At 40.5% G+C, this 144,179-nt stretch overlaps 1 protein-coding gene and 1 pseudogene across 1 annotated transcript; one reads left to right on the top strand and one right to left on the bottom strand.

Moving 5' to 3' along the window:
- Window positions 1-1,436: 1,436 nt before the first annotated feature.
- Window positions 1,437-2,635, bottom strand: LOC103162515 (annotated as a pseudogene).
- Window positions 2,636-47,428: 44,793 nt separating this feature from the next.
- On the top strand, window positions 47,429-131,212 carry LOC100772688 (armadillo-like helical domain-containing protein 4). Its single transcript, XM_035453087.1, has 7 exons — window positions 47,429-48,878; window positions 51,763-52,002; window positions 54,960-55,151; window positions 71,692-71,949; window positions 123,451-123,482; window positions 130,799-130,933; window positions 131,144-131,212. The coding sequence occupies exons 1-7, from the start codon at window positions 47,429-47,431 to the stop codon at window positions 131,210-131,212; spliced, it is 2,376 nt and encodes a 791-aa protein (XP_035308978.1).
- The last annotated feature ends 12,967 nt before the right edge of the window (window positions 131,213-144,179 follow it).

Raw genomic sequence — 144,179 nt, 5'->3', positions numbered from 1 at the left:
CAGGCAGGGGAGCAAGGCTGAGAGCAAGGATCATCAGATTTTATGAAGGTTATTACCAACGCTCTAGGGAAGGTTTGGTTTGGAAGGCGAATTAGGATGCAAGATAAGAAAGTATTTATTGCAATGTTAAAAAGTAGATCAATGAGTACAAAAACAGTAATTTTTACTTGGACAACTGAAATGGACATATGAAGACCAAAAATTATATATATGTGAAATCAAAAAATTCATAGGTAAATGCATAGAGCTAGAAAATAAAAACAACCAGAAAGAAATAACCTAGACACAAAGATAAATATGGTATCTATCTACTTATCTGCTGTGCTAGCTGTTAAGTCTTTGATAAGCAGGTTATAATCCATTAACCACAGAAGCTAGGTATGGAGAAAGAGACTAGTGAAGAGTGTTGGATCTCACTAAGAAGGGGAGATATAATAGACAGAATTGAGGTAGTACCAGGAGGGGAAACAGTAAGCAGAATATGTTGTTTCAAAAAAAATCTATTAAAGAAAAAAGCTGGGCAGTAGTGGTACACGCCTTTAATCCCTCCACTTGAGAGACAGAGACAGGTGGATCTCTGTGAGTTCAAGGCCAGCTTGGTATATAGAGCTAGTTCTAAGACAGACAAAGTTACACAAAGTAACCCTGTCTTGAAAAACCAAAACAAACAAACAAAACCAAAAAATAAACAAAACAAAAGCTAAAAATAAATTTCATAAGATATATAAAACCCTGTTTTGCTCTAAAGATAACAGGACAAGGGGTGACTATGAAATAGCAAAAACCTTTCAAAGATTACTTAATTATTTACAATAACCTAAGTAAACAGTACTGGAAATGAACAGAGGCCTACAGAAGTTCAGCAGTTTTCATGAGGCCACAGTGTTAGAAAGGGCCAAAGTTAGCTCCAAACACAGGTCCTTGCAACGTTTACATTTTCCCACACTGGCTCTTAAGAGAGTCCTCAGGAAGCTTGGACTTGAAGACCAGGAGAGTTGCTTCATCCTTGGAGATCTTAACACATTTCTACAAGCAAAGAGAGTTGACCATCTTTCCAGGGAGGGAAGAACACTTGCCTGCCCGTGACAGGCCAGAGGCCTCACTCATGCCAGTAACTCACATTCCAGTTACTCCTCCCCTACTGACTTTCCGTAGAAGAGGTGACTTCGAGAGAAAAAGGGACAACAGTTGTGGAGGCTGGAGTGACATCGTCTGGACAGCTCAGTGGTATCCACATCAGCAGACACAGGAGAGGAGGATGGCATGCCTCCTTCAGGCTCCCCACTGCCTCTGGGAACCTCAATACGCTCTTGTGTCACCAAGGGTAATATGGGGTCTGGTTCTTGAGTGGCTATTGTGATCTTTTGAGTGACATCCGAGAGGAGGAAAACATTTTTAAATAGACCAAACTCCAATACATTAAATTCACTAGTATGCTATAAACTGAAAAAGAGCAGATGCTGATACCAAAGTTCCACCTTTGTAATGTCTGGGGAAGTGGGCTCCACTCAGTCCCTTAAAAGCTGTCATTTGTTCCCTGTGGTGACTCCATTCTCACTTGAGTCTCTTCATTGTCTCCTAAATCTGGGATCCCTGTCAGACTAACACTTGAAATATGATGTCACCCCACTCAGCACTTAGGACAGAAGAAACTGTAACAGCTGGGCTCACACTCACAGTGACATTGAGATCTCCAAGAAGACTATCAGCTGTTGGATCAATATCACCATATCCACCAAGTGTATGGTGGCAGTGGTCTGGGAATTGTCACGTGGCTTCTCTGAGGGCCTCTCGCCATCAGGCTCTGTGTCTGCTGTAGAATCAACATCAGGAAAGGCAGTCGTCCTTTTGGCTGCATCTGTCTCAACTTTCTCAGTTGTTGGATTGGCAGTTAGCATTTCTTTGGTATTTATATAGGATGAAGGTATATTTCCTAAGCTAACTGCTTCCTGACTTTCAGTGGTAAACAACTGATTAGCCACATACTACAGGAAGCCATTTGTTACATCTGTGATCCTTTCTCTAATGGGCTGATTGCTAGAACTGCTATGTGGTCCCTCCTGGTGAGGATTAAGAGAAGTAGGTGAGAGACAGCAATGATGGACATGGCCTTGGAAAGTCTGCATTCAGGAGACATCCTTTCAAGCTGACTGGGACCATGCCCTTCTTCACTGCCTGAGACCACTGGCTCACTGGAAGAGTGAAGGTCAGAGATGTTAGGATTCAGAAGCTCAGCTCCTCGATGGTGGTGTTCTTTGTTGACAGAGGTTACTTTATTTAATTGCATCACTGATGATCCTGCAGATAGTACCATGGGAGCTTCAGAGGACATCTGCTGGGGTGTGTGCTTTGGAGCAAAGGAGATGTTTTCTTGGTCAGCTGTGCTCATCTCCCAGGACTGCTCTGTTTCCATATGAGACTTTGCTATCTCCCTCTTTTCCACTTTTTGGAAAGCTAGACATTGTGTGGCTAAGGTGAGGAAGAGAATGCTACACAAAGACACAGAGCTGTGCAACAGAGTTGATCTGCTCATAGTGGATAAGTTGAAGGAGTTGACAGTTCCAGTGATTGAGTCCTGTGGAAAAGTAAAGTATAGCACACTGTCATGTAGATAGATTTTGTAAATGAGCTCCATTAACTTAAACCAAAAGAACAATGATCTCCTTGACTCCTCTCAGAGAAGGGAGGTAGGAGATGGTTGTTCTATTTCTCTGTCCCCTTGAGACACAGATAACCCAGATCACTTTTCCCTTCTGAATTCTGCAACTGATTTAACTTAAAGCTCCCTGAAAATCGTATACAAAATGACTTTAGAATTTAGCACCATGTCTAGGAGATGGAAAGTAAATGTTACAAATGTATTTTAGAAACTTTTGTGTTTCTGTGGTCTGTATGTTGTGTCCCTACAGTTCATAGGAGATCTAATCATAAGGACAGTGTTGGGAGATGAGGCTTTTAGAAAGTGCTGTCAGGAACACAGGGCACTGATGAATGGGACCAGGGTCCCTAGAAAGAGCCCTCAGACATCCTCTTCCCCTCCTGTCGGTCATGTGAGAGCACAGAAATACTTGCCTTTTAAAACCCAGGCCCTAGCCAGACACCACATTTGCTATCAGCCTTACCTTGGACTTCAAGAGTCCAGAAATATACGAGAAGAATTTGGTGGGTTTTGTTTTTCTTATTCTGTAACTGGTGTCATACACAATTCCCATTCCTTCAACCACCCTGGTGATGATATGTTGATACAGTGGTTAAACTGCATCTTAAAACTTGATAAATATCAAAACATGCTGAAAACAGTTATGTCCATGGGTTTAAATAGGCCTGTGAATTATTTTTAGCCAAAATATATCTTTAAAATGCTCAAAATATTTGCAACAACAAGAATAATTGTACAGAAAACCATCATGTCCAAAATTTCATAATCAGAAAAGATAGCCAATGTGAACATTTGTTATTTGAAAATTGTTAAATTTTCCCTTCTTGCTGGTTAGCTATGGTTTATAGTCATTCAATTTAATATATTCTTTAAACTACTCACATTCTCTTTATAGATCAAACTACAAACATATATTAAAACAGCTCATTGTCTTCCCAATTCAAAGATTTGTAGCACTCTTTCCCCATTGCACTGGGAGTGGCCCTTTGATTTACATTATTGTAAATTTCCCAAATCATGATCCCCAGCATCATAAGCAAAAATAACACAAGCCAATGCATGTCAACATTTGAGATGTCACTCTAGCTTAGATGCACCAGAATATATCTTGTTCCATAGTCAGGTGATATGTGCCTAGAAAGGGTTTGTCCTCATGTCTCACTTTTTCTTCTTTGAAACAAAGACAAATGAAAACTGAATCAAAAGCAAGCATGTGCAATGAGACTACACCTTCGGATTTCTGTGTAGACAAAACCGAACTATAAAACTAGAATAATATTATAAGAGACAAAACCTTGATGTCTACAGCAGTTTCTGGTCTGTTTCAGATCTTTTCAGGAATGTCTCCACCCTCTTTAGATTTGAAATCTTACTAAGCACACTGGAGGATGGAAGGGGTGCCCTGGGGTGGGGCCTGAAGCTCAGTGACAGAATGCCTACTTAGCATGCACAAGGCCCTGAGCTCAAAAAAAAAAAAAAAAGATAGGGCCTAAAAGCTTAGTCTACATGATGCCATGTAGGGCAAGGCATCAAAGAATGTGACAGAGTTTAGAGGGGCATGAACTAGCATTAGGAAATGATTTCTGAATCTATATTTCTTATTAAAAGCTGAATAAATAGCTTCAGGTCCCCCTGTTATAAAACGGGATGTTAACAAAACACACTTTGAGAATCCTCTACCTCTATGATTTTATACCCATGTCCTGTTATCATGAAGAAAAACAAAATTAAGAATGTTTCTGCAGTCTCAGCATGTTACCGTCAAGGGGTGGAGGTGCCAAATATGTGAACTAGACTGTACCTTTTATGATTCATGGTTTTGTAGGCTGAGAGAAGAATTTTATGGACAAATTAGATTTAGTGGAAAGGAGAAAAATATAAAGGTATAACTAGGCTCAACCACCTTTCCAAGACAGAATTCCCCTTCAGGGTCTTATTTCCTTCTACATCTAGAGTTCAAATGTCTGTGTGCAGGGAAATCTGCCTGCTCTAAAGGATGTTGCTCCTGTGATTAAGTGCTGGCCACCTGCTTTCTAAATCCAATTACTGCAGAGAAAGTGGGGGGAGCCACAGCCTGTGTGTCTGTGTATTGAGGCCATATGCTCCCTTTCTCCGCTATTGCAAGCAATATCTGAACTCTAGGAGAAAGTGAAATGAAGGCTTGTAGGAATGGCAGCAGTGAGCAGTCTGCCACTCAAATTAATAGATGATTTCAAATCCCTTCACCTTCAATGCCTAGTGCAGGTCTTATTACCCTGCCTAGGAGTTAGCATCAGACAAGGAGAACTGCATGACATTAGAAATTATGAATGAAAGGAGTGACCACAGTCAGGCTGATGATAATATCCTTAACCCCACACAAAGCATGTAGGCACATTGCAGTCTCTGCGCTTTTCTTTCTTCCCTCTCCACTCTACTCCCTTTATGGCCAAGTGCCCAGGAGAGAGGAAATGCTGAGCAAATGTTGTCTGAAAAGCCATTAGTGTCCTTAGGGTACTCTGCTGGGAGAAGAGTAAAGGGAATATTTCACTGCTTTTGAGCATCTGTGTCTCAAATTAAATTATCTTGGTCATCAGGATACTCAAGGAGCAAAGGAAGGAATGCTTCTCTACTGTTCATCCTGCATCTCTGGTGCTGTTCTTACTGTGTCTCAATGTCCTTTAGTTCTGACAAACTAACCAAGTTCCTAACAAGCAGAAAATATTACCTCCACTGAGCTTAGAAAGCATTTCTTGGGGAGCTAATCAGTTTCACCTTGTCTATCACTCCTTATCAAGCTTCCCTAATGGCTTGTCTGTCCTCTGAGCAATTTGCTGCATTTCTGCCACTGGTGGGTGGGAAGATAAGTTGTTCTGTCAAGCATTATCTTTCACAATCTTAAATAGACACAGTCCAGGATCCTCATCTTTATCAAGTCTGGGCATAGTCAAGCTTCAAATACCACAAAAATATCTAAAAAGGAAAGAACATAATCAAGAGATGTTTTAAACACTTACTTAGGCACTGGGTTCTCACATTAGGAAGAAGATACAAGGACACTCCTATTAAGTCATCATCGACACTACCACCATTGTCACCATGCTCATTCTATTTTATTCTAAGATTGGGGAGTGGAAAATAATGACAGCACACATGAGAACAGTTTGAAAAGCTCAAATATCATGCAAAATAATATATATATAACTGCCACTCTAATGTACATGTTCCACAAACTACAAAGAAATGGACAATTTGAAATATCTACAGCATAGTCAAATGTGGAATATTTGGTTTTCACTTAATTCCTTTTTAAAACTTTTTAATGCTGAATCCTGACACTATTAATTCTACTATAACTCTTTGGATTAATTCAGCACCTTCCTGATTCTATGTGATATTGGCAACTGTCATTGGTTTCTAATATAGGTTCTTAGAGTTAGGATGACAAAGGATCCTTTCAGCAGCCTGTTCCATCACAGTGGAAAGAGAGAGAATAAAGTAGCTCCAGGTGGAGTCTGTTCCCCATGAGGTGCAGCAGCCCAGGCCGGTACTACTGAAAAGAGAGAGAGTGGGTACATCAGTTACAAGCAAAGCCCCCTCTCCCCGATGCAGATCACAAATGAGTCCTGCATATTTATCCCTTTCTGGGCTTCAGTCTATATAATGATGCAAACAGACAGAATATCCATGCTTCTCATTCTCAGAATGTCATCCAATCCTTGGTGAGAGAATCTGTCCTTAGAGATTAAAACAATGTTCAAGTTCCAGCTGTACCTTGGGCAAATCACTACAATAAAGTTAGCAAGTGGAAAAATGGAGATGAGGATTCTCACACTAAGCCATCATCCTCATCACCACTGCCAGCATTATCATCATGAACATCCTATTTTCTCCCAAGGGTAGAAGACAGACCAAATAAATGACAGCACACATGAGAGCAGTTTGAAGAAACATAAATATCACGCAATATAAGACATGCTAATGCAGTTGCAATGTACAAGGGTCTCAAACTGCAAAGCTGGGGGAATTTGAAAAATCTGCAGCACTGTCAAGTGTGGACTATTTGTTCTTCACCTAACTTCCCTTTTCAGGTCTTCAGTGTAGAATCCTGTCCTGAGAAGTTTCCATCTGCAAGCAGTTGCTTCCACATCAAACAGTCATTTTCAATGGCCCAATTTGACACATAATTTCTGTCTTTTGTGGTTCACAAACCTCATTCACTTGGCAAGACCTCTAAGCAGTAGTTTGCCTTTACAGAGAAGAAGTTTCACAGAGTTTTCTCATCATCATTAATTAAACATAATACGGAAAATTAAGACTGATCACTCATTTATTAACCGAAATGTTTCATCTTGGAGAATAAATCCAGACGACAGTTGGAGGGATTCTTTACCTATATTAGACCAAATAGTATTCAATTAACAACAATGCAATACACCAGGCTTTATAGTCACATCTTTAGTCAGAGCAGTAGAGAGGCAGAGGCAGGCATATCTCTCTGAGTTCCAGGACAGACATCTCTGCACCTCAGGAAAATGCGTATGTGTTATACCTGAATATTAAGTGCAGAGGAGCAGCCAACTGGGTACTGAATTCAAGGGAGGGTGCAGGGAGCTGCCATGATGAGCCTCTGATCGCTCTGGTCCCAGGCTACTCCACAGTGTCCAGGACTCCCACTTCTCCCCAGCACCCGTGTCAGGTTTTCAGGAGCCCGGCTGGGCTTCACCTGTGAGTGGTAAGCACAGCTAAGCTCAGAGGACAGTGGAGGCTTCAGTGTGTGGGGCATCACTGCAGCAGCCCACAGAGAGATTGCATCCCGGTCTTGTAAACACATGATCAAGAAGTTTGAATAATTAACTGGCAGAACTCACACAGGCTTAGTGCTATTATTTGTGGAGGATGCTTTTATTGAAGTCTGATTTTCTTTCTTTTTTTTTGAGTAGTTCTTAAACACTTTTTTTTAGTAATTTAATTTAATTTAGAAACAAGATTGTTTTACATTTCAATCCCAGTTCCCTCTCCGTCCCCTGCCCCTTTCTACTCCCCAGAGAGGGTGAGGCCTTCCATGAGGATCTCCAAATTCTGTCTTATCATTTGGAGCAGGCCTAGAACCTCCCCTGTGTGTCTAGGTTGAGAGAGCATCCCTCTATGTGGAATGGACTCTCAAAGTCCATTTGTGTACTAGGGGTAAGTACTGATCCACTACCAGAAGCCCCATCAATTAACCAGACCTCCAAACTGACATTCTTGTTCAGGGGGTCTGGAACAGTCCTATGCTGGTTTCTTAGCTATCAGTCTGGTGTTCATGAGCTCCCTCTTATTCAGGCCAGCTTTTTCTGTGGGTTTCTCCATCCTAGTCTTGACCCCTTTGCTCATCACTCCTCCCTCTCTGCAACTGGATTTCAGAGTTCAGCTCAATGTTTAGCTGTGGATGCCTGCTTCTGCTTCTATCAGTTACTGGATGAAGGCTCTAGAATGGTATATAAGGTAGTCATCAATCTCATTATTGGAGAAGGGCATTTAAGGTAGCGACTCGACTATTGCTTAGATTAGTTGGGGTCAAACTTGTAGCTCTCTGGACATTTCCCTTGTGCCAGAATTCTCTTTAAACCTATAATGGCTCCCTCTATTAGGGTATCTCTTTTCTTGCTCTTTTCTATTCTTCCCCTGACTCGATCTTCCTGTTCTTTCTGGTCCTCCTCTCCCTTCTCTTCTCCCCTGCTCTTTCTCCTAACTCCCTCTCCCCTCTCAGCATGTTCCCAATTAGCTCAGGAGATCTTATCCCTTTTCCCTTTTCTGGAGGACCATGTATGTCTCTCTTAGGGTCCTCCTTGTTTCCTACCTTCTCTGGTGGTGTTGATTGTAGGCAGGTAATCCTTTGCTCTATGACTAAAATCCATGTATGGGTGAGTACATACCATGTTTTTCTTTTTGTGACTGGGTTACCTCGCTCAGAATGGTTTCTTCTAGTGCCATCCCTTTGCCTGTGAATTTCAAGATTCCATTGTTTTTTTTTTCTGCTGAGTAGTACTCCATTGTATAATATGCCACATTTTCTCCATCCATTCTTCAGATGAGGGGCATCTAGGTTGCTTCCAGATTCTGGCTATTACAAATAATGATGCTATGAACATGGTTGAACAGATGTCCTTGTTATATGAATGTATATCTTTTGGGTATATGCCTAAGAGTGGAATTTCTGGATCTTGAGGTAGACTGATACACATTTTCCTGAGGAATCACCATACTGATTTTCAAAGTGACTGTATGAGTTTGTACTCCCACCAGCAGTGGAGAAGTGTTCCCCTTTCTCCACATCCTTTCCAGGGAAAACTGTCATCTGCATTTTTTTGATTTTAGCCATTCTGACAGGAGTAAGATGGTATCTCATAGTTGATCTTCATTTGAAAGGAAACACAAAGCAAGGATTTGAGACACTGTGTCAGAATGAAAGGTTAAAAGGCACCTGGGTATTTACTTGCTTCTCCTCAGAATCCTTCAGATTTTATTCTTCTTATTGGAGGTGTAGCCATGGAGGGAGGAGAAAGATGCATTTGTATAATGGATATTTAAGGCTTTGCTCTGAAAGATTGTCTTTCCTTCCTGGCATTCCTAAAAGTGGACCCACATGAGCCTTGCAGTTTCTTCCTAAGCTTTCTTCCCTGACCATTTGATTCATTCTCCAGTGGGGATTTCCTGGTTGCTTTTGAAGTTTTAAGTTGAAGTTCTGAGGAGCGGCCTTTGTATTCCAAGGAATATGTTACTGACTCTATTAAATGAAATTTACTGATTATGGGGATGATGACAGTATAAAATGTTTAGAATATATTTTATGATTTTTGATTTTTTTTGCTTCCAAAACTCTTCAGAAAACTTGGCAGGACAAATCTTAAACTATTTCAGCGCAGGTGAACTTCCAAAACAGTTTCTGGTGTACAATAGAACTGTAAGATAAGTTGGTGTAGTAAAATCTGTAATAAACTAGTTTTCTTTAGCATACCTTTGGGGTGATAAATTTTATAAACAGCATCTGCTTTTAACTTTGAAATGCAAGGGTTCACTTCATCTGTGTATCTACATTATTTAGCAGTTATTCTGGAATCACACAGATGAATCCTCTGGCTTCTCTTTCCTACCCCCCCAATGCTTTACAAGTGAGGCAGCAAAATATTGCATGACTTACAGCATCTGCTTTAAACGTGTGCTGCTTCACCTCTTATTCTCCCTTAGCTGACTTTAGGGCCTGACCTCCCCAAGTTAACCATAATGAATGGATTTTTAATTTTGCCTTGAGAAGACAAGAGTATAGACTGAGGCAGATGCTGAGTGAAACAAATGTCTAAACCAGTGCCATCCTAAAGGAACCCTTTAAAGATAAAGTCTGTGGCTGCAACATTTTCACAACAGATCTTATTCTTCATTTTGCAGCTATGTCCTTATGAGGTGGGTCAAAAAAAATCCCCTTTAAAAGTCTAGATCATCAAAGGTTCATATCTTTCGTGGAATAGATCCTTTCATTCCAAACTAATTCAAAAAGGTCTCCATGACAGACCTTTCATCTTATGTCCTTTCTTGCCTTTTTTTGAAACAAATCAATGAACCTCAGACTTAATATTGTAAACAATGTGTATGCAATATTTAGTAGTGAAATAGTTCATACCTGCTCCCCCCCCCCCCCGCCAAGGAACCTCTACCCTTCTGAAGAGTAGAAGTGAAGGAATTATTTACCAAGACAAGCAAAACTCAGGACCAATAAATTACTGTTTCTCATGTTTTCTGAGGTAGGGTCTTTCTTTGTAGCTTGGATTTGTTTGGCAGAAAAGCACGGTACTCTTGCTTCAACCCAAGAAGTGTTGGAATTGCAGATATAGGCTGCTAGCTCCCACACAAAGCTAGCTCTTTTCAAGGAATGGTCTAGAAGACTGGCGTAGAAGAGAAAGAGAGTCATTTATTCTCTATTAATTTAAATTTCAGTAACACTATGAGCTTGGGTCTAAGCAGAGTTGTGATGAAACACCATTATCTTGTAAGTAAGAGATTTGGACAACAGTTACAGACATGAAGAGACTCCCAAAAAGATTTGCTAAAATTGTTCTTTTTTAATTATCTGTCTTGCAACAAACATAGCTATTTTAATTACCAAATTGACTACATCTGGAATTGACTAAAACTCCAAAATAGCAGGCCACATCTGTTACGATAAATCTTTCTGCCAAAAGTCGCCTGAGCCCCATCGCAACGTGTGAGCTTTACGCCAGCCGCCTGCCCGAGTTAGGCCCAAATGAATACACAGAAACTTGTATTAGGTTCAAAGCTGCTTGGCCAATGACTAGGACTTCTCATCTGCTAACTCAGTCTTAACTATCATAAACCTATATATTTTATAAGACTTATCTTATCGGACGCCTTATTGGCGTCCCTCCTTGCTGGGATCACATCTTGCCGCTGGAGCAGGAGCGGAGGGGAAAAGGGAGCCCTTCCTGTTTCTCCTTTGCTTAAATATGAGTCTCCTTGCTATGTTACTTCCTGTCTGGATCAGCACTTCTCTACTACATTTCCCAGAATAATCTTTGACTCCCAGTCCCATCTACTTGCTGTCTCATTGGCCAAACAGTATTTTATTTAACAATAAAAAAGATAAACATACACAGTACATTCCCCATCACACATCTGTGTGGGATCTTTGTTAATTAAATAACTTGTCGTGGGAAGATTCACTTCTGCTCTGAATCTTTTGAGGTGGGAAGACACAGCTTTAATCTAAGTCTTGTGAGGTGGAACAAATGACCTGTAGTCTGGGCCACACATACTTTCAGAAAGGTCATGGAAGAAGGGAGCCTCTATTTGCCTGCTAGCTCTTGTCCTTGCTAGCACATTTTTTCCTTTACTATAATTAGAGTCTACTTCTTGTAGTATCCCAATGTATACTGAATACCAGCTGAGATATTCAGCATTGTGAGCATAACACTATTTGTTTCTTGGACCTTGCATTTATAGGGAGCCATGATTGGATTAACTAGACCACAGCCAGAAAGAAATTCTACTAAATCCCTTTTCTATATATACAGAGACATTCATTCTATAAGTTTAGTTAATCTAAAAAATCCCAACTAATACAATTGTTCATCATGCTTTGAAGAATGAAAGTTAAGGGATACATCAAAATCAGGACATCCAAGAGTCCAAGAGCACATTCCACCACAGCAGATTTACTGTGTAAACAGAGTCTGAGAAAGCCAAGTACCTGTGGAGAATCTCCTATTCCCATGCTGCTTTTAACCAGAATAATATCACAAATATAAACATCTGCTTATCAAGATTTCAATGCAGAATGTAATTCTCACTTAGAGAACTGAGAAAGGGATCATGGAGGCCAGCAGGAGCTACAAAGAGAGATACTGTCCTAGTAAACCTTCCTAGTAGGAAGGGTGGAAAGGGAACGGGGAGAGGAAAAAAGAAAGAAGGGAAAGAGAAGGATGGGGAAGAAAGGTGAAAATAGGTGCCACAGAAAAAGCTTTACTTTCTCCTATGTAGGTCAAACTTCTTTCAACTCCTATCCCTATAAATTTTGGAAAATTGGGGAAGTAAATACTACTATACTTTATTGTCTTCTCTAAGTATTAGGTAATATCCAGGTAATATCCAACCTTTCCCCAGTCCCAATTTCCCTTCACTCATCTTGGGACACCACGGGAACCCCTCCCTCATCTTACAATCTTCCCCTCAAATGACAGGACCTAAGAAAAAATTTTTCTAAACTCAACCTTGTCTTCTGCTCTGTCAACATCTTGCCAGGTCTAAGAGGCGCCAGGGAGTTCCATACAGCCTGGACTACAATGAAACAACCAGCTTCCCCAGGACGTGGCAGCACCCCAACCTTCTCGGGTCCCCCAAAGATGGTCAACGCCCCCCACGTCAGCAGGAAGCAGTCTTAAGAATTCGACGCCCTTATTCCTTAACCTGCCATGTCTAAACACCCCACCTTTTTTTAATAATAAGTAGAGGTGGGAATGAAAGGTTCAGGCATTATGCTGGCCTGCCCCTGTTACCTGGTGGAATCCACTCAGGCAATACCCTGGTCAGCCCAAGGTTCCATGGGAAAGAAGTCTGCACGCAGGTGCAGAGGACCCCTTTAAAAGATAGGCCCCTGCACCTTTACGCTCTCTCTCCCCCTGTCTCTCTCTCTCTGTGTGTGCTCTCCCGTCTCTGTTTCCCCGCTCTGTCTCTCTATGGCGACCGGCCATGGCGGTCAGCCATTACCCTGTTCCTCTTCTTAGTCTCCCCATTCTACCGGCCCTTATAATAAACTTATAGTCTTAAGTCTCATGTCTCAGCAATTTCTCTTTTCTTCTTTTTTAACAAAACAATAACACATGCCACATGACTTATGCTTCTTTCAACACTGAAGTTAGCTCCATGATCAGTTAATCAGCAAGTATTTTTTTTAACCTGCAAAAGGTATGCAAGGGTGTGCTTGGAGAGCTTGAATTGATTTGAGAAGAAAAAGGTTGTCTTAATAAACATTATAAATACCACACATCAGATTTTCTATCTCCTTCATCAGCGTTCTCAAAGTGGGATTTCTTTTTATCATCTCTCTGCATACTAGCTTCATCTAATGAAGTCTGGGTTGAACCTTAATGTCTTCTTACAGTACAAGTGCATGGAGCTGCTTCCCCCTAGAGAATCGTTCTCAAGTCAGGCACTGTGCTTTAAATAGTCTCACATCTCTCACAACACCTACAACAGCACCCTGACAGCTGCTGTCCAAAAAAGGGTTGGATGACTAATTTTGTCCAGGAGCTCATAGGAAAATAGGCATAGAATGCTGTAATACACACACTTTACAACTGAAATTTGAACTACATTCTACTGGCAGTTAAAGGAAAGTGTGACCGGCCAGTCTCAGGATGAAGTATCTTAATCCCTTACAAAGGAGATCAACTCAGAGGTAAGTGGCTCTGACCCTCGAGGTTTAATTGATTTTTTTCTTTACATGCTATGTAAAGATGTTGGTTCATGCATATGTGTGTGGTGTCTGAAACCAGAGAACCAAGCCATCTGTTGTGTTAATTCCCTTTCTGACCTCAAGGCTGCTATCTCTTATTGGCAAAAAAAAAAGTGTTTGTTCAAAGAGTAGCTGTGCATGAACAAGAAATACTACATGTATAAGACTTTGAAAGGGGAGAAAAAAAGAAGAAAAGAAAGCCTTGCTTCAAGCTGAATGCAGAATTCAAACACTAGGCTGGCTCAAATCCTTTGAAACAGCCAGAGGAACGTTTTGTTTCATTTGTTCTTTCTGAAGACCTGAAACATAAAATAGACATAAAACATTCACTCCACAGAATCAGATCAAAGCAATTCTTCTCTAATTTGTTTACAAAAAGTAATGCCAAGGGGTGAATGGGAGACGTCCTTGGAATCAGAATGGTTGAAAGCCTATCTCATACCAAGATAATTATTTACTTTGGAACACATCTAATACATGAGGCATCACACAAAGGGACAAATAAATTTGTCCCTAGAAGATCTCACTAAAGGTAAATGGAGTGGTCATGTGACAATCTTCCTTTCTCTCCCTTCTTGCTTTTAGGAACTTTCTGTGAGTGGGATTCAGGCAGTGACATATTTTCTTTCCCTCCTTTGTAAAAGGCACTTTAAGGCACTTACCATTGAAGCTTCTGCTCAGCTTGTGACACCCTTCCCAGCAGTCCCTCTCCTAGGGACAAGCACATTACACTCACATCAGGTTCTGTTCAGTTCAGGAAACAAAACAACAAACAAAAGTCTCAGCCAACTTCTCTCTCTTGTTCCTCTCCATTTTCCTTTTGATTTTATTTCTCTGACTTCTTTTTCTCATGCTCTGCTGACTTCCAGATTTAAACATTGCTGCTTTTTAATTTTCAAGTTGTCTCCAGTGTACACTTTGTCCCTTGTTTCAAAAAGGAATGATGGAGCACTTTGGTCCAATCCTGACTTTCAGAGTCTTCCATTCCAGAATGGAATTAGCTGCTCCCTCTTGTCACTTCTGTTTTTAACCAGGTGAACTCTATGGTGATCATGAGCTGATGACCTTCTCTTTGTGGTTTAGGAGAACCACATTCAGTCCTAGATGGCTGGTGTCATTACCATATTTCTCATTTCATCCCCCACATCAGAAATGGTCCTTTTCTCTCCCTTTCTTACTTTGTACAGAGCATGATTTTAATGAGTGCTTAATTTCATTCTATCAGGCCTGTGTCCTAGGGAAACTAGAAGAGGGTATAATATCTTTTTCTTTTTCATTTTTTGTTCTTTCTTTCATTCTTCTTTTTTTTAATGTCAGCCCACAGAAATCACTCCCAACACAACCACCTTCAGCTTTGGCAAAGAACATTCAATAATTATGGTGAGGCTGTGGGCTTTTTGCTTAAGTTTTTAGGAAAATTTTCTTGTTTTGCTTTACCAATGGGCTGAGAACAATGTGCTAAGAGTTTTTACTTCTCAATTTCTGGGGGTTAGGGGGGTGGGAATGCTTCTCACAGACAATAGTGACAGGAAAAAAATCTGTACACATTCACTTACAGGCACAGTTTATATTTCCTATCTGCCATGTGGTTGAATTCACAAATATATTGCCTGTGAACACAGAGGGCCCACAACATAGTTAATGCTACACAATTTCGCACTTACTGATGGTTAAAATGGCATATTTTGTGTTATATATTTATTCATTCTTTCTCTCTTCCTCCTTCTCTTCCTCCCTCCTCCCCTCTCTCCACTTTATCTGATTCTGCCTCAATGTCATGGTTATTAGCAGCTAGTTATTTCCTAGGGCAAGTGAGAGGAGCTAGCGACTGCCAATTATGGCAGGTCCCAAATACTCCAAGTCAGTGAAGAGTCTCCAGTCTGGACTCTGCATGTCTAATTTGAGTGTGCCTCATGTTCTCCTGGTACGGCCGATTTGCCCCACTCATAGACTCTAATTCATTTAGGTTCCTGGTTCAATAGAAAACTTTGGAAGTAGCTCCCTGGGTGGGTAGGAAGCAACAGCAAAGAAGTATTGTATTTGGTGTCTGTTTTCAGACCCTGGAAACAGCGTTAAGAATTTGTCTTCTGAGGAATCTCCATGTTTATCCCTCGAGTACGAATGGACTTTGGGAGCCCATTCCACATGGAGGGATGCTCTCTTGCCTGGACACATGGGGGAGGGCCTAGGCCCTGCCCCAGATGATAGGACAGACTGAGATCCCCCATGGAGGGCCTCACCCTCCTGGAGAGTGAAGAAGGGGATGGGGTGGGGAGCTGGGGGTGGGGGGTGGGGGGGAAGGGAGGGAGGGAGCTGGGATTGACATGTAAAATAAGTTTATTTCTAATTTAAATAAAAAACAATGATTGTACTCAATATAATTGTGCTAAGTATTAGAGAGAAAAAAAAAAAAAGAATTTGTCTTCTGTCATTGGCTGGGAAGTTCCTGACAGTGATTACATAGAATCTTTGTCCTTCTCTCCACAAGGTCAGATAACTGTGGTACAGTGTCCCTGTGGATTCCACCTGTACATTTAGCCCTGCCCCAGTCCTGGAGAATAATCAGAGAGCCTGTCTTCTGCTGACTCAGCATCAGGTCACCTTGACTCAGCTCCATGAGCCAGCTGTTCCCTAAGAGCTGACCTTGCTCTTGTATCTATTTAGTTTCCACAACTGAATCTTTTTGTCACCAAACTCCTGTCCTCTCCTTGTTAGGCTACTTATGGAGTGTGGCCTCAAATCATGGTCTTAGGACCAAGGTTTCTCTGGTTCTTACTTAATGACTTTGATTGACAATACTCACAGGACTCTGTAAGCTTCATTCTACTCCCCAGCCCTTCCCCATTTAAGGCTATCTCCCAATATTCCCAATATTCATTCATCTACTATTAAATCCTCTTTCTCGGGGCAAGGGTATAGCTTAGAATTACATGCTTAGTGTGCTTCAGCAACAATAGGTAAATAGGGTTTTGTATCTATTTGATCTCAGGGTTTGGCGCCTTCCTTGCAGACCCTATTCCTGACTTCTCTACCTTCTCATGAGCATTTCACTCCACAGGTTCCCCCAGAACCTGCAGCCAGCTGTGCAAGAACCTGGCTCAGGATTGAACCCCTCCACTTTCTTTCTTTTGTATTCTCTGGTCTTAGGCTTTGTCCAGATGTCTGAAAGGATGTTAGAACACCTCCTGCCTTTTTGCTAAGCCCAAGGAGGAGAATGGGAAAGGTGACAACAGTTTCAAGCATCCTTGGGGATCTGGAGTTATGCTGGTGTATTACAGATAACACTCAATGGAGGAGATTACTTTTATTATTTGCTTTTTGTATGGCTATGACCCTGAGAAGTAAGACGAATTGCCTAAGGTAAATGCAGACAGTAGATGGCAAGAACTTGTTTATACCAAATTGGCTCCAACTTTTCTGCTGTTTGGTTTGGTCATGCAGCTTTGGACTATCCCAATAAACAGATTTCAATCTTCCTTTCCTGCCCTATCTTCCTTCCATTCAGTCTGCTATGCCAGGTGGTACGGGGAGCCAGGTATCTTTCCTGGGTTGCACGGACTAGCATTTCCGTTGTATATTAGTATTGGTGTAAAGTACCATTTCTTCCCCCATCCCCCTTATCTATCTCTTCTGTCCTTCATTCCATCCTCCTGTCTTTTCCTCTTTCTTCCATGTCTCATTCTGTAGTCCAAGCTGTCCTTGAAGATCTGTTGATGTTCCTGATTCAGCCTCCCAAGTGTTGGGATTATAGGCATTTGCTACTATGCCCAGCTCTAATCACTTTACATTTTCACTTATTTTAAATTACCTCTGTGGAGGACAAAGGTTAAAATAACACATTCAAAGCAACTAAACTCTTATCAATACTTAAAAAAAAGAAGCCCAGTGTATATTCAATCTCAGTACTTGAGAGGCAGAGGCATATGAAGCTTCTTGAATTCAAGGTTAACCTGGTCTACATGGTACCTTCCAGGCCAGCCAGGTATATATGGTGAGACCTTGTATCAGATCACAAGCAAGCATAAACAAAGAAACTAAAACACAATGAAATATCTGGCAGACTAGAGAGGAGGAAGTGAAGAGCTATGATACATAGCCACTCCCCAACAATATTTCCCATGCTTTCCACAAATCAAACCTGCTCTGATCTCATCATCAAAAGAAACCTAAGCCAGGGTAAAGTGGTGTTTTGTTTCGATTTGTTTTTGAGACAGGGTTTCTTTGTGTAGTTTTGGAGGCTGTCCTCTTGAACTCACAGAGATATGCCTGCCTCTGCCTCCCCCAGTGCTGGGATTAAAGGCTTGCCAGGGTAAAATGGTACACTCCAGCAATCATAGGACTAGAGGCTGAAGGCAGGAGGGTCTGGAATTCAAGGCTGTCCTCAGCATGGCAAGTTTGAGGCAAGCTTGAGCTGCATAAGACCCTGTTTCAAACAAAACAGCCAAACCAATCCCAACCAAGCCAAAGTGTTTCCCTCCCACAAAAAAAAAATTCTTACATGCTGAAAAAAAAATCCTAGAATTGAATCTTTTAGTTGTCCTATGTTTTTATTTATTCACTTATCTATTCATTAAGTGTGTGTGTGTGTGTGTGTGTGTGTGTGTGTGTGTGTGTGTGTGTGTAATATATGCATGTGCATCTAGATGCATGTTATCATGAGTATACACGTGTTGCCCAAGGTCAGTGTTGGGTGTCTTCCTCCATCACTCTATTTCTTGAGGCAGGGTTTGTCACTGAACATAGAATTCACTAACTGGCTAGACTAGCCAGCCAGCAAGGCAAGCAGATCCAGTTTTTTCTCTGCCTTCTTATGCTGGGTCTACTGGCAGGCATTGCAAACTCTGCCCTCACCCCCATTGAGTGGAAGAAATCTGAACTCCGGTCTTCATGTCTGTACAAGCACTTTATCCACTGAACCATCTCTTCACTACCTGCTTTGTGTGGCTACACTAAGGGAATGGTCAATGAATGATTTTAGAGTTTGCGCTGCTTGTTTTTTGGCATGTGGAGATACTTTAGTGTTTCCCACAATGTTCTCAAAGGTGATGAATAATGAGAGCAAATTTCAAATGGAATACACTTGATAAATGTGTCTCAGCCACTTTTGGGTAAGTTCTAAAATTTTTGGAACCGTAGCTTTAGATATTTGGGAGGCTGAAGGAAAAGGATCACTTGAGCCTAGGAGATTGGGATACGTGGAAAATGTAGCAAGACTCTACCCCTTATAAAACAAACAAACGGAAAGTATTTAGTCTAGTTCTCCAATTATTATGGAAGCAGGACTCTGTGGATATAGAATCTAATAAAACTTTGAGACATACCTTCTGGGAGAGGTTCCTGCAGAGACACTGCTATATAACTTGGATGTTGAATGTCCTCTGAGCTAGTTCGATTTTTCCTTTCATTTCTTTTTTCTGTTATCATCTTGACACAAGCAAGGGCCATATAGGAAGTGGGAATCCCAACTGAGAAATGAAACATTTTCTTGATTAATGATAGTTGTCAGAGGACCCAGCCTACTGTACATGGTCTACCCCTGGGGATGTAAGAAAGTGGCCGAGCAAACCTCAGAGAGCAAGACAGGAATTTCACAGCATTCCTCCATGGCCTCTGCTTTGGGCCCTACTTCCAGGTTTCTGTCTTCTTTTCATGATGGACCACCACAATAAACTAAAATAAATCCTTCACTCTCAGGTTGCTTTTGGAGGTGGTGATTTGTCACAAAAATAGAGGAAAAGCTAAGACAGACATCCTTGAAAGACCTATGTGTCAAAGGCTTAATCTTTGGGGTGGAGCTTTTGGAAATTGGTGGTATCTGAGAGAGAGAGAGAGAGAGAGAGAGAGAGAGAGAGAGAGAGAGAGAGAGAGCACGCTTCAGTGGTGTGTTCTTAGGTCAGAGCAGGTGTACCACTGAAGGGGACTGTGGAACTCTGGCCTTTTCCTGTCTCTCTCTTGCTCTGCTTTTTGATTCACGAGGTGAGTGGTTTATTCTCAACACTCCCCCCATGATGTGTTTGTGGTCATCACAATCCTCAAACATTGGAATCAGACAATTTTGAACTGGTGAGCCAAAATAGCCCTTTTTCTTTTTTAATTAACTGACTCAGGTTTTTCATTTTAGAAATGATATTTTGAATGAGACATATAGTGTGGTCAACACAGGGAAGATCTGCTAAGACATCCAAAGTTCTACAACACTGAAAAGCAAGGCTGACGACAGGAAACAAGACTGCGAGGAAGTGCTCCAAGGCAACCACTGTCAAAGCTTTTGCTTTGTTCCAATCCTGGGTTTTTGTTTTGGAGACCCACACTTGAGGTCAATACATTTTTATTCAATTTTTAATTTTGTTATAATTTGCTTGCAACTAAATGTTCTAGTAAGTGAACACAATAATGGGTTTCTTGGTGACTTTTCTCCTTTCATGCACACTTGGCTCATGCTCATTCCTCCATCACCTTCTCTTGACAATAACAGTCACTTGGGAGTCTGACAAGGTAACATCATTCTGTCAGGTATAGTCATGGGCCACCTTTTAATCACAGTAAAATATCTATTACTAATACAGCAAACTATGTGTACTAGCCAACTTTCAACAAGGGTAACAAAATACCAGATACTATCATCTTATAAACAAAAAAGACTTGTTTTGGCTTACAGGTTTGCAAGTTTCAATCCATGGTTGGCCCCATTGCTTTGGGGCCCATGGTCAGGCAGCCTATCCCTGTGAGAGTCATGAAAGGGGAATTGCAGGCTATAATACCAACTGCAAATAGAGAATTCTCAATAGAGGAGTCTAAAATGCTGATAGACACTTAAGACAGTGTTCAACATCCTTAGCCTTCAGGGAACTGCAAATCAAAACAACTCTGAGATACCATTTTACTCCTGTCAGAAAGGCTAAAATCAAAAACACAAATGACAGTTTATGCTGGAAAGGATGTTGAGAAAAGGGAACACTCCTCCACTGCTGGTGGGAGTGCAAACTTGTACAGCCACTTTGAAAATCAGTATGGCAATTCCTCAGGAAAATGGGAATCAGTCTACCACAAGATCCAGCAATTCCACTCTTAGGCATATACCCAAAAGATGCACATTCATACAATAAAGACTTATGTTCAACTATGTTCATAGCATCATTATTTGTAATAGCCAGAACCTGGCAGCAACCTAGATGCCCATCATCTAAAGAATGGATAGAGAAAATATGGTATATTTACACAATGGAATACTTCTCAGTGGAAAAAAGCAATGGAATCTTGAAATTTGCAGGCAAATGGATGGCACTAGAAGAAACCATCCTGAGTTGGGTAAGCCAGTCACAAAACACAAACATGGTATGTACTCGCTCATATATGAATTTTAGATGTGGAGCAGGGGATGGCCAACCTACAATCCACCCCACCAGAGAGGCTGAGAAACAGGGATGACCTAAGAGAGACAGGCATAATACCCCGGAGAAGGGGAAGGGGACAGGATCTCCTGAGCAGATTAGGAGTGTGGGGGGAGGATAGAGGGATCTGGGAGAAAGGGGGAGAAGAGGAGGGGAGAGGAAGAAATGGAGAAGCAGGAAGGTTGAATCAAGGAAAGAATAGAGGAGAACAGGATGAGAGATATCATAATAGAGGGCGCCATTATAAATTTGAGGAAAGAACTGGCACTAGGGGGATTTCCAGAGATCCACAAGGATGACACCAACTGGCAATCCAAGCAATAGTGGAAAGACTACCTTAAATGGCCTCCTTTGATAATGAGATTGGTGCCTACCTTATATGCCTTCCTAGAGCCTTCATCCCGTGGCTGGTGGAAGCACAAGCAGACACCCACAGCTAAACACTGAACTGAACTGGAATCCAGTTGCAGAGAGGGAGAAGTGATAAGCAAAGGGTCAAGACCTGGCTGGTGAAACCCACAGAAGCAGCTGACCTGAACAAGGGGGAGCTCATGGACCTGAGAATGATGGCTGGGAGGACAGCATTGGACTGATCCAGACCACCTGAATGTGGGTGTCAGTGAAAAGGCTTCGACAATCTATGGGGCCTCTAGTAGTAGAACAGTACTTATCCCTGGAGTATGAATGGACTTTGGGAGCCCAATCTATGGGGCCTGTGGTAGTAGATCAGTATTTATCCCTGGCATACAAATGGACTTTGGGAGCCCATTCCATGTGAAGGGATGCTCTCTCAGCCTGGACACATGGGGGAGGGCCTAGGACCTGCCCTGGATGATAGAACAGGCTTTGGTGATCCCTCATGGAGGGCCTCACCCTCCCTAGGGAGCAGAGGGGGAATGGGGTGGAGGGCTCCTGGGGGCGGGGTAGGAGGGGAGGGAGAGGAAGCTGGGATTGACATGTGAAGCAGGCTTGTTTCTAATTTAAATAAAAATGGTATTAAAAAAAAAGAAAGCGGAATTGCTTATTTCTTTTACCTGGAACAAAGAGAAAGGGGAAGAGAATGAGGTTCATAGTCCACTGGAGGACATGTTCTCAGGGACTTAAGGACAAGTTATCACCTCCCAATCATGCTACATTGGGAACTAATTTTTTTAAGGAGAGTTTTGAGACAAGGTTTCTCTGTGGCTTTCGAGGCTGTCCTGGAACTAGCTCTTGTAGACTAGGCTGGTCTAGAAATCACAGAGATCCCCCTGCCTCTATCTGCTGAGTGCTGGGATTAAAGGCGTGTGCCACCCCCACCTGGCAACATTAGGAACTAATTTTAATACTTTGGGGTCTTTGCAGGGAACACCAACTACCAAACTAAAGCCCTGTGTGAGTGTTTGGAACCTATTTAGGGAGATCAGAGGGCAGCTAGCTAGCTTGTAGACAAAATGCCCATAACATAAACTAAACTTTTACATTTTTTCCCATAGAGAAAAGAGAAGATTGAAGATCCCAATGCCCCAATCATACTGGTAGCTATTAAAGGAGTCGGATTTTAGTCCCAGAATACTGTGCTCAATTTTGTTGTTAATTAGGTTTTTGTTACAATTATTTGTGCATGTATAGTGCATAATATGTATTTGTACATACAAAGATATTGTTATGTGTAGCTATTCTATCTTCCTCTCATATTATTATGTTGATGGTTGGTATTGGATATTTATGACACACATCCCAGCCATCTCAGTGACAGTTCTGGATGCTTCAGACACAAGGCAATTATAGAGAAATCTACAACAGTGGAAACATAATCTTTCAACTGTAGAATACTACAGGAAGGAGAACAATGGTGAGCCCTAGACTTGGAGGAGAGAATGGGTAGAGGAAGCAAAGGAGCCTAAAGACCTTCATGGAATGGAAGACATTGGCCATCCCAGCCCTGTTAGAAAAGGGTGCCTTCTGTGCATGTTGTCTGAGATGAAGAGGTCTCTGAGTCTAAGGAGCTGCAGAACCAGTTAGGAGCTGCTCAGAGTGTAGGCAGCAAAGTGAGCTAGTTGCTTGTGATAGACCAAGGCTCAACATAGTAGATAGTTAGTCTAGATTAGCAGTTCTGGAAAGAACACAATGCTTATGCCTGGCACTGCAGAAAGTGGCCTTAATGTGCTCATGGATGGGCAGTCCTCCAGGGTGCTGTGCTATGTGGTGGTGGATAGACTTAATGGGACTAGTGGTATGTAGGGGTCAAAAGGGAGATTGATGCGGGATTATGGGACAAGCTGTGTGACTGGAGGGCACTCAGGCTAGTTATGTAATTCAACACAGGGCCTCTGCTTTTGTGGAAGGTGTGACAAGAAGTATTTAAGACAGAAACAGGGTCTCAGAGCTGGGATGCATTCTCCAGCCACATTTCAATTGAGGATTGAAAGGCACTGATTCTCTAGCCATGCTGAGGAGAGGCATCAGTCTGAGGTTTGATGAGAATTTATAGAAACAGGATTAGTCCTTTCTGCCTGAGATAGGGTAAGTGCTAGTGGCTTTGGCTGCTTTGTTTTTCTGATCTTCATCTTGAGCCCCGATATCTGTCTCAGATATTTTTATGTTACAAGAGAGACATGCTAGAGTTCTGTTTTTCATAAGCCAAGGGAACATAGGATGGAAGATATATTCTCTTCACGAGGGACACAATCCTGGGAGGACATTAGGCTAGGTAGCTGATGGCTGGGTAGTGAATTGGGGAAGATAAGAGTCAAGAGAAGGAGCTGGGGAGACGGCTTGGTGGATAAGAACATGGGCTGTTATTGCAGAGGACTTGGGTCCTAGCACTCACATGACAGCTCATAACAGTCTGCAACTGCAGTTCTAGAAGGTCTGATGCCTCACACAAACATGCTGGTAAAACACCAATGAACATGAAATAAAAATACAATTTTTAAAAAGAGGCAAGAGGATAAAATCTGAAAGGGCTGTAGTTTTGGAGTAGCATACAGGCTGGAGCACTGTGCATGCTGACAGTCTAAAGATCAGGAGTACCGACTAAATGGTGGCACAGGCTGGGGAGAATCGAAAATAGAAAATAGGGGCCCATGTGGGATGAGGCATGAAATAGTGCAGCTGGAATATGTGACTAAAGACAACTGGGTACAGTTCTACATCAGGTTTGGGTGCCTAACACACAGCTTGACTGAATTGAAAGATGAGCCTGAAAGATGTGCCCAGGTTGGTGGACCTCTGAAGATATCCAGCCTAGGTAAATGGGACCTGGCCTGGAGGGGATGCTGGAGGTTGGTCTGCAAAGATGAGTAAGTCCCCTTAGCCAGACAAAGAGCAAATGGAGGCAAGCACTGAAGTCAGATGAAATAACAGTACAGCAGGCACAGAGGTATTGGTGAAAGTCAGAATGCTTACTTGTGAAGCTAAATTTTCAGTTAAGTCAATGAATGTCTTTCTTGTCCTCTGAAATGGGGAATTGCCATTGAGGTTGGTCTTGGACTACAAATGCAAAGATGTGGGTTCTTTACTTTGGCACAGGGCAATGTCTCATCCTTCCCATATCTCGTTTGGTAAACAGGAAACTGGAGCAGATGAGAAGCATGTCTGTTGTTGAGAATATTTGCATATGCGTAAATTCGATAACTTTATTCAATGTATCTGGTAGCCAGATACTGATAATGGCAACTTACTTTCAGCAATGTAATTGGTTCTAGTCACATGAAATTTCATAGGATGCTAAATCATTTAAGTAACAATATCATTTTAGCAATCAGCAATGTTTCCTGTCTGCTACTTCCACTCATAGAAAATTTTGGTCCTAATGAGAACTGGGCACAGTCCAAAGTACTTAGTTAAATCAAGAAAGTTATTGATTACATTTGTCTGAAAAAATTCCAGGAAAATGCTGTAGAATTATGTCAGAAGTGCTACCTAAAATCCTTCCCCAGGAAGTGCTTTTTCTATGATAGCTTGAAATCTAAGTAGGGGGATGTTAATAATCCACTTTTTTTTCTTTCATAAAGTTTCTTAGAAAACAATACATTAAACACCAATTCCGGACATACCCCCTCTGTCACCTGGGTCTGCCTGTTTAAAGCAACAGTGTGTACTGAATGTGTAATGGGTGTGAAAAATGCTGTGCTTTGTACATGCACATTATTTAATTTAGCCTTCCCAATAGAGCTGGAGCTATAACTTGTTAGAGTGTTCGCCCCGGCACCCATGAAGCTCCCAGTTCCACCTCCGGTATCACCAGGCAGAAACCATCTGTAGCAGTCTACCTGGTAGGAGGAGGGGAAGACCAGAAGGTCTACTCATGCTTGGCTACACACAAAGTTCAAAGCCAGATAAATCTATATGAGAACCTGTTTCAGAAAGAAACCCTCTAATAATCCTATGGTATTGCAATTATTATTTTATTATTTAGAAACTAAGTGTTTAGTACTTCTGCTTAGACCAGTGGTTCTCGACTTTCCTAATGCGGTGACCCTTTAATACAGTTCAGTTCCTCATGTTGTGGTGACCCCGCAACCATTAAATTATTTTTGTTGCTACTTCATAACTGTAATTTTGCTATTGTTATGTATCATAATGTAAATATTTTTGGAGATGGAGGTTTGCCACAAGTTGAGGACACCTAGTTTAGATCCAGGAACAGGTTTGCTGGTTTATTCCAGTGAAGACAATATCACTATTTTGTTTCATTATGGAGCCTATTTAAATGTTTGGTATGTGGAGTTAGAGAGATGGCTCAGCAGTGAAGAGAATTTGCCGGTCTTGCAGAGGATCCAGGTTGGTTTTCCATCACCCACATGGTGGCTTATAATCATCGTAACTCCAGTTCAGGTTATCCAGTGCAGCGTTCTGACCTTCGAGGGTACCAGGCATGTGCCTACATACAATCAGGCAAAACACTCATGCAGATAAAATAAAATACTGCATTCATGGGCACAAATCAAAAAGGATTCCCAAGCATGCCAAGTCACACACATGTTAGGACTGTATCCCAAAGTGCTGTCTACAGACTGGAAACCTCAAACAACATATTTTTTTTTTATTTTCTTATCCTTCCTGGGAATAGAGTCCAAGTCAAGGGGTCAGCAGGACTAGTGTCTTCCAACACTTCTTTCTTGGCTTGTAGATGGCTGCTCTCTGCGACTTCACACAGATGACCTATTATGTCTACATTCTTTATCCTCTTAGTATTTTTAATAAAAACAAGATTTATTTAGATTGGACTTTAATTTAATACACCTCTAAAGACCCCATTTCCACATACAGTCTCTGTTATGTTGGCATTAGGATTTAATTATGTGAGTTTTGAGGGGATGAATCCCAGCCTGTAATGCAAGCCAGATTTAACTGCTTCTTTTGCATGGTGGCAGTGGAGGAGGAGTTGGGTCTGGGACGGGGAGAGCAACAGGCCAACTTTGAAAAATATCTTAAGATGATGAGATTTTTAACTATTGTGGAAGTGGAAATTTTCATTATGTTGACTAGGATAGCCATGCTAGCATGGCTATTCAGTAGAATAACTGGAGCTTTGCCCTGCTTCTAGCTTCCCAAAGGGAAGTATTCCTCTTAGGTCCCCAAGTCCCCAATTGCACCATCTCAAAGTTCCCTGTCTTCATGCTTGCTCCCAATAAATACCATTGCTTGCATAGTTTTATCTTCTCATTTACATGCCTTTCCTGCTGCCATGTTTCTTCCAAATGGAGGAAGAAGGCAAGGAAGTGAGGCTAATTGCTTGTATTTATGCCTTGGGCAAAAAAAGGACCTAAAATAGTGTGGCTTCATCCAGAAACTGATGGAAACAGATGCTGACCCACAGATAAACTTTAAGCAGAGCTTGGGGAATCCTGTAGAAGAGGGGACAAAAGAATTGTAGGAGCCAGAGGGGTCAAGGACACCACAAGAAAATTCATAGAATCATCTAACCTGGTCTCACAGGGCCTCACAGAGACTGAACTGACAACCAAGGAACCTGTATGGGACTGACCTAGACACTCTGCATATATGTAACAGTTGTGTAGCTTGGTCCTCTTGGGGGATTCCTAACAGTTAGAACAAAAGCTGTCTCTGACTCTTTTACTGGCTTTAGGAATCCTATTCTTCATACTGGGTCACCTTGTCCAGCATGAACACATGAGGAGGTGCATGGTGTCACAGCTACTCGATATGCCATGTTTTGTAGATATCCTCGGGAGACTGGCACTTTCCTGAACAGAAAGACAAGGAGAGTGGATGCGAGGAGTAAGAGCAGAGAGGGATAGGGGAAAGGAAATGGGAGAAGAGGGAAATTGCAGCCAGGATGTACAATAAACAAAAAGCAAGCAAAAACTCTGTGGACAAATGGTGCATTATAGTGTGAAAGACTTTGTTGTGCTCCTAATGACTGCCTACAATACAGCAGCTCACTGGAATTAAAGGTTCAGAAACTCAGGATTGGACCAAGGTGCCCAATCATTTTTCCAGTATATGCCAGAGAAGACATTAAGATGAAAAGCAGCAACCATTAGTTCAGGAAGTCAACAGAGCATGAGAAAAAGAAGTCAGAGAAATAAAATCAAAAGGAAAATGGAGAGGAATAAGAGAGAGAAGTTGGCTGAGACTTTTGTTTGTTGTTTTGTTTCCTGAACTGAACAGAACCTGATGTGAGTGCAATGTGCTTGTCCCTAGGAGAGGGACTGCTGGGAAGGGTGTCACAAGCTGAGCAGAAGCTTCAATGGTAAGTGCCTTAAAGTGCCTTTTACAAAGGAGGGAAAGAAAATATGTCACTGCCTGAATCCCACTCACAGAAAGTTCCTAAAAGCAAGAAGGGAGAGAAAGGATGATTGTCACATGACCACTCCATTTACCTTTAGTGAGATCTTCTAGGGACAAATTTATTTGTCCCTTTGTGTGATGCCTCATGTATTAGATGTGTTCCAAAGTAAATAATTATCTTGGTATGAGATAGGCTTTCAACCATTCTGATTCCAAGGACGTCTCCCATTCACCCCTTGGCATTACTTTTTGTAAACAAATTAGAGAAGAATTGCTTTGATCTGATTCTGTGGAGTGAATGTTTTATGTCTATTTTATGTTTCAGGTCTTCAGAAAGAACAAATGAAACAAAACGTTCCTCTGGCTGTTTCAAAGGATTTGAGCCAGCCTAGTGTTTGAATTCTGCATTCAGCTTGAAGCAAGGCTTTCTTTTCTTCTTTTTTTTTCCCCTTTCGAGTCTTATACATGTAGTATTTCTTGTTCATGCACAGCTACTCTTTGAACAAACACACTTTTTGCCAATAAGAGATAACAGCCTTGTGGTCAGAAAGGGAATTAACACAACAGATGGCTTGGTTCTCTGGTTTCAGACACCACACACATATGCATGAACCAACATCTTTACATAGCATGTAAAGAAAAAAAATTAATTAAAACTCGAGTGTCAGAACCACTTACCTCTGAGTTGATCTCCTTTGTAAGGGATTAAGTTACTTCATCCTGAGATTGACCGGTCACACTTTCCTTTAACTGCCAGTAGAATGTAGTTCAAATTTCAGTTGTACAAAGATGTGCATTACAGCATTCCATGCCTATTTTGCTATGAGCTCCTGGACAAAATTAGTCATCCAACCCTTTTTTGGACAGCAGCTGTCGGGGTGCTGTTGTAGGTGTTGTGAGAGATGTGAGACTATTTAAAGCACAGTGCCTGAGTTGAGAGCACTTCTGTGCACTTGTACTGTAAGAAGACATTAAGGTTCAATCCAGACTTCATTAGATTGTCCTTCCCTGAGCTAGTATGCAGAGAGATGATGAAAAGAAATCCCACTTTGAGAATGCTGATGAAGAAGATGGAATATCTGATGTTGTGTAGTATTAATAATGTTTATTAATAGACAATCTTTTCTTCTCAAATCAATTCAAACTCTCTAAGCACACCCTTGCATTATGCTGCAAAACTTCCCAGGTTAAACAAACAAACAAACAAACAAAACCAAAACCACTTGCTGATTGACTGATCATGGAACTAAGTTCAATGTTGAAAGAAGCATAAGTCATGTGGCATGGTCCCTGCATATTACCTAATGCTTAGAGAAGACAATAAATTATAATAGTATTTGCTTTCCCAATTTTCCAAAATTTATAGGGATTGGAGTTGAAAGAATTTTGAGCTATGTGGAAAAAAGTAAACCTTTTCGTGGCACCTATTTTCATGGTTTTGCCCCTTCCCTCTCTTTCCCTTCTTTCTTTTTTTCCTCCTCTCTCCCCTTCTCTCTCCACCCTTTCTTCTGTTTACTAGGACAGTATCTCTTTTTTGTAGCTCCTGCTGGCCCCCATGATCCCTTTCTCAGTTCTCTAATCAAGAATTCTATCCTGCATTGAAATCTTGACAAACAGGTGTGTGTGTGTGTGTGTGTGTGTGTGTGTGTGTGTGTGTGTGTGTGTGTGTGTTTACATTTGTGACATTATTCTAGTTAAAAGCAGCATGGGAATAGGAGAATCTCCACAGATACTTAGCTTTCTCAGACTATGCTTACACAGTCAACCTGCTGTGGGTGGAATGTCCTCTTGGACTCTTTGAAATCTTGAGCTTGGTGTTATCATTTGACTTTTATTCTTTAAAAGAAACATGAGCAATTGTATTAGTCAGGATTTTCTAGATTAACAGAATTTATGGAATGAATCTCTCTGTATAGCAAGGGAATTTGTTAGCATTTCTTTCAGGCTATGGTCTAGTTAACCCAATGATAGCTGCCTATGAAGGCCAAGCCCAAGTAGTTTTATGTCTAAGAGGCTGAATGTCTTAACTGGTCTTCGGTATATGCTGGAATCCTAAAGGAAGTAGGCTCAATTTTCAAGTAAAAGAATAAATGTGCTAGCAAGGACAAGAGCTAGCAGACAAAGTAAGGCTCCCTTCTTCCATGATATTTATGTAGGATTCTGGAAGAATGTGTGACCCAAACTTCAGGTTTCCCCACCTCCTAAAACCTGGATTGCAGTTGTGTCTTCGTACCTCTAAAGATCCAGAGCAGAATTGGATCTTCCCACTTCAAGTGATTTAATTGACAAAAATTGCCTCACAGTAAGGCCAGTAATTTGGGGGTTTTAGTTAATTCCAGATGCAGTCAATTTGACAACCAATATAGCCATGTTGGTTGAAAATCAGACAAACAGAAACAAAAAGAAACAAATCAAAACACAAACAAAGCCCAACAAACCACTCTTAGTAAATCTATTTGGGAGTCTCTCCATGTTGGTAACTGTATTCATAACTGTTACTTAGGAGGCTAAAGGTGTTTCATCACACCTCCACAACTCCACACAGACTGGACCTCCAAAAGTTTCAGAAATCTAAAGTAGTAGAGAATGGTTGACCCTCCTGATGCTCTATTCCAGTGTCTAGGATATTCCTTGAAAAGGGCTTTCTTTGTGCAGGACTGACCTCCTTACATCTTCAACACTTGAGAGGCTGAAGCAAGAGTACTGTGAATTTCAGACAAACAAATTTGGACTACAAAGAAAGACCCCATCTCAGAAAATGTGAAAAACACAGGAATTTTATTGCTTGTGAGTTTTGTTTGTCTTGGTAAATAGTTTTTTCACGTTTACTCTTCAGAAGGGTAGAAATTCCTTGGAGGGAAAGCAACAGGTATGTCTTTATTAATAAACATTGCCTATCCATTGGTTAAAATATTAACTCTGAGATTCACTGATTTAAGGGAGGGAGGGAGAGAGAGAGAGAGAGAGAGAGAGAGAGAGAGAGAGAGAGAGAGAGAGAGAGAGAGAGAGAGAGAGAGAGAGAGAGAGAGAGAGAGAGAGAGAGAGAGAGAGAGAAGAATGAGCATTAGATGAAAGATCTACATGGACACCATTTTGAAATAGTTTCCAAAAATTAGTTTGGAATGAAAGGATCTATTCCAAGAAAGACATGATCCAGTCTTTTAAAGGTTTTTTTTTCAACCCACCTCACAAAGACATAGCTGCAAAACAAACAAGAAGATCTGTTGTGAAAATATTTCAGCCACAGACTATCTTTAAAGGGTTCCCTTTTAAGGACAGCACTGGTTTTAGACATGTGTTTCATTCAGTGTCTGCTTCAGTCTATACTCTCGTCTTGTCTTTTCAAGGCAAAGTCAAAAATCCATTCATCACAGTTAACTCAGAGAGTTCAGGCCCTGAAGTCAGAAAAAGGTGAATAAGAGGTGAAGCAGTACATGTTTAAAACAGATGCTGTAGACCATGCAATATTTTGCTGCTTCGCAAATGGATGGAACTAGAAGAAACCATCCTGAGTGAGGTAACCCAGTCACAAAAAGACAAACATGGTATGCACTCACTCATATATGAATTTTAGACATAGAACAAAGAATTACCAGCCTGCAATCCTCTTCACCAAAGAAATTGGGAAACATGAAGTACTCTAGGGGATAAATGCATGGACCCCAGGAATGGGAAGGGGCAGGAACTCCTGAGCCAATTGGGAGCATGAGGGTAGGGTATGGAGAGCTGCCAGAATGAGAGGAGGAGAAGAGGAGAGGAGAGGAGGAAATGGAGGAGCAGAAATATTGATTTGGGGGAAGAATAGAGGAGAGAGAGCAGGATGAGAGATACCATATCAGAGGGAGTCACTATAGGTCCGAGGAGAGATCTGGCACTAGGGAGACTTTCAGAGATCTACAAGAATGACACAAACTGACAATCCAGGCAATGGTGGAGAGGATAACCTAAAAGCCTTTCCCCTAAAATGAGATTGATGACTACTTTCTATGCCATCCTAGAGCCCTCATCCAGTGGCTGATAGAAGCAGAGGCAGACACCCACAGATACACACTGAACTGAACTCTGGAACTTAGTTGCAAAGAGGGAGGAATGAAGATCGAAGGGGTCGGTACCAGGTTGGAGGAATCCACAGAAACAGCTGGCCTGAACAAGGGGGAACACATAGACTGCAGATGCTGTCTGGGAGGCCAGCACTGGACTGATCCAGAACCCTGAACATGAGGAGGCCTCTGCACTCTAGGAGGGCCCTGGTAGTGGATTAGTATTTTTCCCTGGTGTAAGAAGGGACTTTGAGAGCCCACCCCTCGTGAAGGGATGCACTCTTTCCCAGGACACATGGGGAAGGGCCTAGGCCAAGCCCAGGATGATGTGGTGAACTTTGCAGAGCCCCCGTTGAGGGCCCTACCCTGCCTGGGGAGTAGAGGGTGGATGGGGTGAGGGGTAGGTCCGGGTGGGGTAGGAGAGGTGAGAGTGAGGGGAGGGAGAGGGAGAAGGGATTGATATGTGAAACAAGCTTGTTCCTAATTTGAACTAATAAATAAATAAATAAATTTAAAAATATTTCACTGGGGGGGTAGGTTAGAGAAGCCAGAGAATTCATCTGTGTGATTCAAGAATAAGTGCTAAATAATGTAGATACACAGATATGGCAAACCCTTGCATTTCAAAGTTAAAAGCATATGCTATATATAAAATTTATCATCCCAAAGACATGTTAAAGAAAACCATTTTATTACAGATTTTACTTCACCAGCTTATCTTACAGTTAAACTGTACACCAGATACTACTTTGGAAATTAACCTGCAATGAAGTAGTTAAGATTGCTCCTGATAAGTGTTCTGGAGAGATTTGGATGCAAAACAGTCAGAAATAATAAAATGTATACTAACAAATTTATACTATCATCATTCCCATAATCAGTAAATTTCACTTAATACTTAGTGTTAGTAGCATATTTCTTGGAATACTACTGTACCCCAAAGACCACTCCTCAGAAGTTCAACTTAAAACATCAAAAGCAACCAGGAAATCCCCACTAGAGATGATTCAAATGGTCAGGGAAGAAAGCTTAGGAAGAAACTGCAAGGCTCATGTGGATCCACTTTTAGGAATGCCAGGAAGGAAAGACAATCTTTCAGAGCAAAGCCTTAAATATCCATTATACAAATGTATCTTTCTCCTCCCTCCATGGCTACACCTCCAATAAGAAGAATAAAATCTGAAGGATTCTGAGGAGAACCAAGTAAACACAGTTTTGGATGGATATGTTTAACTTTTCATTCTGTTCTAGTGCCTCAAATCCTTGCTTTGCATTTCCTTTCAAATGAAAATTAATCAGGCATCAGTAAAAGCATCCTCCACCAATAGTAGCACTAAGCCTGTGTGAGTTCTGCCAGTCAATTATTCAAACTTCTTGATCATGTGTTCACAAGACCGGAGATGCAATTTCTGTGTGTATCAGAATATCTAAGAACAGACCTCTACAAAGCAGCTCTAATGGTGCAGAATAACAATTCTCCCACAGAGCTCAGGTGGATAGGAAAACTGATTCAGGCTTCATCTGAGATGAGCGGTATGAGCAGTGTGGTCAGTGATATTCTAGTATTTTAAACAATCAGAGAAGGGACAGATTTCAGGCAGTATAAAATCCCTGAGTTCCTTGTTGCTCATTTTCAAGTGCTGGCCTGGTCAGGCTAGATTAAAAATGAACCAGGATTTCCCTTTGGCAAATGATAAAGATCCATAGAATACTTGTATCTAATTGTGAAGACAAAAGGATCCTCACTGTGGTTTCAAATGGCCACAGAGACAAGAGTAAACCGATAAGAGCAAGCACAGCTAGTTCTTCTGAGATGGTATATAACACTCAGTGTGCCAAAAGCAAATGGGCATCAATACATGTTATTTCTTCCTTGTTGGACACAAAGCTAAGAGGTAACTGATGACATTAAATACGACTAGTTGTCATTGTTTCTATCTTAGACTTATTCTAAGTTCCAGGCTACATGTAGCATCTCTTTGGTGATTATAATGTTAAATCAAATGATACAAGATGAAGTGTTTCTTTCTTGGTGATACTGAAAGGTTGAAACATTGCCTTAGTTCGTGAGACAAAGGCAACCATAAATCACCATAGAGGAAGACAATTTTGTGCCTCCTTCAATAAAAATCATAGGTAAAAAAACTCTGAATACCCTTTGCTTTGCTTTTTTGATGTGCCCAGCCTTTCCTTTTTAAATTCTCCTGTCAAAAGACCAAGAACCAAAATCTAAAGGAAACAGACAATTTTCTGGATAGATGTCACTTACCAAAATTAAACCAAGAACAGACAAGCAGTTTAAATAGACCTATACCCCCTAATGAAATAGAAGCAGTCATAAAGCCTTCCAACCAAAAAAAAGCCCAGGGCCAGATGGCTCCATTGCAGAATTCTACCAGAAATTCAAACAAGAGCTAATACCAGTACTCCTCAAATTGTTCTACACAATAGAATCAGGAGGGACATTGCCAAACTCTTTTAACGAGGCTGCAATTACTTTGATACCCAAGCCACTCAAAGATACAACCAAAAAAAGAGAACAACAGACCAATATCCCTCATGAACATCAATGCAAAAATACTTAACAAAATATTGGCAAATCCAGTCCAAGAACACATCAAAAAAAATCATCTACCATGACAAAGTTGGCTTCATCGCAGCGATGCAAGGATACTTCAACATATGAAAATCCATTCGCCATATAAACAAACTGAAAAAGAAAAGCCACATGATCATCTCACGAGATGCTGAAAAAGCCTTTGACAAAATCCAGCATCCCTTCATGATAAAGATCTTGGAGAGAACAGGAATAACAGGAACATATCTAAACACGATAAAAGCAATATATAGCAAACCAACAACCAACATCAAACTAAATGGAGAGGCACTCAAAATGATTCCTCTAAAATCAGGAACAAGACAAAGCTGTCCGCTCTCTCCATATCTCTTCAATATTGTACTTGAAGTCCTAGCTAGAGCAATCAGACAACAAAAGGAGATCAAGGGGATACAAATTGGAAAGGAAGAAGTCAAACTTTCACTGTTTGCAGATGATATGATAGTCTACATAAGTGACCAGATAAACTCTACCAGGGAACTCTTACAGCTGATAAACACCTTCAGCATAGTAACAGGATACAAAATTAACTCAAAAAAACCAGTAGCCCTACTATATACAGATGATAAACAGAATGAGAAAGAAATCAGAGAAACATCACCCTTCACAATATCCACAAACAACATAAAATATCTTGGAGTAATGCTAACCAAAAAAGTGAAAGACATATACAGCAAGAACTTTGAGTCTTTAAAGAAAGAAACTAAAGAAGATACCAGAAAATGGAAAGATCTCCCATGCTCTTGGATAGGTAGAATCAACATAGTAAAAATGGCAATCTTGCCAAAAGCAATCTATAGATTCAATGCAATCCTCATCAAAATCCCAACACAGTTCTTGAAAGAACAATACCCAACTTTATATGGAAAAAACCCAGGATAGCCAAAACAACCCTGTACAATAAAGGAACCTCTGGGGGCATCACCTTCCCTGACTTCAAGCTCTATTATAGAACCATAGTCCTGAAAACAGCTTGGTATTGGCACAAAAATAGACAGATAGAAAAATGGAATCGAATTAACCCACACACCTATGAACACCTGATTTTCAACAAAGATACTAAATCTATACAATGGAAAAAAGATAGCATCTTCAAGAAATGGTGTTGGCACAAGTGGATTCAGACATGCAGAGGACTGCAGATTGATCCATATCTGTCACCGTGCATAAAAGTTAAGTTCAAATGGATCAAAGATCTCAACATAAATCCAGCCACACTGAATCTTCTAGAAGAGAAAGTGGGAGATACCCTTGAATGTATTGGTACAGGAGACTGCTTCCTGAACATAACACCAGTAGCACAGACATTGAGATCTACAATTAATAAATGGGATCCACTGAAACTGAGAAGCTTCTGTAAGGCAAAGCAAGACAAAACAACAGCCCACAGAATGGGAAAAAAACTTCACCAATCCCACATCTGACAGATGGCTGATTTCCAAAATATACAATGAACTCAAGAAGCTAGCCACCAAAACACCAATCAATGAAATTTAAAAGTGGGGCGCAGGACTAAATAGACAATTCTCAATAGAAGAATCTAAAATGGCTGAAAGACATTTAAGAAAGTGCTCAAAATCCTTAGCCATCAGAGAAATGCAACTCAAAACACCTCTGAGATACCATCTTACACCGGCTAGAATGGCTAAAATAAAAAACACCAATGACAATCTATGCTGGAGAGGATGTGGAGAAAAAGGAACACTCCTCCATTGCTGATGGGAGTGCAAACTTGTAAGACCCTTTGGAAATCAGTATGGTGGTTGCTCAGGAAAATGGGAATCAGACTGTCTCAAGATCCAGCCATTCCTCTCTTGGGCATATATCCAAATAATGCACATTCATACAACAGGGACATATGTTCAACCATGTTCATAGCAGTGTTGTTTGTAATAGCCAGAACCTGGAAGCAACCTATATGCCCTTCAACTGAAGAATGGATAGAGAAAATGTGGTACATTTACATAATGGAGTACTACTCAGCAGAAAAAAGCAACGGAATCTTGAAATTTGCAGGCAAATAGATGAAACTAGAAGAAACCATCCTGAGTGAGGTAACCCAGTCACAAAAAGACAAACATGGTATGTACTCACTCATATATGAATTTTAGACATAGAACAAAGGATTACCAGCCTAGAATCCTCTTTACCAAAGGAATTAGGAATCAAGGACTTTAAGAGAAAAATGCATGGTTCCCGGAGAATGGGAAGAGCCAGGATCTCCTAAGCTAATTGGGAGCATGAGGGTAGGGGAGAGCGAGCTGGCAGAATGTGAGGAGGAGAAGAGGAGGAAATGGAGGAGCAGAAAGGTTGATTTGGGGGAAGAGATGAGGGCAGGATGAGAGATACCATAACAGAGGGAGTCATGATAGGTACGATGAGTGATCTGGCACTAGGGAGATTTCCAGAGATCTACAAGGATGACACCAACTGACAATCTAGGCAATGGTGGAGAGGCTACCCTAAATGCCCTTCCACTATAATGAGACTGATGACTACTTTATATGCCATTCTAGAGCCCCATCCAGTGGCTGATGGAAGCAGAGGCAGACCTCCACAGATATACACTGAACTGAACTCTGGAACCCAGTTGCAGAGAGAGAGAAATGAAGATCAAGGGGGTCAAGATCAGGCTGGTGAATCCCACAGAAAGAGCTGACCTGAACAAGGGGACCACAACAACATGGACCACAGACTGCTGTCTGGGAGGCCATCACTGGACTGATCCAGACCCCTGAAAGTGGATGTCCATGAGGAGGCCTCGGCACTCTATGGGGCCTCTGGTAGTGGATCAGTATTTTTCTGTGGTGTAAGAAGGGACTTCAAGAGCCCATCCCATGTGAAGGGATGCTCTCTAGGCCTGGACACATGGGGGAGGGCCTAGCCCAGGATCATGTTGTGGAATTTGGGGAGCCCCCGTGGAGGGCCCTACCCTCCATGGGGAGCAAAGGAGGAAGGGGGAAGGGGCTGGTTGTGGGATGGAGGAGGGGAGAGAGGGGAAGGGATTGACACGTGAAATTATAATTTTGTAAAATTAAATAAAAAGAAACCAGAAAAAGTATGTATACCTGAAAAAAAAAAAAGACCAATAACCTCAAAAAGAGATTCCGGCTTCTGTTGCTAACACCTGAGGGTCATCTTAAAGAGTTGATATTTCTGAAATTATTTCTACTCCTTTCAAATAGATCTTAATTAGCTAATCCATTTTTCGGTGTAAAGATTGTTTGTCTACATGGGTAGATGACTGTGTACTGCATGCATGCATTGCCCAACATGGCCAGTAGAGAGCAGTGGATTCTGATATACCTGAGTTACTGATGGCTGTGAGCTGTCCAATAAAGAATCAAGCACAAGTCCACTGGGAGAGCAGCCAGTGTTCAGCCAATGAGTCATCTCTCCAGTGCCTTTATGCTCATTTTAATGATATCCTTACTTTCTTACCATTTTTTAAAGCTTCTCCTATAATTGACAGTTGTATGATCAGTGTTTGTTTTGTTCTTGAAGTTGGGTATTCTAATTCCCTTCTGACTCAAAAGATTTTTAGCAAGCTAGAACCAAATAATAGTTCGCCACCAACAGATCTAATAAATGAAAAGCAAGATTCCCAGTGAAATTTGCCTTTCTGATAAACCCATGTATTTTCAGCAAAAGTATGGCCTAAATTCTCAATAGGACTTACTATTTTTATTAATACTAATTTCTCAACAACATTTTTATTTCACATGTATGTGTGTTTTGTCTGGATAATGTTTGTCTGTGCACAAGCTGCATTCCTGGTGCTCACATAGGCCACAGAAGGTGCTGGATTTCTTGCAACTGGACTTACACTGGGCTGTGAGGTGTTTGTGGTTCCTGGGAACTGAACTGCGGTTCTCCAGTAGAGCAGGGTGTGATCTTAGCCTCTGAGCCTTCTATTCAGACTTCATATTGATTTTTTTAATTAGGTAGTTCCCATTAAATAACCAGTGCATAGTAATTTTAAAAGTTAAAGTTTATTTGAAATTCAAATTATGTAAATAAAGGATTGCTGAGTCTATCAATCTCCCAAATTCTCTCCTGAACTTGTTGCTTTATTTGGTAAAGCTGTTGGTGTGTATACCTGCACAAAGTCATGCATATTTACACACACACACACAGACAGACAGACAGACAGACACACACACACACACACACACACACCACTGTGACTAAAATGTCATCATGAAGAAGGAAGTTCATAAGACTCAGAACCGAGGGAAAGTACAATGTAACCTGTTCTAAACCCAGATTCCAGACGCTTGTCTGCCTTCACAAATAGGAGAATGAAAAGGGAAAACTGAGTCCCAGAGATGCTCAGGGATAGCAGACATGGGCATCCCTGCCTTAAGTCACCGAAGCAACTTCATTCCTGAGTCTTCAACTTCAAGGGATCATAGCATTTTTCAGAGCTCTCCTGCAGGCTGCTCAGTAGCTTATGTGGTGAGAAGGAGCAGAGTCAGTAACCTGTACTCTTATTAACTCTTATTTTCTCCTTGAGTGATAGCAAAGGAACATTTTTTTCAGAGTTCCTTTGAGACTCCCCTTAGGGAATCCACTAAGCTGCCCTCTGTTGCCACAGCCACCACTCTGCAGCAGGGAACTGAATGCCCCTTTTTACCAGGCACCAGTGAAATTCCTGCTAGTGTTGGAACAGTGCTCTGGTGTCCTCTCTGAAGGTAAGGAAAGAGCTGTCTCAGAAGCCCAGAATGTGAAGAGGGGCAGCTGGGAGCAGGGACTCCTGAGGTGTCCCAGGAGCTGGGTTCTACCCTGATCCAGCTGCTTTTGGGAGTGGAGTTGCCCTGGTGGAAGCTGTAGGGGCGTGGTGCTAAGGCTTTGCCTGTCATCGCCCCGGGGCGGGCATACCTACCCGCTGCCCAATCCCTAGCTTTAGCCTCAGCCTTATGAATAAACAATAAAGCCAAGCGCCCTCCCTCTGGCCTCCCAGACAGCCAAGGGAGTGTGGGCGGCCTCTACATGGGTCGAGGTAGGGATGCCTAGCACTGGCGCTGCTGCTGTCCTCCGTGCTCAGCTGTACTGAATGCTCACAGGTGAGGACAAACCTGCTTCTGCAGACCTGGTGAGAGGTAGGGGTGCAGGGGGATTACAGGGCGGTACGGGATCGCTCCGTGAGTGGGGCAGCCCTGCGGGAGGCGGTGAAACACCCTGCACCCTCACCGGAACGCAGTACTCAGGCTCTGGCTGAGAAGGGACAGTTCTGTGAGCACTGAGGGAATCTTGCAGGCCTGTAAGGATTTCCAGCACTACTTGGTCCATCCCAGACTTGCAGGTCAGTACCTGGGAGCCGCCTTTGTGCAGGCAGAGAGTCCAGGCTGGCTGCTTTTGTCTGGGTTTTGCTCCGCTTTTTGCTCTCCCCCCTCTTGCATTTCAACCTTGTGGAAAAGAAGTTCCTCAAGACTGGGAGTCACTCCTTTCAAAGCATGGATCGCAGTGTCCCTGTGACACTTAAAGCCGAGCAATGGAGGAGAGATGGGGGGGCGTGCAGTAGCCTCCAAAAGTAGCAGTGGCCTGCTACTTTACTGAAAACAAACATTTTGATGTTTAATGCGGGGATGTCTGGGAGACTTCTTGCTCTTCCTGGGTCCCCCAGAACAGAAGACGGACACTCCATGGGAAGGTCACCTAATTAGAAAGACGGCCTAGGGGTCAGGCTGGGGGAAAGGCTTTGCTGCGCTTGATACTCCAGCATGGCACATAGACACTGTCCCGAGGTCCTGAGATGTCGCCTGTGCATTCTGGTCAGGGACAGAGTCCAGCCAATGTAGATGATAATCATGTAGAAAGCTAAAACTCCGGCTAACCAAGGGAGCAACAAAAATAGGACTCTGAAGAATTTGGAGCTGTGGCAGTCTTTTCTTTCCTTAGAAAGTAAATTTGGGTATCAAATTAAAATGCAGATCTCTTGTGAAAGATTGCTAAGAAGGCTGCTTCAACTGCCTCCAATGGCTTCCTTTTGGAAGTTTTCTTTTGAAACTGAAGGAGAGTTAAGGTAAGTTCCACAAACCACCCACACAGTTCTGAAAGAGCTCTTCACTGAGGACCAATGCACGTGGTCAGAAATTGCATGCCTCCTCGTTCTGTTCCTTTTGTGTCTTTCCTTGATCACAAGTCCTCTGTTGAGCTCCCCTGAGTCTCCCTCAGCTAAGCATCTTCTGTGCTGGCAGCCTCAACACCGAAGCCAGCAAATCCTTAGCAGCATCATTCAGAGAGACTCAGAGTCCAGGGAGGGAGGTTCCACAGCAAGACAACACTGGTTCTATTGTTCAGAATAGAGATTAAAGACGGTCTGATTTGCTCTTATGGATAAAGTTGAATTTGTTACGTCAACTGTAATAATGAACCACATGCTCATGACCAGCCTAAATACTGATTGCAAAACTCCCAAGGCTCGCTAAGTCTAAGGTAGCTACAGCAACCGAGCCAATTAGAGAAATTCGGATTTGCCTTTGTTTTCATGCAAAACTTCTGACTATATATTGTGGGTGCTTCCTTCTGAAACTTTGCACTTTGGTAATTTGTCACTATAGAATATTTTATGCTAAATGTATATACAGAATAAAATGAAGGAACTGAGCTCATCTGCTATGATAAAATTTAGTTGTTAATTCCAGGTGTGTGTCACCCTATTGAGGAGTTTTAACTTTACTTTCAAGTTGTATATGGCTTTTTTCTTCTTTATTTTTCTTTTTCTCCTTGAGATAAGGTCTCACTATGTTGCCCCAGCAGGCCTAGAGCTAGATGTAAAGATGAGGCTGTCCTGGAACTCAGGGAGATATGCCTGTCTCTGCCTCTCTACTGCTCTGACTAAAGATGTGGCTGCCATGCATGGTGCCTTGCATTGTTGTTAATTGAGTATTATTTATTCTAACATACCTAAAGAATCCCTTCAACTGTAGTCTGGGTTTATTCTCTAAGATGAAAACTCATTTTTCAGTTAATAAATGTGTGGTCAGTTTTATTTTTCCATATTATGTTTACTTATTGACGATGAGAAAACTCAGTGAAACTTCTTTTGGCTTCCTGTAAAGGCCAACTAGTGCTCAGAGGTCTTGCCAAGTGAATGAGGTTCCTAAGCCACAAAGGACAGAAATAAATTGTCAAATTGGGCCATTGAAAAGAACTGTCTGATGTAGAAGCAACTGCTTGCTGAGGGAAACTTCTCAGGGCAGGATTCTGCACTGAAGATCTGAAAAGGGAAGTTAGGTGAAGAACAAATAGTCCACACTTGACAGTGCTGCAGAGTTTTCAAATTCTCCCATTTTTGCAGTTTGAGGAACTTGTACATTGGAACTGCATTAGCACGTCTTATATTGAATGGTATTTATGTTTCTTCAAACTGCTTTCATGTGTGCTGTCATTTATTTGATCTGTTTTCTACCCTTGGAAGAAAATAGGGTGTTTATGATGTTAATGCTGCCGGTGGTGCTGATGATGGCTTAGTGTAAGAATCCTCATCTCCATTTTTCCACTTTGTAACTTTGTTGTAGTGATTCACCTAAGGTTCAGCTAGAATTTGAATATCATGCTTATTCTCTTACTAAGGATAGGATGATATTCTTCGAGTGAGAAGTGTGGGTATTTTGTTTGTTTGCGTCATTAAATAGACTGAAGCTCGGGAAGGAAACAATATGCAGGACTCATTTGTGATCTTCGTCGGGGAGAGGGGCTGCTGCACCTCATGTGATACAGACTCCACCTGTAGCTACTTTATTCTCTCTCTTTGCACTGTGATGGAACAGGCTGCTGAAAGGATCATTTGTCATCCTAACTCTACTATTTACAGGAAAGGATGGATCCAGCCCAGATCTTAGAACCAATATAAGGGACCCATGAGAGTTGCCAATAACACACTGAATCTGTAATGTGGTACCTTAATGCTAAGAGCCATAGCTAGATTAAAAGGCCCAGAGTAGACAAATGAAGTAGTATTGACAAGGAGAACCATGTTGCTTAGAACAAGACAAGATAAAACAATGACAAATGGATCAAGAAAAGCACAAAGTTAAGAGCGTATTAAGAGACCTACAAGGAAGGATTTTTTCCCCCTTCATCAACCAGAGAATTACTAATTGGATTTCTAAATGGTGAGAGGGTAATTGAGAAACAAGCTGACCTGATACTCTGAAGCTTGTTATCTGTAATTGCCTCTCTGTCTCTGTCTCTGTCTCTGTCTCTGTCTCTGTCTCTGTCTCTCTCTCTCTCTCTCTCTCTCTCTCTGTGTGTGTGTGTATGTGTGTGTATGTGTGTTTGTGTGTGTATGTTTGGGTTTGTGGGGGGGGAGACAGACAGACAGACACTCTCAAAAGTTACAATATAGTGTAAGTAATAACACAATTTGTTGGTGCTGTTAGAGTGTTAAATTGAATAATCAGCTCAAAGTGGCCAAGTGGTGAACACAGCATGCAATTAGGTGAAGATAGACTGAGTGCTGTCAAATCTTCTGGTACAAAATAAACACTGAATTCTCACTTCCTTGTCCTTAAGTGATTATTTACATTTACTCCTTGCCATCAGCTATTTATTGTCAACTTCATCCATCTAGTTGACATTATTGGAAACTGTAGACAACAAAGGTCAGAAGAGATGCAGTCTTGTTCCAAGTGAGAAGACTTACAGGGATGACAATTAGTGGTGAAGAAGCTGAGGAAAAATAGGAAAACAATGGGCCAGGTGCTTTATTGGCAGCAGTTATCTGTCAGAAACATGGTCAAGGCTTGATCGGAGTGTACAGAAAAGAGAAAGTTCCAGAGCTAGTATGATGGAAGCAGAATACATGGAAAAGTACACAAGGAAAGCATTTAAGAGGGGGCTGTACCTGATTGAAGATGGGAGTTTACTTGGCCCTGGTATGGAGTTTGGGTAGGAGGTGTGCTGTGCGGCTATGTAGTTGTACATTTTGGGACATTATATTCTGGAAAGACAGAGAAACCAAATGCAAAAGCAAGAGGTTTGAAGTCTGAAAGACTCCAAAAGATCAAACAAAACTAAATGCTATTACCGAAACAAGTAATTATCCCCTGCAAACATGTGGTTTTCTCATCTAAAAGATAATCAGGATCATGGTAACACCTGCCTCACTGTGAGGGATTAAATAAGGTAAATTTCCATTATGCACCTAACAAAAGTTGGCACAAAGCATTGCTCAAGCAGCAGCCACTTTTGATTGATCACGGTCATTTTCTTCTCAAGAACAAGTCATCTGGGTGGTCTATAACAGATTACAAAGGACAGAGTCTAGACAGAGTCCCAATTAGAAGGAAATTAAAATAATGATGCTCTAGTTAGGAAGCAACTATTCCAAGAGGGATAATAAAGGACAGAATCTCAAAAGCTGGGACAGGATGGGGGGATTTATAAGAGAAAAATTGATGATGATACTGAAAGTGGGGTGAAAAAATAAAGTTGTGTTTGAGACAGACCCTGAGTAGCTATTGGACTTTATAAGACAGGGAAAGACTCCATTAGGAACTTGGAGGCTATTTGTCAATTTGAGTTGCAAATGATTTTTTGCAAGTAGTCACTACAGGATCTGTACTTGCTTTAAAGTTCAAGCATCAGTTTGGACAGAAAGAAGAAACCACAGATCTACAAAAGGCTGCTGCCTCACCACCACCCCATAATGCCAGCAGACAAAGGAAATCTGAGAGTAAGAATTTTTCCTCTCCATTCCTCCTCAGATTTTCACAATATTTCTGTAAATATCAGCCAGTTGTCACAGCTTTCCTGTGGCTTCAGTAATCTAGGACAGTGTGCATAGTACTTTTATAATAGACATGAAATTCAATTTAACCTTTGAGTTGGTTGTAAAAATGTTGAACATGCTGGTTTCTCAGCCATGTCTTTGTTTTGGTAACACACCAAAGCAGTAACTCTTCATCTCAGCTGGAAAACATAGATCAAGCAAATGTGAACAAAAACTGACTTTTAAGTCTAAGGCTACAAATTTTTGTTTGCTTTTTAGCACCACTTTTCATTGTCATTGAAGCTTGGCTATGCCCAGACTTCACAAAGAATGAGACCCTCGACTGTGTCTATTTAAGATGGTGAAAGATAATGCTTGACAGAATAGCTTATCTGCCCACCCACCAGTGGCAGAAATAAGCAAATTGCTCAGAGGACAGACAAGCCATTAGGGAAGCTTGATAAGGAGTGACAGACAAAGTGATACTGATTAGATCCCCAAGAAATGCTTTCTAAGATAGGTGGAGGTAATACCTTCTGCTTGTTAGGAACTTGGTTAGTTTGTCAGAACTAAAGGACATTGAGACACAGTAAGAACAGCACTAGAGATGCAGGATGCACAGTAGAGAAGCATTCCTTCCTTTGCTCCTTGAGTATCCTGATGACCAAGATAATTTAATTTGAGACACAGATGCTCAAAAGCAGTGAAATATTCCCTTTACTTTTCTCCCAGCAGAGTACCCTAAGGACACGAATGGCTTTTCAGACAACATTTGCTCAGCATTTCCTCTCTCCTGGGCACTTGGCCATAAAGGGAGTAGAGTGCAGGGGAAAGAAAGAAAAGGCCAGAGACCACAAAATGTGCCTACATGGTTAAGGATATTATCAACAGCCTGACTGTGGTCACTCCTTTCATTCATAATTTCTAATGTCATGCAGTTCTCCTTGTCTGATGCTAACTCCTAGGCGGGGTAATAAGACCTGCACTAGGCATTGAAGGTGAAGGGATTTGAAATCATCTATTAATTTGAGTGGCAGACTGCTCACTGCTGCCGTTCCTACAGGCCTTCATTTCTCTTTCTCCTAGAGTTCAGATATTGCTTGCAATAGCGGAGAAAGGGAGCATATGGCCTCAATACACAGACACACAGGCTGTGGCTCCCCCCACTTTCTCTGCAGTAATTGGATTTAGAAAGCAGGTGGCCAGCACTTAATCACAGGAGCAACATCCTTTAGAGCAGGCAGATTTCCCTGCACACAGACATTTGAACTCTAGATGTAGAAGGAAATAAGACCCTGAAGGGGAATTCTGTCTTGGAAAGGTGGTTGAGGCTTGTTAAACCTTTACATTTTTCTCCTTTCCACTAAATCTAATTTGTCCATAAAATTCTTCTCTCAGCCTACAAAACCACGAATCATAAAATGTACAGTCTCTTTCACATGTGTGGTACCTCCACCCCTTGTAGAAAAAATTCTGAGACTACAGAAACACTCTTAATTTTGTTTTCCTTCGTGGTAACAGGACATGAGTATACACTCATAGATGTAGAGGATTCTCAAAGGGTGTTTTGTTAATGCCCCACTTTATAAAAGGGGGAATTGAAGCTATTTATTAAGCTTTTAACAAGAAATATAGATTCAGAAATCATTTCCTAATGCTAGTCCATGCCCCTCTAAACTCTGTTACAGTCCTTGATGTTTGGGGCTCCTCTGGATTTTATCAAAATCTATGGCATCATGTAGACTAAGCTTTTAGACCCTATCTTTTTTTGAACTCAGGGCCTTGTGCATGCTAAGTAGGCATTCTGTCACTGAGCCTAGGCCCCACCCCAGAGCACCCCTTCCATCCTCCAGTATGTTTAGTAAGATTTCATCAAATAGAAGGAGAGTGGAGAACTTCCTGGGCAAATCTTAAACAAACCAGAAACTTCTGTGATCATTATTATCAATGATTGGTTTCTTACAGTGTCTATTTAGTTTCCTCATTCAGCTTGTCTACACAGAAATCCAAAGGTATAGTCTCATTGCCCATGGTCATTTGTAATTCGTAGTTTTCATTTGTCTTTGTTTCAAGGAAGAAAAAGTGAGACATGAGGACAAATCCTATCTAGGCACATGTCACCTGGCTATGGAATAAGATATATTCTGGTGCATCTAAATTAAAGTGACATCTCAAATATTGACATGCATTGGCATGTGTTATTTTAGACATTTTTGTTTATTGTGCTGGGGAATCATGATTTGGGAAACTTACCTGAATGTAAAATCAAAGGGCCACACCCAGACAATGGGGAAAGAGTGCTACAAATCTTTGAATTGGGAAGACAATGAGCTGTTTTAATATAGGGTTGTAGCTTGAGCTGTGATGAGAATGTGAGTAGCTTAAAGAATATATTAAATTGAATGACTATAAACCATAGTTAACCAGCAAGAAGTGCAAATTTAACAATTTTAAAATAACAAATGTTCACATTGTCTATCTTTTCTGATTATGAAATTTTGGAACATGAAGGTTTTCTGTATAGTTTTTATTGTTGTTGCAAATAACTTGAACATTTTAAAGATGTATTTTAGCTGAAAATCATTCACATGTATTTTAAACTCTTGAAAATAACTTATTTTAAATATGTTTTTATAGTTATTAAGTTTTAAAAACAGACTTTCTATTTTGATCATTGTAGCAAGATATCATAAAGGGGGTGGGGTTGTATACAACTCTAGATACAGTATAAGCAAAACAAAACCCCTCAAATCCATCTCTTACAATTCTGGACTCTTGAAGTCCAGGATAAGGGCAATAGCAGATGAGGTGTCTGGTTAGAGCCTGGTTCATAGAGGCCAAGTATTTCTGTGCTCTCACATGACCGACAGGAAGGGAAGGGGATGTCTGAGGGCTCTTTCTATGGATCCTGGTCCCATTCATCAGTGCCCTGTGTTCCTGACAGCATTTCCTAAAAGCCTCATCTCCCAACACTGTTCTTATGATTAGATCTCCTATGAACTGTAGGGACACAAACATACAGACCACAGAAGCACAAAAGTTTCTAAAATATATTTGTAACATTTACTTTCCATCTCCTAGACATGGTGCTAAATTCTAAAGTCATTTTGTGTACCATTTTCAGGGAGCTTTAAGTTAAATCAGCTGCAGAATTCAGAAGGGAAAAGTGATCTGGGTTATCTGTGTCTCAAGGGGACAGAGAAATAGAACAACCATCTCCTACCTCCCTTCTCTGAGAGGAGTCAAGGAGATCATTGTTCTTTTGGTTTAAGTTAATGGAGCTCATTTACAAAATCTATCTGCATGACAGTGTGCTATGCTTTACTTTTCCACAGGACTCAATCACTGGAACTGTCAACTCCTTCAACTTATCCACTATGAGCAGATCAACTCTGTTGCACAGCTCTGTGTCTTTGTGTAGCATTCTCTTCCTCACCTTAACCACACAATGTCTAGCTTTCCAAAAAGTGGAAAAGAGGGAGATAGCAAAGTCTCATATGGAGACAGAGAAGTCCCGGGAGATGAGCACAGCTGACCAAGAAAACATCTCCTTTGCTCCAAAGCACACACCCCAGCAGATGTCCTCTGAAGCTCCCATGGTACTATCTGCAGGATCATCAGTGATGCAATTAAATAAAGTAACCTCTGTCAACAAAGAACACCATCATCCAGGAGCTGAGCTTCTGAATCCTAACATCTCTGACCTTCACTCTTCCAGTGAGCCAGTGGTCTCAGGCAGTGAAGAAGGGCATGGTCCCAGTCAGCTTGAAAGGATGTCTCCTGAACGCAGACTTTCAAAGGCCATGTCCATCATTGCTGTCTCTTCACCTACTTCTCTTAATCCTCACCAGGAGGGACCACATAGCAGTTCTAGCATCCAGCCCATTAGAGAAGGGATCACAGACGTAACACATGACTTCCTGAAGTATGTGGATAATCAGTTGTTTATCACTGAAAGTCAGGAAGCAGTTAGCTTGGGAAACATACCTTTATCCTATAGAAAAACCAAAGAAATGCTAACTGCCAATCCAAGAACTGAGAAAGTTCAAACAGATGCATCCAAGGGGATGGCTGCCATTCCTGGTGTTGATTCTACAACAGACACAGAGCCTGCTGGGAAGAGGCCCTCAGAGAAACCAGGTGACAATTCCCAGACCACTGCCACCATACACTTGGTGGCAACCCCTGAGAATATTTTGAATATTGATCCAACAGCTGACAGTCGTCTGGGGGACCTCAAGGTCACAGTGAGTGTCAGCACAGCTGTTCCATTTTCTTCTGTCTCAAGTGATGAGTGGGATGACACCAAATTTGAGAGTGTAAATCTCACAGAGACCCCTGATTCAGGAGACAATGCAGAGACTCAAGTGAGTACAGAGCCCCCACATGAAGTTTATGAGAGCTTTGAAGGGGCTGAGGGCACCCTCACTTCCACAAAAGTTAATACAGTGGCTCCAGGGCTGCCTGAAGGAGAAACATCCTTGGGAACAGCCCTGATAATTGCACTGAAGGAACAGAGATCAACTGTTTATACTCATCAAGTTCCCTTTACTCCCATGACTCCCACAGAAGAACCTGAAGTTTCCACTATGAACCTGTTCCCAAGTGCTGGAGGCTTCACAGCATCCACTCTGGAGGATAGGACCACGCTTTTCTCAAAAACCATGATTTCTACCTCTCAATATGAGACCAACACACATCAGGCAGTAGGAAATGTGTTAAAAGGTAAGAGGGAAATGTAAAGAATTAAAACAGCCACAAAGCACCCCATAGTTAGATTTGGAAACTTTAAATTTGGATTTATTTTTTTATTTTTGAAAATTTTTGAAATAGGATCTTAAAAAAGGATTTCTTGACTTCACTATTTTGTTACCTTTGCCCCTAACTGCCAGGACTGCAGATGTGTGTCATCATGCCTGACTGGTTTTGCTTTTTTGTTTGTTTGTCTGTTTACTTTGGTTTTAACCTTAAACTCACCAAGTAGTTCAGATGACCTCAAACATAAGACTGTCCTACTGCCTCCCCCGGTCCCAGTAGTGAGATTATAGATGTGTGCTGCTAAGGTAGGTTTTGGTTTTGCTTTTTCAAGGTGACTTAGAAACAGTTACTCAAATTTTAATCAAACAGAGAATACTCAAATAAATAATACATATTCTGTAAAAAATCATAGCCTCCAGATGTGAAGTTCTTAACTAAGGGTAGTTCCACATTCTACCCCCTCCTTGGGATTCTTGGCAACATTTGGAGATGCTTTGAGTTGTTTTGGCTGAGAGTTACTGCTGACATCTCCTGATTATGGGTCAGGGATACTTTAGAACATTCTACATCTGCAGGACAGCTTTCAGAAACAGGTGTCAGGTGTCTCAGTCAACAGCGCTGAAACAAGTGTAGAAATACATATAAAAATATGAAGGAAACAGGTATATGTTTCAGTTTTGTAATAATGTGTGATACCTATTTATACCTCATTGCAAATTATATGCACATATTTGATATTTCTCACCAAAAATAATTAGGTAAAATGATCTTGTAGTATTAACCACTTGGGTTCTCCCACCTTATCTACTAAAAACAAATTGTTTAGAAATAATGTGGAAAGAAAATATAAATCGTCTACTGGATTTATTCTGAATATTCTACTTTTTCTTGGCCTGCACAACTTTGGATATTAGAAAGTAAAACCCTAATATTGGTTGTGATGGATTATGTTTTATTATGTGGTTGGTCATACAATAGCATCTGGAAGGAAAAACTTTGTATAAAGTACATGTATTCATTTGAAATTGTTTTAGAACATATGATATTTTACCTGGACCAAGGAACCTATTCATAAAAAGAAAAAAAAAAGATTTGTAATATGACTCATAAAGTTTTTTCGAGATTTAATTAAAATGGTAAAAGTGATCATTTGATAAATAACAAAAGTAAGACTGAATAGTTTACATGCCTATTTGAGTTTTTAGGTTTTTGTTTGTTTGTTTTGTTTTGAGACAGTATTTCAAGTTGCTCAGACTCACACTTGCTAAATAACTAAAGCTGGCTTTTAATGCCTGATTCTCTCACATCTCCCTCTTGAGTACTCTGATTATAGTTGTGTGTTACCATGCTCAGTTTCTAATTCATTTTTAGAAGCTCAAAGGGGTGAAAAGTGTACCTTTTCATAGATGCATCCAGAAAATATTTTATGAGTTCTATTTAAACTTTTTGTGAGGGGACAGTTTCTCACTTTGTAACCCTGCATGTTCTTAAACGTCCCTGCATCTCAAGATGCACAGCAGACCCTGTTTTTAAAAAGACATCGAGTGGAGCTTGTGTAAGCATAAAGATGTTAAGTAAGATGAAACAAGAATTTTACTTCAATTGTCCATAGCACTTACGTTTCTAGAACATGAAATCACATGGTCCCTAGCATACATTACACCAGCATGTCTGTATTGTCATATTTTGGACTTTTATAGTTGTAAGCTAAAAATTAAAATAGATTTAATAATATTCAGGCGATTTTGGTGATCAAATATGCTTTCAGTAATAATTGCCTCACTTACCTACGGTTTTATGAATGGGCTAGATGTTTAAGAGTCTGTACTGCTCTTTCAGAGGACCTGAGCTTAGTTCCCAGCACCCACATCAGGGGGCTCACCTAGAACTCCAGGTCCAGGGAATCCTGCGTCCTCTTCTGGCCTCCATGGGCAGCTACACTAATAATGTGCACAGACACATGCACAAGCACATACTTAAAAATAAGACAATTAAGAAAAAGATGTCTACTGAAAAACTACTTTGTTCAAGGTACTGTGCTTCATGTTTGGAATATAAAGACTTTTCCTGCTTCAAAAAGTAAATAAAAGGAAGGAAGGAAGGAAGGAAGGAAGGAAGGAAGGAAGGAAGGAAGAAAAACAGTAGGTAAATATTGTTGTCATTTAATAGGGAAGAAAACTGAAGGTTAGATGTTCAGTAATTAGCTTAAGATCACAAAGCTGGAGACTAGTTGAATCAAAATTCAAACCCAAATAAGTTGGCTCTGTAGTCTGCGTTCTTGACTACTGTGGGGTAGGTTTCAATGGGTGGTATTACTATCCTTCTCCTTTAACCCACGTGGAAAGGGTAAATTAAGAGTGCACACCACATCATGACTGCCTGTCCATCACAAAAACTAGGTGAATTTGTTACACTGGCTGGTGTAATTGTTATTTTTATTTTAAATTGCCAACTTTCTTTCCTCCTTTTATATATGCAGAACATTAATATGGGGAAATACTTCAGAGAGATTTTAGTGTGACTTAGATCTGTATATTTATTTCTTGATTCCACCAGCATTCAAGTATGTCTGAGAAGCCCAGCTATCCATCTTCCCATTTTGCTTCAATTTTATTCTAGGTTTTTGTTTATTTGTTTGTTTTTACATTTCCTTCTTTGTTTCTGCCTTAGATTGCCCCATAGCTCCCCCAAGCAGCTACAGTAACATTTGTTTACTGGCCTTTATTTCCCAAGTTGTCTTTGTTGTTCAGGTCTCTGAAACAGCAATGTACACTTTTTCAATTAATTGTCCTCATAGTGCCTCTAATGTATCAGAATTTGGGCTATGTAAAAATGTTTCCATCCTTTTCAGACATCACTCAAGAGATGACAATGGCTACTCAAGAACCAGACCCCACATTACCCTTGGTGACACAAGAGCATTTTGAGGTTCCCAGAGGCAGTGGGGAACCTGAAGGAGGCATGCCGTCCCCCTCTCCTGTGTCTGCTGATGTGGATGACACTGAGCTGTCCAGACGATGGGAGTCTCTGGCCACTCCAGCCCCCACCACTGTTGTCCCCTTGTCTCTTGAAATTGCCTCCTCTATGGAAGGTCAGTCGGGGAGTGTGGGGCCAGTGTTTGAAGGAGGAGTGTGGGCTTTACTGTGAGTTACTGGCATGAGTGAGGCATTGGCCTTTCACCAGCATGCACATGTTCCCGCCCTGGAAAGATGGTCACCTCTCTTTGCTTGTAAAAATGTGTTATAGCCTCAGAGGACTCTTGTGTTCCCCAAGTCCAAGCCTCCTGAGGACTCCCTCCTAAGAGCCAGTGTGGGAAAATGTAAAAGTAGCAAGGACCTGTGTTTGGAGCCACCTTTCTAATACTGTGGCCTCAGGAAAGCTGCTGAACTTCTGTAGGACTCTGTTCATTTCCAGTAATGTCTACTTAGGTTATTGTAAAGAAGTAATCTATGAAAAGGGCTTTCTATATTATAGACCCTCAGGTGTCCTGCTCTCTTGAGGGCAATGAAGCTTTAACATCTGGCTGGTTATCAGAATCTCTTGGATGTGTGTGTGTGTGTGTGTGTGTGTGTGTGTGTGTGTGTGTGTGTTTGTAATACTTTCTAATCCTGCCTCCTAATCCTCCTTCTAAAACAAAACTCAACAAAACTCAAACAAAACTCAACTCTAGAGTTTTGGCAATAACCTTCATTACCCTAGTACCAGGTTTCTCCCCAAGCCCATAGTGGCTCTCTGTGTTAAGATATGTCTTTCCTTGCCCTTCCATTGCATCCCTCTCTGCCTTGGCCATCTGGTTCCTTCTTGCTATCATCCACCTTCATGAAATCTGATGACCCTAACCTTAAATGTCTCTCTTCTGGCTGGGAACCAGCATTATTAATTTTGTTTTCATAATCTCCTTCACTCCACAGTACCTCCAGTGTTTTTTTTTTTTTTTTTGCAGATTTTTTATTTGAATTGGAAACAAGATTATTTTACATGACAATCCCAGTTCCCTTGTCCCTCCAGTCCTCCCCTACCACCCCCCTAACTAAAACTGGATGATGCTTCCCCTGGATGGTGAGGCCTTCCATGGGGTGTCATCAGAGTCTATTGGATCCTTTGGGATAGGGCCTAGGCCCACCCCCGTGTGTCTTGGCTCAGGGAGTATCCCTCTATGTGGATTTGGCTCCCAACACCTGTGCTAGGGATAAGTAATGAACAACTACAGGAAGTCCAGTAGATTTCGGAGGTTTCCTCACTGAAACCCATGTTCCTGGGGTCTGGATCAGTCCCATGCTGGTTTCCCAGCTATCAGTCTGGGGAGCAAGAGTTCCCCGATGTTCAGGTCAGCTGTTTCTGTGGGTTTCACCAGCCTGGTCTGGACCCCTTTGCTATTCACTCATCCTTCTCTGCATCTGGATTCCAGTGCACCTCCAGGTTTTGTGTATCTATAATTACTACTACAAGTACACATTTTCATTTTTTGTTGTTTTAATTTTATAATAAAAATTATAATGCAAAAAGTAAAAGACCCAGAGACTGATAATGGGGTTAAAGTTGAGGATCAGAAAAAGGAAGAAGTCAAGACACTAGTTCTTACCTCTACTTCAGGCTAAAAGGGCTGATTCTGTCTCCACAAGTTCTCCACCAAGCCTCAGACTACTGCCTTTCCTCATGGTGGCTGGAGAATCAATGCCTTCCTGTCCTCAATGTGGCTGGAGAATGAATGCCAGCTCTGAGACCCTTTTCTCGTCTTAAGTACCTCTCATGAGTTCTGGGATTAAAGGTGTGAGCTTTGTTACTCTTTTAGAATGGTTCAACCTCATATAGCCCTAGGTGGCCTTGAACTCAATGAGATCCATCGGCTTCTGTCTCCTGAGTCCTGGGATTTAAGGTGTGTGCCACCACTGTCTGGCTTCTATGGCTAACTAGTATGGCTGCTTTGCTATTTTGATCCCTAGTGGCTTTAATAAATCATAAACAATACATCTCCACAAAAAATCTGTTCTACAAATTTTTTAGAACTTTGCTTTTTAACTTACTGTTCTGATTGTCAGACATCCTGTAGTTGGTTGTTGTTGTTGTTGTGGTTGTTCTGACCATCGTATCATACTCTGTTATGGAAACACATTTCATTATTCATCTGGTCTTTATCTGTGCTCCTGCTGTCTGCATTTGGGCCATTTCCATTTGGGCTGTTGTGACTACAGCTATTATGATCATTCTTCTGCATGTTCTGCATCAGACCTGTGAAGGACTTTCTCATAGGTAGTGGGGTTGCTGGCTGTAGGATATATGAGTATTTGACAATAGGGGCCAATGTCTCCTTTTCATAGTGGTTGTTGCATCAATTTCTTTTCCCATAAGATATATAAGGGGGTTCTCTGGTTCTGAATCATGGGAATCTATCTATCTATCTTTCTTTCTTTCTTTCTTTCTTTCTTTCTTTCTTTCTATCTATCTATCAATCAATCTATCTATCTATCTATGTCTAATATCTATATATCTATCTCTCTGTATATAGAGAGATATATTCCCTCTGGCTCATGGATAGAAACTTGGGAATGTGTGAATTCTGTCTAGGTAGATTCTGATGATTCAAGCTATGATTGTTGTAGTTTCTTTAGATGTGGGATGCTTGGGGCTTCATGTGGATGCTTTGAAATAGAGTCTACTTTAGTCACAGTTCTAGGTTCAGATGCTTCCACATGATTTTGTGAAGCATATTTGTTCTTTCTGAAGTAATACCTGACATTTAATTTAGTGCATTTTTGTTACATTTTCTGCCTTTGGTACCCTATACAAAAGTCTGTGCCATCCATTATACTGCCAATAGAATAAGTGGGAGATTAAATTTCAAAAGCAAAAATTATGATTTGAGGCTGTGTTTCTTCCAAGGTGATGAAGTGTTTTCTGTGTGTAGCTGGGTTGATGTGAGAAGAGGAGTTGGACTAAGAGCTGAATTTACTGTGTTTAAGACACTGCTTCCTTGCCTTTCAAAGCATATGTTAACATATTCTATAATGATTGTCTTGTGTGTCAAGTCTTGTCTCTTGTGCTTGGCAGACATAATGGACATGATCACTGGGCCAAATGAGGACTTCATACCAGTTTTGAGCTCTCCAGTGACACCCGCTGAAATGACTGTGGAAGCTCCCACAATTTCTCCAGCACTCCCACCTGAGGGAAGAACTATTCCGTCTATTAACCACCCAAATACGGCTACCTCCTATGGCCTGGAACAACTTGAATCTGAAGGTATCCTTATCTCTGACCACATATTTGAAAAACAAAGTAGCTGTAAGTTTATGTCACTGGGTTAGCTGTCCTGCCACCAAAAAGTATTTAATAAAACCCTCTGGCTGGGGTTTCTCCCTGTGATTCCAATTACATTTACACTTAAAATGAGTGTCTTAGTTGTTTCTACTATTCTGACTGGATGAGAATAGCAGGTTTAAATGGAGGAACTGTGGTTTTTTCCATCTGACTGTTGGACAAACATTTATAGGTTTACTGTCTTTTCATAACATCACTCTATCAGTACTGGGATGTTCTCTTAGTAACATTGTTGAGTTACTATCTAGAGATAAACAGTTTCTTTATTAATTAATGCTGAGAAATTCATGACAAATTGTACTGTGTAAGACATTAGCTTTTGCTATGAAAAATGTAATGGAGGCATAGCTGAATATCAACAGTGAGAACGGAGATAGGTCACACGGTCACATGACTGCTTGATTAACCACCCTGAAAGGTAAGGAGTATCAGGTTGGGGGTGCAAATGTTTGGAGTTACAGGGATGCTAACTCAGAATAGTGGGCAGTCAGGCATATCCTAGATGAACAAGGACAGAAAGAAGTACTGGAATTTTATGTTTCCTCATCTGCAAAGAAGAGGTTCAGCTGGGTGTGTACAAAATGCTCCCTCCCACAGAGATTCATTTTACCTTTTTTTAAAAAAAAAATCATGATAGTGTGTGTGTGTGTGTGTGTGTGTGTGTGTGTGTGTGTGTGTGTGTTGGTGGCCTTAGAGGCCAGAAGCATCAGATCCACAGGAAGTTGCCATGGGTGATGGAATCGAGCTTGGATCTTCTGCAGAAACAATACACACCCTTAAGAGCTGAGCCATCTCTCCAGGCCAACTCTCATAGCTTTCCAAGGTGACACTTGTAGTCTGTTCACTGAGAAAGGTAACATTTTAAGAGTGGCTCAGAGAATTTCACAGAGGAATTCTGGTCCCAGATGCTAATATCCCTCTCACACCACATGGAGACAGATACCACATGGCTTTGGGCTCATTGCCTCATGTTTTCAGTTCCCTTAAATGCCATCTACAAAAAAAAATTCAGATTTCCTTAAATTAACCTGAGATATAGCTGGAAGCTCTACTTGGCAAGGCTCATTAAATCAAAGAAAAAATATATTTGTGAATAGTCTATCCTTGTAAAACTGTAGTAATTTTCTATATTTGTAGATGATGCCAGTTGTGTTGGAATATGTGAGAATTTTTCTGACATGCCTAAAGATATCCTGGGGTTTGAGATCCCTTCTTCTATACAATTCAGTTTCAGCTTTCTTTTTTGAGAATATGTTTTGTCAGGTTTTGACCTGAATTATGATTCTTGTCAAGGTTTCTGAAAGACATTTTTAGTTAAAAAAAATACTCTTTCAGTTACATTGTTGGGCTTAAGATAAGGTCTGCAGTTAGATCAGCACATAACTTCTCCTAAAGGCCAAGGTGCATACTACATGTTAAATCACTGTGTATTAAAATATAAGAATTTTTAGCTGGTGTTTAATTCTCGGGAAGCTAAAAAGTCTATATGTATTTAAACAGAGGAACCCACAGGACTCCTGGACTAATAGGGCCTCCCTTTTCAGCATGTGTTTTCTGCCTTTACTAGGAATATAAATGTAGTTTGAAGTATTGACTAAGGAAGCATTTTAATGTAGCCACAAAATTTAAAGCAGAAGGGAATTTATACTTAACTAAATAATGTATTAGTTATGTCACATTTTCTTTAACTGCCTTTCAAGGTGGCTTTGTTTTTGAGACTGGGTATTAGTACATGTTTCACTGATCTGGACTTAGCTATAGAATGAGTTTGAGGCCAGTCTAGAACACATCAGACTCTATCAAAAGCAGAAAAAAAAAAGTGTATTTATTTGTCTATACACTTAGTTTTTTATTTGAATGTCTGTCTTCCTATAAAAAGACAGAGACATTCCTCTATATATCTAAGGGTATTTTTGGCCTCAATGGAATATGTAAAAAAAAAAAAAACCAAAACCCCCCCCCAAAAAAAATGCCCATATTAGATATCAGACACCCAAGGAGACAGAGCCTTGGAATTGTGCAAATTCAGGCCTCACTGATCTATTTATCATGTATGAGATAACTAAAAGCCCCAAACAGACTAAAGATGTCATTTTCTCTTGCATCATCATTTATATTTCTCACACATGATGACTAAGAATATGTGCTAGTTTTTCAGAGACTCCATAAAAAGTCCCACAAGTTCACAATAGCTTAAATTAACAGCAACCTATTCATGTGCCATTCTGGAGCCCCACAACACCAAGCCAAGGTATAATTGGGTCATAGTCCCTCCAAAGCCTCTAGGCCAAGAGATGCCTCAGCCCCATAGGATTCTGGTAGTCCTAGAACTCTCCCCTACCCCAGGTTCATGGTAGCCTAGGTCTAGTGTCTTATTTCATGCCTAAACCCCAATTTCCTTCGCTTACTGAGTCATAAGTCAATGAATTAGAACCCACCATAAGTTTCATTCGAATTTGGTGGTATCTAGACAGATTCTGCTTATTAATAAATAAAGCCATGTTCATAAGTGCAACTTATTAAACTGAGGGAACAGTTACACACATAGCAGGGGTCTTCTTCTGTTGGTAGGGTAGGAAAAGCGTAGGTGAGTTTTTCTTTCTTAGTCCCTGAGGAAAGTCTCCTTTTGTAAAAGTAAGCCACCTTCTGCATATTTAGTAAGTCTTCTACTCTGTCAACAAAATGCAATTTTATTTTTCAAAGAGATAATAGTTTATTTTTCACCTTACCGGATACATTCACTTTAATGTACATTTTTTAAGAAGAAAGAGTATTTTCAATTTGATGTGTTTTAAAGCACTCTATTTAGTAAAACTGTAACTCTACTAGTATTTCAGCATTTTAAAAATTTATTTATTTTTAATTACTCAAATTTACATATCCATCCCCCATTCCCTCACCCTCCCTTCCTCCCATGTTCCCCACCCAACCCACCCCAACCCATCCCCCAACTCCTCTCCAAGGATAGTGAGGCCCTCTGCCAAGGACCTTCAAAATCTGTCATATCATTTGGGGGAGGGTCTATATCCTCCTTGCTGTGTCTGGGCTGCAATAGTATCCCTCTATAGGGAATGGGCTCCCAAAGTCCATTTGTGCTCTAGGGATAAAGACTGGCTCCGTTGTCAGAAGAGCCATAGACTGTCTTGGGCTCCTAGCTGGTACCCACATTCAGAGAGTTTGGTTCGGTCCAATGCTTTTTCCTCAGCTTTATGACTAGGGTCTCCATTCTACCAGTAGATCAGGTCCACTGTTTCTGCAGGTCTCTCCATCCCCGTCTTGGCTCCTTTGCTCAACCCTCCTCCCTCTCCACAACTAAATTCCAGTAATATGGTTCAGTGCTTAGCTACGAGTGTCCGTTTCTGCTTTGAACAGCAACTGGATGAAGACTCTCCTTCCTCTCCCTGTCCCCGGGCTCCAATTTGGTCAGGGGTTCTTGTCGCCATCCTCTTCTTCGAGGGACTATACAATCTTCTCTTGGGTTCCTCCTTGTTTCCTAGCTCCTCTGGCAGTATGGAATGTAGGCTAGTGATCCTTTGCTCTATGTCTAAAAATCAAAAATGAGTGTGTACATACCATGTTTATCTTTTCGTGTTTGGGTTACCTCACTGAGGATGGTTTCTTCTAGTGCCATCCATTCATTTTTAAATACAAGCCTGTCAAATGTAACTCGTAAAGATATAATAATGAGAAGTATATAAATGTACCTATTTGTTTGTAATTAAATTAATTTTTGGATATTGATGTCTATATGCACTGAAGTACTAATTTAAATTTTCTGATTACTTTTGAAAGCATAATTGAGATTTTGGCAGGTTGTTAGGCTGAGTATTTTCATGCTGATGTTAAATGGAATAAGGTTTAATAATACTTTAAAGCTTTGACTTTCTGTATGTTAAAAACAAATATATATTTTGTTTATGTAATTTACAATCATTTTGTGTTTTGTTTACTTCCAAGGAGATGGAAATTAATCTATGTTGCAAAATTATAACACTGATTCTGTAAGAAGTAGGCCATTGTTTGAAAAAGTCAGCATTTAGAGACTGAAGATGTAGCTCGGTGGTAGGGTGCTCACCTAGCACATGTAAGTCTCTGAGTTCAATCCCAAGTACTGTGAAAAGGAAAATAATAGAAAATATTTAGAAGAATTTGCAGTGGCTCTTGTTTCTGCCAGATACTAAGTTTAAGTGCGAGGTATGAAATCAAACACTGAGATATCTCAGGTCTTGTGATTACCCTCCTTCTGTACTTTTATCTCCTTTGCTAAATGTCTGGAAGTGGGAAACAGGCTCTCCTGGAATGCTCAAGAGATGAAGAAATACCAGGATACTTTATCTGGAGAAAGTTCAGTGTTTGAGTTGGTCCTAGTTAACGAATGCATGAGCACAGTGTTGAGACCAGGCCTTATCCCAGACAATTTCCATTTCTTCATTGTTTCAAATGACCTGCATGCAATTTCTGAAGTGATAAATGAACAATAATCTTGTAATAAATTCAGGAATAATGGAACAGTAGTTGACTTGCTGCTGGAGAACTATTTTTGTATATTTTATTTATTTAAATAATTATAAATTGATTCATATATAGTATAAAAACATGGAAAAAACATACATTTGTCTCTACAGATGACAAAAGGATTTCAGGAGAAATTATTATAATTTGTTTATAATTAGAAACAAAAATAATTATTTTTTGTTTCGTTTTGTTTTTCTGAGGCAGGATTTCACTTTGTGTCCATGTCTATCCTGAAACTGTCTTTATAGACCAGGCTGGCTTTGAACTCACAGAGATCCACCAGCTTCTGCCTCACAGAAGCTGGAACAGAAAGTTGTGTTTGGAAAGGATGCTTTTATTCCAGCAACTGAGATGATACTTTTGGCAATGTGATGGTATTATTGCAGTTTGACTAAAGTCAAAGGGCTTTGTCTTTTTTTTTGTTGGTTAATTACAAAGCAATTTTGAGGTGCCCTAAGAGGCAGTATAGAACAGTTTCTCAGATACTTTTCTTGAAAGCTCCACTGAGGACACCAGAGGGCTCCATTGACTTAAAATATTAATTGGGGTGGGTGTTTCACCTACATGCATGTATGGACACCACATACATGCCTGGTACACACAGAGGCTGGAAGAGAGTTGGAGCTCCTGAAACTTACACATGGTCGTGAGCTGCCATGTAGATGTTGGGAATTGACTCAGGTCCTCTGCAGAAGCAGCCAGTGCTCTTAGCCTATGAGTCATTTCTCCAGCCCCCGTGCATCATTTGTAAGAGTCGTCATTTTGAAAAGCAGATTGCTGGCCATTTCAGTTATCGATTACCTCCTAGGATAAGTCTTTTTTGTTGTCTTGCCCTGAAGTCATCTTGCTTCCTTAGGCATCTGTGACAGGCCCCTCCTGAGCATCTGTCAGCAGTCTAGGGTAGCACAACCAATCCCTTAGCATTCAGAATGGCTGTCATGCACTTGCTAGTAATATTCATTTGGTCAGTGGTATTTCAAAAATATTTGAAATTAAAATTATGATGCACTGCTATAAAGTTATGTCCACAAATTCTGCCACTGAAGAAGGACAGCTGACCTTTGTTCTACTTTTCTGGTATGTTTTCTTGTATTCTTTATGGTATGTTCTCTTTACCATAGGGAATAATTTATCAGTATATCCTACAGAACTCAGCCACATTGTTGCTGCAGAGTTGATGTCCTCCATTGGCTCGTGTGTGTGTGTGTGTGTGTGTGTGTGTGTGTGTGTGTGTGTGTGTGTGTGTGTGTTTACAACTGTATGTACATATGTGCATGTGCACTTTTCTTGCCCAACTTAATACTGCTTGGCATGCTCATCTTTAGTCATTCAAAAACACCCTCTGTGAAGACTCATGTTGAACAAAAGGTTTTGTTTGGGTTATATTTTGCAGTCTAGCAGTGTTATTTAGTCATTTGGTTATGCATGCATTTGGAAAGTTTTTGGCAATTCAGGGAATACCACGAAGAATTAGGAATCAAGCCTGACTTAACAGAGCACAGATTTAGTAGAAAATATACAGTAGATGTGTAAATAACAAAATGCAAGGTGAAAGCTCCAGGTTAGAGAAATATGGAATGGACATATATGCTCAGATGTCTGTGTATTTAGATTTGCATATATATCTTTCTTCATTATGATCTTGATATTTACAGAAAAATAAGTGTGACAAATCCTCAAATATGGAAAAAGTTAAAGAGAAGTGAACAGATACCACATATATGACAGTAGTGATAAATTACCTATGGACATTGAACCAAGCAAACTTTTCTAATTCAGATAGTGGTGAGGTGAATTATTCTTTAAGACTAGTTTTTAATCTGGGAGTGGTGGCTCATACCTTCCTTCTCAGCACTTGAAAGGCAGAGGGAGGCAAGTGGATCTCTATAGGTTTGAGGCCAGCCTGGTCCTCATGGTGAGTTCTAGGCTAGCCAGAGATACAAAGTGAGAGTCTGTCTTTAAAAATGTAGCTTTTAATAACAGATGTGACAGAAGAGTCAATAAAGAAGAACCAGCTATGTTCTCAGTCTCAGGACAACAAATCTTTTATTTGACACTGTACTGTGTTTCTCTTGAGAGGGATATTCAGGGACCAAGCAGAAAGTTTTGTTCTGAATGACTGATTTGGCTCATATGGCATTGTACAGAGTCTCTGTGGGGAGTGGTTAAAGGAGAGGTTTCTAAGTATGGTGATTTTTCTGCAGCTGAAGAAAACATATAGTCTGGAAGTATATAAAAGCTTGAAGAGATTCCATGGTATTTAAAAATGTTATTAGCATATATGGGCTTCATTATGATATTTGCATACAGATATCAAAAATATTTTACATATTCCCAGAGAAGACATTTTTCTTTTCTTTTAAAAATATTTTAAACTTGCATTATTGTGTGTGGGGGTGTACATGGAGGCTGGGGGACAACTTGTAGGAGTCATTTCTCTCCTTCCCCCATTTATCAGGCTTGGGATGAGTGCCATTTCCCACAGAGCCATCTCACTGGCCTTTTATCGGGGCATGGTTTTCAGTATAAGGATGGGCATATATATGTATTAATTTACAGATGTAAACATGAAAATTTCATTGTGCCGAGTACAAATTATTGCAAGCATGAGAAATGTGATGGATGTAAGGGTAGTTAGTATCTATCACCGGTACTCTGGATGGCTCTGTTCATCACCCTGATGCTGCTTAGGTATAAGCCTACTCAATTAGGAAAGGAAAGGATATTGATTTGTTTTGTTTGTTTTTAAACTACAGGTTATGTCTATAACTGAGGGAAGTCAGGGCAGGAACTCAAGGCAGGTCTGCTTGCTATTTCACACAGCATTACCCTTAACCGGAGAACCCAAGCCAGTGAAGAGAAGCAGAAACTATGGAGGAAGGCTGCTTGACAACTCTCTGGCAGGATTGTGTTAAATGAGCTTTGTTATGTTGCCCAGGATCACCTCCCAGAAAATGCTGCTGCTGCAGTTGCTGCTGCTGCTGCTTACACTTGTCTGGGTCCTCTTCTATCAATTAACAATCAAGACCGTTTCCCACAGATGCATTCACAGATCAGTCTGGTCTAGGCAGTTTCTCCCAGATGACTCTAGGCTGTATCAAGTTGACAGTCAGAGCTAACCAAGACAAAGACTGATCATTTCTATACATTTTAACAATATTCTCACCTCTAGAAAGTTAAGATTGTTATATTGTAGGGAAATCACCACTAGTAATACATTATTGTAAAAATAGAGCAATAAAATTAAAATTAAGAGTGGAGAAAGAGACAGAATTAGTTCAGTTCGAACCCTCCCCTGTGAAGCCTCTTGGACTAGCCAGCTCCAACGAGTGACAGAGTGGACTGGGAAAACTCTCCTGCTTCTGGTTTCCAATGGACTCGCTTGAGTGCAAGTCCTGGATCCACCAGGAAACCACACTGAATTTTTACCAAAGTTTTTGCCATCTTTAGGCCTCAGTTTCCCATATGTAAGATAAGGACATTGATATTTCTACCTGGATTGTGAGGAGTAAATATGATGATGCATGTAATATTCTTGGTGCACATTTGCACATGGAATTAATATATAATATGGTTTTGTTTCATGATTGATGAACTCATCTCCTAAAATTTCATATCATTTATCATGTACACTGGGACTTAATCATTATAATGAAGTACTTCTCCCTATGTAGTCATTGTCTGGGTGGCAGGTAGATGACATGATAATAGCAATGACCAAAACAGGAAGACAGTAGGAAGTTGAACGCACTACAGAGAGAGCACACCAGTTCTAATCCAGATGGATGGTTTATTTTGTCAGGAGGAAAATCTGAACTTACCAAATCTAAGAAAAGCCCAGTCTTTTCACTATGATGTGGGAAATTCTGATTTGTGTGTGTTAACAGTCAATTCAGATGGCTTTCTGCTGTAAGTAATTATTTAATTTTGGAGGCAGAATTCTGCAATGTAGCTTAGGTTGGACTCACACTCATGATCCTTCTGCCTCAGCTTTCTGAGAGCTGGGATTACAGGTGACACCAGGCCTGGCCTCAGTTTTATATTTATACTCTGCACACTCCAAATGAATCTGTTCTCCTATGCAGCGAAAGTCAGCATATGCTATCTCAGTTCACATCTTTCCATCTTGCTTAGAAGCAGGGTCAGCTCTTCCTGTCTAGTCATGTGCACAATGGCCTCTCAGTGCCATTGTTGTGCAAAACCAAGATTAGGTGCTGGTGTTAATAATGACTTCCATGTTTGCCTTCTCTTGCTGTTTGTGTGACTACTTAAGTCTAGTGGGTTTTTTGACCCAAAATTGAGCATTTAAAACAGTGTGAATATTCAAGTGGGTTCCAGGATAGGCTCCAAAGCAATACCGAGAAACCCTGTCTCAAAAAAAATGTATGTCCCTGAGGGACCACACATTATTTCACATCCTCAGAAGATTCTGTCATGACACTTGCACTCTGTTAAGCCAGAGTATTCTTAGGTTATTCTTTACATCACATTAGAAAAGTAAGAAAAGGAGGGCACAGAGGATCAGTCTCTAGCACTGGCCAGAGTCAATTTATAGCGGCATCTCCCCTATTCCACCATCCCCAGTATGACAACAGGGTATAGATGAACTTTCCTTTAAAAGCTGATGCCATACTCTTTTGACACATATACATAGTGCAACTTTACAAAAAGTAGATTCAGGCTTCATAAACGGTACAATAATTGAGGGATGTTTCAAGGAAGATGCAGTGCTTGATTCTTAGGGTTGAGTCCAGAGAAGGATATGACAAATTCTGTTTTCAATAAGTGAAGGCTTGAGTGGGCTTTGGTGGTGCACACCTTTAATCCCAGGTAGAAGCAGGCAGGTATCTGTGAGTTAGATGCCAGCCTGGTCTATAGAGCTAGTTTCTAGGATAGACTCCAAAGCTGCAGAGAAACCCTGTCTCAAAAAATCAAAGCAAAAAAAGGAAGGCAACATATCTCCATAAAGTAGTATGTGCCCCTCATTCTGGAAAAGTTGACATCTTTTAGAGTTTGAAAAGAAAAATCTACTTAAATTGGAATTTTTGCAGCCAATAATCAGCCTATCCAAAATTTATCTTTTGCATGGATGTGGAGTTTTATACAGAGGTTTTATTCATTTGATTGATGAAAATATTCTTTTATGATAACTAAGTTGCTGAAATCAAAGATCTTATATTAGATGGCTCACAATGTATAGATACAAGGCTAATGCAGCCTCATTGCTTCTAAACAGAACAGCTGGAGGAAAAGAATAGTCTTCTATTCCTGTTTCCAAAGAGACATGTATAAGAGACTGTTGTCTGAATCAAGAGCAAATTGTTTGACAAGCAGAAGTTACAGTCTGGAACTTATCACTATTGCTGTAAGGGATTCATATATTTAGACACTGTAACATGGGCAGGATTTATGGAAGACACTGGGGAACAGAGCATCATATGTGGTCAAAGCTGAAAGTGGCTAGGTATTAATCAGCAACAGCAGGTGGAGTTGGGTGGGATGGTTTCTTCAGTCTGTTAACCAGAGAGGGACATGGAATGTGATCAAGAGCAAAACCATTAGATTTAAAGAAAGGAAAATTCATTAAGTAAAATAAATATTAAAACATCATCAACTACTGCTTGAAGTAGACTAATTGTCTTGCCTCATTAATTTTCTCAGTAATGTTACTTCTAAATAGTGTTAAGGACTACTTTACAAGAAATTTTACATTATATTTGCTGTTGCAAATTTAGTAGGGAATTTGAAATGTAATACTTTTAATGAAATTATGCAGACAAATGTGGGATGCTTCAATAATCATGTTTATTTGGCATTCAGAAGATCAAACTGAAGTGAACAGACGGTTTTGAAGAAGGCAATGTTTAATAAGTAATATCACTTGAGTTTAATATTTTTAAATAGCTTTTAGGGATGTGTATGTGTGTGCATTTGTGATGTGCATTTGAAGGTAAGAAGATGACTTTGGGAATCTATTCTCTCCTCCATCATGTGGGAGCTAGGATTCGAACTCACATCATCAATCTTGGTTGTCAGCAGATGCTTATACTCACTGAACCATCTCACCACCCCATGAGTATTTACTTAATTTTATAAGATGCCACAGATAGCAGATGTTCTTATAACTATTTGAAACCTGAGAATTTGAAAGTAGAATCTGACTAGCTAAAGAACCTCGTACTCAGTTTGTTGGTCTACCTCAAAGGAATATAATAGAAATTATTCTTAAAGGTATTGTATTTGGACTACAGTATTTTACAGAAGACTTGATAAGCTTTCACATAATGAGACGACCAAGTCTTGGGTTTATAAGCAGACAGAAAAGTCTTTAAGAAAAATACTCTAGCTTGGTTATGAGGAAAAAAATGTAGATTCTTTCTGGATTAAAAAAAAATTCCCAATAGAAACCCACAGTCTTCTGATACATTAGAATTAAACAAACCAATGACTTGTAACAAGGGCTGATGAGCTAACAAGGAGACAATTCACCAGACCTGAGAGAAGCAGAAAAGACAACTGAGTGACTGTGGAAACCATACCGTCAGACACATAATGTGAAATTGCCATGTGCAGAGAGATGAAGAATGAAGTCACAAACACAAAGAAGTAACAGGAGACTCTAACAATGACCAAGTAGATGGCATGGGAGAGCATGAAGAGGAGAAAAAGAGATTCTTACAATCCTAATTAGAAGGGATAAATTCAGAGGTAAAAGACTGATAACTTCCAAAGAAACAGCAGACCGGGAATGGCTGTCACAGAAGAATACTGGAAATGTAAGCTGGAAGACAGAATGCCATCATCAAAGTGCTGAGAGAAGTGGATAGCCAAGAATTATGTTCCCATGCTTTTGAGAACAAACTAATAAAAGCAGACTTTATAAAATGAACTACTACTAGAGGAAGAAATACAATCCTGGCAGGAAGGGCTGAGATTCAGGAAGAACTAGGGGGCAAATAAATCAATGAACATATATAAAAAATATAACCATTTATACTTTGTGATGTAGGAGAAGAGGACAGGGCCAAAGCAGTGGATGGCAAGAGACATAAATCAGGAAAGATTAACGTGTTCTAATGCCCTTTAAAATATTGATTTATTTTTGTTTGTTTATATGTATATGTGTATAATTATAAAGATTTATTTTTAGTGTATGTACGTGTGTGTTTGTATATAAATATGTGCATGTGAGCATAGGTAACTTGACTACAGAGGCTAGATCCCTCTGGATCTGAAGTTAAAGGTGGTTGTGAGTTATCTAATGTGGGTGCTAGGGACTGAACTTGGACCTCTGTAAGAACACTATGGTCCGTTAACCTCTTTGCCATCACTTCAGCCCTCATGCAAGAATATTAACTTCATTCTAATTCTTAGTGTAATGGTGAGTTCTCTGGGGTTATTGCATGAGGAAGCTTGGTAATCATATGTATGGGCATAGGTATATGTATGCTATTGAGATTGGAGTTTTATATTAACCTTCATAATACACAGATTCACAAATATATGTGTTTCTCATCCATGATAATAATATAAAGATGGGAATATTTAAGATCTCAGAAACGTTAGGAGAATCATCAAATTCTCAATGAGCTAGTGCCTTGATTTGGTGGTAGTTGGGAATGTCTGAGTTTTTCTCAGAATCTTCTACTCTTAGAACGCCATCTGCTGGAAAACTACTTCATATCCTTAGGCAAATTTAAGTTTTCCTTGTCTGGCTTTTAAGTTTCACACAAAATTTCACGCTCAACTTAAGAACCATCTGGTTATAAAAATGGGACTATTCCTAGGGCTTTAGTTATTCTCGTGTGGGGAAACTGTTTTAGAGAATCACTCTTAATTAGAACAATTTTATTAAATTTATTAAGATTATCTGTGTGGGTATGCACATGCATGTGTGCACCTGAGTGTGAGCATGCACATGTCAGGGTGTGTGTTGGAGATGGTAGTCAGAGAACAACTTATGGGAGCCGGTTCTCTCCTCCCTTCATGGGTTTCAGGGACTGAACTCATGTCATCAGGTTTGTGTGGTAAGTACTTTTACCCATTGAGCCATCTTTGCTGGTCCCTTAATTTTGGATTGAAAAATGTCTACCGGCAAAGGGCTCCCCAATACAGAAAATCTTTTCTTTATTTAAAAGATGTTCCCATTCTTCAGAGGGACATGGCAGAGACTAATACAACTCAGCTCAGGGTAGTTCCCTTCTTCATGTACATTCTATGTTTGCAACAGAGAAAGGGGAAGAGAAAGTCACTGAAAAGAGATCTCTGCCTCATAGCTAATGGGCAAATAGGCCAAAGGTGAGGAGGATTCATTTGAAAAATGGCTGCTCTAAGGAGGCAGAAGGATTAGGCGAGGAGCTCCCCAGAGTCAGGCAGGCACGGCATGCTAAGGACACGTTTCTGTTCTGCTATCTTTCCTTGTGCTGGAATGACACATCTTCAGGGCTTCTTCACCCCTATGATGTGTTAATGACAGCCTGGAGATGCTCATTATGTGATGGTCTTTTGGACATGCAAAAACAAATAGAAGTGTCCACATTGGAGATTCTTGTTCAGCCTTTGCTGGGGTCTGCCTCTGAGAAGGTCGGTGAAATTTGCATCTGTCTGGTCCTGAGAAAAAAAAAGAAAAGAAAAGAAAAAAAGAGAAAAAAAGAAAAAAAAAAAAGCTTGGTTTTGGTGACCACAGACTAGAGATATATTTGTAATTAATAAGAAAAAGCAAGCTCTAACCTAGAGGGCAGCAGTGCTGGGTTTGAACAAATTCAGTTCAGGCTCTGCTGTGATAGTACTTGAGCACCCAAAGTGGCTATTAAGGGAGCATCCTCTAAGTAAAACAGCCTGTAAATTTCTTCCATGTTCAGCTAACAATTGTAAATTGTGGGATAATGCTGGCAAGGCTTGTAGTTCCTCAGAGGCTGAAGCACTCAGTAGAACAAAGAACTGGTATGGGTTACGGAGCTGCTGCTAAGACATTCTGTCAGAAAGAGGCCACACAGACTAAATTGGTTTAGAGAGGGTGCTGTCTAGACACATTTGTTCCCCCCTCTCTCTAGGCCATGTGTAACAAGACATTTCTTTTTTTTTATTTGAACATATCACTTAATGGCACCAGCATTGTTCAGCCATCTGGCATTGTTATCTGACACTGCTATTTAATGTTTTAGTATTCTTTTTCTTCCTTCCTTCCTTCCTTCCTTCCTTCCTTCCTTCCTTCCTTCCTCCCTCCCTCCCTCCCTCTCTGCCTCCCTCCTGCCATCCTTCCCCACTTCCTTCTCCCTACCTTTCTTCCTTAGTAAACAGGGTTTCATATAGCCCATGGTAACTTCTAATTCCCTGTGTAGCTAATGATGACCTTGAACTTCTGAAACTCCCAAGTGCTGGTATTACAAGCATGTACTGCCACACTAGGTTTATGTGGTGCTGGCAATGAAGTCAGGAGTTCATGCAAGCTAGGCAACACTACTCTGTGGACTGAGGTTACTTCCAAACCTGACAATTTTTGCTTTCAACTATTATGGTTCATTTCAGACACAACAAACTAAAAGGAGCAAGGACCTAGTCCCTGTTGCTGTGTGTTGATAATTTCCACATTTTGACCTTTCTTGGACTTGCAGCTTTTGCATGTGGATGTCAGTGGCCTGGCCATCCTAGGATGTCACATATCACATTCTTAAATTTCCATATTGTCTTTGCATTCCATTGATGATGTGGTATCTCCTCTTTCTTGTGCCTCAGATAATAATAATCACCAAGGCTCTACCTCCAAATTGTATCACCAGTTCTTAGCAGATCTGCATCAGATCTACTTTCAGGTGCCATTGTTCATTCCCTATGTTCTAAGACCCTCATTATGGGTTTCCTTCTCTGTGTGTTCAGTTGAGGCCTGTAGCCTGAGTCATTTTGAAACGTTGTAAGTCTGATTAGCTCCTATCTTTTTTGACATACTTAGTGTCCCCTAACCCCATCCCCATTCCTCACTGACCTCTTTGCTAGTCTCTGAACACAGCCTGTGCACACCTGCGTTGACACTCGGTATTACTAGTCCCTCTTCTGGGGCTGCTCTTCCTGTAAATATTGATCTCAGTTACACAAGAGAGTTTCTTATCTTGGTACTCAATCCTTATATTATGAGAAAAGCTTTCCTGCATTTCACCATCTGCAATAACAGCATCTGGTATTTTCCATCTTCTTGACAGTGCTCATCAGAGTGTACCCACTGTTGCATCCATGCTTGCTCCATGTCTTCTTGACAGTGTTTGTCAGAGTGTAGTCTCTGTACCTGCTGCTGTATCCATGTTAGTTCTATGTCTTCTTGCTGGGGAGATCGGTTTCTAGGAACCAGAACCTGTATCTCTGGTGCCCAGGAACACCTTCCATCAGATACTTCATAAGAATTTGTTAAAATTTGATAACAGTTACATGTACTTAATCCTACAAACTTAAGGCTCATATGACAACAGAGGGAAATTTTTTATCTTTTGTAGCTCTTGGACTTGAGATCAGGACCTTGCACACACTAGGCATCTGGTCTTCCACTGAGCTGCATACCAGTGAAGATACGTTTTACAAGCTAGAAAATCATTAAATGATAAAAGACAAGGGGTTATGTATATAGCTGTCTGGAAGTAGAAAAAGTTACAACAAAAGATTATGGGTGGCTTTAATTTTCTGTTCTCCTGTCTTCTCTGCCCTCTGAGGAGAGTTCCTTGCCACAGTGACAGTTGAGTTTTTTCTCAGGAGAGACACAAGAAAAGCCTTAGGTCTATTTTATCATCAGTCATTGGCTTTATTGGCTTATCCACACTGAGGAGGGGATAAGCCAATATTACTGGAAAATTAAAATCACTGAAACCAATTACATTAGTACCTTAGGTCCCTTACTCACTCCACCTGAAGCAACAAGGAGGCTCAGTTGTAAAAACTAACTCTTAACAATGCTAGTGATGTTTTCCAATAGGAAATAGACATTCTTGATGAATATCCCATTTCATAACTTCCTTTAGCATTGGTATTGAAAATATTGGTTCAATGATTTCCAGATTTTTTGTTTACTCTCCCACAGAAAGAGTGCAATATAAGTTCATATGCCTCTCATGTGACACTGCTAAATTATACTCACTGATGTAGAAGATGGAAAAAGAAGCATATCAAATAATGATTTCTCTTCTTTAATATTATGCAAAAAGGTGGAAATAAATTCTTTTATGTTCTTGATATGTCAGTGTAATTTCTAACAGATAAACAATTTATGACCTCCAGAAAACATAAATGTTTCCTAGCTTTGGAAATAAAAGTTCACTGTTCACGTTTTAGTCTGCCCTCTATTACTGATCAAATGCAACTTGAAGAGACTGAGTCCATTTTGCATTTTACCTTGAAGGAAATCAAAGCAGGAATTTAAGGCAGGAGCCTGGAGATAGGATTCTGAAGTAGAGGGTGAGGAGGAGTGTTATTCACTGGCTTGTTCCTCATAGTTTGCACAGCCTGATTTTTTATACAACTCAGGATCGCTTGCCCAAGAATAGTTCAGGACACAGTGGGTTGATGCCTCCCACAGCAATCATGAATCAAGAATGTGTCCCACAGGCCTGTCTGTGGGTCAGTCTTATCAAACTATCATCTCAATTAATTAAGGTTCTTTCTTCCCTGATGATTCTAGCTTGTGTCACATGACAAAAAACTAACGACCACAATTCCTAAACTTTAATTCTTAATAAATATGGTGGTTATCTTAAGTCACACAGTGGTGCTGAAAGTTTAAAACACAAGGTTTGTAGAAGGCGCATCATCTCATAAAGCTGGAACTGCCCAATGTTGACTTTAACCATTGGTTTTAAAAGGTAAACATGATTATTTTGTAGGGTTTGTGTCACTTCAAAACACTAATGTGTTTGAGTACATGCACAATGCATATCTTCAAGTTTTCCTCTGATTTCTGTTTGTTCAGAGGTAGAAGATGAGGAGGATGAGGAGGATGAAGAAGATGAAGATGAAGAAGAGGAGGGTGAGGAAGAAGATGAGGCAGACAAAGAAGCAGACACCTTGTATAAGGACTTCGACAGTGATACTGAGCTGCCAGGGTTTACTCCCCCGGGAATCACATCCCAGGAACCTGATATAGAGCCAGGAAGCATGGCCCTACTGGAGGTAGCAACCTACCAGGTGCCAGAAACCATGGAGTGGGAACAGCAGAATCAAGGCCTGGGTAAGAGTCCTTTGACTACCTCTTTCCTTTCCTAAGGTTTCACTTCTTTCACTGGCATCTGTCAGAGAGAAACTAATATGTTTATGGTTATGGGTGTTTATTTGTGGGGAAATTATCAATTATTTCCTCCAGATTTTGATCTGTGTTTTTACATAACTGACTTCAATTCCCATTGCCCATTACCAGTCTGGTTACTTGATGTTTCAGAAGGATCTCCTTTTTTCCTTCCTAGTAGGAAGCCTTCCAAATGGGAAGGAGGGATACATAGCACGGGTTCTAAACAAGCAGTTCACATGGACTGGAGGTAGAAAGTAAATGGATTTTGTCACCCCCCCCTCCTGTCAAATTTGTTCCCTAGAAGTTTTTGCCCTGGTACTGGTACTGGGTGAGCCATTTGGGAAGCTTGGGATTTTTCATTGTAAACATAATCTCACTCAGCAGTCAAGTGTTCAGTCACATGCCTCTTTTTCTGCGAGTGGTCCAGGTTGTTATGATAGACTCTGATGTTATGAGCAGGATCCTATCTCCACACCCTCTTTCCCGCCCTAGGGAAGCTTCCAAACCATCCCTTTCTTCTAATTGCAGGAAGATGCTATTGACCCCAAGTAAGAGACTCACTCTTTCATGTGTGGTGAGTGATCTTTTCACCAAAGAAATCCTGTGTCTAAAATATCTGGGGCAAACATAGAATATGAGAGTCATTGAGCTACCTTTGAAGCTGTCTGTTTCTTTAAAAATTTGGCTGCTGGTTTGGGATATTGCTCTCAATGTAAGTCTGGGCTTATCACTTTGTAGGTTGGCATAAAAATTGTAGTGAATGCTTGGATGAGGTTTGTTATGTAGTATGCACATAATTTGGAGAAGCCACAATAAAGAATGGCTCTCCAAGGTATAAACAGTGTTTGAAATTTTGCATATAGTGCTTACTGAATTATTTCCCAAACAAATACATCAGGTATTGGGCAATAACTTAAGACGCATAATATAAAGACCAGATGTGATAGCACATAGCTTTAATTCCAGTACTCAAAAAGTAGAGACAGTGAGTTCCATCTACATGGTGAGGTTCAGGACAACTAAGTCTATATATTAATGGGTACTCTCTCCCTTGCCCATTTATATATAATGTATCAATACAAGTTATTAGTAAATAATATTAATACATTATGTGTGTGTTCTATAAGGGTATCAAAAGTTTATGAAGGTGTTAAAACATAAAATTTTAAAATAAACAAAAAAATAATATGAACATTGATTTGTAAAGAAATATTATTTTGAAATGCTTCTGACAAATGGGTTTATAATGAATGGAACAGAATACAAAGATATAAAGAGGATTTATTACCAAACATGGTAAAGACAAATACAGCAGTCTGTGCATGAAGAGAATCCTCATGTCAAGGCATCACCATATGGCAGGATCATATACAGTTAAATAGTTGCAATGGCTTGAATATGAATTATGTCACGATGGCAAGTGTGTGAACTCCCTCTGTGTCTAGGTGGCGGTGTGCTTTGTAGGTTATATGTGGTCATAAGTCCCTTCCCTTACTCTGCTTCTTGTTTGACTTGATATGAAAAGCATGGCTCCACCATGCTTTTCTGCTATGAGAACTAGATCCCCTGACTCCTTGATTTGTTTCTATCAGATATTCTGTCAAGACAGTGAGAAAAGTAACAAACACAGTCTTTGTAGTGTGCCTATTCAGTGTGATAAGGATGAGTATTTGAGACTTCGCTGTTTTGCTAGAGAGATGAGAGAAGTATTACCTTCCTATAGAAGTAAGCAGGCTGTTCATGAATGGTGGTGTGTGAATTCCACAATTCAGAAGGTGGAGGCAGGGAAACTGCAAGTTTGAGGCAAGACTGGACTATATAGACTATTTGAGGCCAGTCTGGGCTCCACAGCTAGAACTTATATCCCAAATCAGAACCCACAGAAAAGAAATTAACAACAAGCAGCACTAGGTAAGCATCTACACCTAGGTTGTGGTAAAGGAAATGAACTCTCACTTGGGAAGTGGGTTTGCGGTGTACGAGTTAGTATAAGCGTCTGGAAGAACTGTGGGGCTCAGGAGAAGGTGGACAGGCTGTGTTCTAACCATGTCCCTACATACAAATTTATTATTGAAAGGAGTCAAGGTTCTAAGAGATTATTTTATTGATTTACATATTACATATGTAAATGGAATCTGCTACAATATATAATTCAATGAAGTGGGGGTTTTTGTTTTGGGTTTTTTTTTTTTTTTAAACAGGTCTCTGTAGGTAGACCAGGCTGGCCAGAGACTCATGGTTCTTCCGACTCAGCTCCCCAAGTGCTGGATTACAGATGCTGTTTCCCATGCTCTTCCTTCAGAGTTAACATGCAGATCATTTTCATCACCCAACCAATGCCCTTTGCCCCAAGGAGCTACTACTGATCTACTTTTAAACTTATTTATTTACTTTCAATATATTATTTTCATTTGTGATTGTGTGTGTGTGTGTGTGTGTGTGTGTGTGCGCGCACGCGCGCGCGTGTGTGCGCCTGTGTATGAGTATGCCAAGTATGTGCGGGTGCCCACCGCAGAAGCTAGAAATCATTGGTCTCCTAGAGCTGTAGCTACAGGCAGTTAGGAGACATCTGACGTAGATTCTGTGAGCTGAATTCTGGTCTTCTGAATGACCAAGAAAATGTTCTTAATGGTGAGCTATGTCTATAAACCCTTTAAACTTATTTTATTTGTAAATATTGTATGTGTGGTGTTGGGGGGTGGGGAGGATGCTGCGATGCATGTGTGACTATCAGAGGACAATTTTGTAGACTTTGTTTTCTCCTTCCATCTCTATGTGGGTTCTGGGATTGAACTCAGGTCACTGGGCTTGCTTGGTAAGCAGATTTGCCTTCTGATCCATCTCTCTGTCCCACACTGATCTACTTCTTTTGTACAGTGAAGTTTACATTTTTAAGAGTTTTATGTGAATGGGTCCTGCTATTGCTTCATTAACTTTTTCTGCAGAGCTGTGAGCAATCATATACTCATTACTCTACATGGAGCCCTGACAACAGACTCATGGAGTGTTTCTGCCGAATCAATGTGTTTGGCGAATCAATGAGTTCAGTTGGGTTAATCACAATAGTGTAGGGGAGGTGTTTCACAGGGTACTGACATCAGACTAATGGAGTGGTTCTGTTGAAGTTCTTCTTGGTGAATTCATGAGTTCACTTGTCTTCCAGTAGTGTAGGGGAGGAGTTACTGACAGGAGTACAAGTGATCTCCACAGCCACATTACTGAGAAGTTCCACCCCAGTGTGGATGATAACCTCCTAAAAGCCGCACAGATGGAATGCCCCTCTAGTTAACTTGTCACCTCCCTATATCTCCTCCCAAGTCTATGTGCAACTGGGAGGGTCAGACTGAGTGGATGTAACCTCAGGTCAGGTCTCTCACTCTTTCTATCGGGGACCCTCAGCAGATTGGATCCTGTCTGTAGGTAACCACAGATAATCTGATTAAAATGACAATGACTATGCCATAGCTACAGGACAGTGTTCCATGAGAGCTAAGTACTATTTTATTTTAATTCTTACTTCTTTCCCTTGGTGCAGTTATCTTGAGATCCAACTATGTCATGTTCATCAGTATATTTCCTTGTTATAGTGGGAGTAGCATTGTGTTCTGTGGTTGTGCCAAATTTATTTAATAAGTCACCATTCATAACCAGTTGAGTTGTTCCCAATTTTGTTTAATAACAATTGAAATAATAAGTTATATAAAGCACAAGGCTTATGACAAATAGCTCTTATGTCCTTTTTCCTGGTTCCATTGCTCAAGCACAACTTTAAAGTTTCATAAATTAGTAATACCCACTTAGTGATTGGTTAGCTTTAAAAAATTACATTTATTTGTGTGTGTGTGTGTGTGTGTGTGTGAGCCACCACACCCCACAAGTCAAGGCCAGGGACAATTTGTGGGAGTTGGTTCTTTCCTTCCACCATGCAGGTTTTGGAGATCAAACATAGTTCACCAGGCTTGAAAACAAGTGACTTTATGTATTGAGCTACTCTGACAGCCTGATTTGTTGGCTTTTATTTGATTTCCCTAGTCCTGTGTGTTTCCTTAAAGATTTATTTTATTTTTATTTATGGTTATGGATGTGTATCTGGGGTGGGGTATATGGAAATGAGTACAGATACCCATGGAAGCCAGAAGAGATGATTGAAGTCCCTGGAGCTGGAGTTACAGGCAGTTATAAGCTCTCCCATGTAGGTACCGGCAACCAAACAAGCCCTCTGAAAGAGCAGCAAGTGTTCTTGACCACTGAACCATCTCACTTGTCTTTTGATTTTTTTCAAATCAGTGTGTTTTTTTATTATAGTAACTTACTATTTTCTAGATATCTCTTATGTTTTGTCATCATTGTTTTTCCAGTAAGTTCACTTCATCAGACTACTGTTAGCATTGTAGAGATTGTGGAAGCTCAAACAAGGAAAGATTCCTTAAAGCTGGCTTTTCTCCCACTGGGGAAAGATTGTGATTGAATAGTGTCTGAGTCTAAAATTCTACTAGCCCAACTTTTTAATGAATTGTCTCTTTACAACTTTAAATTAACTTTGGAGTAATATTAATTGATCCAATGTCTGACACCTTTTTCTGGTACATTTTGTGATCTGTAGAATAACCACTTCCCAAAGAAGTACATGCCAAATCTCCAAAGGCTTTAGATATTTTACTTTATATTAAAAAAGAAAGTATCTTGAGATGGGAGTAGGGACATTAGTCTGGAGAGGAGTGGTCCCAATGTAGTCATATGGGTAACATGTTAGGGGCATAACTCTGTTGGTAGAGTACTTGTTAGCATGGAGGAAAAGCCCAAGGTTTGATTTGATCTCAGCACTGCATAATCTGGGCACGATGGTGCATGCCTGTTATCCCAACACGTAGAAAGAGGAGACAGGAAGACCAGTAGTTCAAAGTCATCCTAGGCTATATACAGAGTTTGAGGCCAACCTTGGATATATGAGACCCTGTCCAAGCAATAACAACAATAAAGGAAAATCCCTATCCCTCCACAGATAAACAGAGAAAAGAAACTCAGAGTATAAGAGTTAGAGAAGGAGATGTGATTATGTTGGAGTGATTTTGGAGGCAAATGTTGAAGTGATGTGGCTCCAAGGGAAGGAATGCTTGAAACCCCTAGACCAGTGGTTCTAAATCTTCCTAATGCTTCGAGCTTTGACACAGTTCCTCATGCTGTGGGACCCTCAACAACAAGATTATTTCATTGCTACCTTTTAAGTATAATTTTACTACTCTATGCATTATATTATAAATAGCTGATATGGAGGATGTCTGATATGTGAGCCCTGTAAAAAGGCTGTTTGATCCCTGTGGGGGTTGTGAACCATAGCTTGAGAACCACTGCCCTAGAAAATAGAAAAACCAATAAAATAGATTCACCTCTAGTACATAGAAGGAATGTAGCTCTGCCAACATTAATTTGAGTCAAGTCAGGCCTATCCTAGACTTTTGACCTCTAAAATTATGACATAATAAGTTTGTGATGTTTTAAGCTCCATGATTTTGTCTTATTACAACAGCAAGAAGAAACAAACATATTCCAATAACCATTTAATGATTTCCACAATTTTGAAAGTAAAACTGTATGTCACCAGTAGGCAGCATATAGACATTTTAATTAGGTCTACCTTTTTCTCAAAACAAATCAGCAAAAGTGAAAATATACTAAAACCCTTTATAAAGTAATCCCACTTATTACAAGAGTAATTTAGATGGATACCTGATTCATGCCTGCTTCTAAGTGGGTTATTTTACTTATAGACTATGGCATATGCTCATAGGTATGATACTCCAAAGCAAAGGCTAAAATGGATATAATTATTCTTTTTAAATGAACAGATTGAGGTAGGTAGTTGGGATTGCCTAAAAATATAATGCAAAAATTTTACAAAGATTATAATCAATTTCCCATGAAGCAGCAATAACAGAAAATATCTGTGGCTTCCTAGCACAGAGCAGTAGATCCACAGACCCCAGTTTTCTGAAATTCTGCCTTCTGCATGGCCATAGGCTTGTTACTTTGTGTGCTCTGCCTCCATCAGTATTCAACTTTCCAAGGAGTGGATGAGATTAAGCCACATGTCCACCTAGGCAGGGGAAATACCATTGGTGCATTGGATGGAGTGGGTATCAGTCACTACCCAGTGGTGATTTCCAGTGTGTTCTCTGTCTTCATTTCCTGTACATTTTTATCTGTGCCACTTCTACCCTCTAAAGAATTCAGCAACTAATCTTGTTAAGCTATATCTTTATTTTAAATATGCATTGAGTTCATAAATTCTGGGTGAAAGCTTAAACGTGGTATTAATTCATGTCTTTCCTCATGAAGATACTGTTTTGGCCATTTTAACATTTGATTGATGTTCTAGAGGAATAAGTTTTGAAAAAGCCATTAGGTAGCTCAGTGCTGAATTAAAATGGTCTTCTTATCTTTTTTTTTCTAAAAAGCCTGCATTTCACATTGCAGTGGGCACTTGTTTGAGAAAATATGACATTTTTGGAGTTCCTTCAGAAATCATTATAAATACTCAGTGAATGGTTCAAGGATGAATGCTGGCAACTGATACATGGACAGCACTCCTGTGTCTGCTTTCTATGGTACATTCATTGAGACCCTACTGAATATGTGCTCTGTGTTTTGTAGATAGAGAAAGACTGACATGTTATCAAGTCATGAATTATCCTGGAGCAGAGAACAGTCTCACAGATGTGAGGTTAGTGGCCAAGTAATTCCACAGCAGGGGACAGAATAATCACCATTGTTTTGCTTTGCTTCTAACTGGCAGCCATCTGTGAGGTGTGGCTTTATAAGGTTGCATTGCTATCCAATAGTTAATGTCACCCTTTCTAGGAGGACCTTCCTTAAATTGTAATAATGTGCCCTCAGAAAGTCCTAGAAAAATGGGGAATTGCTATCTGAGTAAGGCAACTCATTAAGAATTCCTCATACGTTATGCTCCACAGGGAATCACTTAGCAACTGCCTTAGCTGGTAGTTTGCAAGATAAAAGAGGAAGGAACAGAGACCAATGAGTTTTAAAATAATAGCAAAGTGGAATACATTGCAGTAGCATGGTGCATAGGCCTTAGGGAAACAGACAGATTGACTGTGAGGAAGACTCAGCCTTAAAATATGAGGGTGTAGTGTGAACTCATTTAAATCCTGCCTTCATAAGGGTACTCTCTTCTCATCCTCCTTTTTCAGTTTATTTACAATAGCACACAGCTAAGACTGAATACTTAATGGACACTATGTCAGCAAGGAAGAGTTGCTTTCTAAGAGACAGTGGGAAGTGTGAGTATTACAGCAAATGTCAGGTGTAGCTTGATGAAGGAAACAGTAAGCTATGGCTTAAAACACTGTTTATGAGGCTGCTAGGACCATTGTAATTAAATGTATGTAAGGAATGAGAAGAAAGAAAGAAACCTTAGTTCAATGTATGAAGTGCAAAGAGAGACAACAGATTGGATGAATCTCCCAGACCCAAGTCCTCAATCCTGGCTGCCTATTGTGTGCTCACTTAGAGAGCTATGAAAGATAGCTGGATGCTCTGCCTACAGAATAGTTGTCCTAGATGGAACCTACTGATAGTTTATCATAGGGAGATAGCTGCTGTATATGTAAAGGAGTGAAAAGGATCTGAAAGTGCTTATCTCCACTATGAATAGAGTCTTCAAGAGCACAAACTCCTATTGCTTCTAGTGATATTGTATGTATTAATACTTTTGGTTTACTCTTACTGGTCTCAAAGTCTCAAACTTGTTGTGTAGCCAAGATGAATAGCCTTCTGCCCCCCTTTACCTCCCTAGTGCTAGGATTATAAACTGTATCACCGTGCCCAGATATGGGCAGAGACAGATATCAAACCTAGCTCTGTGTGGAGCAAGCAGTCTCCCAAGTAAGCTATATGCTCAGTTCCCTTCTAAAGGACAATTGGTTTTTCTTAAAAAGAAATCTTCCAGCATTTAAAGTCACTTAGAGATCAAACTTACAATTCAATGTTCAAACTTGAATTTCCTTAGAAACTTCATGGTCACATTAAAAATCCAAAATGTAGATCAGAGAGGTTTGGATGTATACACCTGTGTCTGTGAATTAGAAGACACCTGTGTCTGCTAGATGCTTGAATTCTTTCTGTCCAGAAGATGGTACCCAAATAGGTTTCTAGACCATAGTTTAAAGCCACTCTCTTTTCTTTAGAGAATTGAATTGCTTTTCCCAGACAGGTAAAACATACAACTTGGATGAAGGCCTCACTTTTTTCTATTACACACTGGTGCCTGCATTTAATGTAGAGATAAAGATCTCTGCATCTTTCTCCCTCTAGAGCATGACCACATAAGGCATATTGTCTTCGAATCCAAGGTACTATTTCTTCATAGATCTTTCCATTTGAGTTCTTATTACTTGAGGATTAGTTGGAGATTTCTGTTTGCCTGTATCTAAATATTCAGCAACTACAGTTTTAAACACTCTACCTATATGAATTTTCTATGTATTTATTTTTATCTCATGATTTTGCTACCATTTTTTGTGAGGCATCCTCAATCCAATATTTAGCAGGAGGTAGGCTATAAATAGGAGAAGTACAGCAACATGCTGGACTTCCTGCAGCTTGTCCCCACTGTGTCCCCAGATGTCCAGAAGGCTGCAAACGCAGAAAGTCATTAGTACCAGCTGTCAGGAGGAGTCTGGGATACTGAAGAAAGCAAGGTTCTGCCCGAGTGGAATTGGATATTCACAAATTTCCTTTTGCTTTATGCTTCAGGAGCCTTCTGATGAGCAGCTCTGCATGCTGCTGTTTATAAGTTCCTGTTTTCTTTGCACCTGGGTGTGGGAAGGTGTCTGGGAAGAGAAAATAATTGATAGCATATGCTGGGCTTGGTGGTTCTCAGTTGTAATCCCAGCACCAAGCAGGAGGATTTTGAAATAAATTTGAAGCAAATCTTGGCTATAGTGAGTTCTAGCTAGTGGGGGCTACAGAATGAGACCCAGTGTCAACCTTTTTCTCCCAGCTGAATTGATATCAAGCATAGTTTTGTGGGGTTTGCTATGCTGTGTGTGTGGTTTCCTTAGGCTGCCATGTGTAATAAGCATTGAAGAATTCTCTCAGCCATTTCAGGCTGAGAGAACTGATTAGATTCATTCATTCAAGAGAAATAGAGAGGGCTGTCATTAGCAAGACACCATTCATCTTGCCCACCACAGCTACAGAACACCATAAATACTCTTCTCCTTCTAAGTCTTTTTTCTTCTAAAATTTTGTTTTATTATTTTGTGTATGGGTGTTTTGTGTGCATTCATGCTGCATGTCACCTGATTGCAGTGCCCTGAACTCCAGCAGATGTTGGATCCCCTGAAGCTAGAAGTATGGATGACTGTGAGGCACCATGTGTGTGCTCGGTATCAAGCCTGAGTCTTCTGAATGAAATAGTACAAGTACCATAACTTAACCACTGTGCAGAAGGGAGACTTTTTCCATCTTGTCCAGTCCCACTGGGCTGGTTTCTCTCTGTCCACTAGGTCCCAGAATCTGCTTAATGAAATAACCACTCTGGTGCTTAGTATCAGTTACAATTGTTTGGCCAATGGCTTAGGCTTTTTACTGACTAGCTCTCTCTTAAATGTTAATCCATCTCTGTCAATCTGTATATCATCATGTGGTTGTTGCTGTTACCTGTGATGACCTTGTATCTTGCTTTCCCAGTGCTACATGGCATCTTTTCCAACCCTGTAGGTAGAAGTTTCTATTCCACCAGGTTCCACTACCCGTCAGCCCCAAATAAGCACATGGACACTATATTAATTTATAAACTGTTGGCTGATGGCTTAGGCTTCTTATTGGCTAGCTCTGTCTTAATTATTAACCCATTTCTATTAATCTATGTATTGCTATGAGGCTGTGGCTTACCCATAATCCAGCATGTTACCCCTTCAGCAGCATGGCATCTCTTTGCCGCCTCTCTCTGCTTTCCTCTCCCCAATATTCTCCTAATCTAGTAGCCCCGCCTATGCTTCCTGCCTGGCTACTGGTCAGTCAGTGTATTATTCATCAACCAATAAGAGAAAAATATATACAGAAGGACATCCCCCATCATGACCTGCTTTCTTTCCCTCTCTGTCTTTGTTTGGAATTCCCACCTAGGTATATTCAGTCTGGCCATTGGCTAAAACAGCTTTATTCATCAACCAATACAACACTTAAGGACATCCCATACCATGACACCATCTCTCCAACTCTTCTTTCTGAGTCTTAATTTTAAGAAATCAGTACTATGCCAACAATGTTAAATCCACGGCTTTTTTTTTTTAAAGACAAACTTTCACATATTGCATGCTGGCTTCACACTGGCTATGTCGCCTATGATGCCCTTGAATTTCTGATCCTATCTTATGATCTTGGGTGCAGAGATTACAGGCAGTCAACACAATGCAGTGTAGAGGATCAAACCCATGGCTTCATGCATGTTAGACACTGTATATAATATGCACCTACCTCTACCTCTAGCTTAAATTTCTACACCTCCAGCCCTGCATTTCAAATGTTAGTGAGTGGAATCTATACTGTTGCATTGAATGTTGCTTGAGAAGGCATGGCAGATAATGTGTGTACTCACAATTAAGTGTGTACGCAAGTGCTTTAATAATTCTCCTAGGTAGTCCCTTAAAAAGAAATGAAGCAGTTGGGTTCATAGGATAGTCTTTAGAGCAACTGGGTCCAAACTGTGAGAGGTCACAGTGACTTTACTTTGGAATGAGTACTATGTGACTCTCTAAAAGAACTGTTAAGCTGCCTGGGAATGCCAAAACTGTGTTTGGAATTCAAAGGGCTGATGAAACAAAGTCAAAATGCAATATAGCAAAAGCCAAAGGGAGATTTAAATGTCCAAATAGGATCAAATAACTTGGGGTTCAGCAGATCAAGGATCAGAGCATCTCCCCAATGTACTTATCTCTTTTCTGCACTCTTGATGTGGTCAAGATGTCCATGTCATAACCTCCTGCCATGCTTCCCTCAGTTGTCCTACAGAGGCCTCCACCATGGTCCAGCCATGGTCAGACTCACTGGGACAGGCATGGAACATTCCTAAGGAGGCCGTTTTTCTCCCACATCCTTCTTTCTGGGAATGGTCTCCCTTTCATCTGTCAGCACTCAGATCTGGCTGAAGGCTTTCTTGGGAACCCAACTCACCTGAACTCCTTCATGAAGCACATAGACTGTAGCCTGCAGCACTGACTGTTAATTGCTTGAAGGTGGGGGAGGGCTGCTTGTGAGATAGCTGCCACTCTGGGTCTGAAACATTTCAGCCCAGTTGGGAAAAGGAGAGGACACTATCTCTGATAGCTACACTCATGGTGGAGATTTAAATGCCATTATTTTGATTCCTAGGACAATGGCAACTCATGAGACACTGGGGACTCTCTGTTATGTTCATAATTGACACTAAGTTTACATATCACACTGTAGTAGAAACTCACCTGATTCTATTTGTCTTTAGTTTTCTGTATAGTGCTTACCCCAAGTAGTTTTAACAACTCCCAAACTTTTATTAATAACAAATTATGCCATCAAGGTATAAGCCTTGAGACCACTCCCCAGACCTCCCCTATGGTCTTGTTGCCTGGTTTTACTTTGCATATTTTTAAACATGAGAGACAGAGTGTTATGAGCTCTTCTCTGACAAGTGTAGGAACTTGAACACTTTTTCTGGGTTCCTGACCTCCAAACTCACATTAATAATACATTCCCAGGTCTCTGTACACATGATAGTATCCACACAACCCACCCTTGCATGAAGCACCTCAGCAGTAGGGAGTGGGGGGATTCTGACTGATTAAGTTTTGTTGTGTGTGGTTAAGTTGTGTGTGATGTAGACATTCCTATATGGGATGCATATGCGTGTGTGCGGAGACAGTTGTTGGATGTCTTCCTTAATTGTGCTCTACCTTATTTTTTGAGGCAGCTACTCTCACTAAACCCGGAGTTGCTTAATTGGGCTGTGCTGGCTTCCCATGTGCTCCAGGTATCCACTGGCTTTGCCCCTGCCACACAGAACTTGCAGACATGTGACATGATGGCAAGTGTTAATATGGGTGTTGGGGATGGAAACCTGGTACTTTGATTGTGTTCCAAACACCTAACTGACTGATCCATGGCCCTAGCTCCCCCTCCACAACTTCTTTTCCACTTTGGTTTGTTTTCTCTTTACCTTTCTTTTAACTATTTATGATTATATTTTGTTCTTCATGCTCTTTCCCATTACACTACCCACTTACTTTGCTTTTACTGTAGAAAATTTTTAGACTAGATTTTCCAGAATGTAATCCAGGGTGTCATTCAGCTTAGTCTGGCATCACATTTGTTATTAAATGGAAGATGACCTTGAACTTCTGACACTTCTGTAGATGCTGGAGTTACAGGTATGTGCCTCCAGGCAGGACTTTAAGTGTTACTACTTATCAAACCTTGGGCTGCGCAGATGCCAGGGAAGAACTTTTTCTTGAGTTTTTCATCTCCAAACTGAGCTATAACTCAAACCTTAGATTTTTTTAAGAGTGATCCCTGTGCCTTGGAAGACTCTGTGCTGTAGAATGGGGTTCAGACTTTGGAAAGGATGAGCCAGTTACCTTTACCAGTGCAGGCTATGACTCATATGAAAATCAGACATTTCATTCTCACAGTGATGGTCAATTACAAACTTCCAAATTTAGTGTGCCTGTAATAGAACATGTTTTCAATTCCAGCACTAGGGAAATCAAGGAAGGCAGATCTCTGAGTTCAAGGCACGCCTGGGCTACATAATTGGATTCTTGGCCAAGGTACATAGTGAGATTCTGTTAAGAAAAGTTCAACTATTTCTTTAGACGTCTTACAGAGTCAGGCTTTTGAAGGCTCCTGCCAAGAATGACACCAGCTTAGCTTTGCCTATGATGATGATGGGCACTGTATACTCTGTCCTCTCTGTCACTGACTAAACCAGAGAATAGAGCTGGTTTAGTTTGTTTCTGCTTCTCACTTCTAACTTATCTCTGAAATGCTTATGCATCCTGGTTTGAGGACTTCTTTTTTCTATCTTGAATGTCCTGGAGTGTAGGAGGAGGCTAATAGCTGGCTCTAGGCCAGAAAAGCATGTGTATTTTCAACTTCCTTCTTGAGCCAAACTGAAATCTGCCATGAGGCCTGGAGACAGTTGACATCATGATGTCCTGGGCCAGTGAGAGAGACAACACATTGTTCTAGCTTGGCACCACAGATGGGTCCCAGCAGGGGCTATAAAAGGTCTGCCCATACCTTCAGTAAAGGAGTCTGCCTTTTGCTTCTCACCTGGCTCCAGAGTCTGCTCCATTGATTCCATGTTTCTTGCCCCTTCCTCCAAGAGGCTGCCCTCTTGGACTCTGCAACATGGTAGGACGTTCTAGACATTGGTTCTGGTATCAAAGATTGTTTAACATAGATTTATACTCATTTAATTTTGAAAAGTCTTTCTGGAAACCCAAACCCAAATATCTTAGTGTCAAATATTCATCTTGATGTACTTTCTTTCATTCATGCAAGTGTATCACTTATATTTTTATATCGAATCATACTGAATGAGAGGCTAGAATAGATCTCATTTCTTTCATTAAAAATGCAGTTCTGAGAAAATCCACTCATCGATTTTCCTTTGGAAAGAGGCAAAGGGAACCTTGGAATTAATCCAGAAACCAATGCCCTCATCAGCCACAGTTAATAAAAACATTAATATGCCAAATTAAACCCCAGGAAAATACTGTGAACTAATTTCCTTGTAATCAGAATGCACTTTTAGGCGTCAATTGGGGAATTATTAACATGTGAGAACATCTAAGTAGGCTCTTTCAGCAATTAAACAAGAAGAAATATTGGGAGAACTAGAAAAAAGTTCACAAAGGAAGAAGGAACGTCTAAATTGCTCTTAAATGAAAAAAAAATGACAGTTCAGTCAAGACGATTTTGAAGGGCTTGCAGCTGTGTCCAAAGAAAATCAATCAAGTGCTTGTCCTTATCTCTTAATTTGAGGCTATGCTAATCAAGGTGATTATATCAATGAAATGCAAGACCACTGTATTCAGAATCTGAAATAGAGTCCCAAAATGTAACTGGATTTACTTAATCATGTTTAGAAAAAGAATGCATTCACCTCTGTGTCTGTCTGTCTGTCTGTCTGTCTGTCTGTCTGTCTGTCTGTCTCTGCCTCCCCCCACTGTGTGTGTGTGTGTGTGTGTGTGTGTGTGTGTGTGTGTGTGTGTGTGTGTGTGTTCCCGTGTGCATGATCCTGTGGGTGCATGTAATGAGCATGTGTAGGAGACCAGGGGTTTATATAGAGTATCTTCCTCAGTTACTCTCAGCCTTGGGCTGTGAGTCCAGGCTTCTTGCTGAACCTAGAACTCACCTATGTGGATAGAAAACCCCAGGGTTCTTGTCAGCTCTACCTCCCAAATGCTGGATTTATAGGAATATGATGGGGGAGGTCCTTCTCTGTAGAAGATTGTCGTATTGGTTGATAAATAAAGTACTATTGGCCAATAGGAAAACAAGATAGGTGGGAGTAGGAGTCAAAGGGGAATTTTGGAAAAGGTGGAGAAAGCACAGAGTCACCATGTGAGCCGGCAAGACAGGACACTTGCCCCTGGTGTCTGATAAGTCTTATAAAATATATAGATTTATGATAATTAAGACTGAGCTAGCAGATGAGAAATCCTAGTCATTGGCCAAGCAGCATTTGTACCTAATATAAGTTTCTCTGTGTTACTTGGGACCTTAACGTGGCACAAATCAAAGCAATTAAGTAACTGACCCTATATCTCCAATCAGTGTAAGAGAAAGGATGTAGAACTAAGTCTCCTGATCCCCTGAGGTTGAAGTCAGACAGTGAAATTGATTTCCTTTCAGTATTTGGAAGCTGATAGCAACAGTTGTTGACTTTTCCATCTCAGATCCTGTTTGCTTTTCATTTGCACAGAAAGCTGTCTTCATAGAACATGGTGTAAGATCCAGTTCTGTGGTTATCCAAAAGCTTCAGTTCAGTCCACATGAAGACTGTCTGCAGTTACTTGTGGACATAGGGGTTATTAAGACCCACAAAAGGAACTGGGTCTTATAAGTATGAAGGCATGCTCACCATTGTGGAGATTTTAACTTAATATCTTCCACATCTGAGTTCCTTTGTAGGGCTGAAGGTCATTTTCAATTAAACCGACTTGAATTTTCAAGTTGCCCTGGAATAAAGGTAACAATAGTTTGGAACAGGGTGGGTTTTTATGATCGTTGGCAGTAAGTATCCATAGTAACTACAGGAACTTCTCACTGTAGAAGGTTTGATGTGCAATTACCTGAAAGCATTCAGGACACTACCGCATGGATCACTTTATCACAAGACTGATAGGGCATTGCACCTCCCTACGGGACTGAAGCTTTGGGATTACTGTGGTTAAAAGACTGTTTGTGGGCCCATTAGTCATTCATATTGCTAAAAGATATGTTTTAAAGGAAGATATAATCATGAATGTTATATGCCAAAGGTTTTCTCTAACTCATTAATTCATAAAGGAACCAGGGTCCCAATGCAGACATTAAAGAACCATGGATTTATCTGGAGTGAGGAGCTAGTAATGTAAATGAAGGCTATAAGGTTAACTCTTTTCAAAGGACAAGGGTCATTCTCACCACTAAATTTTCAATTAGAGAATGATTTGTGTTGCCATCATAAGTAATGAAATACTCCGAACCCTAATGGAACTAGGTAATGCACAAAGGTGCAACTCTCCAGTGAAAGCTATTCAATAGTCACATTTCCTTATTCCAAAATTCAAATATCTCTCTCTCTCTCTCTCTCTCTCTCTCTCTCTCTCTCTCTCTCTCTCTCTCTCTCTCTCTCTCTCTCTCTCTATGAGACAGGGTCTCAGTAGTTTAAGCTGTCCTCAAATTCCCTGTGTAGCCAAGGATGACTGAAACTAATTGCTCTACCTCCACTACTGTAACACTAGCTCCAAAGTCTCCATGGCTGATAAATATAGGTCTTACCTTCTTCGTTATCCACTGTTCCTCACTTATCATCTGACTTCAGCAACTTTCCTTGGTCTTCCCCATTTATCCAGGAGGTGGGGAAAAGAGAGATCCTGCCAGGTGTCCTGGAAATCCTGTTAGAGGGAAGCAGTTACTGGAATGTGTACTGGATTGCAGAAGCAAAGGCAGTGCAGGTGGGAAGTGTACTAAGTGAGGAAAAACTGGCTTGGAGAGCATGTAGTGTTTTCTAGGTTCTGACCTCCTCATACTTCCTCAAAGAAGATATTCTATAAACCTGGGAAAATACAAGAGTGATGAACAGAAGAAGTGGTTTCTGTCCAGGAAAAGCTACGCACCTGTTCTTGCTGAACAGCCCTGGAATGAACTTGTCACCCTTTAAAATAATTATTAAGTTTTCACTTATTTATCTTGTGTATGTATGTGCCTCGTTGGTGCGTGCCAGACAAAGCTACTGCCTCAAACAAACAGATGAGGGTGCATTGCTTCCAAAGACTGAAAGCTGAGGTTGTCCCCTGGCTGGCCTACGGAAGCCTACATACACATGCACAGCCCCACTTCACATTTACCTACACACACAGAAATATACAAAAATTATAGGTGAGTTGCATCAATGGGTTAGTTATGTCTAGAAAACATGATAAAAAAACTTTGAAATCACTCTGTGACAATCAGATGGCTTCAGGAGACTTGAAATAATGGATATCTGCCAGTACTATTTGAACATTGTATGCCACACATCCTTTGTGCCACTCGCAATCTAGGTGAACACATGAAGCCTCTTTGAGCCTGCACTAAGGAAGGGGCTTGCTGCGCTTTCCCAGCACACCATTCCACTTGCAGCCATGCTGCTAGGGAGCTGCAGGGAGGCACCATCGTCATGCTCTTCCCTTTGATATTCTCTAGGTGTTCTCTAAGAAGTGTGAAATGTATGGAACCAGGCACATTTCATAAGAGTTGACACTTGCTGGGAAGGGAGGTGGTCCCTCTCACCTGTGGCCCAGGATAATGCCCTGGAAACAGGCATATCAGCCTAGCGTGAGGTATCCCCACAATTGTCACAATTCCTTCATCAAAAGTAAAGTTGGAATCATAGGGAAAGCCAGGTCCTTTGTGCTTTTAAAGATGCAACTCTACTTGGGATGCTGATACCTTTTAAATATTGTACTTGCTGGTTTATGAAGAGACTAAAAGCTGTGATAGACCTAGTGCAATGGAGATGAGATTATACTTCCTAAAAATTACTGATCCCTTTACTTTCTTTGTCTTTGTAACAGACTTAATGTTGGGTTATATGGAGTAATTAATAAATCCATTTTACTGCCAAGGAAGGTGGGACTCAGGGTCCTTAGTAACTTTTCCATGTGCATAACTGGTAGGTAGAGACCCTAGGTCTGGGCCATCTGTGTTGTTTCCTCCATTGTTTTTTTCCTATAAGGTTTCACTATGTAGCCCTGGCTAACTTCGAACTTGCTATATATACCAGGCTGGCCCTGAACTGGTATCCTCCAAGTTCTGGGATTTAAAGATGTGTGTATGTGAAAAAGTCATTTATTATTGCATTTATACATGTGTATGCATGCATGCAGGTGTTCATTTGGGGTTTAGAGGATAACTTCCAGAGCCAAATTCAGGTTACCAGCCTTGGTCTGCAAATGCAGAGCCATCACACTTATTTGTTTCCCTCATACTCAATATCTCTCTCTCTTCCTCTCCTGTCTTCTGTCCCTTGGCCCTTCCCTCCCACACACACACATACAATCTACTGTGTAGCCCTAGATCACACTGACCTCAAACTCACAGAGTTTTGCCCACCTGTGTCACCAGAGTTCTGGGATTAAAGGTATTTAGCACCACTTCCATCCTGTTTTTCCCATTTTCAATATCCCCTTTTCTCTTCTTCCCAATCTTAGCAGACAATTTCATTGCATGAGTAACAGTCACGCCATGCAACTTTCGTAAGCATAAGTCTATCTAAAGGTATGTCACAACCTTGAGACTAATTCTTTCCTGATGAATGAGTCGGTTTTCATTTTTTATTATTAATCAAAGAACCAAGAGAAAGCAACAGTGGATTTATTTTTAAGATAATAACTGCTTTAGAATTCAAAGTCACTGTACATGAATTGTAGACAACAGATGGGGCTTGTGTTTGACACTAATCACTACCACTACTGTCCCTAGGGTCTTTTGCAACTTTATTTTTGTTTTGCTGGGGACCTGAACTAGTGACTTGCATGTGCCATGTAAGCTCTCTACCACTAAGTTGGGTCACATCTCAGCACCTGAGCATCTTATGTGTACAAAAAGCATAGAGATGACTCATACTATTCTAGGTTTCAGGCTTTTTTTTTTTTAAATTTAATTGGAGTTGCCAATTTTTTATGGGATAAATTCCCAAAGAAGTGGGAACTTCACAAAGCTAAATATAAACATAAAAGTTCTATTCAGACAAGAGGAACTGAATTAATGATGTTTCCTCTAATGAGTCTTCTGTGATTGTCACCTCCTATCCTCATCTAACTGGGCTCCCAGGAGGGGTGCTGTAGCCAGAAATTGGTATGCAGGGTATTGAGCCTAATTCTCTGTGGACGTGTCAATGAAATCAACACAGAATTGTTCTCTCTTTAAAGTAGAGATAGCATTAAGGATTATTATATATAATGACGCACGGTATCTAAATGCCCTGGGGTCTTGTCTGAGGCATCTTCTGCAATAAGCATTAGGAAAGCTGGCACTTCCTCAAATTTAGCAGTAGGTGGTGCTGTAATCAACTAAAACCCCTGGAAATCTGACCGAAAGGATTCTATTAGAAGGAAAGTGGCTTAAAATCTGCCCAGGCATTGCAATTTCTTCCTCACTGCAAACTCAGATCCTTTTCCCGACACAGCTTTTTCTAAAATTAGTTAGATTTATTATTGTTCATTTATGTATGTGTGTGCGTGAGTTTGTGTATTTGTGTTTTTTTGGGGGGGAGGGGTGCCCGTGGTGCGCACGTGGAGGCCACAGGGCAAATTCTGGGAGTTGCTTATCACCTTCCATCATGTGGGATCTGGGGATCAAACTCAGGTCATCAGGATTAGCAGCAAGCCCATGCACCCATTGAGCAGTATCACTGGCGCTAAACTTAGCTTTTAAAGTGAGTATACAAATTCATAGGTTCCTTGGATGGATTCCATATGGCATTTCATAATTACATGTCCAGATACTTTGTTCTGATTGACTCCCCTCCCCCCCGCCCACACACACACATACACACTTCTCTCACTGTAGCTCCTGCTTCCCTCTGGCTAATTGCCTTCCATGAGATAGTTTTCCCTGCACTCTCATGAAAACGTAGTCTATTACCTTCTCATTGCCTCTATTTGTTTAAGAGCTCTTCCTCTCCTCTTATGATGTTCATTCTGGTTTCATGACCCCTACTCCACATCTACATACACACACACACACAAACACACATTTAAATTTAGGTTCTGTATATGAGAGACAATTGCAGTATTTGTCTGAGTCTGACTTATTTCATTTAACTTAATGTTGTCCAGTTTTAACCATCTTCTTTTCCACCCAAATACACATCCTCAGATTATACTATTGTTTATTTAAAATCGTAATATGTATCCAACAGTGACAATTCTTTTTAAGAAAAAAATTTGATTTATAAATCATTCCATTCCCTTCCATCTAATCCATCCATCCAACAGATGCTCATGAGGCAACTGAATTGTGTTAGGCACTTGCTGGCTGTTGGGTTTGCAAAATGATAATAGCAGAGGGTTGTGGCTTTTTTTTGAACATTTTGGAGAGGTAATTAAAGAAGTAATGATCACCCTCCCCCAAGAAATGACTCTACTATATAGAGTTTGTTATAGTCACAGGGAACACACTAGATGAAATAGAAAATGAGGGATGCACCTGACTGAAGTGAAGGATTAGGGTCAACACTCAGCTAAAATAGAGTTAGAGAAAGTGCCTATGTCTTCTGTGTAGGCATAACTGGGGAACTGGAATCTGGGTTCTTTCACTCTGTTTAAGACCCTCACAAGCTTGTAAATGGAGTGGTTGGTCCCCTTTGCCATCTGCACTATTTGAATTGCATAAAGAATAGCTGTCTCCTCCTGATGTTACTTTAATAATTTAAACTACCTAAAATTGATTAAGGTTTACATTACTGTCATCCCTTGAGTAAATGCAAGCTGATTACTCTTTGACTTTTGTACTGAAACACTTTGAGAAGTTCTCAGCAGTTTTAGCATGTGGTATGTGGAAGGGACAGTCAGTGTTGAAGTAGTCTGTCTTTCTCTAGAATTTTCATTCATTTCACACTGAGGTGCTTGGATTAATAAGAAAAGGGAGCTGAAGTCAGCCAAAAGCATAGTGGAGGGTCAATCTGGCCAGCAGGAAGGGACAGCTCATTGCATTCAGTCTTTAGCATTTTAAGCAGATAATAACAAAAATAAAGGTTGGCATGAAACAGGAAATTCCTCTGTTCCATATCTATCTGTATCTCCAGTGGCTTATTAATTTTGTTTTAGTCATCCAAATTCAATTGATCAAGAGTTCCAAAGACTGTCTTTTGAATGAGGAAAATTAAATCTGGATGTCTCCTTTTAAGGGGATTTTAAAAATCTGCATTGTAAGGAAATATAGTCTCATGAATCAATGGCAATAATTCTTGCCTTCTGTTAGGGCCTTGCAGAAACAAGTGCCTTATTATTATTGATGTGATTATATTTTACTTTGTTTTTCCAAAAGTTAACACAGACTGCTGCCGTGTTTTTTGATGCATTAAAAATCTCTACTTATTTATTATTACATAGGAAGTATGGCTTCAAGGCTAGTGTGATCTTTCCAGCCACTTCCTTTAGATAAGTAAATGTTTACACATAACAGATTACACATAAATATTCACAATACCGGAAGGCTTCCTGCACAGTTTCTCTTAATTTATGTATGTTTCTGTGTCTGTTTCATTCATGGTTTGTGTGCATGCCACTGTGTGTGTGTGTGTGTGTGTGTGTGTGTGTGTGTGTGTGTGCCTGAAACTGATCCTGAACTCAACAATATAGCCCAGGCTGGCCTCAGACTCTAGATTCTACAGGTATGTCTCCCATGCCTGGGTACTCTTTCATGTCTGTGTTGGGAATTTGGAAGTGTTCAATGATGCTATAACTTGAAAAAAGAAGCAAAATCATATAGTGGTATGGGAGAACTTACCCATCTGGCTTTGTTGTTAGTATGGCGTTGCCTTGAGTAAACCCTTTAACCTCTTGGAGTCTTGGGTTTTTTCACTTGCATAAAGGCTTTTTGCCTGATATGAGATCACCTACAGCGTATCTGGCCCATCTTCTCTTTTGACTTTATGTTGCTGCCCCTGGTCTGACCCTTCCTCATGTGATCTAAGCGCTATCAACTTTGTCTTCCCCAAACTGAAATGAGTTTCAGTACAGGGCTTAAGAAGACCCCCCCCCAAACACACACCCCAAACACACACTTTTTTTTGGCAGTCTCTTCTACTTCCAGTCTGTTCTCCACATGGTTTCAGAGATATATTTTTGAAACACAGTCTCATCTCATCTGTTAAACAGCAACAACTCTACTGAGCCCTGTGTTTGAAAGTACTGATGCCAGATTCTGAGTGACAACTCCCATAAGACAGTATGGTTGGTTTTATATTAAAACCTGTGCAGGCTGCCCCAATTGTTTCTAGGACAAAATGACTTTCCCTGGCACGGCTCTGGAGCTCCACTTTGGGGTTTCAAATCCACCCTCCTGTTAGGCCTACCTTTTGCTGCCTCATCTGCTGTCTGTGTACTCTGTGCCTGGAGAATTTTCGAGACTGTACCATGCAGTGTTTTCCCATGCTCCGACAGCTGTGCATAGCCAGGCCTCTCTGATTGGAAGTCTCTCTCCCAATCCTCCCTCCTCTGTCTGTGGGATGTCCACTTGTGCTGCAACAGATGCAGAGGTCTAACCTGGGGGAACCTGTATGAGATAAATGTCCCCTTATTTATCACCCACAGCCCTGTGCTCACCGGACTAAATTTGTTATTGTCTGTTTTCCTTGTAAGATTTCGAACTACATTTAAAAATTATTTGAAAATTTCCTTTAAATTAATTTTATTTTTATGTATACGGGTGTTTGCCCTGGATGTATGTCTGTGCACTAACTACTTGTCTGGCTGATGCTGAATATGGCATTGGGTTCCCTGGAAGTGGAGTGACAGACCTTTTTGAGCTGCCCTGTGGTTGCTGGGAATCAAACCTGGGACCTCTGAAAGAGCAGCCAGTGCTCCTAATGGCTGAGCCATCTCTTTGGGCCAAAGAACTATGAGCTTCTTAAGGGCAGAGAATTCATACTCTTTTTCATGTATATATTTTCTATAGCCTGTTATAGTATCTGGCACAATGTAATAAATGGGTGCTGTGGGTATGAATGGATAGAGAGAATTATTACAGTGGAAATGTCAGCAACTATGGGAAAGAAGAAGTCGGTTATAATTGCATGCTTGTTTTTGTTTTGTTTTGTTTTGTTTGCTTTGATATCTTTATGTAGATAATGAGTGATAGTGAACTAATGATGGCCAGGGAATCCTTGGACTAGATTGTTTTCTTTCCTTCCTTCCTTCCTTCCTTCCTTCCTTCCTTCCTTCCTTCTTTCTTTCTTTCTTTCTTTCTTTCTTTCTTTCTTTCTTTCTTTCTTTTTTTGATCCTGTCCTGGAACTCACTCTGTAGACTAGGCTGGCCTTGAACTCACAAAGATCCACCTGCCTCTGGCTCCTGAGTGCTGGGACGGACTAAAGGCATGTACCACCACTGACTGGCAGACTAGATCCTTCTTTATGAATAAAGGATCACCAACTTTATTTTGGCTATATAACTCTAAATTCAAAAATGACTGCACTTTATTGGTGACTGAGAAACAAGGCTCAATTGCTCTCTGAATCCATCTGGGTCCCTTCGTAACAAATCATTAGACACGTTTTCACAATAGTTGTCAGTGATACTTCATGGAGGTTTTCACTGCATCTTAGTTTCAGCTGAGAAAACCAAATATGCTGTCTATTCATAACATGCATGTTAATACTGCATCCTAAGAAGCAAAGAACATATTTCAAGACAACAACATACCTCACGTGGAGTCAGTTACTGTTGCCAGGGAGTTGCACGTAAAGTGTGTAAAGTTTACAGTAGAAACATTAGTGCTGCCTTTAATGCAAGGGCATTAGCAACTGAGCTCTTCTGTTAGGACAGTGATTAAGGAAATTTCACCCCTAATGGCCTCATGTGTTAAGCTGATGTTTATAATCAATTTGCAGACAGTCATTTTCAGGGACATAAAAATACAAAAGAACTAAAATTTTTTTAGTGTTTTTAGATTATTATTTAATTACAATGCTTCTACCTTCCCTTTTTCTCCTTCAAACCCTCTATATACCCCTCTCCACTCTCCTTCAAGTTCATAGTCTTTTATCTAGTGGTTGTTATTGTGTGCATATACACATTTATATATGTATATATTCCTAAATATGAAATGTTCAGTCTATGTCATGTTACTTGTATGCATGTTTGCAGGGCTTATCATTTAGCACTAAACAAACAATTGTGCTCTTCCTTCGAGAAGAATATCTCTCCCATTCCCAACTTCCCTCAGTTGCCTATAGTTCTTCGTGTAGGGTTGAGGCCTCATGTGCTCTTCTCTCTCCACTTTGGCATGTTCTTTAGTATCATCCTTGGTCAGCTCCCATTCCATGCCCCTACCACACCCTTATTGTTGTTGTACCATGCTAGTCATTGATATTGTTCGAAGTCATTATAGCTGGGTAGGACTGTTGGTTGCCTCCGTCTTTGAAAGCTTGCATATGACCTTCTAGTACCTTGAAAGTTAGTTCTCGGGGATAGAATATTCAGCTTATATTCAGCTTATTGCTAGCTCAGGCCTTGCTTCTGCATGGTGTCTTCAACAATAGGATTTACCTTCAATCTCTTGGGAGCAATGAAGGCCAACAATAGGCTATATGTTTTGAGAGTATCTTGAACCCTGACTTACATTTAAAACAGGACTTCTCATGTCTGATATTGGAGTTTGGGTTATATCCTCTTTGGGTCTTTGAGGGGGCACTGTTTTCCCAGGTTAGAAAGGCTCATTAAATTATATATGTCTATTTACACATGGAATTACAAGCATTATATTGTCCCTCTTTTACTACTTGCTGCCCAGGGCTCCAAGGGGCTCCAGCTTTACCTCGTTGTCTTTGACACAGCTGTGAAATTCTGTTTTGCCTTTCTTCATGGATGTGGTATGGCTTTTCCCACTAGATGGAAGATTCTAGAAGTAAAGAGCCTGCTTATGCACAGTTAGTTCTGTGAGTCCAAAGCATGGCCTGCGGTAACACAGAGCATCAGTGAAGTTTTGTTGAAGCTCTCAGGATGAAGTGCCCGCCTAGACAGTCAAGCCTCTGCATTGCATTATGTTTACTTGTTGTAGCATAATGTTGATGTCTGAAGCTTTTAATATTGTCAGGGAAAGCTCAGAGGCCAAGAAGAGACCCCATCGTGTCTTAGTTCAGAAGTGTCTGCATTTATTTGTGATAGTGTTTTCATTTGATTCTTTATTTTAATGTTTGTTTGTTTAGTGTATATATGTATGCATGCATGCATGTATGTATGTATGTATATATGTATGTATGTATGTGTGAAATAATGAGTTCCACTGCATATGAGTAGAAGTCAGAGGAGTCTGTTCTCTCTGCCATGTGGGTACAGGGATCCAACTCCAGTTCCAGGTTTGGCAGCAGGCATGTTTATTCACTTTTATTCACTAAGCTGTCTTGTGGTCAGTCTTTGATTTGAAATCAAATGACTTTACATTTAGTTATTTCTAAAATTATGCATACATCTGGTAGTGTATATGTAACTTTAATATCAATGGTAAATTTTACAATCAGTAACTTACATAGAATCAGGATGCAGTAAGTTGCTTTTAATTATTGTTATGGACAAGTGACCAGACTGACCCTCTTCTAAGGTTTCTTTATAGTTTAAAAACACCTGCTCAATACTTTGAAGCCTCCTATCTACCCCTGTGTTTCTTATTGTAGACAAGAGTCTCACATAGTCCATGTTAGCTTTAAACTTACTATGTAGACAAGGCTGGCCTTGAACTACTGATAATCTTGTGTAAACTTCTCAAGAACTGGGTTGTAGGTACAGACTACCATGCCTAGCTAGAAAATTTTTCCTTCTTCTATTACCTTTTTAGAAACTGAGGGGGAAAGTCATATTAAATTCACATAAAATTATCTATTAACTATTTAAAAGTGTGGCTTTCAATGGCATTTAATATACACAGCTTTTGCTACCATCACCTCTATCTGGTTCCAAGGTATTTTTATCACTCCAAGAAGAAACCCCATTTTCATTAGGCAAGTGATTTTACTTAGCATTCTTTTCTCCTCTGCTATGGCAACTATGAACACTCTCTACTAAGTAGATTTCTCTCTGGGACTCCATTTTCCCCTTAAGGCAGCTATTTAGAACAGAATTGACTTTCTTAACTGGCATGCAGAGACAGGGCCATACATGTAATAACATGTTTGTATGCAGGGAACTGCCCTCACTAGGACAGAACACCTGCTTCACAGCACTATCCTCTGTCTATCACAGATTCAGCTGTGCCTGCTTGCAGGGGATTTGTACGTGTGGTTCCCATGATTGTTGTCATTCTCCAGAAAAGGAAGGGGAGGGGCTAGGTCATCAGACCCTCACCTGAATATCCAGTCACTCTTCCCAATGAGTTATATGAAATTCTGCCTTAATTGAAGTTTGTCTCAAGGTCTCAGAGAAAGAATAGACTGAGTATGTAGGCTGGTGAATACTAGGGCATAGGGGCTCCATCTATGCAGCCATGAGGGAGTTCTCATCCATGGTATGTTTGCACCTCCAGGCATAGTTGCTTTAACATTACCCATGTCCCTGACTCTAACACCTCACCCATAGCTCTGTAACTAAACCTAATAACTCATTGGTTCCCTAGGGTGGGCTTTGGTGGAATTGATCTTTGGTCTGTCATTAGAACTACAGAAGGATATGGAAGAGTTGTTTCTTCCTCCCAGGGAGAAAATTCTCTACACATCACTGGTCAATTACTCCTTGGGAATCTGTAGAGTTGCCCAGAAGTATATAAATATCCATGACCATTTGACATGAAGTAAACAGTCAGCGAGACCACAAAGACAGCAACATGTTTTGGAGATGAAATAATGTGAAGAGCAAGACACAGCTTCCCAGGTTCCTTTGCTTCAGGAGCTCAGCTTGGAGGGAAGGGTTATGTCTCATCCTAGGGCTTGACTAGAGCAGACCTGCCTCCAAACTCACATAGTTGTTGGAGGAACTTAAATTCTTGCTATACAAGGGAGAGCTACAGACCCTATTGGTTAGAGGCTTAATTCCTTGTCACATTGGTTGGCTAATAACACAAGTTGCTTCATCAAAGCCTATTTATGAGGTATAATGTAATGAAGTATCAAAGACTAAAACATCATATCATACCCCCTTAAATAGGTATGTCAATTAAAGTTTAAACAAAAAAGCACAGCAGGTAAGAAAAGAGGCCGCTTCTAAAGGACAGTATGTGTCTACAATTGGAAGGAGGGCAGCTCAGGGGAGAAGATAGTTAAAGAAATTATCCATAACATTTTGGCTTTTTGAGGGAAATTGAAAGAAAAATACTGTGAGCTCTAGGGATGATAGTAAATGATGAGGTATGCACAGCCTGCATTGTGATTGGAGAGATCTTCTGGAGGTTGGGGTTCAAAGGTATACAGACGCCACAACCATGCAATGAAGCAGTGCTGTTCAATGGCACTGCTGCTTAGGAGTCCTCCCTGCAGAGTCCAGTGACTTGCTCAGAAGAAATTCTGGAAACAGCAAGGGGCTGCACTAATGCCACAGCAAATAATACTCTGAATAATCACAGGTATTTTGAGCATTTCCCCCTTTTATGAAATTCAAAATAGCACTACCCTACCGATCAACTGGGTTTTGTCTGGATTTTTCTCCCGAATTATTCTTAAAACTTACATAAACATAATTGGTACCCTGCACAGCACACTATCATATAACATGACAGGCACTAAAATAGTTTGGTAAATTCTTGAGATTTTATTAATTCTCAAAAATGTATTCCAAAGATTGTCTTACATACTCTGGTGGGAATTGTTGGAAATTAGCTTTCCACAAAAGGTTTTCATATTGTCAATATAATTGGCATAAGTAACAATCATAAACTTGTTTATTGAAATAGAATACCCTCTTGTTATAGAAAGCTGTGTTTATTTGAAGAGGATTCTTAGTTCTTCGTCCTGGATAAGTCTGTCTTCTTCAACCAAGAATTATTCTGTGTCCAATCTTACAGTGGTTGAGAATGTAAAGAGCAGTTCTGGTAGCACTTAGGTGTGTCTTAGCACATTAGTCACGTTAATGACTCACTGCTGCCTGCTTCCACCCTGTAGGTCTTTCCATTTAGAGTCTGGCTGAATGTTCATGTTTAGGATGCTATGCTAACCTAATCAGTGAGGACTTGGTTAACTATTAAACAAGCATTACAAAGAAGCAAATGAACACATACATGTTAAGACAATTTATTTACACGATAGCCAATACTCATTGAATTATTTAAGGCAAAATTTTAATACCGATATTTGGGATGTTTGGTCTCCCTACTACTCATGCTACTAAACATGGGCAACTCCCGGTTTACTTTTGTTAGGCTGGGGGCTACTTGTGGGATACTTGCTTGCACTATTGTGTCTGCTTACTATCTAAGCAGTTATTTAGACTACTCAAGAAAATTACCCATCAACTGAAAAGCAGATCGATTGTATCTTGTAGAAGGTTTCTGCTGGTCACTTTTAGTGTGTGCACAGCTGCTTGCCTCTGTCAGTCCCTGTGATTGAGAGTTAAGTGTGCAGCTTGGCATGTGTATTGATTGTAGCTCCTTATTGACCAGAGTAGACATGAGTGGGTAAGTGGTGATGGATGGCAGGACCACAATGTTCTGGCCAAGGCTATGAGGCTGTGTCCTTCTCCAACTCATTAAATCAAAACAGAATGCTAAAAATTATATGTGTGGTCTGGCAAGCCTTTCTTGGGATGGAGAAAATCAAATTTTCTGCTTATTTAGAAAGAAATGTGACCTGCCTACAGATCCTTAATAAAATGGTACTTTAAGAGAAATGCAAATTATCTCTCCCATCTCCATCTTTAAAATGCAGCTGCCCTAGAACCCACTCTGCCAGTGTTGGCTTTGTTAAGCCCCAGGAAATACATTGACATCCCAAATCTCAGTTCTGTTGGTTGTTTGAACTTATTTGAAGTGCAGTCTTTGTAGATTTTTGTCTGTTAAGATGAATCATGGAAAAAGGTCTTAATCTAGTGTGGCTAGTGTCTGTATGAGATGAGGGACATTTTGACAAAGAGGTCATGTGAAGACTGTGGCTGCCTAGAGCTGTGTTGCCATAACTCAATCTTTGACTGGTTCTTTCAGAGCCTAGAAGATGTCATGAGGATCCTTAACTGGAGGCATTGTATGGAGAGTGGCCCTAATAACAGCTGAACTTAGATTTGGGTTTTCACAGATTTGCAAGAATAAATTTCCATAGTTTTATCACTCGGCTTACAGTGCTTTGTGGTGGCCACTTGGGGGAGCGGTGCACCCACTTTGAGCCTCTGCTCTCACCCTGCTTTCCTTTCTCCCAGACAAGCTGGAAGTTGGCTAGAGAGAACAGCTCCACTCAAGCTGTTCTTGCTGAGGTCTTCAGGACCTCTAAGGATGGGCTGAGGATGCAGACTCCAGATCTTTATTGTCGGGAGTTGAAGTCTGTCCTAGCAGAACGAACTCAGATAGATTACTTAAATATTCTGTGCCTTAGTTTGTGTTTATTAATGTTTAGGGGCTGCTGTAAGTATTAGAACACAGTGAGGCTGAGAGACTCATTGTAGTACCTGTTACATGGCTTACATCAGCTCATTTCCATTATGTTATTGTCACATGTTGTCCCTTCATAGTTCTTTTTTCCCTTGGCTGAAGTCCTGGACTATGGTGGCCACTTTCTTCCCTATATTCTGTTGCAATCTAGTTATCCACCTGCGGTTCTTTAGTAATGGTCTCTTCAAATGCTTTCTAGCTAGTGGGTGGAGCCCAAGTGTAGTGCTTAGCTTTATTAAGTAATTTTGAATAAATTAACCTTTATGAGCCTAGGTTGTTTTGTGATAGTTGATAAAATAGGGACAACTTGACTGTGGGAGGAGAAAACAGAATAAATGAAGCAAAGGGCCCACCTGAGCTCGGGTTTGAATCATGGCTTCTGGGTCATGGTCTGTCCCCAGCAAAGGCTGCCATTTAGTCTGTGCAGTTGGTGTCTTCCACAGTGTCACAGGGAGTCAGCTACCTGAAGTGCACTGTGATGCAGGAGCCCAGCCTCCCACAGCAGCCCTTGGGGCTGGGGCCAGTTCCTTAGGAGCTCAAAAAGTCTTACCAGGTTAAGCTTTAGTTGTGGTTGATTTTTACATCTATCCAGCCTCATTGAATGAGGAAAGCTTTTATACCCTGGCTTATTTTTCCCAAGGCAGCATTTTTACATCTGACCAGTCTCATTGCTTTAGCTTCTGTCACAGCTCTCAGGTACATCCACCCATGAGGACACTGATTGACTAGACTCTGCCTTTGGAAGGGAGAGCAGGGTAACTAGACTAGGAATGATACCAGGCAACCATGCAACACTTGACTTCAGTAATGACTGGCTCTGGGGTGAGGGTTTAGCTCAGTGGTGGAGTGTTTGCCTAGGATGTTCTAGGTCTTGGGTTTGATTCCCAGAATCACCAAATAAATAGGAACAATAAAAAAGCCAAAAGGATTTGTTCTAATGCAGCCACTCAGGTGTACTAAGAGTGGAAAATTCAGAAGTTCTATACAAGGCTTCATTTTCATGAGAAGGAGGTGGGATAGAGCTGTGGAATTTGGAATCTAGTGGGTAGGGTACCAGGTCCACATTCAGAAGGAGGGTCTTGCATAAACCAGGTAGGATTTCAGGACCTTGCCATTGAACTGAGCCTCAGAAAATGTCTAGCTTAGACTAGTCAATGGAGGAGAATCCTTTGGATTGAGTTGGTATAAGGGTTAGGTGCAAGATTTGCAAATAGCAGCTAAGCATGTTGCAGTCAAGCAATGTCAGAAGGACCATCATGGCCTGGGAACACAACTTGAAATGTGAGATGGGACTCCTGAACATTACCAAATGGAGCCAGAGAGGGGGAATTTGAGTGGAGGACATTGGTGCAGGTGGCTTCTGTCAATATTATACTAGGTGCTGAGGTTGGTCAAGACTGCACCAGTAGTCTCAGCTGGAGAGATCCCTGAGATCTGGGAGAAGGTATTAAAGCTCATGGATACCTAATTCATTGTTGCTCACAAATATGATAGACACTCCCAGGCAGTCAGAGAACCTGGGAGTCCGGACAACATCATCCTTAGACACCATTACAGAGCATACTCTAAGGAAAACTCCATGCCACTGTAGATATCCCAAAGATCTCTTTCCCAGGCCTTGCTTGTTTGTGAAGGAGTGACCCTTTTCAGCCATAGGTGTTTATAAATAGTATTCTGACTTGGAAGCTCTTGTCATTTTCTGGGTTTATATCCATTAGCAAAGATTCAGGGGTTATAGCTCCATATGGACAGTCTCCAAGATCACTGTCACAGGTACCCAGTTATTCTTTATCAGCGATAAATGAATTTAAGATTCCAATTATCAAACCAGTTTCTGAAGCTCACCAGTTATGCAGAAGAACTAAAAGTACTCTTTGATTAAAGAAATAAATTAATTAAAGAAATAAAAGTCTTTCTATCCCTGTCAGTTTTAGTCAGTTTCTCTGTTACATTCAGGGCCAGATTGTGTTTCACAAGCTTTATGGAGTTAGAATAAAGACATAAATTAGTGTTGGGGGATTCTAAGCAGAGAACAAGCTAGTCCCCATTTGTGACAGGCTTATGAGGCAACAGCAGCAAAGCTGACTCACTGGTACAGCTTTTACTGCCCTGTTTATTCTGAGGATGAGTTAGTGCCTTTTTCATGTGGGCAGACAAATGAAAAACCAAGTACACTATGGCTCAGTTAGAGCAGATAGAAAGATTAAATCGTGATCATGTTAGTAAGATTCAAAAATATACCCAATATTGATTAAAATAGGCTAAGCTCCAGCCCACTCTGTGTGAAGATGGTGAGATTTATATCACCCTTTCCCAGGGTGTAGGTGGCTTTATGTTTTAGTGTCTCTGAATCTCACTTGGTTTTCTGTAGGCTCACAGCATGGCCTAAAACTTAAACATCCTCTAGAAAGATCCTGTTACTTCCCAATGACTTTAAAGCTGGAGTTGCAGTCATGGACGAGTCAGTCAGACAAACCAGGGAGCTAAGGACTTTGTATGCTATGCATGTCAAAGACTGCTGCCTTGGGAAAAATAAGCCAGGGTATAAAAGCTTTCCCATTCATTAATAATCTCTAGTTCTGGTCAAAGTCCATACATCGACTCTGGCTGATCATTAATTCTCCACAAATGCCTTGTGCAGAGAGACTGACTGCTTCAGAGGGTTTTCTGTGGCATACTTTTGCTGAGTGATGGAGTGAGAATTGGTATTTATAGGCTATGTTTGAGATAATTAACATTAAGCTTTAGTTGAGCTGTTTCCAATAGTATGCACAGGCTGCTACAAAAGAGACATTGTGACTCTCTCTGTTCACTAGACCGTGGGGCTGGTCTAGGAAATATAAATGGAAATGTACATTTACATTTATGTAATGTAAAAGGCTGGTGACTTCAAAACCAGAGCTCACTCTGTGAGGAGATGCAGCATCCTCACCAGGGTTTCTTTCTACAAGACATATCTCTGCCTTGGGTTGGACAACATATTTGTCAAAATGGCCCATCACCCAGCACTCAGCAGGTCCATTGAGGGCATGACCTCCTGGATTTATATATACCCTGGGATGTACAGGACATCAGAATGGTCCTTTAAATATTTTATGCAGCCTTCTTCTGTGCCTGAGCTGCTCAGCCTTGACTTGTGTTAGCATGCTTCTCCTCTGATTATCACTTACATCACTCTGCCCTTTTCTTTGTGTCTGTGTTCAACTTAAAACTGTGTGCTTCCTGCCCTTTGTTCAGGACATCACTGGGACTTTAAAGAGGTTCCCCTGTCTCTCAGAATGCCTTTCATGTGTTCTTAGGAACCGTCCTAAGATTTTCCTTGGTTCTTTTTCCTTCCTGTGGCCTATGGACAGAACCCTTGTTTGCCTGCTGCTTTAATAGCAAACCATGAAAACCAATGGTGGAAAGGGATGGACTTTCCTAACTTTTCATCCTGCCATCCTTTGATGAGCAGAATCATGGGTAATTCACCTACAGCACACTGGGGCTCCATTCTTTTGAGTTAGGGATATGCTGTTACGATAAATCTTTCCGCCAAAAGCCACTGAGCCCCACTGCCACGTGTAAGCTTTTCGCCAGCCGCCTGCCTGAGTTAGGCCCAAAAGAATACACAGAAACTTGTATTAGGTTCAAAACTGCTTGGCCAATCACTAGGATTCTCATCCGTTAGCTCAGTCTCAATTATCATACATTTTATAAGACTTATCTTATCGGATGCCTTATTGGCGTGCCTCCTTGCCGGTGGATCACATCCTGCTGCTAGAGGAGGCGAAGGGGAAAGAGGGAACTTCCCATTTCTCCTCGTTCAAATATGAGTCTCCTTGCTATGTCACTTCCTGCCAGGATCAGCACTTCTCTGCTACATTTCCCAGAATCCTCTTTGACTCCTAGGTCCCATCTACTTGCTGTGTCATTGGCCAAACAGTATTTTATTTAACAATCAATAAGATAAACATACACGGTACATTCCCCATCAATATGCTATAGTTGTTTCAGATAGCATCTTTGGACATTTGTACTAAAATGTCCCTTGCATGCAGAACAACCCTTAATTCCCTAACACTGTTTCCCCTGTAGTTGCTTTGAGAGTAAAAGTGGTTGTGTAGGTGCAGTGAGTAACTGGCTCTTTGGATATGTGCTGCAGGCTATTAGAACCATCTTGTATATATGTGTGCATATATGTGTGGTGTATATATCTGATCTGTTGTACATGCTTTGCTTTGTTTATTTAAGGCAGGATATTTCACTAGGTCTGGACCTCGGTCGATGGACAGCAAACCCTAGTGATCCTTCTGTCTCTTTAACCAGCAGGCTGGAATTATAAGAGTGTACTGTCTCGGGTCTTCATGTTTGTAAAGCAAATGTTTTTACCTTCCGAGAAATCTCTGCATCCCATGATTGTCAATTGTTATTGATTCCAGAGGCCATTTAGGCTCTGAGAAGCCTGAGCACCCTGTTAAGTGTTATACCTATGTGATTCAGTCTTTTGCTTTATGGGCCAGTATTCCAGTCACAACATCCAGGCTGCCAAATTTCCTTCATTCATTCATATAATCCCTCAATTTATTCATTCTCTCTCTCTCTCTCTCTCTCTCTCTCTCTCTCTCTCTCTCTCTCTCTCTCTCCTACTCCTTCTCCCTCCCCCTCTCTCTAGTCAAGTGTGCCTGCACTAGAGTCATCAAATTTAGGTACCATTCCACTCAAAATTGATTAATTATATGACTTCTTGATTAATTAATTCATCATTCTAAGCCTTACTTTTCTCATCAGTAAATGTAAGATAACAAACTAGAGTTGTGAGGATTAAGTAATGTAATATATATGTATTGCTTAACAAATTGTCTGTAACTAATGTGACCAGGGAAATATTTGGTTGTATATCTGCTCATTTAGGAAACATTGAGGTTGGTCGAAGAGTTAATGCAGAGTGATAATTATTAAAGTAGAATAACATCAGCCTTCTTACTCTAATAATCAAATAAGATTTAACCCTATGAAATTTGCACTGTATTGAATCAATTGTATATTGATTTGGGACCCCAAGGTAGGGCCCAGATAATTACAAGGTTCTGATTCAATGGTCACTCAGGGTCCAGGTTCCTTCTTGTGTTTTGTTGTACTGGGACACTGTTGGTTACTGGGGTATAGTCCATGAAAAATGTAGAGTGTGAAAGATACATGCTCACATCCATAATGAATGGGTTCTTCAATTAGATTTCATTGACAATATTTTAGACACAGGGCCACATGTAAGTGCAAATGACAAGTACACTAGCACAGCTGGACATTGTGTGACAAGACCTGTGGTCTATGGCTATATAGTGTAAACAGAGAATGGGCCAGATTGGACATTTTTCTTGAAATCCAGCCTAAAGCACCCCGTATGGATGAGGAAGGTCTGTGGCACAGTAGAAGGAGTGACTCAGGGGTGTGGATTCTGACTCTAAGTCAACCATAGATTTTCATAAAGTACGGAACTCTGTACATCTCAGCTTGGCTTATGTAGAATATACTGTCCATGTTCTGAGAGCTCTCCCTCACCAATCATCTCAGGCTCTCTAAATCAGTGCTTCTTCCTGATACTTCTGGAACATACCTAAAAGGCCTTTATCTGCTGTGAGCTGTTATTTCATTTCATCAGACACTTAGCCTTGTGATGAAACAAGCATAACAGTCTACAGAGAGCAAAGGCCAAATAGTATTTATGGATTGGCTGGTTGGTTGTTTGACAAATGCAAATCAATTGGAATTCACTAGACAAAGCAGGTGCAAAAGTGCTGCAGAATGTCTTTCTTTGGGGATCGAGCAGAGCCTGGAGAATAACACCTAAGGCCCTTTCTGTTCTCACATTTTACAATCCCATGATTCAGCAGCTCTTCGCTTGGGAGGAATCCCATCTTAGTTGCCTTCTGCACGTTTTTTCTATCACCAAGTTAAATTTGGGGTAAAAGTTTCCATCTCCTCCAGTGACTCCTGCAAGGTCAACTTAATGTGCATTCAAATTGAAGAGAAAATATCTTCACCTCTATGAATAGAGTTATATTTTAAAATCCTCTAACCTTTCAAGCAAGGGTTTGAGTACTTAACAGGGTATTAAAATGCAGGGCCATGCAATTTGCTGAGCATTGAAATCTTATTTTCTACATTAAATCCTAAAACAAATCCCTCAGAGACTCACTTGAAAAACATTCTGTTAAGCATTTATTCTATGAAAAAAAAAAAAACTGAGCTCCTGTTTTGAAGTCAGCTCCCATCAAGATTTTTACTGGTGTGTAGTGACTAAGCACTGGAAAAATGTGTACCCATGCTTCTCCAAGGCCTGCTGTCCAGGCATTTGTTTAAAATGTATATTGAGATTTTAAAAATTATACTGAGTTCCCTGGTGCTACTGACATGTGGGCCAAGCTCTGTGTGCAGATATTGTGTAGCATAGACGCATATAGTCCGGAAGCTGTGTCCGTGTAACCTTGAGAGTAGCTAGCTTTTCACTGCATCTTTCAGTATGGTTTCAAAACCAGTCTGGGGTACTGGGAAACAACTCTGGGGCCTCTGCAAGAGCAGCAAACATTAGCTGCTGAGCCATCTCTCTAGCCTCCTCAAACCAAATTTTGAGAAGAACAACAAAACAAAATCAAGAACGAGGCAAATTCCCTTGCAAAGCCGGACCACGTCGGAAGCTTAGCTTCTCTTTCACTGATTATACAGCTTAGCAGCCTGTCCCTTGTGCCCTGGCTTATGTTTCAAGTTCATTGTAGGTTTATACAGCTGTACTGATCCACAGTTCTTCCTTCATCGTTACTTCCCTGAGAGAATGTACTCTGTCTCTCCTGCTTTTTCACTACTGGTTGTGACCAGACCAGTAAGAAAAGAGAAAGGAAGCTAAGAGTTTGTGTAAAGACAGGTCCAAGGGACTAGCTAAGACTGAGCTGACTGAGAGCAATGATACCTGAAGTTCTCTTATAGCCACCAAAGACCCAAAGAAGGGTCTGTTCATCTGTCCTCCATTCCTGGTACTTGGTGCATGCAGGGATACATAGGATGTGGTACTAACAGTGTTTGCCTGGTTAGCTGAAAGATCAGTGCATAGCTGAAACCACCTGGAAAGTGGTTTCCAGTGAGTTGATGGGCAGGTTATGAAACTGGCCTTGGAACTGAAGAGAAGTTATTGTGAGATTCAGGCTTGACACCACTGCTGTGCTTTTCTCTGAGTGAGAACCTAGATGGAGAAAAAGCCACTTACAAAGATACTTCTGGATAGATCATTCAAGCCATAAGCCACAGGAGCATCAAGTCACAGGGAAAGAAATAGCATCTGGAGGCCACATCCAGTGGTTGAGACTCAGTGCATCGTGTTTTGTTTCTGAGCTGCGGGGGGGGGGGGTGCCTGTAATCTTAGAAGGGATAGCTTATGAGGCAGGAGCAGCACCACTGAGTCACTCGGTCATGGCTTTGAAGTCCTGGGAATGAAGTGAGCTCTTTGCCTGAGGTTTTGGCAGTGATAAAAGTGTCCCTTACCTAATTCTTTTATTAATTTTCACTTTTGTCATTCCTGAGCTTGTAACTACTTGTGATTTATCAATGGCAGGGCTTCGCCTTGAAGGCATGGGTTGTATCCATCTCTCTGTCCATTTTTCAGCGAGTGCCTGACCACTGAAACCTCATTGATTGCTAAATTGATTCACATCACCACAGATAGCTTTATAGGCTGATAAAGTTCAAACATCTGATTCTTCTAGGTTTCACTTTGTAAACTAAAACATACACCCTTTGGTATAGTTTGATGACATAGATTAGACAGGCTTTTTGTCAAACAATATGGAATTCAGTATCTATGATTATGGCATTTTTCATAATTCAGAATCCAGTATCTCTTATAGCAGTGAAGATTGTCTCTTCTCTGTGGCTATTTTTTCATTGATTTTGGTTGTTACTTTTTTGTTTTTTGTTTTTAATCTCCTAACACTGACATTTTCTGCTCCTTGATCAAGAAGTCTAGTGGGTTGATATTCTTATTTATCAAGTCAAAGGTTTAATTAAGGGATAAAGCATTTTCAAGCTGCATGCCAATGACTTCAATCTTCCTGCTTACTGTTGTCATTGCTTCCACAAGTTTCCCTTCTGTATCTTACATGTCATGTGACACATAAGCTTCACCTCTTGCAAACGACCCTCTCACATTCTACGTGTGCACACTCTTCTTTTTTTCCTCATCTCATTTCCAATATATTCCTGGTGCTGTTTTTAGAGTTGTTGTTCCCTACAAGAAATTTGCTCTGTTCTTAGAAAAACTGTCAAGTTCTCCCCAGAAGCCAATAGGCATAAAGAGATGAGTTTCCAGTTGAACCCCAAGTCACAAGAAGGATGGAAAGCAGCCATATTGGTGGGCATATCAGGAATGTTGAACATCACCACAGGAAACCTGGTTTCCTTTCAGACACATTACTGGTAACTTTGTTCCAATAATCTCTTTGGAAAACCATGTCACTCATCAAAGAACACGACCATTTAATGTTGCTCCTTCTGTAATTGAGTCCACTCCCCTTGGCGTAGCTTTACATTTTCAGAAGGGAGGAAGTATAAGTTAGCAAAGCTCACATAGATGTCCCGCAGGTGACAGCATCAAAGATGTGATTGTCTTAGAGAAAGAAGGCTTAGCTGGGTAGTGCAGCCAAGCTATCTGAGGTGCTGGAATAAGAGGAAGAAGGCTTGAGTTATTTTTGTTATAACTCTCCAGAGAATCTAATGTCACTGGCACATATCTTGGGAAGGGTCCTCTGGAATAACATATAGAAGTTCCCTTCTTCAGCATTCTGTGGCAGCTAAAACTGACAACTTGACTGGCTTTCTCCTCATCACACTCAGGGCTGCAGCAGTTTTCCTGTTCTGCAAAGGGACCTCTGCTTTCCTCTGCTATATTCCCCCACCCCTGCTCTCCCAGCTTATCTCTTTTTTCTTTTTGTTTTACTTTTTGTTTTATTTTGAGATAGGGTCCCACACTGTAGCCCAGGCTGGCCTTGAACTTGCTATGTAGCCCAGGCTAGCCTGGAACTCATGGTGGTCCTCCCTCCCTAGCTTTGTGAGTGCTGGGATGATAAATGTGTACTGCCATGCTCAGTTCTTAGTTTCTGCTCTCTTGACATCCCTGCGCATTCTTCCATGTCACCGAGTTTTTCTGTGTGATTGACTAAGTTGGTGATTGACCTGGCTTTTGACTTGGAGTCTTGACACCCTAAAGTCTTTTTTCCAATTTTCCCAAGGTCCAAATTATTTCATACTGTGCCACCTTAGTTCTTTTGCCTCAGAGTCCATTTAGGAGCTGAGCTAAGTTAGATTGTGCATTAATCTTAGAAGGCAAATGGCCCATGGGGGAAGTCTGTGCAGTTGTGGTCAAGAGCACAGGCTATGAGTCAGCCCTTCTCTGGACTTGCATCCCAGCTCTGTCCAAGGCAAGGTGTGTGATCTTGGGCAATTGGTTTACCACTCTTGTCTCAGTGCTCACCTTATCACATGGATATAATGGCTGGGCTTACCTTGTGTTACATAAAGGATAATTAAGTCCATCAAGGTAAAGACCTTAGATCAGTGTGTTTGCTACAAAGTGCCATGTGTAGTACCAGGTTTTAGCTATTACTAATATATTAAAAACTCATGTTCTGAGTCTGCTGGAAAGAAAATGGATAGATTTGATTCATGCTTAGCTAAGGGAGCACACACCATGAGAAATTTTATTCTTTGTGCTCACATTTAGATGTAAATACATTAGAATCAGCATCTTTTATGTTATTATTTGATTGACTCCATAGTAGCTGAGCAAGGTTTGTCATAGGAAAGCCTGGCTTTTGGTTGTCTCATGATCAGATTCATATGATACAGTGAAGACTGGATCTTGATACTTACAGAAAATGGTGGAGGGAGAAGCGTTTCCTCCAGCCTTGTGATCTGAGCTTTCCATGTTGCTAGAGACCAGCTCCAAGCAGTCAGTGAGGCTGCCACAGTGAACTGGGGCCAAAATCATTTTAGACATTTTCTGAATTCTACTTAATCCACAAAGCTAGCTTATTTTTATGGTACTATAGATGAACTGTCAGATTTAGTGGGCTTTTATATAGCCTTCTGCATTTTTTGCAATAACATTATAATAAAATAATTTGTTAGCACTGGAAGGCCATAAGACTTTTTATCTTGTAGAAAGAATTTGTCTATATAATTTTCATATTTAAGAAAGAAGAGACTAAATGCCAGCTTATAAACTGTGCTGGGCAGATTATGAAAAACAACTCCTTGGGGCATTTGTTACAGCTCTGAGTGTTGAAGCACAGAGCTGCTGAGAGGGACCTGGCCATCTGTATTTTTGCCAAGTTGATCAGGTAATGATGTCAAGGTTGTTCTCCATATTCTTCCAGCTCTTCACCTTCAGAAATGAGATAATGGTACTTGTCCACTTCCCACTGTCCAAGGGAGTGATGAGAATTAACGAGGTAATTTCCATAAGTGATTCTGGAGGAAAAGTACAATTTCAATGAAATTGTCAAAGGCAGAATTGAAGTGGAATAAGTCAGCATATGGATTGCTCCCCGGGCAGAGAGGTAACTCAGGCATTGGAGACGGCAGCAAGAATCTATGGTTGTAACCAGACTGTCCTGGAACTTGCTATGTAACTGAAGATGACTTTGATTCCCTGATCTTCCTGCCTCTACCTTTTACACAATTTAATCCATTCTACCATGTTTCTTTTTCCCTTAGAGAAACTCAGCCTACTTTACAATGTGGAATGAGTTGTTTCCTAAAAGCTGACTTGAAATGGAGAGGGCGTAAACAGTTAGAAATCATAGCGAGTACCAAGGTGATCCACAACTACTGTAGCTCACAGTGTCCCATATGGGTCCTATTGGTCCTTATGTTACTTTTTTATGTCATGCCTGGAATTACCAGCATTAAGAGCATGGAAAAGAGAAATGCTTCCTGCTATGCACAGCCTTTGGTCATCATCCCTCCCATCATTTATTTGTCACCTGTCCCATCCTCTCCATCATCTCTGTAGTGTGTCATCTCTCACCATGCAATATATAATTTCTCCACCATGCCTCAGAAGTCTGGGTGTGTGTGCTGATCCTTGGTTCATGGTATTGAGACTGAGAGGCTCTTGGGAATGAGTGGGATGTCAGATATCTTTAGGGTTGCATTTCATCAGCTTTGTTTTAGTACAGAATCAACATCTTTGTCCCAGGCTCTTAGAGAGCCATAGTTATCTGTTCTAGGAGGGTACTTTATGGATCTTTTTTAGATGACAACTATGCAATTGGAAAGATTTTTATTTTAAAAAATTCTTTACAAAGCCAAGTGTGGTGTTGGGTGCCTGAGGTTCTAGCTACTTGGGAACCTGAGGGGAGGAGGATTGCTGAACAAAGTTTTTTTTTTTTTTCTTTCAAAACCAGGCATTAAATTTTGGGAAACTATTTTAAGTGCAGTGTGTCCACATATCTTCAGAATAAACAAATCTGAATAAACTCCAGCATGTAAGCCTTCCATTTTTTTGTTCATTTTAGTGAAAAGAAAATTGGTTCTTACCAGGTTCTCTGAGGAGAACTGAGATGTGTTTACTTGTAGAAAAGATTATTGTGAGGCAACACGAGGAAAAGACAAGAGAAGTGACTAGGTCAGGAAAGCACCCTCCCCCCCCCAGGGGAGGTTCCACTTCTGTGATGATATCAGCTGCAACCCAGGTCACAGCCTAAGGAACCTCTTTCCCACGTAGATAAAGCTTGTACTACACTGCAGAAAAATATTTCTGATGAGCCATAATGAAGCAGAGTTAGTGGGTTTATGAAGTATTCAGACAGTGTCATATAGGAAAAAAACAACAACAACAACAACAAAAACGGACACATCACTGAAATGTGGCTGGCTGGTAGGGACGGATGTGAGGTTACATGTCTTTACAATGGATATGTATCTGGTGCTGTGGCTTTGTATGTTATGTTCCTCCAACAGTATGATTTGGTAGATTCAAATGAAATAAAATTGTCAGTTTTAAGTAAAGTTTGAAAGTTAAGGAAGTTACGGGAACCAGTTTTCCTCTTTCTTAAAGAACTTATGTCTGTAAATGAAGTGATAAGGTCATTTATGAGGCACCACACTGTTCTGGTTTAGGAATGAGACCCTTGCTTGTGATCAGGTGTTTCCAGGTCCTTGGCAGGTTATTGAAGAATCAAAAGGACACACAGATTGTAAAATATCAAGATTACTTTATCCAAACCACCGTGACAGTACAGACCAGAATGAAGTACACTGACATGAAGGACAGCAGGCCACAGGAATGAGGTTGCTCCGTAGCCCTAAGTGACAGTCTGAGACTTCCTTTTATATTCTAAAGGAAGGAGGGATTGGTTATTAAGGACATATTTTGGATGGCGTCTATTTTGATTGACAGTTTTAAAGTTATATAGCCTTTTCTCTACTGTTCATGTTTCTTCCCATAATGCATCTGATTTTAAACATATGCATATCCAATTATGTATAGGCATACGATGGTTAATAGGAGATTCCCCCCAACTAAACGTTCACTTGGAAAGCACAGTCTCCTTATTTTGTATGCACCCAAAACCAGTTCAGACTGGAGCAGTCCCCTTAGCCTTTTATCCAGACATAACTGGATTGTAATTAAATAGAAATCTATTGGTCCCTAGAGAGGGGAGAAACTTTTTCTGTTGTTCAGGGAGGGGTGGAGATGCAGCTTGATGCAGTTGGGTATCCTCAGTTGTTAGCAGGTTGCTTGGTTTGTTGTTCAAAGAGGGGTCTGTGTGTGTGTGAATAGTTCATGCAGGTAAATGTCTCAGTCTGTCAAGTGTATTATTAGAAGAGAGGGGTGTGCATAGCCCAAACCAAGTGGAGTCCCAGGTTGCTAAACTATCCCCTATGCTTTCCACTCTCAAGAGAACTAACAAGGTAGACATCGAGGTAATAAACATTAAAGCTCTGTTATCACTATCACATTTCACTTGTTTTAACATCCTTATCATCAGTGTCTTCAGAAAACCACAAAGGATCTCTGGAGGCAATTTTGTCTTGACCAGTTGTGTTGGAGTTTCTTGACTCTCAGTTAGAAAGAAAGGTGAACTATATGCTGGGGAAAAGGGAAAATTTCCCTTCTGATGATCGCTCCCCTTCAAATCTATCTAACCCACCTCAAAGGAAAGGCCAAAAGGAAAAGGAGCAAGGAGTATCAGACTAAATTAAAGAGTCAACTAAGGATTTCCCAGGGAGCCATGCTATTCATTTGGGATCAGCAGATCATTATGATGGTGACCCATCCCATGGTAAACTGTGACCTTATTAAGAGAGGCTGTGGTAAGGGGAAATGCTTAGAGACAAAAAGAATGATGATTCCATCCGGTATTTTTGAGGCAGTACTCTGTGGTCATGGTGACTAATAACACCAGTGGCCTTGGTCCAAAGTTAAATAAGCAGTTTCTGTGTAAGTACTTTCTGTGTAAGGTTATAGCTGCCTCCAAGGAAGCCTGTGGCTCTGGTAAAGCCATTTACATAGTTACTATCAGGCAATTTTTATTGGCAGAACTTTTTCTTGATGATTCCATTTTGGTTCTGGCAACGTTCATCTCTTTCCCAGTGGAAAAGGATTCAGATGGTATTTATGTTCAGAGACTAAACAAGGTTGGATAGGAGTTCTGGAGCCCTTGTTTCTTATGAGAAGGCTCTTCTGTCCACAGGAATGTGCTTGCACTGGAACCTGCCATTCATCCTTGCCTGGGAGTCATGACAGGGGAAGCATCTGTGCTGCACAGGTGTGATGGCCCCAGGAACTGGGTGGGGACGCAGGATCCTGTGAGGCAAGTGAAATAGCTTATACTTTCTCTTAAGGGCAACAAGCTTTGGAGGGATTTTAAACAGAAAGTAATTATATCAAATTGCCTTGGGAAATGATAGCCTAGAAGGAAATGAGGATGCATCTGAGGGACAAGATGAAAACTCATTTTAGCCCAATTAGGAAGCAAGTGTGGCAAAAACCAATGCCAGGGAAGACTGTTCAGGATACATTTGTCCAATGTCCATTGGGGATCTTTTTCTTTCTGTGAATAACTAGGTCTTACATTTCAGTGTACTAGTTTACCATGGTTTGCATCAAAAATTTTGGAGCAACCAAGTGTGAAGGTATACTCCTTTTATCCCAGCATCTAGAAGGCAGAGAAAGTGGATCTCTATGAGTTCAAGGTTGGACTGGTCTATACAGTGAGATCTAGGCCAGTCAGAGCTACATCAAAAGACTTTGTTTTGAGGAGGAGGAAGAGGAGGTGGAGAAGGAGCACCTTTTTAAGAGTGAAATGTTCCCAGTGGTGGAAGTTCTTGCTGAAGTCTGCTCCAAAGTCTCTGTGTCAAAAATAAGACCTTACACAAACCTTAGAAAACTTTCCCAGTAACACTGTTCCACAGGGAAAGTGGCTGCTATTTGCCTAGCTTCTTAATGCTCATTTGTAACTTCCCACAGTGTTAATGGCCTTTAGAATTTTACATTATGAAGAAAATAAACTTATTATTAATAATGTATATAGCTATATTGCCAATTAAATGAAAGGTTTCTAAGTTGCTCCATCTGCAAAGGATCCAGGATTTGTTTGCTAGTGGATAAAAATGGATCTATTTTGGTGGATGGGTGACTTTGGGACCATTCACAGCTGGACAACTCATAAGTTCATGTGGAAATGAATCTCAGGGACAATCAGATTTTATTTCTAGTGGCTAATTGATGCTCAGAGGTTTGGGATTCAATTATGCCTGCTTAAAAAAAAGAGGAGAGAGAATTCAATTTCTTTTAAACCTAACTGCAGTGTTCATTTCAACTCATAGTTATATGAATCTTTGTAGTTATTTTCTAGTACACTACCTTGTCCTCAATACATTCTCAGCAAATATTGGCTACATTGTAGAACTCTTCTAATTTTATTGAAATGTATCAAATTATAAACCTAATTCAATTGCTGGATAAATACACTCAATGAATTGAAAGCAGGGTGGTGAGGAGAAATTTGCATGCTGGTGTGCATGTAGCAGCTTTATTCACAACACCTAAAATGTGGAAGCAACCTTTGTCCATCATCAGGAATAGAGAAGCAAAATGTGGAGTGTCATTCAGGCTTAAGGGAAAAGACTATAAAACATATTATACCATGTGTGGTCTTGAAAACAATATGGTAGACAGAACATGGCAGTCAGAGGGGCAAATATTGTATAATTCTAGTTATGTGAGTGGTTAGGGTGGTTGGAGTCATAGAGGAAGAGTGTAGAATGGTGATCACTGGGAAGGAGACAAAGAGTCAGTTTTCTGGAGGTCAACAGAGGATGGATGATGACAGCCTGAGCATATTTAATGCCATCAAGATGTATACTTGAAAGTGACTATGATGGTATATCACATAGATGCAATCTAAAAATAGGAAAGAAGAATCGGGTGTATACCATTGCTTCTAACTCATTCCAGAAAAACAGCTTAAACAGGAGATCATTTCAATAAGAAGACTTCTTTACACTGGACAGGCTACACTGGCCCCATTTGCTCCAGTAGAGAACGTTAAGTGGTCCACAGCTGGGACTGAGGCATGATTGGATATGAGTTTTGTTCTTTCCCTCTTAGTAGCATGCCCTTGACTTACAGAATGATACAGATCATTCTTTACCCTATCTTTTGTCATTTAGCACCTTCATTTTTATTTACTTAGAACAACAATTTCTAGGTTCATGCATGCAAAAATAGTTCATTTTTGTGGCTGGGTAATGTGTCACCATGTTTTGTCTGTTAGTTGATAGACATTTGAGTTGATTATTCATTTGGATATTTGAATGGTTCTGGTGTTAATATTTATGACCAAGCATTTGTTTAAGTACCTATTCTCAGTACTTTAGGTATGTACCTATGAGTGAATTAAAAATTATCTGGTAATTCTATGATCAGCTTTTGGGGAGCTGACAGGTTGTTTTCTACAGTGGTTTTAATTTCTCTCTATCTTTACCAACACTTGTCATTTCCTACTCTTTTAAATGAGCCTCCTGGTTTAAACTGGTTATAAAGTAGTATCTCACTTTGGCTTTAATTTGCATTTCTTTAACAACTAATAACAAGCAACATATTTTATAAGCTTGTTGGCTGTTTGTATGAATGCTACCAGTTGCAGGGATGGACTTAAAAAACATTATGCTAAGCAGAATGACACATACATTGTGTTAGGTACTATGCACATCTATTCATGTGCCATGTTCCAAACATGTATGAGTCAGGAAGTCAGTAGTTCCTGGGGGTTTTGTAGAGAGGTTCTTATGGAATTATATACTAAAAGTGTTTTGGAACTCATTAGAGGTAGTGGCTGCATAATTGCAAATATGTTGAATGTTGTTGAATTGTCGCTTCAAACCCCCATTTTTGCTATAAGAATATTGTCCCAATTATAAAAATGTACCTAGTTTAAAGTTAAACCTGAATCTGCAGTTTCTGCATAGGGTGGACTGAGTGACTGTGGATTCTCACCTTCTGCTAGAAGGCAGGGAAACACTGGATAAACCAGTGTTCTCAAAGCATATTGATCTTGACAATGTGCATAGCTGATCTTGACAAGTAATCTCTTGTTGCCAGAAGAGGCAATGTGAAACCCAAGCAGTGTTGCTCCAGGTGATGCATGGTGGACTATGGATGTGGGAACAATGGACCAAACACAGAAACTGGGATGAAAGGAAGAGTTTAAAACCAACACATGATCAAGAGACATGGCCTTGGGCTGGTGTGGGACAGGGAGCAAAGCTGGAGTTCCTGAGCAATAAAAGTGTTCAGTGAACACTGCCTCCACTCCCAGGGAAAGAGTCCAGGTACATACCTTATCCCCCCCCACACACACACAGACCTGAGAATCACTGAAGGAACACTGCTCACCTCAGTTTCTGACTGCCAATGAGAAGAAAAAAACACTCGAAATTCCAGGCTTGACTTCATGACCCAGAAAGGTGAGGGTCCAGGTCCTGGTGTGCACAGCACAGGCAAACAGGAAACTAGTCATTTGTTTTCACACTTCTGCAATTCAAGATCCCTGTGGAAAACCAGCCTCCATTGAAGAAATAAGTTCACAGAAAAAAAAAAAGCCAACTCATGAAGGAAATAAATGGTCCAGCAGGAGGGGAAGTAAGGGAACGCAGGAAACACCCAGCAGTGGTACAGATGTTCATCCTCCAAGCAGCTGAGATACAAGGGGAGGAGAGCAACTCCCCCCACACTCAGTGATGGAGCAACTGCTCCCATTAGCCCAGGGACACCTCAATGAAGAAACTGGAAAGAAAAAAGGCAGAGTCTGGGGGCCTGACCTCCTCTTCTGTGTTGGAGACCAAGACCCTTAGGCTTTCCTTTGGGGATCAAGAGCCCAGGGAAGTTCAGGTAACTCATTTTGGTGACAGTCAAGTTCCACCCTTGAGGATATTTACTGTGATACTTGAGTGATCTTTTGTTTTAACATAGAAAATACTACACATGCTTAATGTCTACAACTTGATGAGCTTGGGGATAAGGGCATATTCCTGACACCAAGATCAGAAAAAATCCCAGTTTTCCCCTGTCTCCCTCATCATTATCATCACCATCCCTTTCTATTAAGAACCCTTAACATAAGACGTACTTTCTTAATGAACGGGACTTAAGTTTTCTCAACACAGACACAAACACAATGTGCAATTATGCATGTAAACACATCAGATTATAATGATCATTTCACAGTGCATACACATGTCAAAACATTGTTGTATACTTTAGCAAAAGGCTTATCCTTGTAGGAAAAATTTAAGAATATGGTATAATACTATTGGCTTCAGGTATTGTACTGTATGGAAGATCTCCAGACTTATTTATCTTACAGAACTGTAGATTTCCCCCATTGAACCAGCAATGCACAGATGTTCTTAGGCAAATATTTGCCTTAATTTCTCTTGAGAGTGTAGTTGACATTGCTTAGTACTGTGGAGAGGGAAGCCTTGTGAACTGCTAAGTGGGACTTTAGGAAAACAAATCCTGAAGCAGCCTCTAAAATCACTTTAGTGCTCATTCAGCACTCTGCTGCTAATTGATTTCACCTGTTGGCTGTGCCAAAGCAGTGGGAAGTGGGAGCTTCCCGTGATTAAGGAACAATATTTCCAGAACTCTAGATTACCAGTGGCAAATGAGGCCTCCAGGAAATGTCCTGTTCACCTCAGCCCTGAGTCCAAACCATGGCTTTTGTCACTGAAGCCCAGAATTCATATGAAGAAGAGGGGTGTCATGTGGCCCTATCAAAAGCTAATGTGTTCGACACATTACATAGCAATTGAGCATGAGGAAGGCTGTGTGCAGGGCTAATGGGCTTCTTAACTCTTGTTAACAAGGGATGATGATTTTCACATCAATGGCTCTGTTAAGCAGCTCACCTAGACTTTTTTTCCAATGGAATTTTGAAAACAGCAAACTGGCTATTAAAAACAGAGTGGGTTCTAGTATCCCACTTACTGGGTGAATATCTAAAGAAAAGGAAATGAGCATATCAGAGAATACCCATCTCCTATGTTTGCTGCAGTACTATCCATGCCACACAAGATAAGGGGTCAATGAGGTAGCCATCGATGTCACTGGATAAAGATCATGTGCAGGGCAGAGTGTTACTCAGCCATGAAAGTAAGAAATTCTGCAATCTCTGGCAACTTGAAAGGAGCTGGAGATGTTTGTGTTCAGTAAAATAAGTCAGGCCCAGAAAGGCAAGTGCTATGTGATGTCACTGATATGTGGACTCTAGAAATAACATATCTCAGAGGTGCAGAGACTGGAAAGCATAGGAGGAGGGGATACAAGAGAGATAAGAGGACAACAAATTGTAGTTACATAGGGGGAATGAGGTCTAGTGTCCCCAGCATAGTAGGACAGAAATATCATACATTAAAACACATAATATACATGAGACCACAATTGCTACAATTTAATTATATATTTTGCAAAGGTTTATGTTGTTCGCACTCTTTTACTCTTTTGGGAGGCCTGCCACCCAGCTCCCAAGTAAATATACAAGGGGGCTTAATAATTACTTAAGAATGCTCAGCCTTAAGCTTGTCTTGTTTTTAGCCAGCCTTTCTTAACTTAAATTATCCAATCTACCTTTTGCCCCTGGTCTTCTTCCTTTTCTTACTTCTGTATATCTTACTTTCACTCTTCCTCTGTGGCTATCTGTGTAGCTGCAGGTCTGGCCCTTACTGCCCTCCTCTCTTTTTCTTACTACTCCATCCTCTCAGAGTTCTCCTCCCATTTATTCTCTGTGCCAGGCAGTCCTGACTGCCCTTTCTCCTCTCTTGCCATTCATCTATTTAATAGTCCAACCAGGTGTTTTAGGCAGGCAAAGTAACACAGTTTCACAGAGCTAAACCAATGCAACATAAAAGAATGCCACCAGATCCACCAGACTAGGTAGGTGTGGGGCTATTTCCAACTTGTTTTCCTCTGCCCTGCTTGGGGACACCTGAGGCCAGGGGACTGCTCACAGGATCCCAATTGGGCAGGATCCAACATATCCAGAGACTGCCAAGGCTCCAGTACCAGTCCTGCCTCCATCCATGGGTAGCGGAGAGACATCAGAGTATTGAAGCTGTTTGCACCTACCAGAAGGGAACCTTGGTCCCATACCCACCAGGAGAGGAAGAGACTCCTATACCCACCAGAAGAAAGGATGGGAAGAAGACAATATAAAAACACATTCAACAACAGAAAAACCAATATGACACCACCGGAATCTAGGAACTCTACACCAGCAAGAACTGAACATCACAATGCAGATGAATCAGAAGAGAATGACCTTAAAAACACTTTCATGAAAATGATAGAGGGCCTCAAAGAGGATATGAGAAAATTCCTTAAAGAAATGGAAGAAAAACAAACCAAAAATACAAGAAATCAACAAATCTCTCAAGAAAACAGTTTAAGAACTAAAAACCGAAATAGAGACAATAAAGGAAGCACAATCTGAGGGAATGCTGGAAATACAAAAGCTGGGTAAATGATCAGGAAATACAGATGCAAGCATAACCAACAGAATACAAGAGATGGAAGAGGGAATCTCATGAGCTGAAAATACACTGGGAGAAATAGACTCATGAACCAAAGAAAATCTTAGGTCCAACACAACATATCCAGGAAATATGGGATACCATGAAAAGACGAAACCTAAGAATCTCTCTCAGTTGTGGAGGGTGATGCTTACCAATTGTTTTCTCCTCTGGTGAATAGTGGGAAATAATATCATATGTCTTCCTTTTAGGGGAGGGATGTCTCCTTCATTTGAGAACCATATATTTCCATGTGCTTAAGGTTTATGACCACCTTTTCTTTTTTTTTTTTCTTTTTTTTTTTTTTTTTTTTTGGTTTTTCGAGACAGGGTTTCTCTGTGGCTTTGGAGGCTGTCCTGGAACTAGCTCTTGTAGACCAGGCTGGTCTCGAACTCACAGAGATCCACCTGCCTCTGCCTCCCAAGTGCTGAGATTAAAGGAGTGCACCACCAACGCCAGTCTTTATGACCACCTTTTCATCACAGAAGTTGTGACAATATCATATACAAGTTGTCAGTCTCAGCATGGTTATCAGTAAGTGACCCAGGCAGATACTAAGTTGATTTCAAGCCAGCCTCTTGGAATCTTATGGTGCCTAACTGCTCAGTAAATAAAGACATTTTTAATGTTACTTCAAAGTAGAGATTAGGTTATCTGGCCTCTCTGTGACCTTCTCTGTAAATATCAGTTCAGAGCCTTCAGAATTAATTGCTTCTTGAACACATAGTTACTACTCACTTAGCCCTGTGCCAAGAAGTAGGTCATTCTGCTCATTGGAATCTTGCTGTTCTGTAATTATGTGAAGATTCAATGTTTATAGAAGTTGTTTATGTGACTTTAAGGCATGTAAATTTAGGATTTCTAGAGACTAATTCATAGATACAAAAATTCAATGTTTACCTTTTCTTTTTAAAAACACATTTAATACTTAAAATTTGATAAGTTTCCTTATTCTTAAATGTTGTGTGTAAGTTGGAAAACAGCTTTGTTTCTCAGGTCAGAAGTGAAAAGTTTCTGCACCCCAATAAGCCTCTCTGACAACACAGCAATCCAAATCAGACCAAATCAAACCAAATTAGAAAAAAAAACCATGTTTAATGGATACAAAGCTCCTGGATGGCCTTCCAGTCCCCCAGAGAGGAGACCAGAAAACCACGAGTTTGTTTTCTGGGCACAGTTTAAATACCCTGTGGGAGTGGTCTTGAACATCTCTGTGGGAGGAGTCATCATTTGGCAGGATTTCTGAGATGCAGCCTGGTTTGGAGAGAGATGGGGGAGGGAGCTTGGGATAGTACTTCAATCAGAATATCCCAGACTCTTTTGGCATATGGATGCCAGAAGCTGGGGAGAAGCTTCTACCAGAACAAGAAGGGTGCTTATGACTGAGCAACAAAAGTAGAGAAGGGACTGGTTTTCATTTGGTTTTAGACAGAGTAGAAATACTCTGAAATTTAGGTGCGCACAGTTTAATAAAACAATGGCCTGTGTACGGTCTTCATTTTTTTTTTTTTGTTTTGTGTTCGTCAAGACAGGGTTTCTCTGTGTCATTGGAGCCTGTCCTGGAACTCACTCTGTAGACCAGGCTGGTCTCGAACTCACAGAGATCCGCCTGCCTCTGCCTCCCAAGTGCTGGGAATAAAGGCAGCCTTAATTGGTCTTCATTAAGCCCTTCATTCATTTTGCTTCTATTATTGACGGTGGTTATTGTAGACTAGTGGGTTCTTGGACCCATTCTTTCCTCTTCAAATATAGTTACAATACTTCCCTTTGGAGCCAGAGCTGGGCTGCCTTGGTGCATCCTTGCCCTCTCCTCCCCTGTTCTCCACTATCGGATGTGCTTCAAGTGAAGCATTCTCATTGATCCTAAGGAACATCTGGTTAAAAAAAATACTATCACGGAAACAAATGAGCGCAGCACCTTGACAGTGGCTCCCTATCTATTTTCTCTCATGCCTTCTCCTACCAAAATATTCTCTGTTCAACTAAAAATGACATGAGGAGTGCAACTGCATTTCTAAATAAGTGGCTTGGTGGCACTTTGGTGCTTTAATCCCAGCATTCTGAAGCAGAGACTGGTAAATCTCTGAGTTCAAGGCCAGCCTGATCTACATAGAGAGTTCCAGGACAGCCAAAGATATGTAGAAAGAGTCAGTCTAAAAAAAATTGCTGTCATTTTGTTAATATTGTTGATATTTTTAGTATATTCCATGCAAAAGGTGTCTGGTGTATCAAGTAAAATTGTTAATGCAATACTGTGAAGTGTAAGTAGGCGATTTTGTCTGATTCTCTTGTTTTTTTCCTAGTGAGAAGTTGGATGGAGAAGCTGAAAGACAAGGTAAGGAGAGTCTCTTCTTCCCTTTGACCTATACGGAAGGGCAAATAAAAGATCTGCCAAACAGTGGAGCTCCCACAGGTTACCATTCAGGAACTCATATGTATTCATGCATACACACATGTGCATGTAATAAGGACCATAACTTGAAAGGATAGCTGTGAGGGCCATAAGAGAACATACAGGGATGAAAGGGAGAGGATGAATGTTGTAATTAAATTGCAATATAATAATAATAATAATAATAATAATAATAATAATAATAATAATACTGGAGCTTCAGTTTGCTGTCTGGGCCTCCAGCAGGAGAGGCATTGCCTTCAGATTCCTTCATGGGAACACAGGAGATAGACTCCTTATTCTCTGGAGCCTCAGCACCTCTCCTACCTACCTTCTCTTCTCTCTCTCTCTCTCTCTCTCTCTCTCTCTCTCTCTCTCTCTCTCTCTCTCTCTCTGTGTGTGTGTGTGTGTGTGTGTGTGTGTATGTGTGTGTGTGTGTGGTATATGCTCATATGTACATGTAGGTATATGTGCTTATGCATGTGTGGAGGCCAATAGATTGAGCCAGGCATCCTCTTCTATGAACCTCTACCTTGTTCTTCTAAGGCAGAGTCTCTCTCTGAACTCAGAGCTGGTAGATTTGACATACGCTGGCAGCCAGATAGCCCCAGCAATTCTCCCACATCTAGCCCTTACAGCACCAGGGTTACAGGCATATGAGAGACCCTCCATCCAATTGAAATGCGGATTCTGGGATCAGATCTCAGATCATGTAGTTGCACAACAAGTAACAAGTACTCCTAAAACATATTTTTAGGTTCGTTCATTTTATTTGATGTGTATGAGTATTTTACTTAAATGTATGAGAAATGAAGTTACAAGACAGTTGTGAGCCACCCTATGGGTACTGGGAATGGAACCTTGGTCCTTTACCAGAGAAGCCAGTGCTCTCAATCACCCAGCCTTCTCTCCAGCCCCAGCGAGCAAGCCCCCTTAACCACTGAGCCATCCCTTTATTGTCACAAATGTAAAAAACAGTTACCATGTGTGGTATGCCCACCTGAATAATATCCTTGATCTACCTGGCAGCATTTCTTTTAGGGCATATTGGCAATGTTGTTCAGTTCTATGAAACAGGAAACTGCCCTAGGTATGTAGCTTATTACAATGTGGTTTGCCACAAGGCAGTAGCAAGGCACCCTGTCTAGATGGCCAGCTGTGGAAAAGTACTTCCCTCCCCTGTATACATTCAACACATTGATTGACAATATTAATTCCTTGCCAGGTATATGTTTTCATTTTCTTTTGATTTTCAATCCTCTCCAAGTTTTCACATTGGGTAACTTTGTAATTGTAACTTGAACTACTCTCAAAATATTGATGGAATCCTGAATTCCTTGGCATAGCCCACGTCAGATCCCATTAGCACACCTCAGCTCAGGTTCAATTGGGATTTCAGTTGCTTGAAAACCATTTTAATGGTCAGGCACTTAGTTGCCTACAATTCTTCAGCCTCAAAACATCTCTGCTTATGGATTTTCAAATATTTTGTTTTATTATTTGAGCCAGTTTTCCTATATTGGAATTACTATTTTCTAATTTTGCTGTAACTTAATGTTAAAGAATAGGACATCCAATTGCAATTGAAATTATGTGATTATAGTAGTTCTTACTCCTTTCAGGAAAAATGTGCATGTATGTTTAGAATAGGTTATTTTGTTTTCATACATGTTAAAAGTGATAAAGGAAACTTTCAGACTGTTGAGGTCAGTGGCTGTTATATTTGGGTATTTGCTATGGATCTAGTTATGTCAAAGGATATGTTCAGACGGACAGATTAAGATTTAGAAGATTATGCTGAGAAAGATTTCTAATATATATGACAAAAAAATGGTTAAAAACAGGCTTAAAATTTGGCATAAAGCTGTACTGAGGTTAGATGTTGCAAACTTTATAATCTGCATGTAAATACCAATTCTTACTAGTGACCCTTTTCAGAAGCAATTTGGAAGCATGGCTGCAGCCTCTGCTGAAAGTCACTGAATGCCTTTGATTGAGAACTAAACACATATTCAACTGAGCTCTTAAACCAAACAAAACTACACTCTGAATCTGGATTCATGAATTGTTCCAATATCAGGTCTCTGTTAGCTACAGAAGCTTTAGAACATAAGGTGTTTTCAAAAGTTCTGGTTTGTTTCTTTTACTGATGTTTTAGGTTTTTGATGTTAATATTAAGGTTAATTATGAGTAACAGAAAGCCTTACCCATCATAGCTGCAGTCAAAGGTTCATGGGCAGTGTCACAGAAACAGGCTAAACAGCTTCAGTTTGATATTATACCATTTTTCACATTCATTCCCAAGGGCAATTCCTGATTCTGGGTGGCATGTCCGACTCAGCTATCTCCATATGAATCTTTATGTGCCATGGTGTCATAGTCAGAGTTAGTATTGCTGTGATGAAACACCATAACTAAAACAAACAAACAAAAAAACTTGTGGGGGTCTTATGGCGAACACTTTCACAGCACAGTTCATCATCAGAGGATATCAGGGCAGGAATTAAAGCAGGTCAGAAACCTGGAGAGAGGAGCCAATGCAGAGGTCATGGAGAGGTGTTGCTTACCCGCTTGCTCCCCATGGCTTGCTCAGTCTGCTTTCTTATAGAACCCAGGACTTGAAGTCGATGGGTGGCCACACCCACAATGAGCTGTGCTCTCTCACATCAATCACTAATTAAGAAAATGCCCTACAAGCAAATATTATGGAGGCATTTTCTCAACTGAGGTCACCTCCTCTCAGATGACTATACTTTTTTCAAGTCGACATAAAACTAGCCAACACACATGGATTTATCAACTGATCCCTCTATAATACTCAGCTTCCTGGAAGGCAAGGAAGAAATAATTTAATTCTGCCCCCTCCCATTTGAGATTAGAAATTGTTCAGTCAGCTGGACAGTGGTGATGCACACCTTTAATCCCAGAACTAGGAAGGCAGAGGCAGGTAGATCTATGAGTTTGAGGCCAGCCTGTCTACATAGTAAGTTCCAGGATGGCCAGATCTACACAAAGAAATCGTTTAACTACCAAACAAGGAAAATGGATATTGATAGATAATTAGTTCCCATACCTTAACTTTCCTTTGTACTTTGTACAAAGGAAAACTTAACTTTGTACACATTGATAGTATTTGTTAGACCAAGCTTATTTTGGTTACCTAATATTATGTCTTTTCAACATCAAAATTGATTCTTCAAAATGAAAATGTGTAATAAAGACAGTGTTGGTAGTAAGTCACCAAGGCCATTCTGGTTCTTCTAGCTTTAGGGAAGTGTCCAGAAAACAGTGACCTAGATTGTATTTCATAACAGAGATTTTCAAGGTGGCATCTGGGCTAGCATCTTCAGAAGCCCCTGGAGCTTGTCAGAAATACAGATTCTCAGATATCACTCCAGACCTGAGTTAGAAACTCTGAGGATGTGGTCCAATAGTCTGTGTTATGACGTCTGACAAGTCACCCTGATGTGTGCTCCAGTTGGAGAGATACTGCTACATGCGTGGAGAGCACAAGGCCCAGTCTCGGAACGGCAGATTTGAGGCAGTGCAATGAAGTATGCATTTGTTTGTTTGTTTTTAGAGTCTTATGTAGCCCATGCTGACCTCTAACTCACTATGTAGTTGAGGATGACTTTGAATTTCTCATCTTTCTGCCTCCACCTCTCAAATGCTGTGATTACAGGTGTGTACCACTATGCTTGGTTTAATGAGGTGCCAGGGATTGAACCCAAGACCTTGTGCATGCTAGGCAAGGACTCTACCAATTGAACTACATCGCCAGTGCCTTTCATGGGCTTTCTTACAGCTTTCTTGAAAACAGATGTTTCTGAACTAATGTATTTTCTTAAGAAAATTTCAAAGGCAAGCACATAAATGCAAGTATTTATACTATATACTATATACATATAGTAGATTTTTGTTTGTTTATACTATATTTTAAATGCTTATTCTTCAGGGGTAATAATTTACAATTCATAGACAAGATATAAAAATAAAAATAGCACCAAGAATATCTCTACCATTTTCAACATGGATGCACCAACTGCTAACATTTTACTGCCTTGGATTTTTTTTTTTATTTGTGAGTACATTCCCTTCCATATTTTTACCTGAACCATCTGATGATAAATTGCATAGATTATGGCCTATTTATTCCTAATTCTTCAGTGTATATAATCTAAGAATAAGAACATTCTGCTATCAAATCTTACTGCAGTTTTTAGCTTGAGCCCATTTAACATGGCTACAGTACATTTATGTTCTCTGATACCTGCAGTGCAACTTTTCAACAGACCAAAAATGACCATCATAAAAATATTCTTTTGCCTCTAGTATAAGATCCCATCAACAATTATATAACATATCCTTTTATCATACTGTGATGATATCTTGCTTATACAAATAAAGCTTGTGTGAAGATCAGAGGGTGGCGCGTTGCACTAGCTAACCACAGAGGTCTAGAGGTCTGTACAGACAGACAGGAAATGAGATGGCTGGGTAGAGAGAGGATGTAAGCAGGAAGAAACAGGAATTCACTCTTTTCTGCTGGGAAGCTAATGAGGTAAAGGTGGCTTTGGCTTGCTTCTTCTCTGGTGTCTCAGCATTTTACTCTATATCTGACTCCAGGTTTTTACTATTTAGACCAATTAAGAATTCCATTTACAACATACTTCTTCTATTTCCTTTCATCATATTGAAGCTGTCTTTTTTTACAATATACATATTTTTGAAGAATATAGTTTTTATATAAAATAGAATATCCATCATTTTAGGCTTGCTGGCTGTTCTGCCATGATTAGACTCACTTTGTATAGTCTGGGCTGGAAAAACACATGGTTAAACTGCATCCTCTGGATGTCATTTCTGGATGCATATGCACAGCCAATGATTTTGAAAAAAGAAAAGCTACTAGGCAGAATTGATAACTTAAAAAGTAAGTGCATGCTATCTTGTTTTAGTTCTGAAAAAGATTAAGTGATAGGCAGCCCCGAGGAAAACCTTATTTTGCCTTAGTCAGCTTTGGAGAACATGTGGTTACATTGTATTAAAAGGTGAGCTGAAGGCTTCAGCCCCATCTTGTAACTCATTTTCTATTTGAAGTAAAAGCAAATACCACTAAAAAAGTGAAAGATACAACTGAATGTGTGTGTGTGTGTGTGTGTGTGTAGACAGTTGTTGTTATTTGATATTCCAAAGAACAGAATATTGTCCTATGAATGTACAACCTGAAAAGATTCATTAATGTATTTATTAATTTGACCATTGTTCACATTAAGTATGTTACATTTCAATGCACTGAAAATACTGATTTTTAAAAATTCTGTATTTTTGATGATGTATTGTCCAATATTTCCCTACAAGGAATATTATAAAGTGTTTATAAGATTCAAGTGGATCGGAAAGAATTTTAGAAAAATGTTGATTTTTCTACAGAGTGTATGAATTTGTTGAAGAATCACTGGGATTTGTTTCTCTGTTGAAAACACTACATTGATTTAAAAGAATCCCATTGTTCTTAAATTAATGAAAAAAAAGTCCATATTTTGCCCCAATTTAAAACTCTGGGATACAAGATCAATGAGGGAACTGCTGAGCACAGGCCAGGATGGGGGGTGGGTAGGGTGGCTGTGTGAGGGAGCTTCTGCTCCTTCACATGCAGGTTTAGAGAAAGCAGCACAGCCTATAGGCCTAAGTGCTTTCTGAAAACCCCCTCTCTCTCTCTCTCTCTCTCTCTCTCTCTCTCTCTCTCTCTCTCTCTCTCTCTCTCTCTCCTTTCCCCCTCTCGCTCTCTCTCTCTGTATGTGTGTGTATGTGTCTGTGTCTCTGTCTGTCTGTCTGTCTGTCTGTCTGTCTGTCTTCTGTCCATTTGTCCATCCATCCATCTGTCTGTACCATCTCATTTTGGCTCACTCTGAAAGGCACTGGAAATAGTTTTTCTGAACTAGAAATTAAATCATTAGGAGCTAGGGAGATGGCTCAGTGGTTTAAGAGCCTTTGCTGCTCTTGCTGAGGACAGAATTATGTTCCTGTAACCCATGTGGCTAACAACCACCACATACTAGGTGCGATGGATGTCTTCTGCACTTACTTGGCAAAACACATACACTAAGGCACAAATACACACATCACACACAGACATGAATTAAATAAACAAATCTTAAAAGGAGAAATAGTTATGAAGACTTCTCCTTTCTCAGGAAAAAACTGTTTACTTATTATAGATTTTAAAAGTTATAACTGCAATGTATTTTGTCTAGTTGGGGTGTAGCCTTATGCTCGCCTGTGAAAAGGTTCTAGGTTGGTATATACCCATGCAGCCCACAGGGGTTTTACTGCAAAGTTCTACCTCAGGGAAAGGGCATTGCTCCAGGAGTGGGTGGGTCCTGAACTCTTCACTGAAGCACTGGGATGTGCTAGGATCTCACTGTACTCTCAGGACTCAGGTGTACATAGTCACCTTGGGCATACTGGGAACACCTGAGACTCCTTGAGATGTAGCTATGTTAACAGCAGTGATCTTTATGGCCTGCTCACCTGGGACTGAGGCCACTATTTTGGTTTTGATCACTGGGCACATTGATTCACTCAGAGACCCATTTCTCCTTGTCCTTATTAACAATTAACCCACCTCTTAATTCCTGTGCCTGTCCCTTTCCTTGTCTGTGGTGCTCTCACCTTCTACTCACAATGCACTTTTATCTTTCCTTTTATTATTGTAATACAGCTGAGAAGCCTGGGAGCTGGAGGACCAAAAGGAGGGCAAGAGAGTGAGCCCTCCTTTACCCTCCAAGGAACACAGTATTCCAGAGGACACTTCAACTCCTTGGCATGCAACTCAGGCTGTTTCCAATTTATTGCATTTTAATAGCCCTGGCATTCTCAGAAGCCCACTCCATCCATCTTTAGTACAAATTATATTTCTGTCATCAAAAATTGATGTTGACAAATGTGCATAATCAAGTGGCTGGAGGGGCCACTAGGTCTGGCTGATTTATTTCCAAACTTACTTCGTAGGGATTTGAAATATCAAAAAAGAAAGAAAGAAAAAGAAAAAAAAGGTTGTTATTTTTTTCTGTTGCTTTCTTCCCTCCAAACTCCAAAGCAGAACCTTTGTTACAGGTTTCCTTCTAAATTATAACATAGGAGACAGAAGGATACAAAGCATCTACAAACCTGCTGCTATGTAGCAGGGACAAGGAACTGGGAATCCAGGCGTCTGTGTAGCATCCTGATACCTGTCTCTCTCCTTCTATGTTCAGGCTGGCTACATGTCTGGAATGCTGGTGCCTGTCGGGGTAGGGATAGCTGGAGCCTTGTTCATCTTGGGAGCACTCTACAGTATTAAGGTTATGAATCGCCGAAGAAGAAATGGCTTCAAAAGGCATAAAGGGAAGGTATGCAAGAAACAAGAGCAAACCTAGTCAGTTGCAAATAATTCTTCCCTGCTTGCTTAATTTGCCTGATAGAGTACAGAGGATTTAATGGTGCAAGAAAGACTTCTGCTCAGAGTGTTTTATATTAGTTGTTCTCCCGTTCTTTAGAGTGGGTCTGCTTCTTGGTTTTGCAGATCAAGAGTTTAATGCTTTCCCGTTTTCTTTCCCCAGCAGAGAGAATTCAACAGCATGCAAGATAGAGTGATGCTGTTAGCTGACAGCTCTGAAGACGAATTCTGAGATGGACTTGGGTTTAATGCAATGATATTATTGCTTTATTTTTATTTGGGGGCAAAAAGAAGAAAGAAAAGAAATAAATAAAAACAACAATATCTCACCAGCTTGCTGCTACTGGGCCCTTGGTGCAGCCCTTTTCTCTGCTGGAGAGTAGATTTTTCTTGTGCTGAGCAAATTGTACAACCTGTACAATCAACACAGCATGCAGTGTTTGGTCACTCTGTAGTGTGTTTGCCATCACCAAGGGCTGTGATTTAGAAACACAGAGTACACATGTTCCGTCCCTGCAGCTGAGTTAGGTAGAGTAAATATCTTGTATTTTTCCATCATGTTTTTCTTGGTTTGGGTCACTGGACTGAAGTGAATGCTGTTGCCATGAGAGCATCCTTGATTTTGACAGGCAATGTCTAAGGAAGAATAGTAACTCCTCATAATCCTCATGTACAAATGAGCTCCAGCCATCCCTCATGTGGGATGATGGGATGTTAGAGCCTTTCTCATTTTCTTTGGGATGCAATTTCTTCTTCTATACCAAATAACACATTCAAACCCCCTGTTTGAATCTGGTTATTTGGGGATTGTACTTCATTGTGTTTAGCAGTATGGCTTGGATCAGTTCCAAGGATAGACAAAGCTTACCAATAATGCTGTTACCATGGAGAATTTTTTCATAGACATTAGAGCCTATTTCAGTCTGACAGGGTCTGTTTATTTACTCCCCATAGTTTCTGGGTTAGGAAGAGCATATGTATTTGTTTCCTTTCTACTGAAGATGGAACATAAGTAGAGGGAGAAATAATTATCTTCAGTTACATCTGTGGACTCAGCACGAGGAGCATCTTCGACCCAAACTATGTACTGTATCTTCAGGTCTATGTCCTGTCCTCATGCTTTGTAAGATATTAGGACATTGGAAGGTCCTTCTTTAAAACCAAGGCTACTCGTTCAAGGGACATTTATTATCAATTTCTTTGTTAAATGAATGGATTTTTCACACAAGTTCTTCCCTCCCACATGGAATTATCGTCTCTAGGGAACTAATAGGGAAAATTTCATGGAACGCATTTATTTTATTTTATTTTTATTTAATTTTTACAAATTATAATTTCACATGTCAATCCCTTCTCCCTCTCCCCCTCCCCCCATTCCCCCATCCCCTTTCCCCCTCCACTCCCCATAGGGGGTAGAGCCCTCCACGGGGGCTCCCCAAATTCCACAACACCATCCTGGGCCAGGCCTAGGCCCTCCCCCATGTGTCCCGGATGAGAGCATCCCTTCATGTGGGATGGGCTCTCAAAGTCCCTTCTTTTTTTTCATTCATTTATTTAGCTCATAAATAAAGTCATGCACAATTATGATACACAATACAGTATGTTCACAATGACATTGCTAAATTAAAGCAATTAACATGTTATATCACACATATTCATCATTTTTGTTTTGAGAACACTTAAAGTATACTATCTCACAACTTTTAAAATATAGCATATTGTTATCAACCATATTTATCAACTGCAGTTGGACAACAGGCATGGACTCTAGAACGCATTTTTGAATGATGGCTAGCTCACACACACAAAATGGTTTAATCAAGTAAGTTTAACTCTTTTGATCAAGAAAGCAACTGTGTGAAGCTGATGAAAATATCCATGGAGTCAAATAAATGCTAGCAAATTTCTAAATTGAGTTGGAGTCAGATTTTTAAAAGTAGATCTTAAATCATGACTCTCATCAGTGAATCACAGTCCCACTAGGAGATGAGTAAGCAGTGCTTTCTAAGAGCAGTCTCTTGCTGAGTTCCCCAGGCTTCAAGCAAGTGAGCATGAAGGCACATTGCCACCTGCATTCCTGACAAGATGTAGATAGCAAACTACCAATAGGTTCTCTTAAATCGAGGCATGTGGGTAATACTGATGGTCAGTCATGCCTAGGGCTACTCAATCTGTAGCTTTAGATTAGCTCAGGGCTAATAGTGCCTCTTCAAACTGTTGTATAAAATGGTCATAAGTAACAGTCACAAATTCACAGTGAAGATGATGTGTGTGAATGTGTCCTTTAACAGCAATCCTACATTCCCTTCAACACATGTGACTATGTACAGAAAAGGGATTTACTTAGATCACAGCAGATTTCTGGACAAACGTAGTTAACTACTGTATGAAGAAATGTGGTAGACATTAGACTATTACTCAGTGCTAAAAATAAAGGAAGAAATCCTGTTATTGTGGTGAGGACTGTCTGCTAATTGAAATAACCCAGACAAATAAGAAGTGCTGCAAGATTCTAAAGGACATGAGCCATCTAAGGTGGTCAAATTCAGACACCCAGGTTAAAAGACGGTTGCCAGGGATGAGGGAAGGGAGACGGGGGAGATATGAGGAGGTGTTGCTCAGTGATATAAAAAAATCATCAATTATGAATATGAATAGGTTCTAGGCATCCATTGTACAGCGCAGCACCTACAGTTAATAATGCTGTCTTGTACAGTGTAGCGCCTACAATCAACAGTGCTGTAGTTTTCACAGGAAATATTGTTAGGAAAGTAGGTCTCATGTTAAATATTTTTACCATGAGAATAAAAGATGAAGGAGATCAGGACAATGGGAGGGGGCATTTTTCCTAGTCACCCTCCCCAACAAACCACACCTGCCATAGTAAAGAAGAGAAAATAAAAGCCAAGCTAAATGAAAGAAACTACTAGAAAAAAAGAACAGAAAGCGGGGATGAGGAGAGGATTTTTTACCATGCTTTTGGTTCCCTTTGCTATAATCAGAAGATGGTATTTTTATTTTAAACTTCTTTAATTTTTCTCTTTTCTGTGAACTGCTTCTCTTACTAGTTGCTGGCTGAATTTATATTCAATATTTAGGGTTAATTAGTATCCTAGGGTAACAGATTCCCTTAGCAATGGCTTAGCCTTGACTGAAGGTCATATGTAGCACAACACAGAACCCACAATTATTTTTGTGGGGAGCAGGGAGGAGCTACTAAACCAGTAAGCTGGGGTGTACTAAGGAGAGGCATTTCATTATGTTATTCTGATAATTACAAATCTTGGCAGTCAACATGGCTTGAAATATCATCTTCTTTAATTTTTCCTGTAAGCTAGTGTTATATAAATACATTAGAGGTATGTCATATGATCTACTTCCTTACTAATTTAGTCAAGGTTTTGTTATGCAAATGCCCAGTAAGAGAAGTGAGAAGGAAGGAAGAGAAGAAGGAGGAAAAAGGAGAAAGGGGGAAGGAAACAGCAGCACAAGTACAAAGACAATTATCTGCTCTTTCACCCTAGTTTACTCAAAAACTCAGGATGATATAAGGTGAACTCTAAGATCTTCCCCTGAGTAAAGCAAACATCTTACTGTCTTTCTTCAAAAAGCAGCAGGTGCATCAACACAAGAGAAATCCTCAAATACAATACATTATAGAAAAGCAGGTACTTATATACTTAGCAAGATAGAACGTATGTTCTCACCTGAGACTGTAGGTTATAGCTAAGATGTTCAGGATTGATATTCCTAAGAGGTGTAATGTAAGAGGTATAACATTTTATGGGATGAGTGTGGAAGACCTGTGAGGGAATAGAAAAGGAAGAATAACTTGTATTATCTCCATAAGAAAAACCACTTTTACCTTTCTTCACAATGTTCTCAGGTATAGGAATACAATGTAGGAAAGTGGCAAGTTAAGCCGGTGGGTAAACTGTGTTATGTTGTTACCACTAAACAGGGGAGGTCATACTTGGGTCTCAAAGTAAAAAAGTTGGTATCATGTCAAGAAATTGAGTTTTTTATGAACTCTGAAGCCCAACATTTTCTTCTCAAGTAACATAAAAGTAAAAGAAGGAACCAAAACATTGGAAATGTTTCTTCAATTTTATGGAGAGAGGCAAGACAGAAATAGATCCCTAGAAAGTGGTAAGAACAGTCTTCCAAGAAGGAATTGTGATACAAAAGTCCTACTTCTTATTTCTCCTTTCCTTATTTAAGAGATAAAGAAAAGGGAGGATACAAAATGACTTTATAATTGAACTGATTAGATCTCATTTCAAATGTCCCCAAAGCAAAAAGAGACCCCAGGTTTATTCCCACAATAAACAACCAGCTTAGCATTCTGTGTCAAGAGGAGTGATGATGGCTAGAAATTTTCTGTTTAGTAAGTGAGAGCACTGGGTAGCTTCATTTCTTTCTGAATCAGCATCCCTTGGATACCTTGTGGAAGCAAGAGTAGTGAGATGTAATTAGTACACCACTAGAGAGAGTTTATAGATTAATGGGAGGGGTGGGTGTTAAAATAACAACTTCTGGATTCTTGGATCCAGAAAATGAGTATTCAACCATGCCAGGAAGATAAAGGAGTCTTTCTAGAGTGAGTAACATCAAACCTGGGACTAGAGGATAAATAAAGGTTAGTGAGATAAAAATAAAAGGAGGGGATAAAGGAGTGCTTGCTCTAGCTAGGAAAACCAAGGCAGGTGAGAGATTGTGGGAAATTCACCACTCAGAGGATGGTTGGAATAGAAGGGAATACATATGGTTTCAAATATAAGGATGATACTAAATGGTCTTCAGGGCCATGTCAAGGAATCAAGAGTTTAGTTTGAGGATAGCTAGAAATTATGACAGGATATTATGCTAAAATGTAATATGGTCAGTTTTGGAATCATGGCAAGGTTAGAAATCTGAATTTAAGCATGCCAGTCAAGGTCAAGGTTGGTGATGCAATGCAGTTGAGAGATGACTGTATTCATGATGTAAGTAAAAAACTGAATCTGGAGAGGAAGGTGGCTTCTGTAGGTGTTCAGAAGAAGCTGTACACTGGACTTAGGGATTAGTTAGATATGAAAGTGAATGAAGAAACAGCATGTAAAGATGACCTTTAAGACCCTTCAGCTCTCATCAACTTCAGTGTCCTACTTTTTGTAGAAAATTCCAGGGTACTCAAATGCGAAAACAATAACATATACTTCTGACAAAAATGTAGAAAGGCAGCTTCAAGTTGATAAAAGTGTGTGTATATGTATGCTCGTTCTCTATGACTTTTAACATTAGGTGCCAATAAATCACTGTAAATTAGTAAAGCTTCTATTAAACCTTGGAGAAAATTCTAGGTCCCTTCAATGACTTTGGTTTAGCCTGAGGTCTGAGTTATTACCTAAATTTTTATTTATTTTCTTGATTTGCAAAGTCTAATATGAAAGTCTCTTGTCCTCTGACAAGAAAATCAAAGTTTAGTATCTGGTTTTTCAGGGAAACAAATCTCCAAACTTCTCTTAAGGCCAGACTCCATGGAGACTATGTCAGTGGCTGCTTGCACAGACTATGGAGTCACATGAGGCATTTTCCAAGCCTCAGTACTGAGTGGCTTCTGGGAACTTTAGATAGTTGTCATGGGCAGTTATCAAGCACTTTAGTTTCCTTTGAGTATGGGACATGAAGCAAATTTTTCCATAGTTGCCAGGATGGGTTCTGGGGGGCAGTAGAGGTAACAATGCAGAATCAGGGAAACAAGAACGAAGGAAAAAAATCTGCATCACCCACCCAGTCCTACTTCCAGAGTTAAGCACTACTGGTAGCTTGCCCTGTATTTTTCTAATCTTTCATCCCCATGTATCTATGCTATGGCAAATACAGTTTTAATTTGACACCATATTGGAATTATCATTTATATACTATTTTGCTACCTCTCTGTGGCTGCAACTTCCCATGATTTTTTAAAAGGAAAAGAGCTTGGGAAAAACCCTGTGGTTGTACTTAACATTTCATCATGGACAAGATTTATTTAGCATCTGGAATTCCATGAATACCTGCTTTGATATCAGTGTACATAGTTGGAAGGTAAAGACTCCAGAACCAGAACATCCATTGGCAAATATGATATTCACATGCCCTAGGGGATTGGAGGGCATGTTCCCCTTCTTGCCTTGGTCCTCAAAGCAAAGACTGTAAGCTTTTATAATTAGGCAGCAAGACATAATTACCATAAGGGTAGATAGTGTGTGACATTTCAGGAAATATTGAAGGAAAATAAACTCACTGAAGTGACAGAAATTGATTAAAGGCTTGTTTAGCTCAACTCTCCAGTCTAATTGGCATTTTTTGTGTTATTTATAACGGGACATGAATATTTTCTACACTTTATTCCACTTGACTAACATTAAACAAAAAAACATTCCTTTCATGTCAATTGCTTTTTTCCCATTTTTTATTTTTTATTTCATTTTACATTCCAACCACAGCTCTCTCTCCCACCCCTCCTCCCACCCCTGTGCCTCCTCCCAGCTCCCCTTTGCCTCCTCCTACCGCCTCACCTCCGTCCTGGCCCACACCCAATCCACTCCTACTCACATGTGAGGGCGCAATGAGGAGTCAACCTAGTCTGGCTCATTAGGTTGGGGCAGGGCCCAGTCCCTCTCTCCCATGCCTTAAGACTGAGCATGGCATCCCACCATAGGGAATGAGCTCCAACAAGCTAGATCATGTACCAGGTTTGTATCGTGGTCTTACTGCCAGGGGCTCCTCTGATGGTCCAAGTTTCACAACTGTCCCCCACATATGGAGGGCCTAGTTCGGCCCCCGAAGTCTCCACAATTGTATGTTTAGAGTCCATGAGTTTCTACCTGCTTGGTTCAGCTGTCTCTAGATTTCTCCATCATGATCTTGACCTCCCTTGCTCACATGTTCTCTCCTCCCTCTCTTTGCCTGGATTCCAGAACTCCCTCTGTTTCTTGGTTGTTGATCTCTGTGTCTGGTTCCATCAATTACTGGATGAGGGCTCTATGATGACAGTTGGGGTATTCATCAATCTGATTACAGGAGTAGGCCAGTTCAGGCATCCTCTCTACTGTTGCTAGGAGTCTTAGTTAGGGTCCTTCTTGTGGATTCTTGGGAATTGCCCTAGCACCAGATTTCTCCCTAAGCCCATAGTTGCTCTCTCTAGTAAAATATCTTTTTCATTGCTCTTTTACTGCATTCCTCCCTACCTAGGCCATCTCATTCCCTCCTGTTTCCATTCCCCTTCTCTCCCACTTCCCATCTCCAGCTTACCCTGAAGATCTCATCTAATTTCCCTTCTCAGGGCTATGCAAGTATCCCTTTTAGGATCCTCCTTGTTATCTAGTTTCTCTGGAACTGTGAATTGTAGTCTGGTTATTCTATGCTTTACTTCTAATATCCACTTATGAGTGAATAAATACCATGTTTGTTTTTCTGAGTCTGTGTTACCTCACTCAGGATGTTTTCTTCTAGTTCCATTCATTTGTCTGAAAATTTCATGAGGTCATCATTTCTTTTTTACCACTGAGTAGTACTCCATTGTGTAAATGTACTGCATTTTCCTTATCCATTCTTCAGTCAAGGGACATTTTTTCTTGTTTTTTATTAAAACAAGGAGCTGTGGCTTTCACTCCCCTCTTGGTTTGGTGCATGAGATCCTTTAATGCAACCTTTTTCAGCCCTGCGAGCCCTAAAGAATCCTCAAACATCAGTAGGTAAGATGTTTTTCCCTTTGAGACAAGTGTCTTACTTTGCAGTTTAGTTTGACTTTGAAATCCTGAACAATTCTCCTGCCTTAGCATCCTGATTACAGGCTGTACCACCTGAGATTATAGGCATTCACTATCTGCCCAGCTATAAGATGACTAAATAGGATTCATGTTTTAATAAATAATGTTTTGTTATTTTCTTTTATCTAAAAGATTTACTCATTTTTATTTTATGTGTTTGAGTGTTTTGCCTACATGCTCCATGTGTGTGCCTGAGGATGGTGTTGGATCTCCTGGAGTGAGCATTAAAGACAGCTGTAAGGCATTGTGTGGTGCTGGGAAACAAATTTAGATCCACTGCAAGAACAGCAAGTGCTCTTAACTGCTGAGCCATCACTCTAGCACACACATTTTCAGAAGTCCACATCTTTGGTGACAGTTAGTGAAACCCTATGTTGTTATTGTTCTGACTAAGACTTGTTAAGCATCCCCACTAGCCTATTCTCCTCCACATTTCTTGCAAAAGGCAGCAGAAATGACCAAAACATAACAAATTGCCATGACGTTTATCCTAAAAGTATAGGATTTGGTAGGAAAATAAATTCTTATGCAAAAAGTGAAATTGGATTAAAATAGGATGAAGTAAGCATCCAGCAAACTGCTTGGTTGAATCTTTTTCTGGGATGACTGTGCTCTTGAGAAACACATTTTAGTTCATCATGTTTAATGTCTGGAGTCAGTTAAAGGCACCTGCTCCCCAGGTGTTGGTGGAGCACACCTTTAAACCCAGCACTCGGGAGGCAGAGGCAGGTGGATCTCTGTAAGTTCGAGGCCAGTCTGGTCTCCAGAGTGAGTGCCAAGATAGGTTCCAAAACTACACAGAGAAACCGTGTCTTGGAAAAAAGGCACCTGCTCATAGAAAAATTAGTCTTATTTCTAAGTGATGATGGCCTTTGAGTTGCTTTGAAGACCATTGAATAACTTAGTTTTATACTGCATAATTCAAATACAAATTTCAAAAATCTAAATGAAATTCAATTTAGCAATAACAAAATTAACGTCTACTAAGCTTCTTCTATGGGCCATGTACTGTGTTCTTAACATGCCCTTAACATGGACAAGGTCACTTAACAGAATTCCAAAATCCACTGTGGTAGATGGTCTAGGTCATCATTGACTCTACTTATGGCATAGTGGTGATATCAATAACCTAGCAAGAGACACATCAAAGAAGGCCTAATTTGATTTAGTTCCTTGGAGCTATATGACATGGGCCTTCAGTCATGGTTTGGATGTGGTTTTTAATATTTAATTTTTGTTACATCAGCCCAGTGAATACTGTCTTTGGCAGGTAGTCCATTCCCAATTGTTCCAAGGAGAGGATTCACAAAGAATACTGCCCATTGAACCATATCCTGACATTACTGAATGAACCCTCTGCTGAAATAGTTGATGTGTAATAGGCATTAGAGTTATTCGGAGTCTAGTTTGAGTTTAGCTTTTCCATTTATTGGAGAAGTGGTTTGAAGTGACTTAGTCCTTCATCAGATTTGTCACTGTGATATAAAACAAATTTACAGTTTATAAATATTTTGGTTCTGGAGTAAACAGAATATTTGTGCTATTAGAGGGCCTGTCCTTTTATAATGGCCTCATTTCCAAAGTTGAGAATGCTCTTTGTTTATATATCATTGACTTCTAGATCAACAAGGCTGCCATATATATTTCATCACACTCAACAAGAAAATGTTTCTGTTACTATCTCAGAGGAGAATTGTTGTGAAGATTTAGTTATAGAATGCAGTACTTAATGTTAAGTAATGGAAGATGTGGGACAAAGGATCCCTCCTATGCATACGATTTAGTAAATGGTGGTTCCTTTGGGCTCAAGCTTTATTTGCCCTAACAAAGACAAAGTGTATTCCATCTGGAGACAGTTCTTCTGAGAACAGTAGAAAAACTGGAGAAAATAAATTACTAAGGAATTCTCTCGGTTTTCTTGTGTTTCTTAAAGTGCCTGTGTAGGAGAGAGAGCAAGAGAGAGAGAGTGAGAGAGAGAGAGAGAGAGAGAGAGAGAGAGAGAGAGAGAGAGAGAGACTAGTTAACAATGTCCTTGTAATGCAAACTAGAACATAACTGAAAGCAAAAGTGAACACTATTAACACCATTAGAATGATCCTGGGTAAACTGGAATCCCCAAGGATGCCTGAGAGGGGTTGTCTCTGACACCACAAGTCCCTCTTTATTCTAGCCAGTCTGTACAGCTGTCTCCTGTTTGCTCTGCTGTGGGTTACCTTGGAACTTGACACTCTCACATGACAACGCAGGGAGCTATCCTGGCAGCCTTAACCAGTGGAGATAGAAGCTGGTGTGTAAGTACTCCCATCATCTGGTTCTTGTCTGAACACCTGGTAGGGAGTTCATGAAAGTCCTCAGAGTATTACTCAGGCAATGCCAACTTAACCTTGAGAATTATTTCTTGTGCTGGCTTTCTCTTCTTCCTTATTTCAATGTTTCCTACATGTAAGATTTTGTTTCAGGCTATTCTTTAATGGGAACTGAGGCTATGATATCCAGAATTTCAGAACAAGATCACTGGTTAGTGGTAAGAACAAGTCTCCTGTTAGAGGTAGGTGAAGTGGACATACCTAGCCAGCAATGTTCAGTTACTAAAACTCTTAACCTGTGCTAGGCTGGGATGACGTTCAGACCGAAGGAAGCATTAATTGTGTGCAAGCTGTGGTCTGTAAACAAAAGACATGGAAATTTGAGAGGACTTGATTGGTGTGTCTAGACTGCTGGGAACTCTGAAAACAGAAAATGACAGTGTTGGGTCAGTCAATTATCTACATTGTAACGTTTTTAAGAGCTAATGTCTGTGAAGAAGTGTTTCAGAATGCTCTCTTTGGCAGAGAGCCATGAGATCCTTATATTCAAGGTCACCAGGCAATCAAACAAACTAGAGCAGCCCAGACAACAACAGTCAGAAGTGGAGAACTCAAGAACAAGGTGGTCAAGGAGAAAGATGAAGAATGTTACTGTGGCCTTGGGGCTGCAAAAGCAGCAAATGGTACTTGAATTAATTCTGTTTAGAGATTATGGTTGGCTGCCATCCTGAAACAGATTCTTGGATAGATCAAATTGAAAGAAGTATACAAAAAGAGCTGAAAACTGAATTGAATCTTATTGTTTTATATCAATACTGTGGTCAGCAAATCCATGCACGTGCCCACCCTCCCTGCACAGGTGCATCTCAGCAGACTCCAGTCTTGTGCTGTGACTTGCTCCATTCCCAGATGCCGGAGCATCCCAGGGATCCTTGATAATCTTCGCTTTCCTGCTTATGTATAATCTGGCTCCAGGACATCACAACTGTGTCATTTATGCCTTTATTTGGGGTTCTGATTTGGAGGAGACATAAACTAATACAAGATACAAGGGAAGGAGGAAATGTGGAGAAAGGAGAGGAGGGTCAAATCAAGGTAATAAACTGTGATGTGCTACTAAACTGCAGGAATATTTTGGGACATCAGAGCCCAATTTAGTGCTATGATATTTCTAATAATGAAGATGACACATTTAGGCCACATGTTCCTTGTTAAAGACTCTTTAGCCAGAGGATAGAACAATTTTAGAGCTGGAAGGATTCTTGGATCTCATTCTCAGCCTACCTTTTATTTTTAAAGAAAAGGAAGCTTGGTATGAATCTATTCTATTTTAATCATCTGATAAAAAGGGTTTACTGTGTGTCAAATCATCCAGGACCAACCTGAATAATGGTGACTACTGTCTTTGGAGTAAAATTACATACTTACGAGTCTTGAAGACAAGCAAATTAGATTAAAATAAGGTTGAATGAAGTGAAGGTTGCCCTGTATTCAACAGTACAGGAGATAGGATGTTTCAAAATTTTTCAGTATTGAGAACCAAATTCAGGGCTTAAAAAAAAGATTGATTTATCTTATGTGTATGTATACTGTGCCTGCATGTATTTCTGTGTACTACATGATGTAATTCCTTCAGAGGATAGAAGAATGTCAAATCCCCTGGGCCTGGAGTTATAGATAGTTCTCAACAATCAGGTGGGTGATGGGTATTGAACCTCAGTCTAGTGGTCCTAATCACTGAGCAATCTCTTTGGACCTTTAAAATCAGGGCTTTACACATACAAGACTGTTACAATAAATCTTTCCGCCAAAAGCTGCCTGAGTCCCACCTCCACGTGTGAGCTTTACGCCAGCCACCTGCCCGAGTTAGGCCCAAATGAATACACAGAAACTTGTATTAGGTTCAAAGCTGCTTGGCCAATGACTAGGATTCTCATCTGTTAGCTCAGTCTTAACTATCATAAACCTATATATTTTATAAGACTTATCTAATCAGACGCCTTATTGGCGTCCCTCCTTGCCGGTGGATCACATTGTGTCGCTGGAGCAGGAGCAGAGGGGAAAAAAAGAGAGGCCTTCCTGTTTCTCCTTCGCTTAAATATGAGTCTCCTTGCTATGTCACTTCCTGCCTGGATCAGCACTTCTCTACTACATTTCCCAGAATCCTCTTTGACTCCTAGTCCCGTCTACTTGCTGTCTCATTGGCCAAACAGTATTTTATTTAACAATCAATAAGATAAACATACACAGTACATTCCCCATCATCTCCTCTTTTCTGTCTAAATAAAAAGAAAGATAACTTATCTTTCATAATAACTGAAGAAAACTAAAACCAACTATATCTTTAACTCTATCAAAGACCATAGAAGGATAATATATAAACTCTAGAATTGACAGAGACATCTCAATACCTGGACAGTCACCCAAAGTTCCTCTTTAACGTTGGGGCATCCATCTTCAGCCCATAGGCCACAGTGTGGCTGGCACATTTCTCCATTTCAACAGGAACCCTTCAGTACTGTCTTGTTTTGTAAGTTTAGCAGTCACTTTCTTGTGTGTCCTGTACGTCCAGTTTATACAGCAACAAACAGTCCAGGCAAGAGCAGTTTCTTGTCCAAATGGCTAATTTTGTCACGTTGAAAGCAAACTCCATAAGGAGTTTGTTCGATGCCCATCCTCCTTTCTGACATAATTGGTGTACCAGTTGCAGTTGTGTCTCACTGCCAAGAAAACCCTAAACAATTTAAATGCCATATTTCTGTAAGTCTTTGAAAGGTTTGAAGAATACCTAGCCATCTCAAATACATCTCTATATCTAGAAAACCTAACTAACCTAATTATAAGTTCTGACTATTATAGGTAAAAGATCTGTATAAACACAATACCTAAACAAGAGAAAACATATGACCTTAAAGTTGTATCAATAAATGAAAATCTATACCAATGCAAAGTATTCATTCCTATATCCTATTCCCCTTTCCTTTCTTTAAAAAAAGATTGACTATGTTCATTATTATTTATAACTAATACCATTTAAATGAAAACAAACATTTATAAACAATATTTGGGAATATGGGCGTCGTTCTTTCTAAATTGT

Source organism: Cricetulus griseus (assembly GCF_003668045.3).
Source record: "Cricetulus griseus strain 17A/GY chromosome 1 unlocalized genomic scaffold, alternate assembly CriGri-PICRH-1.0 chr1_1, whole genome shotgun sequence".
In the NCBI taxonomy this organism is placed as follows: Eukaryota; Metazoa; Chordata; class Mammalia; order Rodentia; family Cricetidae; genus Cricetulus; species Cricetulus griseus.
This window is presented reverse-complemented; position numbering and strand designations above follow the sequence as displayed.

Bases quoted from the DNA above. Each gene is read 5' to 3' on its own strand.
- LOC100772688 (XM_035453087.1), top strand. From the start codon at position 47,429: ATGGAGCTCATTTACAAAATCTATCTGCATGACAGTGTGCTATGCTTT. The intron at 71,950-123,450 runs GTAAGAGTCCTT...TTTTTTTCCTAG, and splicing joins ACAGCAGAATCAAGGCCTGG to TGAGAAGTTGGATGGAGAAG. The intron at 123,483-130,798 runs GTAAGGAGAGTC...TTCTATGTTCAG, and splicing joins TGGAGAAGCTGAAAGACAAG to GCTGGCTACATGTCTGGAAT.